The sequence below is a fragment of the Cervus elaphus genome, chromosome 16, assembly GCF_910594005.1.
Source record: "Cervus elaphus chromosome 16, mCerEla1.1, whole genome shotgun sequence".
Lineage (NCBI taxonomy): Eukaryota > Metazoa > Chordata > Mammalia > Artiodactyla > Cervidae > Cervus > Cervus elaphus.
The window spans coordinates 45,421,002-45,565,180 of NC_057830.1; the positions used below are offsets into that span (position 1 = coordinate 45,421,002).

General features: G+C 42.9%; 1 protein-coding gene, 1 long non-coding RNA gene and 1 pseudogene across 2 annotated transcripts; 1 reads left to right on the forward strand and 2 right to left on the reverse strand.

Annotated features, from left to right (window-relative positions):
- Positions 1–2,313: 2,313 nt before the first annotated feature.
- Positions 2,314–6,312, reverse strand: LOC122710267. The gene is made up of 3 exons (XR_006345870.1): positions 6,216–6,312; positions 4,375–4,386; positions 2,314–2,324 (listed from the first exon to the last, which is right to left on the reverse strand). It is a non-coding gene; the product is annotated as an uncharacterized LOC122710267 (long non-coding RNA).
- Positions 6,313–10,251: 3,939 nt separating this feature from the next.
- On the forward strand, positions 10,252–115,611 carry LOC122710266 (ankyrin repeat domain-containing protein 26-like). The gene is made up of 34 exons (XM_043927942.1): positions 10,252–10,413; positions 12,021–12,235; positions 13,379–13,685; positions 19,933–20,029; positions 24,786–24,958; positions 25,477–25,543; positions 29,933–30,073; positions 45,552–45,666; positions 45,829–46,002; positions 49,460–49,566; positions 51,069–51,206; positions 55,751–55,818; positions 58,399–58,432; positions 59,572–59,641; positions 62,305–62,365; positions 62,458–62,648; positions 74,287–74,383; positions 76,986–77,014; positions 77,109–77,181; positions 79,547–79,795; positions 80,838–80,920; positions 85,540–85,691; positions 85,970–86,026; positions 87,162–87,329; positions 89,104–89,137; positions 92,262–93,179; positions 94,856–95,008; positions 98,223–98,293; positions 99,063–99,150; positions 108,877–109,167; positions 109,760–109,962; positions 111,192–111,348; positions 114,089–114,134; positions 115,267–115,611. The coding sequence occupies exons 7-34, from the start codon at positions 29,949–29,951 to the stop codon at positions 115,401–115,403; spliced, it is 4,089 nt and encodes a 1,362-aa protein (XP_043783877.1). The 5' UTR covers positions 10,252–10,413; positions 12,021–12,235; positions 13,379–13,685; positions 19,933–20,029; positions 24,786–24,958; positions 25,477–25,543; positions 29,933–29,948; the 3' UTR covers positions 115,404–115,611.
- A 21,848-nt stretch (positions 115,612–137,459) lies between these two features.
- Positions 137,460–144,179, reverse strand: part of LOC122710058 — a 15,394-nt pseudogene continuing 8,674 nt past the window's right edge.

Genomic DNA, 144,179 nt, shown 5'->3' on the forward strand with positions numbered 1-144,179 from the left:
TTGACCCTTCAACAGCAGCTCGAATCATCCCAAAGCTTACTCAGGTTGACCTCCTTCTGAACTCCAGACAATGGGATGGGTGGAGAGACTCCCACCTCACTCCCCTGGGTGGCAGCCACACCGGCCTCTCCTAACTGACCTCTGGCCTCCAGCCTCTCTTTCTGCTGAAAGGACCTTTCTAGCAAACCTGTTGGAGACTCATTTGTTCCCAAGCCTCCAGTGGTGTCCGGAGCCCTCAGTATGACATTTCAGAACAGCTTACCAGGAGGCCCCAGCCTCATCCAGACCCATCACCTTGTAAAGGAGCCGTATCTCAGAGTGTGTTGGTGAGTTTCTCGCAGTTTCCACATCCCATGCAGCCCCATCTGTCTGCCTAGAGCACCTCTCCCCACCTCCTCCCCACAAGCACCTTCCTTCCCACCTGCCACGCCTGTGCTGACATCCACCATCCTGCAATACCTCTGTCCGTGGTCACCCTGTCAGTGCCTAGACCACGTGCCCACTGTGAAGGCAGGGCTCATGCATTTTCTTTTTTATTTACCCCCCTGGCTCAGCATGGCACCTCGCCCATCCTCACCTCCAGTTCATCAATGTCCAGAGGGAAGGCACACGGGAGACACACTCCACCCCAAACCAGGCTCCTCTGAGACCAGGCTGGCCTCAGGCACAACCCAGACACAGAGTCTCTCCAGCTCCCTTCCATGGCGACTCAGGAGCCTGCCCTACGCACATGGCGAGCTACCAGAAGTCACCATGGCAAATTCAGGCTCCGTGAAAGCTCGAACCGTGAGACAGGAGGATGCAGCAGACATGTCATGGGAGTTTGGGGTTGTTTTGATTAGTTAACCAGAAAAATAATAGCTCAAACTTTCTGATACGTGACAGCAGGCAAAATCCTTTCACGGATAATTATATCTCATGGAATTATCAAAACAAGGCCGGAGGCAGAGACAAATCTCTACCCTCAGACACAGGAACCTAAAACCTGTGATCACAGGTGAGTTGTTCCGCTTCTGTGAAGCTTCACCTCAGTTTCATCACCTGCACAAGATAAGCTGTCTCTGCAGGAACCCCAGCACCGTGGGATTTCCCAGTTCCCTGCCCGGGCTCCCATCAATGCATCCTGGTCTCTGACACGCAGGGCTGTCTGACACCCATAACTGTCCTCTCCTCGCCCAGATGAACAGAGAGAGAAAAAGGTTAGAACAGAAAGTGGAGTGAAACTGGGAAGGCAAAAAGGCCAATTGCTGAAATGCAATAAATGCCAACATAACTTCACTCCTTATGCAAATTCTTGAGAGAAAGAAGGGTGTTAAGAGCAAACAAGCATGTTTAGTTTCACCTCTAAGAAGAATCAAATAATATTAATTATAACTTAAGCACATTAAGTAAAATCAGCAACACGATGGCTCCTTCAGTGGTAATTATCAGAGAATCGCCAAGATGGAATGAAAGCACAGATCTCCTTCGTCCCACTTGGAGACATTCCAGCCTCCCTGACCTTGTGGCTTTCTATGTCTGATACAGGGCTTCCTAGCATCTCCTCAACAAAGCTGATCAAGTCTCCCCTTTGTTTCCTTCTCCACTAGTGAATGGACTTCAGATGTAGGGGTCCTGCCTTGCAGGGTAAGCCCCTCTTCTTGGTCACCCACCCCTGGGCTTCTTTCTCCTACTGAGAATGTGGTGCTAACACACATCTGTACTCCCAGAGTCCTGACAGGATGCACTTTGGCAGTTTTAGCTTCATCAAAACCAGTTTAAAATGTTCAGTGATCAGAAGAACACCCAGGGAGAAAGAGGGTTGCAATATAGTTACCTGCAGGGTTGAAGATTATTCTCAACGAAAAGCCTGGGCCAAATTGCTCAGAAAATTTAGGAAGAGGGAGTGGAGTAGAGGAGGGTGGGGGAGGCAGTCACACTGCTGTCTGAGCATCATTCACTGCTTCCAGGGATGTGGTACCTCCCCTTTTCTTTACATCCTTCACCCTTGCCTTTCTGTAGAGTGAGGAACACACCAATCTGGAATGATTGGTGGAGGGAGGCAGCTATTGCATCTCTGCCAAAGAAAAACAAGGATGATAATAACAAAAGCCCAATTTTAATTTCCTAGCAATTCTCTCTTCCACGATTTTGAGTGAGAGCAGACAGGACGCTGTAGATTGATCTAAAGCTGGCCTTGCTTCTAGGTAGGCATGGGAAACCTGCCCCCCTCCCCAACCAAGGTCTGTATTTAGGAATTTCTTCTAAAAATATATTTCTCGTGTCTTCAGAATGAGACTAGGAACCCACAGGGTCTAAGGGATGGGTCAGGTTTCCCAGAGTCACTTGGAAACCACAAAGCTGGACTCAGGCTCCCAGGCTCTGTTTGAAGCCACTTTGTTATCTTCCTGGAGGCGAAGTCCAATACTCAGATCAGTACTCAGGCAGGAGGCTGCAAGAGTACCTTCTATGTTGGCTGTAAGACAGTCACTAGAGACCTAACGGCAACAATGCTTCTCACACAATCATGTGCATTATATAGAGTTGCCCTTTTGAGAAATGCACATCATTTTAGACACCAAGTCCGTCCCTGACCACCTCCAAACTTCTCTTTTAAAATATGTGGCCAAACACAAGACACAGAAGCAACCTAAATGTCCATCGAAAAATGAATGGATGAAGCTGTGGTATGCATATGCAATGGAATATTACTCAGCTTCCAAAAATAATGAAATAAAGCCATTTGCAGCAATATAGATGGGCCTAGTGATTATCATACTAAGTCAGACAGACAAAAAGAAATCTCATATGGTATCACTTAAATGTAGAGTCTGAAATACAATACAGGAACTTCCCTGGCGGTCCAGTGATTGAGAATCCACCTTGAAATGCGGTGACACAGGTTTGATCCCTAGCCAGGGAACTAAAATCCCACATGCCATGCAACAACTGAATTCATGTGCCACAACTACTGAGTCTGAGCTCTCCAGAGCCCAAGCGCTACAACTCGGGTGCACCATAACACAAGATCCTGCGTGGTGCAATGAAGCTCCCATGTGCTGCAACTAAGACCCAAGGCAGCCAAATAAATACATAAATATACATTTTTAAATAATAAAAATTACAATACAAATCAACATACGTGTGAAACAAAAACAGACTCACAGACATAAAGAACAGATTTGTTATTGCCAAGGAGCAGGGAGGGGAGGGAAAGAAAGGGAGTTTGGGATTAGCAGAGGCAAACTATTATATATAGACTATATGAACAACAAGGTCATACTGTATAGCACAAGGAACCATATTAAATATTCTATGACAAACCATAGTGGAAAAGAACACGAAAAAATATGTATATATATATATATATATATATATATATGTTTAATGTATGTTAGTCTCTCAGTCTTGTCCAATTCTTTGTGACCTCATGGACTGTATCCTGCCAGGCTCCTCTGTCCTTGGAATTTTCCAGGCAAGAGAACTGGGATGGCTCTCCAGTTCCTTCTTCAGGGGATCTTCCTGACCCAGGGAATGCATCTCCTGCATTGGCAGTCAGATTCTTTACCACTGAGCTACCTGGTGTGTATCTTAACAACAATTGAAAAGAACGAAAAAAGAAAACAAAACAAACCAAATGTACAGATTTAATAAATATCTACTTTGGAGTGTTAAAAGGAAACAGATAAACACAAAATATATGTGTCTGCTCCAGGCCCTGAAAATACAGGCAAAATATATGCCCCATGTCTTCTAGATCGGTACCATGTACATAGATGTACCATGTCTTCTAGACCTATTCTAGACACTTCTGCCACTCTACAAACATTAGATTGATTCTCCACACTGCTTACAATGTGCTCTTGTTATAATGAATAGCACAAATAAAATACACCCAACTTAACGTCAAAGTACTTGATTCAGTACACAAGAACGTCCTTAAAAAATCACATGTCCATGTGAGCAATTAAATAGGGATACATTTCTTCTGACAAAGAATTTTAACCAGAAACTGGTAATAGTGGTGTCCTGCCCAGAACCAAACGAGGAGGACAGGGCACAGAATTTTGGATCCTGATTTTCCCCAGGGTACGAATACCGGAAAATCATTCCCTTGCTGGACCAAGGCCTGTTCAGTCACCTCCTAAACAGGTGTGTAAACTGTTCTCCTTTCTCCTAGTCTGGCTCACCTCTCCTGTCACCTGCATGACCACCATCCTCCCTCTCGATTCCACCATCCACTATCCACATGGCGGCCAGGGTGGTCCTTAGAACACAAACACGCCACCACCGGCCCCACATGCTTAGAAATCTCCTTTAGTGTTACCCTCAACCTGCTCACTAAGTTCCAGCCACAGTGGTCTTTGGGAATGCCCAGGTCCCTGGGCATCCCACCCTCTTTCAAGACTCAGGGCCTTTGCACATGCTGTTTCCTACAACTAGAATGCTCTCTGACCACAGTTACTTCCCCGCTAAAACCCGCTTCTTCAGGCTCCAGCTGAAGAGTCTCTTTCTCGGAGAGGAATTTCCCGGATTTCTCCATCTACCAATATTTTGAGTGCATGACACTCTCTCCAAGTGTGGTGTTTTCCTTCACGGCAGGGACTCTGACCCGCTTTACCTGCGTTTAACACCTGCCTTCTGCATGACACTGTTGGGGGCCACGGGGGCAAACCTCTTGATTCTGCTGTTTACAACTGAAACACCAGAGCCCTTTATCAGCTCATAACTGCTGAGTGCATATCTGCTGCACGAACAAATGAAGGACTTGGGAACCTGAGTGCAGGACTTTCCATCTCCCTTACATTTACTGCAGACCTCTTGCACATCAGTTCCTCGTTCATCAGCATCTATCCCTAAACAGTCACTGCAAAGTGTTCCTACTGTTCTGTGTCCTCCACACACCCTAACAGCACGCTACTGATTTCTGTGCTCAACTAACTGATGAAAACACTACCGAACAAGGCCAGGGACGAAATCTCAAGTTGCAGACCTACTTCTCTCCAGGATGAGCTCTCAATAACTCATTTTTCCTCCAGCAGTCAGTAGTCTTGTGTCTTATTCTTCACCCAATCACAGGTCCTCTGAAGTCTGTCGTTCAGCTCAAATTCTCCTCTGTGCCCACTCCCATGCTTGGCTCTAAACAGTCCGAAACTCCAGCGCCCTCTAGCCTACCAAGCTGTAGTGTTCTGCAGCACGAGTTCCCAGCCCACTTCACTCAAGCTTTCGGAAGTCACTGCTACTCCTGCTAAATTTGCAAACTGCCTGTTCTCCCTTTAAACCCACTAAGGCCTCACCTGATGAAAACAAGCAGCGGAAACAATACACTTCACTCGTCAGCTCTCTCACTTGCTCTAGTGTCATCTCTCTTGGATCCACCCTAATTCCGTTCAAGTCATACCAGTCAAACAAGAAGTATTTATTGAACCCCTACCATGTGCCAAGCACTATTTGGTCCCTAGAGACATAACAATCATTAACACAAATCCTTCTACTTCTGTATAGCTAGGGTATGATCAAGCTCACAGAGAATTAAAAAAAAAGAAAACATATCCAAAAACTAATGTTAGGATGATCTGACATCAATATTATATTTCTTACACTGTTTTAGAATATCAACTTACCAACTTACACATCAGGTAGGTTTTGCTCGTATAAAACCTTCATCTCCTCCAGAACTTGCCTCCGTCCATCCTCCTGGAACATATCAAATTACACTCCCTAATTCCCCCACCAAGTTTGTGGCAATCCTCTATGCTTATGTACCTTATGAAAAACCAACAGTCCTTCCACACCTACTAACATGGCTACAATGACAAGTGTTGCAGAGGATGGGGAGAAACTGGAACCCTTGTCCAATGCAGGTAGGAATATAAAATGGTACAGCCCTGTAGAAAAAAGTCTTGTGGGTCCACAAAAAGTCAAATTTTGAATTCCCACATTATCCAGCAATTCCTCTTCTAGGTATACACTCAAGAGAACTGAACACCTATGTTCATACAAAGTATGTCTATTCAACGGAATATTGCTCAGTCAAAAAAAAAAAAAAAACAAAAACAGTGCTGATACATACAACAACATGAACTTTGAAAACACTGCTTAGTAAAATAAGCCAGACACAAAAGGACAAATATTGTATGATGCAACTTATCTGAAATGTCTACAATAGGCAAACTCATAGAAACAAAGTAGATTAGAGCCTACCAGGCTGAGGGGGTAGAAGAGTGGGTAGTTACTGCTTAAAAGCTATAGAGTTCATTTGGGGTTATGAAAAAGCTTTGGAAATAGAGGTGGTGGTTGCACAACAATGTGAATATAATTAATGCCACTGAAAGTGGACACAGAAGAATGGTTAGAAATGGCAACATTTAAGTTTTGCATTGTTTACCACAATTAAAAACAATAAAAAGGAATGACTTACTAACAAAATACACAATCAACACAGTCATTGAGGATAATCTTAAAGACACTGTACTGAGAAGTCAGACAGAAAGGAGTACACACTGTATGCTTCTAACTGGCCCTGTACAGAAAAGTTTGCAATTGCTGGCATGCTGACTCCAGAAATACAGTAAAAAAGACAAATAAAATCTGTAGGGGAAAGAAAATCCTTGGCTGCCTCAGGCTGCAGGTGGGAGGTAGCCAGTGCCACAAAAGAGAAAAGGGAATCCTTGGGATGGCAGACATCTTGGTTGGGTTGCTGGTTACAAGGATTGTATACACTTGTCAAAACTCTATTAAAATGTGTACTGTGTTGTACATAAATTATACCTCAATAAAACCAATGACAAAAAGCCAATAGTCTACAGACGTAATAACACATGACAAAAGCAGGTAAAATACTTATTTATTGGAAAAGGATCTTAAAAGGTTACTACCCCCCCCCCAAAAAAAAAAAAAAAAAAACCCACACACTGCTAAGATAGAAAACAGAAAGGTCAAAGGAGTTTTTCTGCTATCTACTTTGGCAAATTTCTAAAACAACTTCCCTTGGAAGGATAAAAACATGAGAATTATAAAATTCATAAATGCTACACAATGTCTGTCAACAAGCAACACCTACACCTGAAACACTGTAAATAAACTATATTTCAATTAAAAATTTTACCAAAAAAAAAAAAAAAAAACAATAATGCGATAACAATGACAACCAAAAGAAAAAAAACTCAAAACAACGATCAGCAACCCATTTACTGTTAGAGCCAAAATAAATGCATTAGCAAAAAAAAAAAAAAAAAATGCTTTAGCACTACGGGTATAACTATAAAATTACACTATTTAATGCAGCTTCGATGTAAGAAATGATTTCTAATGAAAAATGAAAGCTTGACTTCTACCTACTCTTTCATCAACTGGTTAAAAAGATATGGAAAAGTCTGCTTTACTAGAATTCAATTAAATAGTCCTTTTATCACAAATATTATTTTAAGGGACAGCTGAAACTCTTGCACGATTAGATCAGCAGGTATACAAAAGACAAGTATGAAATAAACTTGCAAAGATACAACTGAGTTTCCAGATCTAAATTTTTATTTATTTTTTTTAAGACTTAAATTGTTAACATTCACACTGGGAATTGCATCATTTTGTGCTCCCACCTCCAGCTGTAAGCCCCTGGGAACTCAAGATAATTTTCCTAAAGACTCAAACGGTTATCAGTTCTGCCGATACAAAGGGCATCATTCCAATCTGCCAAACATAGCACCTAACCATGAGGGATTCTGGAATGAAAAAGGCAGAGTCCCTGCTCTAAACCAGCTACCATCTGCCACGGAGGAATGATTCTCGAAAGCATGTGTGGGTCCAGGGTGTGAGGGGTCAATCAGATCAAGACCAATTCTTAGTCTAACCCAGCTCAGCTGTCCCAGTGGCCAGCCCCCAAAGGCAGCCAGGACTGCAAGAAAAGGTGCACTGACGCCCTCTAAGACCCAGAAAAGCCAGTGATTTTACATTTGTAAGTTCACCCCTGATTCCCCCCCTCCACCCTGCCACTTCCCCAAGTGGGAAACCAACACTTCAAGTCTGAGCGAAACAGACAGTTGGACTCACAGGCTGAAAAGCCAGCACCTGTGGGCAGTGTCTGCACCTTTGCGCTCCTTTCTCCCCATGTGATCTAGTATTCCCACCCTAGTGGGGACTTACTGGAAAGCCTCCACCCCTCTCAAACATCTGGCTTAAACCTCAACATTCAAAAACTAAGATCATGGTATCCGGTCCCATCACTTCACGGCAAATAGATGGGGAAAAAATGAAAACAGTGGCAGAATTTATTTTCTTGGGATCCTAAATCATTGCGGGTGGTGACAGCAGCGATGAAATTTAAAGACCCTGGCTCCTTGGAAGAAAAGCTATGACAAGCCTAGAGAGCGCTTTAAAAAGCAGAGATACCACTTTGCAGACAAAAGTCCCTATAGTCAAAGCTATGGTTTCTCCAGGAGTCACATACGGATATGAGAGTTGGACCATAAAGAAGGCTGAGCACCGAAGAATTGATGCTTTTGTTAGAGAAGACTCTCGAGAGTCCCTTGGAGAGCAAGGAAATCAATCCAGTCAATCCTAAAGGAAATCAACCCTGAATATTCCTTGGAAGGACCGATGCTGATGCTGAAGCTCCAATCCTTTGGCTACCTGATGTAAAGACCTGACTCATTGGAAAAGACCCTGATGCTGGGAAAGATTCAGGATATGATGAAGGAGAAGGGGGCTACAGAGGGTGAGATGGTTGGATGACATCACTGACCCAATGGACATGAATTTGAGCAAACTCAGAGAGACAGGGGAGAACAGGGAAGCCTGGCGTCGTGCCTCAGTACGTGCACGTGCGGCCATAAAGACTGGGGCATGACTTAGGGACTGAACAACAACCCCTCTGAGTTCTACGTCTCCAGGGAACCTCCCACTATGGTCTCCTAAGTTTTTAGATGAGGTAACTGCCTGAAGTTGCAAGAATAACAGACTGCAACCGAAGAAAACTGTTCAAGTTGGGGCTCTGCTTCCAACAGCTGCAAGTTCAGACAAGCCCTTTAACTTGATGCCTAATTCCAGTGGCTCAGCTTCCCCATCTGTTAAATGGCCCAAGTGTCAGACTAAGTGCTCTTGGATGTTCAAAACAAGACTCACCTTACCCAAAGGCTCTTCCTGCTGACTGCCAGATGTTTCCTCTGCTACCTGAGAGAAGCCTCCAGAGACGCGGTCCCTCCCCTCCCGCGCTACTCCTCTCACCTCCACCCCTGTCCTTGTACCTACAAGACCTGTCCTCTCAGGACACGGTGTTCAGCGATCCCCGACCGGGCTGTTGACCACATCCACCTCTCCTGCTGTCTATTCTAACCCACCAGGAACCAGTCTTTCTTCTATCCGATCCATTCCCCAAAGTGCTACGTGGTGGTTTAGTCCCTAAATCATGTCCCACTCTTGCAAGCCCTTGGGCTGTAGAGCGCCAGGGTCCTCTGTCCATGGGATTCTCCAGGCAGGAATACTGGAGGGCGTTGCCATTTCCTTTTCCAGAGGAGCTTCCCAACCCAAGAATCAAACCCTGGTCTCCTGCACTGCAGGCAGATTCTTTACCGACTGAGCTATGAGGGAAGCCCAGTCATCTGTGGGGAAGCACGTTAATTAGTGAAGTGAAAGCCGCTCACTCTGACTCTTTCAAAGTCTGACTCTTTGGGACAGTCCATGCCAGAATAGTGGAGTGAGTAGCCTTTCCCTTCTCCAGGAGATCTTCCCACCCCAGGGACTGAATCCCGGTCTCCCACATTGCAGGCAGATTCTTGACCAGATGAGCCATAACCGCTGAGACAGCTATCTAAACACAGTAATCCCATGGCTTCTCTGAAATGCCTTGTGAGTGAAGAGCGAACCTCAGGCTCCAGAGCCCCGTTGCTGCCCGCCCTTCCCCGGCGGGGAGGGGAGGGTGTTTGCATGGCCGGCTCCCCGGTGGGGCTACCCTCACCGCAGCCCTCAGGGCGCGGCCGTAACTGCCTGGCTACCCTGTCCCCACCTCCCCGGTGTAACTCTCACCTGAGCTCCAGCAGCCCATCTCCCGGTCTCTCCGCGCGTCGCCGGGGCGAGACGCCCACCGGAGCCCGCGCGCACAAAGGCTTCGAGGACCGGGGGCGGCGGGGGGCGCTGAGGAAGTGGCGGCGACGCCCGCGCGCGCGCGGGAAGCTGCCGAAACCGACCTGCCCACAGCCACGGACTGGAACCACTGGCAAACCCGCCAGCCCGCTCGCGGCTGTGCAGCCCCAGAGCAGCGGCCCCGGGAGGCGCCCGCCCGCCTCCGCCCTCACGGCGCCCCGCCTCAGGCAGCCTTCCCTCGGCCGCGCGGGGCAGCTCCAGGGCCGGCTCCATGGCCTTCTCGCAGAACGTGTCGCAGGCACCAGGCGGAGAACTTAGGCCGGACCTCTGCGAGCGTCGGCGGCGCGCGGGGGGCGTGTGAGCTGCGAGCACCGGTCGGCACCTGGGGGCGGGGGTTGTGTGGGCGGCGAGCCGGGCGTGCGCCTGCGCGGGGGGCGTGCGTCCCGGGGCGCGTGCCGGCGTCGGGGGTCGTGAGAGCGGAGAGCGCGGCCCGGCGCACTGAGGCAAGGACGGCGTGTGAGCGGCCGGAGGGGTGTGTGTGAGCGGGGAGCGTGAGCCGGAAGCGTGTGAGCGACGAGCCTGGTCGGCGGCGGGCGGGGAGAGGGGTGCGTGTGAGCGGGGAGCGTGAGCCGGCAGCGTGTGAGCGGCGAGCCGGGCCGGCGGGGAGCGGCAGGAGCGGTGCGTGAGAGCGGGGAGCGTGAGCCGGCAGTGTGTGAAAGGCGAGCCGGGCCGGCGGGGAGAGAGGCGCGTGTGAGCGGGGAGTGTGGGCCGGCGCGTGGCGGGGGGCCCGGGGAGCGGGGAGGGGTGTGTGTGCGCCGGATAAGGGGCTCTGTCAGTCGGACGCGCGGGCCGGCGCCCCGGGGCGCTGTGAGCCAGGCCTGCAGCGAAGGGGGCGTGTGAGCCGGAAATGGGGCCCTGGGAGCCAGGAGGGCAGGCGGTCACCATCTGGCCTGAGGGGTGGGCAGCTGGCGGTCGAACCCGGGCCCCCTCCGCGTGGGTCCGGCGGGGCACCCGGAGAAAGCTCGGAGGCTCCAGCGGTGGGCTTGGCCGGTGCGTCCTGCCGCCACCGGGCTGCTTGTTGTTTTTAATTTGAAGACAGTGACAATATCCTGATTTTCATACCCTACACTTTGGGTTCCAAAGTGACTTTTATCTGAAAATTACCGCATAATGCAAGGTCAGTCCATAGCCAAATGTTTGTGTCTCTTCCTTCCGTTCTTCTCGGGAGAAGAAGTTTAGAGAGTACAGTTGGTTTACAATATTGTGTTAGTGTCAGGGGTGCAGCAAAGTGAATCGCTTATGTGTATATATGTATATCCGCTCTTTATAAAAACACTTTTTCCATACAGGCTGTTACAGAGTGTTGAGTTCCCTGTGCTATAGAGTTGGTCCTCGTTAGTTATCTGTTTTATAAACAATAGTGTGTAGTGTGGCGTGTGTGAGTCCCAGTCTCCCAACAAGTGTATGTTTCTTTGGTACCTGTGCCTGTGTAAAAGTGCTAGAGAGTATCAGAGAGAAACAGGCTGAATTGTGGCTGAATTTTACCCCTTGGGCCTTGAAAAGACAGTTCTTGAAACTTGAAAGTATTACTGTTTGGATTGTCAAGTTGATCTGCAGGGAACATTTCGAGAGACAGGAAAGCATGGGAGGGTAGTGATAAATATATGGGCTTATGACAACAGCAGTTTGCTTTAGTGATGGTTTAATATCGGCTTCCCTGATCGCCTAGTTGGTAAAAAATCCGCCTGCAATGCAGGAGACTACTATAACTACTATAACATTGATTCCACATTAATTATATAATTCAGATTTAATTCATGTCACATTGACGATGATTATTTTCAAGTTCCGATTTTCTTATTTTCGCATTTAAAATCGCTCTCTGAATTCCTGACTCAAAACTGAATGGAACAAATATTCAGGTTATAATCATTAACAAAAGGATCTTTTTAAGTTTGACTTAGATACAAGCAGCATCTGAAGAAAATTTACAGCAGTTCCAAGAGGAGCATATTGCTTCCATAAGAAGTCAGATGGAACTCAGAATTAAAGACTTGGGATCTGAACTCTCCAAGATGCAAACTTTGGAAGATTGTAATAAAGCAGAGTTGGAAAAATATAAGCAACACTTCCTAGAGAAACTAAAAGTTAGAAAGTCTTTGGAAAAGAAACTAGACAAGTAAGTCAAAACCCAGAATCATAGAAAATATATTTAGTCCATTAATTTGTGTCTGAAGTCTAATTTTTATAGAGCCAGGTTCCTGAGATTAGTAGGAAGTGAAAGCCAACTAGATAATCACTGCTAGAGGGCACCCTAAAAAAATGAGTAATAAGATATCCTGGTAAGTTTTCCTACACTAAGTAAAAGCATGCCTGTGAAATCAGGGAGTATTCACACAGGGGTGAAAGGCAGGGTAATTCACAGAGTGGCTGATGCTGGCATGGTGACCTGACTGAGGGGTTGTATGGAGGCTGGAAAGGGCAGATCCCACCTGCAGGGCCCAGTCCAGGCTTCCCCGCCTCTGAAAGCAGAGCACTCCTAGGACGCCTTTCATAAGCCCAAAGAGCATACAGCAAAGGAGCAGGGACCCGAGGACACGTTCTGCTAGTCGATGCCTAAAATAAGTATACAGAAGGGAAGCCCAGGTGCTCCCAGAGAGGGTTCAGGGCTGTGGGACTTGATGCTGGGACGTGGGGTGTGGCTTCCGGGGAAGGAGCTTGGTGGGGCCGGTCTCTGTGCATGGGGAGCGCGATGCCTCGCCCTCTAAAACGTACGCTGAACGCTGTTTAGAGTTTCGGCATTTTAAATGAGACCAAAATTTGTCTTTGAATCTTTATTTATTTATTTTGGACCATCAGAAAGAGGTGCTGACATAGGCCCTTCGTAGAAGTGAAGTAAAGTAAGGTGAACTTTGAAAAAGCAGGGGATGCTTGTGATTGTTCCTGGGGCTGTTCTAGGTCTCTTCAGTCTCACCCACTGACTTTCTCATCCTCCCCCTTGAGATTGTGGCTTGAGGTGATTCCTCAGTGCCAAATGCTTAATTTCTCCGAGGTCATGAGTGACACGTGTGTACAAGGGTGGTGAGAGGAAGCACTTGAACGTGGCTTTGTGGGAGGTCTTTGTTCATCCCTGAACTGTTTCCTGGGGGCAGGGGTGTCCCAGAGGCGGCAGGTGTCACTGTCAGCCCACCTCCCTTTCTGACGCCCTTTCTCTCCTCCCCCAGCTGTGACTTGTTACCTGAGGAGCCCAGACACACGTGTGCTTCTTTAGAACAAGGTCAGAGCTGTCACTGTTTACAGCAGGTCTGCTGTGCGCCTCCAGCGTGCACACAGTGTGATGGGAATTCCATTTACTGTGCGGCAACTTACAAAATGCAAGTCACTGAGGGAAGCTGGAATGAAATCCGTGCTTTCCATCTTCCCCAGGACTAATGAGAGGCTGGCAGAGATGAGCACCAAACTTGAGGTGGAGAAACAGCAGAACAGATCTTTACTCAGCACTCTTAGCAGCATGCTAGTCCTGGAGCCGTCTTCTGTTGGAAATTTCAATCCTACTTCAGGCTTCAATGCAAATCTTATTTCAAGAGCAAACCTCAGTGCCACACTGTTCAAATGACAGCTTGACCAAGGTTAGTTCTTTTCTTTTTTCTTCACTAGGTTTCCGATTTCTGATATAAATGATCTTTATTTTTAATTTGGTGAACTTCTGAGTTGTTTCTTTGAGTTATGCACACTAAGTAAAACCATAATCAACTGTGATAATCAAGGAGACATTTAATAATTTTTTTGTGCTAGAACTCTCGTTTTTAAGAGATACTTCTTTAATTCTTAAATTTCTTGAAAAGCTGCATTGAAATTCTACTTTAGAAACGAAACCTTATTGTCTAGTAACCGAAAGTGTGCTTTCAGATGTTTGATTTACTTTGTAATTGATTTCACTTTGGCAGTGGCTCACAATCACTGCTCTGCTGCTCCCACCACAGTTTTTCTACCCCTAAGTGTACGTGACTGGCATCCAAACACTAAGCACATATGGGTGTTTGTTATTTGAAGCAATCCTAGATAAATCGTTTTTATGAATTAAACAAACTTGTGATACATAATCAAAAGATTAATTTCTGGTTCTAGATTAACATTTTTTGTCTTTTCGCTTGTACAAGAGTACAACTTTAATTGCTATTTTACTTACACAATTTTGGTTTCAATTTCTAAAACATTTCTTGCTGAGCATTTGTAGAATGTTTCTAAGTTTGTAGTTAAATCAAATATTTAAAACTTGTAAATGAAGCTGAGTTTTGTCTCTGTCTTGACATCACCTGGATGAATGATGACTGAGATGGCAATGAAGGGGAGTCTTTAAATTGCAAGTAGTTTTCATTGTGAAATCTTTGTGATTAAAATGTCCATTTCAGTCAGTGCACACGGGTTTATGGTTTTTGATGGTGTTTCCATGATGGTGATGCAGAGAAAAGCAGCCCTTGTTACATGCAGTCTCAAGCTGTTTTCCCATTTGGCTTCTTGCCATCACAGAAGAGCAATCTAAGGTTTCTTCGGCAGCACTGGAGCTACGTTGGGTCGTAGTACTTGAGAGCCATGAACCTGGAGGACGTGCTTTAGCTGCGCAGTCACAGCGGGCCTCCAGACACTTCATCCCAAGTCAGAGACCTGCTCACGCAGACGCAGGCCTAAGAGGAGGAAGCACAGGCTTGACCCCCGTCCCAGGGGCGGGCTGCCTACCACAGACCCAAGTTCACGGTACTGTGAGCACACACATCTTTTCAAAGAAGAGATTGGGAACCAAGCAAGCACTTCTTAGTTCCTTCTGCCAAACTCACCCGTTGGGTAAATCTCGCTTCTCATGAGGAGGGTAGGAGTATAAGTGCTCCCCTTGAAACTTTAGGCTGAGGAAATGAAGTTCAACTGCAACTTCTGACCAGATTTAGATTATAGTTTACATACATTACACTCATGCTTTTTGTGTATACCAACTAATGATGAGAGCCTGGATAGAAGTATGCTAAACAGTAAAGAGAGATCTGTTGTGTGTTTTAAATTTTGTCCTCAATAACCCAAAATGTGGATAATTCATTGTTGAGTCATTTTAGCAAGCCAGGTTTTATCTAGAGGAAATGAACATCCTTTTAAGGTTGAATCTCTTCACTTTTGTCCTGCTTGATTCAACTTAAGATTCTCTCCTTCAAGTTCCCTGTCCTCTGTTTAAAAAATATGTATGCTTTCTAAATTAACTGTATCGACTGTGACAAATAGGAATTTGATATTGATTTATTCTTGTTCATGCATTTAAAACACATAATTTACTTCAAAAGTCATGTCGCACCACCAGCATTGTTGGCCTGTATAACAAGGTTTTACATGTTCATTCTGTCCATATTATAGTTAAAAATCTATGTGTTTTTTCTTTAACCTGAGAAAGTAGCTGTCCTAGGACTCTGGACTCAGTCAGAAGGACATGGCCTTTGCTACTTCTTTTGTAGAATTAGGAACTTTGACTAAATCAATGACTCTCATACCCTACAAAAAGTTTCTTTTTTTCCCAAAGAAAGGAACCTTTCTTTTAAAAAAGAAAACTCCTGCAGGGAACTGTGTTACATGAAACGGAGACAAGCATAGAGCCTTGTAGCTGAAGAGCAGCCAGAGCCCCCGCAGCTGTGACTTCTCTGTTCCTCAACCCTGCAGTGACCCCTGTGGGACCTTCCCGGTCTATGGGACATAGTTCAGAAACACACGTAGGAGAGAATCCCTCTGGCTAAACGTCTTCAGAATTGAAACTTGCTGGTACACTGTTTCTTGTGTGTAAATTTTCTCACCTGTCTGTCTTTTCCTTAAATGGAAAAGTTTAAAGAAAATCAGAGATGTGTTCTCCTTCTTAACATTCGACTTCAGACTTCTTCCTCCATTTGCACATGATTTGATCATGGCAGGCGGATTCTTAACCACTAGACCACCAGGGTTCATTTTAAAACAGTGCCTGGGAATTCCCTGGTGGTCCAGTAATTAGGAATCTGGGCTTTCACTGCCAGGGGCCCTGTTCAATCCCTGGTTTGGAAATTAAGATCCCACAGTCTGGGAAAAAAACAAACAAAAACAAACCGGAAACAAAAAAGCAGTGCCTATAGTTGTGTTGGTCATCTTACCTTTGAAGGAAGAGTATTTTCCCCCCACAGAATTCAATAAAAGTGTCTCATTTTGAATGAGAAAAAAATATCTAGCCTGGAAAGATTCCTGAATTGGTTCTTGGGCAGAAACAAATGAAGAACAACCTAAAACCCCTCCCTGCTGGCCCCGGGGAGCTTCTAGGTGTGTCTGCCTCCTGTTACTTCCCCCAGAGCCCGAGTGGCCTGTGCTGCCAGCAGAGCTGCTCCTGGGGTGAGGAGGGCTCTTCCTCACACACCCGCCCCACCCGGCTCGGTTACTTTCCCTCTACTGCTTTTTCTTTATGGACTTCAGACTCAGGTGTGGGAACTCCCTTCGTGGTCCAGTGGTTAAGACTCCATGCTTCCACTGCAGGGGGAACTTGTTCCATCCCTGGCTGGTGAACTAAGATGGCAATGCCATGCGTGGTGTGGCCAGAGGAAAAAAAAAATCGGGTGTGATTTTGATCGCTTATGTCCTAGCCCCTTTTGATATCACCTAGAATTGTATTCGAGGGCTAGGTGAGTAAAAGGCACATTTGTGAAAATTAACACTGGTTAAAACAGCATAAACAGGTTATCTGGTTTCCTTGATGTTTTTTATCCCGGCCCTTTGTCCTTTTGTGAGCTGTGATGGGAGAGGACACAGAAACAGTCAAATGGTATCAGATAAAACAGCAGCACATTCAGCCATCAGATTCCTTCCTGGTTTTTTTTTTTTTTTTTTTTGTCGGATAACTCTACACAGCTCGTGGGATCTTAGTTCCCCAACCAGGGATTGAACCTGGGCTCTTGGCTGTGAGAGTGCAGAGTCCTAGCCACTGAACCACCAGAGAATTCCCAAATCCCCACCTGTTTGATGGCTCAAAGGAAAGCTGATAAGTATTATCAAAGACACAAAAGAAATCTGAGATTGGATCAAACAAAATGGCCATTTCATTCTGCTCCCATGTAGTGAAGGTTTTTGTTGTTGTTGTTTTTTAATATTTACTTATTTAGCTTCACCCGTCTTCCCTGCGACCTGTGGGAACTTTAGTTGGGGCATTCGAACTCTTAGCTGTGGCATGTGGGATCTCGTTCCGTGACGAGCAGTGGAGCTGGGTCCCCTGCATTGGGAGCTTGGAGTCTTAGCCACTGGAATACCAGGGAAGTCCCTCAACAAGTATTTTTGAGCACTTATTATGTGCTAGACAATATGTAGAAGCTCAGAAGGTAAAATGAAAGCAATACAATATCTCTGTGAAATGAAAGCTATGCAAGAATATTCTTTCTAGTATTGATCCACATGGCAAAAGTCTGGACACAGCCTTTTCAATTTAAGATTAGTTAAGGTTCATATAATCAAAGCAGTGGTTTTTCCAGCAGTCATGTAAGGATGCGAGAGTTGGATCATAAAGAAGGCGAAGTGCCAAAGAATTGATGGTTTTGAATTGTGGTGCTAAAGAAGACTTTTGAGTCAAAAGGAGATCAAACCAGTCAATCCTAAAGGAAATCAACCTAGAATAGTCACTGGAAGGACTGATGCTGAAGCTGAAGCTCCAGTACTCTGGCCACTGATGGGAAGAGCCAACTCATTGGAAAAGACTCTGATGCTGGGAAAGATTAAGGGTAGGGAGGAGAAGGGGACAACAGAGAATGAGATGGTTGGATGGCATCAGCGATATGACATGAACTTTGGAAAACTCTGGGAGATGGTGAGGGACAGGGGAGGCCTGGTGTGTTGCAGTCCATGGGGTTCCCAAAAGTTGGACATGACTTGTGACTGAACAACAATAAATTAATAGATCCACCTGATGAAATTGGTGCATCATCGTAAAAAAGAAGTTTCAGACATTGTTATACTAGCAGTTTAGCAAATCCACGCCCACCTTCCAGTGAGGGCTACTAGAATGGTCAGTCCATACAGCGCAAGGAAGAGTAGTCCCCACTCGCCACAAATAGAGAAAGCCTGCAGCAACGAAGACCCAACACAGCCAAAAATAAATAAATAGATTTTTTTTAAAGATAAAAGGGGAAAGAATGTCTCCTTGAGAAGGTGAATTCTGCTCAATTTTGAAGGATATAGAGACCAGCACATCCAGTAGACATTTGTTGAGTATTTACAATGTGTCAGCCATGAGACCACATGCTATTGGGGAGCCAGAAGATAAACACACATATAAGTAGTCCACCTTCAAGTCTGATAGTGTATAACCCAGGCAGAGACGTTCCACAGCCGACAGCTGCATTTAGTCCTCAGAGGCAGCAATAGAAATGTACTCATTCAAGTTCTGTGCCAGGTGTGGGAAGCATGCTTGGAACTAGAGCCCCAGGCCTGCTTTTCTAGCACATACCAGTGACATTTTGACCTAGAAGTATGTCTTGCGTTGATTTCTTTCTGTGTGACGTCAGGTGAAGCACAGGCAGAGAAAAGAGTTGGGAAGTGTGCAGCTCAGTGAACATCCATTGCAAGCACACCTGGGCCCCCAGCATCCTGCATCCCTCCTCAGGTGCCCCTGGGGTCCCTCTGGCTCCGACAGTTGCCACTGTCTTGATGAGAACAGCAGAGATTTGTTTGCCTATTTCTGAACTTCATACAGGTGGACGTATACAGCACATGCTCAGTGCATACTCTGGTTCTTTTACTCAGTATCATGTCTGCAGTCTGTATTCAGATAGTGTAGGTCAGTGTCCATTTATTGTCTCTGTTTTTTGTTTCCCCTGTTGTCGTCTTTCATTGTCTGACTGAATTACAGTTTGTTTACCCATTTTCTTTAAGTACATCTGGATCATTTCCAATATTCTTTTAATAAATTATGTTTTTGCTGCAAAAAGAAAGGGAAATGAAAACATTTCAGACAATCACACTGAAAGAGGTTAGCACCAGCATACTTAAGCAAAACGTAAGTCTCAAAGATCTATTTCGGATAGATGGAAAACTATCCCAGGCAGAAGGTCGGAAATGAAGGAAGAAAGGAAAAACAAAGTGGCAAATATTTGAATAATTCTAAATGAACCTTGGCTATATAAAACAAAAATATCTTGTACGGAGTTAATATAAATGATAACGCAGACACAAATTATCAGACGTGCTTTGTGTAGTCCCTGAAGAGGGTAAAACTGGTTGATATGAAACTCTTAAGCTCCATAAGAAAGCTAGCCTCTAGGGTAAAAAGCATTAGTGAACTGAAGCGGGTCAGCATTGTATAGTGACAAAAGATTCAATTTGCCAAGAGGATATAAATGTATATTCTATGACCCAGCAATCCCATTCTTAGGTGCATATACTCCAGAGAAACTCTTAGGACATATGTGTGACCGTTCAGAGCTTTTTTTTTCCCTCCAGTGTAGGGGCGGGGGATTTAATCAGGAACCTTGATGGAGGACTAGCCTAGGTGCTGGCATGTTCTCTTTCTTGGTGGGTAGTGAAGGCATGGATATTTCTTTATATGCTAATGTTTATGGTCATCAGACGCCTCTTTTCTGCACTGTTTTCTAACTATCTTATCTAGTTTCCTTTTATGGCGTTGTTGATAGTGTTTTTTGGTGAAGGGCTTGTGATTCACTCTTAATTGCCTCACTATATCTTCAGGTTTTTAAAACCTTAAGTAAATATTTGAAAAAATAAATGTCCTCAGTGCTGAAGGCAACATAAGAATCTTCCATCTGAGAAAACCCCAAAGGCCAGTGTGTTATGTATATGGCCTTTTGAAAGCAGTGTTGACCATTTTTCTCAAATTCACAGGTTAACTTCGAGGAATTTAAGGACGGTTTCATGGCTGTGTTGTCATCACAGGCTGGTCTTGCCGCCTCAGATGAAGACAGTGGTTCTTTGGAGTCAGGTAAGAGGCCTTTCTGGTCTTTTTTACATCTCTTTGTGTGATTCTGTGACTTCTGGAATATGATGTTGTACCTGAACAATGTAGCAGGTCTATGATCCCCAGCTGCATGGACTGGGACCATGGACTGCAGCACTTGGGTTTTTTTCTTCTTTGGGTTCCTTATTTGTGAAATGGTTCTGCAAGGGGAAAACTCTCGTGTTTTCCTCTGCACTGCACAAAATCCTCCGAATACCCTGGCACTTCTGGTCACTAGATCTGTGTAGTTTCCCCCGCACCAGGCTATTTTGCAACACCAGCTGGGTGTCCTGCAGTTCAACTCCATTCTGACACCGTGCCCCTGGACACAGCTGCAGACCCCACAGGCTAAGACAGCAATGCCTTCAGACAACAATTTCAAGTCCAGCTTGTCTCCTTTGCTTCTGACCCACTGCTAAAGATCCGAGGTGCCGACGGCCTCCTCAGTTTCAATCAATTTGCTAGAGCAGCTCAGGGAAACCCATTACTGGACCAGCAGTTTATTGCAAAGGATGTAACTCAGGGTGAGAGGTGCATGGGCTGTGGGCAGAGGCTCAGAGCCCCCCGCCCTCTCCAGGCCTCAGTCTTCCCTGGTCTCCCCATGTTCACCAACCCAGAAGGTCTCTGAATGCTGTCCTTCTGGGGTTTATGGATGTTTTGTTACAGAGTCATGAGTGATCCAGTGATGGGGCATCAGTGATTGAATTCAACATCCAGCCTCTGAGCTGTCTAGAAGTCAGGGGTAGGGCTGAAAGTTCCAACCTCTAGTCACATCGTTGGTTTCCCTGGCAACCAGCCCATCTCAAGGTATGGTTCTCAAAGTCACCTTATCAGCATAAACTTGGGTGTGGTTGCTGTTATCACGTAGGAAATTGGAGGGTTTTAGAGGCTGTGCAAGGGATGGGAGGAAGACTAAATTCATATTTATTCCAAGTCACAATCTCAGGAATGTCAAGTAATATCTCATGTGGTCCTTACAGTGTAGGGTGTAGACAAGATAAAGTGGGTGTGGAGAGGTGGAAGGATTTGATCATCCAAAGCACAGTGCAGGTGTAAGGTGCTGGCCAGGCTGGGAGGCTGGTGGAACAAGCAGGCTGCCACCAGCTGAGGCAGCCCTCTGCCTGTCTCAGACAATAGTGCTCTGTGCTCCTGGGACTTGTTAAAATCCTGGTTTCCAGTGGGATCCGTGGCACAAAGGTAAGATTTCAAAACAAGTGAAGAGGGGCTTTGATACTTGTCAGGAGGTGGCGGGAGAATTCTGGAGGGAGGCCCGCTTTGAGGTGTGGCCTGTGGGTCCACTGGGAAGGTGATGGCGGACGTGCTCCTTAGAAGATGGGCCAACTCCTTGGCTGGCAGCACCTGCCGTGCTCTGGCCGGATGACCTGTCGAGGCTGCATCTGAAGAGTGCTGGGAGGGAGAATGCAGTGGCCAGAGGATCCCTTCTTCCCCCACGGTGCAGGGGTTCGAGGCATCTGCCCCACACAGGCCCCTGGTCGGCTCCCAGACCCCGGCAGGGGCCTTGGTCAGGATCAGGTGCATGACTGGGGCAGCAGGTGCCATTGGGAGGTTTGGGGCTTATGTACCTTTCATGTAGATTCCAGTGAGCCCCCCAGCGCCCCCCACCCCTGAAATTCTGTGGCTGATCGTTCCCATTACTCAGGTGAGGTTTTCTCGTCTGGAGCTAGGGCCTTGGGGAAGCACTTGTGGCCTCCCCTGGAGCTGAAATTGGTTGGTGTCCCACAGCCTTCTGCTGGAGCCATGTAAGAACTCTGACCTGGGGGAGAGGAGGCTTATGGGGCAGGAGTCTGATAAGGAGGCGGAGTCAGAATGGGGGGGGAGGAGTCTGATAAGGGGGTGGAGTCTGCCCAGGGAAGGAGTCTGACAGGGTAGAGGAGCCTGATGGGAGAGGAGCCTGATACAGGGGTGGAGTCTGACCAGGGGGAGGAGCCTGACGGGGGAGTTGTCTGATAAGGGGTTGGGGCGTGATGGGGTGGGGGGCGAGCGCAGAGGGAGTCTGACTGGGGGAGTAGTCTGACCAGGGGTAGGAGCCAGCTTGTCAGCGGCCGCCCTGGGACCTGAAGGGTCTGGTCATGGGTTGCTTTGTCTCAGGTTTCTCTTCCCTGAGGTGGGAAGAAGGCCACTTGGCTTTCCCGACTTGGGGTGTGATCCTGTGACCCTGGGCATGAAGGTGCCTGAGAAAGGCCGCGCCCGTGTCATCGCTCCCTTTTCTGTGCTGGAACTCCTGTGAGTCCTCAACTTGTGTCCTCTTCGTGACTGGTGCTTTTCTCTGCCAACCCCCGTTTTGTTTTGTGTTGTTTTTCTCTTCTTTCAATTTTCAGAGCTTTCCTCAATTACCCAGTCAGTGGGTGGGTCAGTCATAGGCCTGCCTGAGGTGGCTAGGCCAGGGCTGGTGCACACGGGCAGCCCCTGTTGTGAGAGCCCAGTGAGCCCTGCCCCCACTCTCCGGGGCTGTGTGCTTCCCAAGCGGGCCACCCTCCCGGTCTCCCCCATGGGCTTCATCCCTGCTTCCCCGGCCAATCCACAGCATCCCTCTCTCCCGCTTTCTAACCTGCCTGCTGGTCCTTCCCAGCGACTCATGCCACGATTGGAAACATGTGCTTTGATGCTCCAGGAATGTGCATGGCACCCTGGGGCCAAATGGCTGGGGTTTTGAAGAACATTCTGCTTCTCAGTCGTTCTGCTTCTTCAGTGAAGGCCATCACAGAACACATAACCAAAAAAAGTTTTTTATTTTTTTATTTTTGCTCGTTTAATCTCTTGGCCATGCCTCTCAGCATGCTGAGAGCATTCTGCTCCTGTGAATAAATATGCACACACAGGAGGCACAAGGCTCGGTTGACCTTGTGGTCTGCCGTCCGTCTGGGCAGCGGGTGGGGACTGGCTGTGACCCCCAGAGCTTCCCACTGAGAGGCCATGGCTCTGTGCTCTGGGTGGTGAGACGCTGCCCTTTCCTGGCCTGATTTGTCGCGTAGACACGTTCCTGGGGGTGCATTTCCCCCTGGTGGAGGGAGGACGTGACACTTTTCGGAGAACATTTATGAACCGGTCCTAAGTGTGTGATTTCTGGGCGTCTCGTTGCTCTGAGGAAAGTGCTGAGCAGCGGAAACAATGAAGAAAGGGGTACCATATCAAGGGCAGGTGGGCCTCCAGACGCAGACCAGGGGGTCTCAGGAGGGGAGAGGCAGGAGCCCATTCAGGCCAAGGGCGTAGACGTGGTGCTGGGTCATGACCTCCAGTGAGCGGCGAGTTACTGAGCCCCAGGCGGAGGTCCGCAGGCTGTCAGGCGCACCTGGTTTCCCGAGGGTGTCCCCGCTGCCCACTCCCAGCTGACATGGCCTTTCTCTTCCCGCTGTTCCCCGCTCAGAAAGCAGCCACAGCCTGTGTGTAGACAGAAACCAGAGCAGATGGGGTGCTCAAGCCTTACGTTTGCTCCCTGTCAGTGGGAACATCCCCTCTTCTCCAGCAGGCCCGGGAATTCCCACATGGGGAGAGTGTACAGGGCCGGACCCTGCCCATGATAACCTCTCAGGGTCCGGGAACATGGTCAGCCTGCCCTAGATTGTCCTCTGTCACGTGGAACTCAGCATCTTCCTCCCAAGACTGCTTCCTTGTCCTCAGTTGCTGTGCGTCGCTGGCGTCGCTGTTTCTCCTGGAGGCCCGGTTGGACCCGGCCTCCTCCTCTGATGCTCCCAAGGTCAGAGGCTGCGGGCCAGTTTCGGGTGAGGAGGAGAGAGACGAGGTGGTACTTAGTCCCTGGGAACATGACCCACCTGTGTGAAACGGTCTGTTTTCCTGGCCTGGCCTTGCTTCCTGGGACCCTGTGCCTTTCTCTCCAACTGGCCCCTTCTGGGTGCTTCCCTTCGAACCCGTGTTCTCTCCTGGTCACAGCCCAGGCCGCACCCCCACTCCCCAGTCTCTCTGGCCACTCAGATTCCTGCAGAGGCAGTGTCATTTCTTCTCTGCTTGCGGAGTCCCCATTGCTCCGCAGATGTGGGCAGGTAAGGAGGGAAGGAGGAAGTGCAGGGGTGTATTAGGGCTTGAGGGAGCCTCATGAACCCCTAGCTGAAGTCCACACCTGCCTCTGCCCCCGACTTTCGACCCATGCGGAGTCTGAGCCTTCCTGACTGTGCTGAGTTCCTTGCCTCTGTGTCCTGTCCAGGTGGGGTCCTGTAGTGGGGTGGGGTCAAGTGGGTGGGAAATGACCTTCTGGTCACTAGAGCACTTGGATTATTGGAAGGTTATTTCTTTGTGTAAAAAGTGCTCTGGCCTGGTGCACTGGGAAGACCCAGAGGAATCGGGTGGAGAGGGAGGTGGAAGGGGGGATCAGGATGGGGAATACATGTAAATCCATGGCTGAATCATGTCAATGTATGACAAAAACCACTACAACCCTGTAAAGTAATTAGCCTCCAACTAATAAAAGTAACTGGGGGAAAAAAAAAAAAAAGCTAGATTTTTAAATTAGTTTTCTATCACATAGCAAAAGCATATTTTGCTTGGAAACACTGAAGCAACACCGAGCGTTTAGGATGGAAGGTCCTGTCTCCCAGCCTGGCTGTCTCAGCCCCAGCCCCACGTTGGCCCTTCCCTGTGTTCTTCTGGCGTTTTCTCTGTCTGTCTCCGAGAGCCACATCGCACCTCTGAATCTGCATCTTCGTAAGCACAAGTGGGCCCAGAGTCTGTTTTAAAGAGCCCCACACACCTCCCATTTTCTTTCCAGTTGCCTCCCGGGCTGTGCCCTCAAAGGACATGAGCAGCTCTAAGTGGTACGGCCGTCGGAGCCAGCCCGAGCCCTGTGGCGCTGCAGGTGGAGCCCCAGGTTTACCAGAGCAGCCGGTCAGACCCAGTGTGAGGAGCCAGCTCTGCCGCTCGGCCTCCCTGGAAAGTGAGGAGGTGGGTGGACTCCTCCCCCCCCCCGCCCCGCCAGGCACCTCCCCCAATCACTGCTCACATGACATGACACAGGAGGATGGGAGAGGGCATCTCATCACTGGAAGAGGGGCTGTTTGGGGACCTACATTCGGTTTTGAGGCGTCTCTGAGTCTCCCTGTCTGCAGGGAGTCTGCAGTTCTGGCCACGGAACATCCTCCTTCAGAAACGGGGGACTTGGAGGATCCCCTCTTCACCACCACCCTCCCCTGGCCCTGCAGGAGGAGGGAAGGTTATTCGGCTGAGGGCAGAAAAAGCAGGTGTGCCACAGCCACGGTCACCCGCGTCCAGCACTTGGACCAAGGCTTACCCTGCACAACTTGGCCTGCTCGTGATGGATGCCTCCAGGGCCCTCACTGAGACTCCTTGAGCTGTCCACTGTGGGAGCCTTCGGGCATTCGTGTCAGAAAGGACATCCACGGGGCAGATCCTCCCCCTGCGGGTTAATTGTGGCTGACATCCTTCTCTTTCTGTTTTTCCAGAGTCTCAAGTCTGATGAAGAAGCCGACAGCACGAAGGAGCCTCAGAATGAATTCTCTGAAGTCCAAGGTAAAGCCTGGTCTTGTGGTGAATGCCCGCTTTGGTCAGTGCTGGGCTGTCAGGCAGCAGGCTGCCAGCGAAGGAGAATTTCCTGGGAGGTGCCCCGTGTGGGTGGTCTCTCTGGGGTGCACTTCTCCTGGGGAGGTCCCAGCTCTGAGATTCCTGAGGTCAGACCCTTGGGCAGGGACTGCTGGCTAAGAGAGCAGCTAATTGGTTGGCTAGGGTCACAGTGATCCTCCCGACCGGCAGGCATGGGCCAGGGGACTCCTTCCTAGTGTGCCGGGCCTGGGCCAGCAGCCTCCCCCCTCACCAGAGGCCGTAAATGTGCCCCAAGTGGAGGGCGAGCCGTGGCTCTGGTCCTGGGAACCTGGCGGAGCTCCCGGAAGGCAGTCACAGGTGTGCTCAGCAACGCTGGGTACATCATCACGTGGGTGTGCGGGTTCCTTAAGGACGCCTCTCACCAGAGTGAGTCACAGGGCAGAATGTGCAAGACCATGGCTCCAGCGGCAGACCAGAACTGACCTGGAGCTTCTCCTGAGTGAGAGGTCTGCACTGGTGCTGAGCACTGTCCAGACTGTGGTCCTCAGGGGCCGAGGCTGTTGCTGGCTCAGCGCTGAGCGTGGGGACGTCAGCCGAATGAACCACGTGTCTGTGCTACTAGATGAAGCAGATGGACCTCTTTGTGTCCAAAAATCACTTCCTAAATTAACTGGACTCAGAGTAAATCTAGGGGACGAGAGGAAGGGCTCTGGGGAGGTTATTCACAGAGTGATTTTGGGCTCTCTGCCCAGAAACAGGTTGGGGTTCTTCTTTCCATCCAGGTTAGAACTGACACTCGTGCACAGACACTAACGTCAGACCTGAGAGGACTTGTTCACCTTCTCTGCCAGCCCTGAGAACACACCGTGGTTTCAGAATTGCTTTTCCCTTTTTTTTGGTTCCTGCCTTTATTTATTTAATTTTTAAGTTAAAATGTATTTATTTGACTGTCAGATGTCAGCTGTAGCCTGCAGGATCTTCATACATCATTTGGGACCTTTCATCGCAGCGCACAGGTTTCTCTCTAGCTGCAGGGCACAGGCTTAGTTGCTCCACGGCACGTGAAATCTGAGTTCCCTGAGAAAGGATCGAACCTGAGTCCCCTGCATTGCAAAGTAGATTCTTAACCACGGGACCATCAGAGAAGTCCAAGTTTTTCCATTTTTACCTAGAACGTTCAGATGTTTTAAGCCAGAAGGGGTCTTGGAAGTGGCCCTCCCCTTGTGTTTTCCTCAAGCCGATAGACAGCATCATTCATGAGCAAGGAAGCGTAGCATTCCTCAGGAAAGGACTTTCTGGTTATTAGTTGGGTTATCACAGTAAACGCCAAGATGACTCCTCTCTGGAAAGCTCCAGACCACTGACCGAGAGCCGGGGTCTGGCCAGGTGCAGGGGACCCTCGTCCTGTGTCGGGCAGGGTGGTGCAGTCTGGGCGTGGAGGGAGCTCTGCTTTGAAGCCTTGCTTATCTCAAGAGAGCTCTTTGTGGGCACCCCAAGGTCTGTCCTCTCCCAAAGGGTGTTTCTGTGGCCAAGCTTCAGAAACCTCAGTAAGCCACCCGGCTAACCAAGATAGGGTATGAAACCTGGCCGTCTGCCACCCGGACTCGCTGCTGAGTCTGCATGTCAAAGACACTTATGGCTCCTGATGTCAGGTGGTATGGAAACAGCCCACCTTGGGGTGTTTTTGCTGGGGAAAAAAAAGAAAGAAAATAGATAACACTCAACGTCCATCCAAACTAGCTTTTGGTGCTAAGTTCCAGTTTACAAGAGATGTTAGGGATGGAGGTCCAGGAGGACGGGGACTGGGGGACGGGCGGGAGGTGATCCACCAATTCTGGGGGAGTAACCACACACACTGGGAAGATTCTGCATTGATGCTGAGTTGAAGACACCAGCTGTTGGGAGGCTTGGGAGAGAGCTGGGACGTCGTCGTTGGGTTGTAGGGCCGTTGTCACACTGGGGTCAGGAGTGCATACGAAACACTCAGGGGTGAGAACATGGCAGCTGGGATTTGACTTCAAATACTTGGGCCAGGGACTTCTGCAGTGATTTATTGTCTAGGACTCTGCACTCCCATTGGAGAGGCCCCGGTTTCCATCCCTTTTCTGAGAGCTAGAGCCCCCATGCTGTAACACCAACCTCAGAGAGGAGGGGGCCGCTGCTCCTCCTTGTTCTGGTCCCAACAGCAAATGCGTGTCCCAGGGCCCACCCTTGGGTGGGAAGCACAGCTTCCTGGCCTCACCTCAGCCTCACCAGTCAGCTTTCCAGCTGAGGGATTTTTCTGCCCTTGTCTCCCACCCTGAATCCTGAGGACATGTGCCCTCCGCTCAGGCCGCCCCACCTCTTCGGAAGCCCATCTTCTCTCGGCTGGCGTGTGCCTTCCCAGGCCCACCTTCTGGGAGGACAGGCGGGAAGCCATTGCTTGTTCAGAGAGAGGTTACCTTGGGTGACCCCGCATGTGCGTCCCCCCGCACGGCCTCAGGCAGACGGCCCTGAGCCCTGTGCTCGGGTCGTCTCCGTGGAGCCTGCAGTCCCCTCAGGTCTCCTGACTCCCTGTTCCCTGCAGCAGGAGTCAGGGGGAGGCTGCCCCCGCCGAGCACATGTGGTGAGGTCACAGAAGGTGCGTGAGGAGGCCGCGGTCCTCATGGCGCTGGTGCCCACGTGCAGGTCCTGGAGGAGAGTGTTGGCCAGGCCACCACGTCGTCCTTCGTGTCCCGAGTGCTCAGGCCCCTGCCTCTTCTGCAGCATGGATGACGGCAGAGGGTTCGCCTTCCCAGAGCAGATCATCTCCTTGTGGGCCCAGGAGGGCGTTCACAATGGCAGTGAGGTCCTGCAGCTGCCCCAGCAGAGGCGTCTGGGCGGGGGAATTAGGGCGAGATGGCTGCCCATGAGGGAGGCTGGACAGAGAACCTCACAGACACATGCCCCATGGAAAGAAGGCCCATCATCCTCGCTTTTTGCTTAATTTTTTGATCTCGATATGTAGGACATCTTAACTTAGAAACATAGTAAGTAAACAGCAGAGAAAGCCCGCAGCCTGAAAGAAATCCCTTAGAGGGTAGGTTTCAGTATCTCAGACTCACCCCGCAGTGCGTGTTGGCCTCTGAGCCGATCCTCGGCAGCCTTGGCCTGCTACCCCCAGGAGCTGGGCTTCTGCCAGTAAGAACCCCGCTGCGGGCGATGGGGCATGGGGTGCGACTGGCCAGGCTGGCCTCCTCGCCCAGGGCACGGGCAGCCAGCAGGATGAGAAAGGATGCTTCCAGCACGGTCACAAAGCGCTACATATCAATTGGGCCAAGAATGCATTCCGTTTTAATTGGGTTTGGCTCCAGTTGAGCAGGATATTCAGGCCATCCGTCTACTGAACCGGTTGGCATAGAGATTGTTATTGTGTTTTTATTGATGCTCTGAAGCTACAGAAAAGGTTGGCAGTAATTCCGGTCTCCATCCTCAAGACTTTGCATCTCATTAGGTACCGACAGATGAGATATCTGATGTCAGGCAACTCTGCAGAGGGGCCCAGAGGAAGACTGCTTTGGGAGGATGAGGAAGGGAGACAAGCTTGGTGCTTCTCCAGTGGGAGAAACAGGCACCAGGATAGCCGGTGGCCTGAGCCTTGGGCAGGGCCTGGGGTGACCGGACAGAGACAGGCGTCGCTTCTGCTCTGGGTAACTCCCTGGCGCTTACTCAGCTGCCAGGCTGCAGGTGGCAAGGCTGTGACCAGGCAGGAAAATGGGTGGCCAGCCTTCTCCCCTTCATGCGTCCAGTCCCAGGTTGGGTGCTGGGGATCCCTGGGTCCGAGGCCCAGCTGCAGGCAAGACGGAGCGAGGATAATTTCCCACCTCTTCTATGGCCGTCTGGAGAAGTGAAGAGTGCCTGTCCTGGGCTCGAACCTCCTGGTTCATAAACCTGCTAGAAACCCCATTGCAAGCCAGTTGGCTTCTTGCTGTATATACTTCTGTAAAACAGACTCAATAACTGCAGAAACCATCCTGGTAGGCGGAGGGTCAGGCTTCCCAGGTGGCCCTAGTAGTAAAGAACCCACTTGCCAATGCAAGAGGCGTGAGAAATGCGAGTTCGATCCCTGTGTCAGGAAGATCCTCTGGAGGAGGGCATGACAGCCCACTCTAGTATTCCTGCCTGGAGAATCCAGTGGACAGAGGAGCCTGGAGGTCTCAGTCCATAGGATTGCGTAGAATCGGACACGACTGCAGTGAGTTGGCACGCACGCACAGGAGGTGGGTGAGAGCCCAGAGCCAGCCACTGCTCAGCACTCTTAGGCCAGCTGAGTTTGTTCCTTCATACCAGCTCGCTAGGCCCAGAGCAGTGTCCCCAGTGATCCCTCCCTCCTTCCTGCAGGGAGCAGGTGGAGCAGATGGCCAGGGAGCGAGCTAAGGCGAGACAAGACCTGGAGAAAGCTGAGCAGAGGAACCTGGAGTTTGTGAAAGAGACAGACGATCTCCACTCTGCCCTGGAGCGTCTCACGGAGGAGAAGGTCAGGTAGGTCTTGCCGGGGTCCTTCCTGGCCCAGGGCGAATGGTGGACACAGGCTGCTGCCAGCTGAGGCCCTGCTGTCTCACCTGAGCCCACAGCAGGAAGCCCGCAGACCAGGCATCACCCATGCAGTGGGCTGTGTGGACTCCCGCAGAGTCAGCCCGGCTGGTGGCGGGCAGCCTGATTGCACACGCCCTTCCTCTGCGGCCAGTGCTGCCCTCCCAACGTGCCCACAAGATAATGGTGACTGATTTCAGGCCATCAGTCGGGGAGCTGAGAATGGATTTGCGTTGGTCTCAGCCTGGTTGACCTGATTTTCCCGACCACCCCGAAGGGACTCGGTGAATTTCTTTCTGCATCGGAGAACCGGAGACTCATTATCTCCATCCAAGAATCTAGTTGGGGGACACAAGGCCTCGAGGGCCATGTAGGTGTTTGGGTTTTGCTCCATCATTAACAGTATCAGCAGTACACTTGTAGAAATAGTGTTTGCAGTTGTGTTAGGTTACTTTAACAGAAAAGTATTGAGGGATACATGTTCATTGTAGAAAACTTAGAAAATACACACACAAGGAAAAATAAAAACAGACATTTCACGTCCACAGATGTTATCACTCCTAACATTTTTCCTGAGTCCTTCGCTTCTTCCTGTCCACGTGGTTGCTTTCAGAGAGGTCTCGTTGCTGTGATGGTGCATATGTTTTCTGAGCACCTGTCATGTGGCTCTGGCATATGTTACTGCACCTTTCCCCTTTAAAGAGGGAAGTGAAATGATCAAGTTTGTAAAACTCGCCCCAAGATCTGCAGGCTGTTAGGTTAATCACACTCATCAAACTGTTTCCCTGAGTGACAGCTGCCCTTGCTATGACCAGTTGTGTTCTCTTGGCAAAACTCTATTAGCTTTTGCCCTGCTTCATTCTATACCCCAAGGCCAAATTTGCCTGTTACTCCAGGTGTCTCTTGACTTCCTAATTTTGCATTCCAGTCCCCTAGAATGAAAAGGACAACTTTTTTGGGTGTTAGTTCTAGAAGGTCTTGTAGGTCTTCATAGAACCATTCGACTTCAGCTTCTTCAGCATTACTGGTTGGGGCATAGGCTTGGATTACCGTGATATTGAATGGTTTGCCTTGGAAATGAACAGAGATCATTCTGTCATTTTTGAGACTGCATCCAAAAGTACTGCATTTCAGACTCTTGTTGACCATGATGTCTACTCCATTTCTTGTAAGGGATTCCTGCCCACAGTAGTAGAAATAATGGTCATCTGAGTTAAATTCACCCATTCCTGTCCATTTTAGTTCACTGATTCCTATAATGTTGACATTCACTCTTGCCATCTCCTATTTGACCACTTACTTCCAATTTGCCTTGATTCATGGACCTAATGAATTATCCTATGCAATATTGCTCTTTGCAGCATTGGACCTTGCTTCTATTCGGTCACATCCACACCTGGGTATTGTTTTTGCTTTGGCTCCATCCCTTCATTCTTTCTGGAGTTATTTCACCATTGATCTCCAGTAGCATATTGGGCACCTACTGACCTGGGGAGTTCCTCTTTCAGGAGCCTATCATTTTGCCTTTTCATACTGTTCATGGGGTTCTCAAGGCAAGATTACTGAAGTGGTTTGCCATTCCCTTCTCCAGTAGACCACATTCTGTGAGACCTCTCCACCATGACCCGTCTGTCTTGGGAGGCCCCATGTGGCATGGCTTAGTTTTATTGAGTTAGACAAGGCTGTGGTCCATGTGATCAGATTGGCTAGTTTTCTGTGATTATGGTTTCAGTGTGTTGGCCCTCTGATGCCCTCTCGCAATACTTACTTGGGTTTTTCGTACCTTGGACGTGCAGTATCTCTTCATGGCTGCTCCAACAAAAGTGCAGCCACTGCTCCTTACTGGACGAGGAGTATCTCCTCATGGCTGCCCCTCCTGACCTTGAACGTGGAGTAGCTCATCTCGGCCCTTCTGTGCCGACGCAGCTGCCGCTCCTTGGACGTGGGGTTTCTCCTCTCAGCCGCCTTCCCTGACCTCGGACGTGAGGTAGCTCCTCTCAGTCAGCAAACACAAGACCAGGAGCTGACTGTGGGTCAGATCATGAACTCCTTATTGCCAAATTCAGACTTAAATTGAAGAAAGTAGGGAAAAGCACTAGACCATTCAGGTATGATCTAAATCATATTTCTTAGGATTATACAATGGAAGTGAGAAATAGATTTAAGGGACTTGATCTGATAGATCGAGTGCCTGATGAACTATGGATGGAGGTTCATGACATTTTACAGGAGACAGGGATCAAGACCATCCCCATAGGAAAGAAATGCAAAAAAGCAAAATGGCTGTCTGAGGAGGCCTTACAAGTAGCTGTGAAAAGAGAAGTGAAAAGCAAAGGAGAAAAGGAAAGATATTCGCATTTGAAGGCAGAGTTCTAAAGAATAGCAAGGAGAGATAAGAAAGCCTTCCTCAGCTATCAATGCAAAGAAATAGAGGAAAACAACAGAATGGGAAAGACTTGAGATCTCTTCAAGAACATTAGAGATGCCAAGGGAACATTTCATGCAAAGATGGGTTTGATAAATGGTATGATCCTAACAGAAGCAGAAGATATTAAGAAGAGGTGGCAAGAATACACAGAAGGACTGTACAAAAAAGATTTTCATGACCCAGATAATCATGATGGTGTGATCTCTCACCTAGAGGCAGACATCCTGGAATGTGAAGTCAGGTGGGCCTTAGAAAGCATCCCTTTGAACAAAGCTAGTGGAGGTGATGGAATTCCAGTTGAGCTATTTCAAATCCTGAAAGATGATGCTGTGAAAGTGCTGCACTCAATATGCCAGCAAATTTGGAAAACTCAGCAGTGGCCACAGGACTGGAAAAGGTCAGTTTTCATTCCAATCCCCAAGAAAGGCAATGCCAAAGAATGTTCAAACTACTGCACAATTGCACTCATCTCACACACTAGTAAAATAACGCTCAAAATTCTCAAAACCCGCTTCAGCAATACGTGAACTGTGAACTTCCAGATGTTCAAACTGGTTTTGGAAAAGGCAGAGGAACCAAAGACCAAGTTGCCAACATCTGCTGGATCATAGAAAAAGCAAGAGAGTTCCAGAAAAACATCTTATTTCTGCTTCATTGACTACGCCAAAGCCTTTGACTGTGTGGATCACAATAAACTGTGGAAAATTCTGAAAGAGACGGGAATAGCAGACCATCTGCCCTGCCTCTTGAGAAACCTATATGCAGGTCAGGAAGCAATAGTTAGAACTGGACGTGTACCAACAGACTGGTTCCAGACAGGAAAAGGAGTACATCAAGGCTGTATATTGTCACCCTGCTTATTTAACGTATATGCAGAGTACATCATGAGAAATGCTGGGCTGGAAGAAGCACAAGCTGGAATCCAGATTGCCGGGAGAAATATCAACCTCAGATATGCAGATGACACCACCCTTATGGCAGAAAGTGAAGAGGAACTAAAAAGCCTCTTGATGAAAGTGAAAGAGAAGAATGAAAAAGTTGGCTTAAAGCTCAACATTCAGAAAACTAAGAGAATGGCATCTTGTCCCATCACTTCATGGGAAATGGATGGGGAAACAGTGGAAACAGTGGCAGACTTTATTTTATTGGGTTCCAAAATCACTGCAGATGGTGACTGCAGCCATGAAATTAAATGACGTTCACTGCTTGGAAGGAAAGTTATGACCAACCTAGATAGCGTATTAAAATCAGAGACATTACTTTGCCAACAGAGGTCCAGCTAGTCAAGGCTATGACTTTTCCAGTGTTCATGTATGGATGTGAGAGTTGGACTGGGAAGAAAGCTGAGCACCAAAGAATTGTTGGTCTTGAACTGTGGTGTTGGAGAAGACTCTTGAGAGTCCCTTGCACTGCAAGGAGATCCAACCAGTTCATTCTAAAGGCAGTCAGTCCTGAGTGTTTCTTGGAAGGAGTGATGCTGAAGCTGAAACTCCGGTACCTCGGCCACCTCGTGTGAAGAGTTGACTCTTTGGAAAAGACCCTGATGCTGGGAGGGACTGGGGGCAGGAGGAGAATGGGACGACAGAGGATAAAATGGTTGGATGGCATCACGGACTCGATGGACATGAGTTTGAGTAAACTCCGGGCGTTGGTGATGGACAGGGAGGCCTGGTGTGCTGTGATTCATGGCGTTGCAAAGAGTCAGAAACGACTGAGTGACTATCACTTTCACTTTTCATGCTTTTCATAAATGGCCTTTATTGTATTGAGTAAATTTCTATTTTATTGAATATTTTTTTTATCATAAATGGATTTTGAATTTTGTCAAGTGTTTTTATGCATAGTCTTACTTTTAATTCTTACTTGAATGTTGGTAGAATTGAGCTTTGAATCCGTTTGATCCTGAACTTTTAACTTTTGGAAGTTTTTTTTTTTTATTTAATATTTGAATCTCCTTATTTGTTACTGGACTTTTGAGTTTTTCTACTTCTGTATTTTTTCTTGTTTTAGTCTTGACAGCATGTATGTTTCTCAGAATTTGTCTATTTCTTCTAAGTTTTCCAATTTGTAATTGTTCATCGATAATAATAGTCCCTTATGATTATGCTTCTTTACTTCTAAGGTATCTGTTGTAATGTCGCTTTCCTTTCTGTGTTTATTTCAGTTTCCTCTCATTTCTTCTTACCTTAGGTAGGGTTTATTGATATTATTTGTTTCTTTCAAAAAATGCACTTCCAGTTTTTGCACATGCACCCTGGGCATTCTGGCACACGGGCAATGTGTTTAGAGGTGTTGCTTAGCAACGATCCTTCTGGGATGCAAGATTCCAAACCGTTGAGCTTCCCAGCTGGGAGCTTGTGGCGGGACAGCTCTGGCTTACCTCTAGTGCTCGTGTTGGGTTTAAGGGACTGTGAAGAGCCAAGGGGGAGTTGAGGTGTGTTTGGAGTCTGTAGGCTCTGTGATGAAGAAGATTTTTGGCTTCAGGAGTAAGAAGGGCATCTCGCCCTTTGGCTCCTCCATCAGCCCGGGGAGAGTCAGCAGTCATAGAATCAACTTCCAGCCCGGGTACCGCATCCGAGACAAGGACCTCGGAAAGATCCACAAAGCTGCCAGCGTAGGCAATGTAACTAAAGTGCAGCAGGTTCTGTTGCTCGGGAAGAGTGACCTGGATGACAAGGACAAGATGAACAGGTAAGCAGGTAGGAAGGGCCTGGCAGGGGTCCCTCCTGTGAGTCTCCCCTCCAAGGCTCTTGGACACCTTCCTGGGATCCAGCACCCCGCAGACTTGATAGGCTGCCAAAGCCTTAGCTGGTTTTGGACCCGCTTATAATTCCCCTTATAGAGCACTTTACTGGCCGTTTTAAAGTTATTTAACTGAATGTCAGTAATCACAGAACTGAAATAAAACTTGAATAGCATCTTTTTTTCCTCTTCTTCCTCCTCCTCTTCATTTTTTGTTATGCATGCGTTAACATGGTGTGCTCATGAGTAACAGCTCTCAAGTTCTACAGCCCTCAAGAAATCTTCTGGAACTCCCTGGCTCTCACATTGTTTTTCTCATGTGATTTATGAAAACTCTTCTTCCCATGGATCATCCATTGTGGATATTGGCAGTGGGCAGACTTTTGAGGTTGTCGGCATCTTATTTTTAATGTACACATTTTTATACCATAATGTTATATATTCCAGAAAACTGCATAGTGAGAAAAATAATCCCCATGACACATCAACTTCTGGGTTAAAATTTCTTCAGATACAATGCAATATCTGTTTTATATCACTGTACACTTATGTGTGTATATTCCTTGCTGAAGGACCTTAGAAGACAGCTTTGAAGTAGGAAACTGACTGTGTTCTTGAATAGGAAGACATTTTCTTAGGATATATGGTCTTTCCATATTTAAACCAAATAAACAGATGCTAGTGTTAAAGATTTTGGGTTACACATGCTGTCTTTAATTGTGATGAAATTGGAAGTTTTGTATAATAGACAAAGATTTGCCCTTTTAGATTATCAAAATTTGCTTGATGACATTTTCTATTAGTAAAGATAAATTATGTGTAGATGGTAGAGAAATAACCTGGTAACTTGTTGGGGTCCTTTAATGGACCGGAACCTTGTGGTGCGGAGTCGACGATAAGAAAGTGAAAGAGAGAAAGAGAGAGAGAGAGAGAGAGACAAAAAAGACCCGGGGACCTAAGCTCTGATGGAGCAAAGGTGCTTTAATGATTTTTCTATGAGTATATATAGGCTGCAGTACAAGATACTTCTTTCGGGAATGATAGAGATCAGAAAACCAAATGTACAGCAACCGTTACCAAGGGAACAAGGGGTAACATTAGTCACAAGGTCAGGAGACAATCTATATCTCAAGTAAGGGGAAGGAGATTAAGCTGTTTTGTCCTAAGGAGAATGTTTACTAAAGGAGACTCATGCTTGCCTCACACAATGACCTCAGTCCCTGGGAGCAGCGTGCTGTTCCGCTTGAAGAGGGACAAAGGACTCATGAGAGACAGCACGTAGCAATCCTCCCGTCAAACATTCCCTGACAATTCCCCCTTATTTATTTATAATATTTGTAAGAAGAGTTCTGACCATCAGAGTTTGTTTAGTTTTGACAATCTTTGCATGAAGGCAACAGTAGACAACAAATATAATTGTTAAGACAATCACCAAAATTATAGTTCTAGACCCAATGCTATGAGTAAGGCTTTGAAACCATCTATGTGGGTCTAGCCCAGATAATTGATTAGCCAATTGTATAACTAAAGTTCCCATATTAGTGGAAGAGGGCAGATTATTAGAAAAGGTTTTACATATTTCTTTTTGTAATAATTGTACATTCAGAGAGGCATTATCATGTATGTTTTGTAAATGAAACTTGATTTGTTTCCAGTTGTAGGCACTATTATTAAAATGAACAGGAGTAACACAAAACTGAGTAGAATTCCAGTCACATTTTAGCATCACCTGTTTTTGTACATCTGTTAATTGATCTCCAACCCATTCGATGGCTGTTTTCAGTTCCTGTATTTCTTTTTGAATATCCTCATCTATTTGAGACTGAGTGGCTCACATAGTATAAGCATTTTTAGTCCAATTTTGGATAAAATTATGTGTTTGAATTGAGGTTTGTAAAGTAACGCTAGTGATGACAGCAATGGTGCAAATAGTTATTAATCCTATAATGCCAAAAATCAGCCATCCAATGAATCGTTTACATCGCTAGAGCAATTTAGTAAGCAACCAGGAAGCAAGTCCAGCCGTGGGACCTTCTTCCCAGGGCTGTTGGAGATTTATTGGTAACCATAGACTACGTCGAGATCAAAGAATTAAAAGAGAATCATATCTTAAGGAAATAGAGGAGTTAAGACAAGTATATAATCTGCAATTTATGCAAGTTACAAAACGTATAGTCTTACTGAATTGTAAATTTTTTATAGCTACAACAAAAGGAAGTGGAACATAAGCTTGTATAAAATATGATTGATTATAGTGAAAGAAATAATTGCTATAGCTATGATTGGTCCCCGGGGAATGTCTGGTCCAAGTCCCAAGTTCTTCGGTGTATGCAGCAAGTTTTCAGATGTCCTATTGTTTAGGCCCAATCTGTTTATCAAGGATGATTCGAGGACGAGGCGGGGGCCATTCCATCATCAAGCTAGCCAAGAAGTCCTCTGTCATGGTAATGTTCTATTGTAGTATTAGTAACCTTCCATGTTACTTGAGTAATATAATCATACATAGTATTGTTAATATCATCTGAGCAGTTTAATAACCACATACTATGGGGTCCCCAATTGACAATTGTATGATAAGCTATAAACATTAATTTTCCTGGTTTGGCATGACATTTGTCCCAGTGAACAGGAATATATTTAAAGTTCTTATTAGTAAACCCTTGGCATGTTGTTCTTTGTTCTTTCCCTAATTCTTTCTCTAAAGTTTCAGTAGTATAAACATGGTTTACTGACAAAGAAAGGGCAGTAAATAATCCAAGTAGTGTCCGAAAATCCTTTTCTGGAGGCAGGACGAAAGCCCAAGTTTGTCGACTAACGTTTATACATAATTCTGCTGGGCCCATACATAAAGGAAGGACTTCATAACCTAGAACGATATTAATTAGTTTTTCCTTTTCTTCAGGATGAGAGGGCCCCTCCAAGTTCTAAGGAGGAGGCATATGTGTTGATTCATTAGTGGATATGGTTGGTCTTATATCTGTCCATTTTACAACCTACAATAAAAAGGGGGGTTAGGTATTTAAGCCCAGTAAGTGTGATCAATAGGTCAGCCTGAGCAGGGGAAGCAAAAGCAAGCAAAGCAAGCATAGCGAAGAAAAATATTTTTAGGATTCTGAGGCATTCCCTGTTGAGAAATCAGGTTTTCAGTTTAGTTAGCAAGGGTTTTTATCTGTCCCCAAATAGGGAGATCATAAGGTCGATGACGTCGAGTGCGGCGTTTTTTGGAAATTTTTAATGTCGCCATGGCTTATATTGGAATTCTTTCTTCCTGGGTTTTTTGCTGTTTCATCTCTAGTCTGAATGCTGGGGGCCCCCTTAGGTTGAATCTTCTGAAGAGGAAGTCATGTGAGCTCGTTGGATCCATCTGGAGAAATAGAAGCATATCCTTTTCCTGTAAGATTAGTTTCTTAGATTTCTATTGATTAGTTAACCCATCTTGATATCAAATGGGCAAAGGAAAGGAAGTGTCCTATAATGTTTCAAAACTTCTTTTTTTGTTTGTTTGTTTTTTGCTTTTGTCAAAACATCTCTTTGTGGTAAGTTTAAAAACTATAAAACAAATAAGGCTATATTAACAACAGTTATAAAAAGAGAGGAAAGCGATAACGATGAAAACATTCTTAGGAAATATTTCAGTCTAAAAGAAAAAAAAAATCATTCAGAAATCTGTTTGGGACTGGTATTTGGCTGTGGTTTGTGTTATTTGGGGCAAAGGATTAGGAGTAACCATTCAAATATTTTTTCCTAAGTGAAATTATTGAAAACGTGATGCAGAACAACTTGACAAATGAAATGTTGCTTACATCCAAATATATTTGACCTTGTCCTTGAAAAAGAAATGCAGCTTAGCAACTGTTGAATCTCACTGTTCAGTGTGTTAAAGAGGATGACTACACTTCCAAGACAGACTTGAAAAGAAGGCAAACATTCCATATTTCTGATATTTTTAGGAACAAATAATCCATTCGGGAAATGGTGTCTTTTTTTTTTTTTTTTTTTTTTAATGCTGTTTTTGCCCTGCTTTAAGAATCCTACACATTGGGAACAGAAATAGTCACACCAACAATAGTTACAGGCTTAAAGTCTACACTACACCAGAATCTAGTAAAGTTTGCTCTGGACAAGGAAGACAAAAGTGTTCCTGTGTATATTTTCTTATTTAATTTTTTATTTGCAATTACAGTGTGTAATGTGTTTGTCCAATCATGTCTTGTGTTTGTGGACTATAAGGAATGTCTGTAATCTGTTTAATAGAGAATGAATGTAAAAATTATTTGAACTGCTTAGAAATATAGGCAGAGTCATTGTCTGTTTTTATAGAATTAGGTGTTTTCATTATTGTGAAGTAAGTTGATAGGTGAGTTATAACATGTTGTGTAGTCTTACCTTAGAGAGGTGTTGCCCCTAGAAAAGAAGAATTTGTATTGATCGAGACATGTAAGAAGGAAGAGGAAGAAAGTTCAGGACAATGAGTTACATCAATTTGCCATAAAATTTTCTTTCATTTGTCATAAGCCTTTTTAAAATTCTAGCACTAAATATCTTTAAAAGTTAAAAGGCCAAAACAAAGTATGATAGCATAATAAACAAATCCAATGTTTATTTTAAATAAACATACCATACTTTGTGGTTTTCATTGTGATCCACCCAAGCATTTTAACTGCATTTTCTAATATATTTGCAGTCTGAATGTATCTGCTGACCAAAGTTAATTCTATTAAATATTGTTTTCCCAGAATTTTTCTCTTGTTTCTAATTTGGTTTAATTTGGAGAAAGAACATTTGCTGTAGCTAGAACGACAATGAAAAACTAGTCTAGTAAAGTTTATGTAAATACCACTTTATTCTATAATAAATGTTTTAACAATTAAAAAAATATTTTTGTATTCATCATTTTATTTGCCATTTCTTATATCTTTCTATTAAAAGCATATATTTTACTTTTTTATAGCAACCATGAAATGTCTTGTATGTTAGCATTTTATAGACCGTTGAACATATTTCTCAAATCATATTATATTATATATATATCCATTCATATATAAATATATATTTATATTCACTAACAGCTCAAAATCTCTTCAGCTCTTCTGCAAGAAAAACCCCTTTTAAGAGTAAGCCAATGTTCAGCAATTGACGTTTTAAAATCCTACTTCATTTGGAAATGACCCAGCCATTCAACAAACTTCTACTACTTAGTTCAGCACAACTCTAGAAACCTAAGTCACTCCAATCCCAAGAGATGGCTCCAGATTATAGATAATAGATCATTCTATCAAAAATACAATTATTTCTAATAGAGCTTATCTAAAAGTTTTTATCTCATCTATATATTTGTGTGTGTATATATATATGAAGAGTTACCCTTTTGTTGACAAACTTAGTTTACCTTAAACCAAGGCATAATAAAAGTATTATATAATGTTGATGACTCAAGACATGTCCCAACTAGATTAACAAATAATTATATTTAAATCACATTCACATTTAAATAAACATTATACCCAACATTGAATACCCTTCAGTTCATGTAAAGCTGAATCTAAATAGAGCTCATTAACTCCACACTATCTAAAAACAAAGACATACATTGAGACATAGATAATTTTAGATACATAGGCATAGTTTTCCATTTGAAATTTAAAATATCCTTTTGTTTTATTTATTTATTTTGAGCTCCACCAATTTTTTAATGGCTGGAGTCCTAGATAGAGTGGGCTGTGTATCCCAAGGACATGATAAGAGTTAACTTAAGGTTTTTTCTTAGGCCTATTTTTGTTTCCCAGGCAGAACTGGAGCTCTAAAAAAAAATTTAACAAGTTAACCTTTTCCTAACTGCACGTGCAAGAAGAATCGGTTTTGCAATTTCAAAAAATATTTTATTTTCATCAGTTTCCTCCGGAGTCTAAAGAATATCATAGCCATTCAGTGTCAAAAATATCATTTTTTTTTGTAGCTATAGTATATTATTAATGATATATGCATGAGGAAATTGTCACATAGGAAGTAAAGCCTTGGCTACAAAATTTTGACAAATACTAGGACTGTTATGGAGACGGCAATGGCACCCTATTTTAATACTCTTGTCTGGAGAATCCTAGGGACGGGGGAGCCTGGTGGGCTGACATCCATGGGGTCGCATGGAGTAGGATACGACCGAAGTGACTTAGCAGTAGCAGTAGCAGGACTTTTAAGCATACCTTGAGGTAACATAGTCTATTGAGATCTTTTATGAGGCCCGATATGATTAGGATAAGGGAGAGAGAAAGTGAATCTCTGCCAGTCTAAAGGGTGTAAAGGTATATTTAAAAAGCAATCTTGTGAATCAGTAATAATAATGTGCCAATTTTGAGGAACAGTAATAGGTGATGGCATCTCTGGTTGCAAAAAAGAGCAAGATTCTTCAATATGTTTCAATTTTAATTGTGTGTTTATAAGTTCTTTAGTAGCTTGTAATTTTTCTTTCATAAGGGGCCATTGCTTTGTCCAAATAGGCTCATAATTTTTCTTAGTTATATTAATAATTGTTTTGTTTGTTAAATGAGCAGTGGCCCCTAGGAAAAATGTGGAATGCATATCTGAGTTTGCCATTGTATAAGTAAGTCCCTTCCTATTAGATTAAAGGGTACATTTATCACATAAGGTTTTAATGTTGCAGGTTGGCCTTCTGGTCTTTCACATGAGTATATTTGAACACTTTGATAAACTTCTTGTACTTTAGTTTGAGAAATTTTTGCAATTTGGCAAGAGACCTTTCATACAGGCCAGGATTTGGGCCATAAATGCTTGGAAATAATAGTAATATCAGATCCAGTGTTGAGGAGACCAGAAAATATTTTACCATTAATTTTGATATTTATATTTGGTCAGGCATACTCAGATACTAATGATGTCTACAAAGACTGTTTTTGATCTGTACTTTCAAACCCATCTGTCTGTACATTATTAGAGGAATTAATAAAAATGTAAGGTAAAAGAAGTAATTGAGCAATTTTGTCCCCCTTTTTGAATTGTCATAGAATCTGAGATGACATCAGAATTTGAATCTCTCTTTTATAATCTGAATCAATTATTCTAGGGTGAACAGTAATTCTTTTAGAAGTCAGACTAGATCGGCCAAGCAAAAGACTGAAGGTTTGTGGGGGCAGGGGTCCAAAAAGCCCAGTAGGTATTCTAGAAGGGACTGCTTAAGGGTAAAGGAAAAAATCATTTAGGGCTGGTATATCGATGGCAGCACTGCTGGATGTTGAGGGTTTGAGGGAAAAGATAGAATTTGCCCCTGGTTTTTGTTGTAGGTGACCTGGGGGGTCCCCTGTTTGGAGTTTCCCGGGATAGGTTTTCCATCAATATCAAATTTAAATTTACAACTTTTGGCCCAGTGCATTTTTCTACGGCAGCGAGGGCAAATTTTTTGGTATTATTAGCCTTTTTAGGGCAGTCTCTTTTTAAATGATTTTTATCTCCACAATTAAAGCATCCTTCATTTCCCTTTTTAAAGGTAGTAGCCATTGCCTCAATCAGCATTTGCATCTTTTGAGTTTCTGATCCTAGATTGCGATAAGCTTTTAAATAATCAATAATAGTCCTAGTCTCACAAATTGCAGCTATAGCTCTTTGACATTTCTGATTTGCATTCTCATAAGCAAGTAATTTCTCTAGCTGTTTTTTGGTTTCTTCTCTGATTACAGTACGGGAAATAGCAGCTTCTAATCTAGCTTAAAAATTAGCATAACTTTTCATTAGGTTCCAACAAATGAGAGACTTTTGGAGTTGTGACTGTTGGCAGAGGAGAAGCATTTGGAGCAGCCGGGGCAGGGCTAGTAAGAAAATTTTGAGATATTTTGTATTGTTTTAATTGGGCCTTTTGTAAAGTTTAATCATTTAATTTATATTTATGTAATAAGTGTTCTGTCTGTTGCTGAATATTGGAAGGGCTAGAATGTACCTTGAAATGGCACAAAATTATAGCTTTAATAAGAGCCCATAGGGGCTAGAGATCAATTGGAATATTTTTTCCTTGTTTGGCTGCTCATTTAACATTTTCTTTGACCTGGAGCCAAATTTCTAAATCAAAACTGCGTTTATCAGGAAACTAAGGATTATGTTCAACTACTGTTTGAAGTTCATTGCCGTGAAGCCAGAAGTCCCTGAAATTTAAACAAATGGTGAAGTAAAGTAGAGAAATAATGGGGCTGGCCAGCCGTTTAACCCATGCCTTAGTACTTACCGACCTCAACAGGTCCCTGAGTCACTCTGCCCGATATGCCACGTATACCAGTGTCCCTGTTCTTGGCGCCATTTGTTGGGGTCCTTTAATGGACCGGAACCTTGTGGTGCGGAGTCGACGATAAGAAAGTGAAAGAGAGAAAGAGAGAGAGAGAAAGAGAGAGAGAGAGAGACAAAAAAGACCTGGGGACCTAAGCTCTGATGGAGCAAAGGTGCTTTAATGATTTTTCTATGAGTATATATAGGCTGCAGTACAAGATACTTCTTTCGGGAATGATAGAGATCAGAAAACCAAATGTACAGCAACCGTTACCAAGGGAACAAGGGGTAACATTAGTCACAAGGTCAGGAGACAATCTATATCTCAAGTAAGGGGAAGGAGATTAAGCTGTTTTGTCCTAAGGAGAATGTTTACTAAAGGAGACTCATGCTTGCCTCACACAATGACCTCAGTCCCTGGGAGCAGCGTGCTGTTCCGCTTGAAGAGGGACAAAGGACTCATGAGAGACAGCACGTAGCAATCCTCCCGTCAAACATTCCCTGACAGTAACTATTAAGAGAAAAGTAACTAGATTCTTATCTCACCAAACAGTTTCAGATAGAGTATGGGTCAAACATTTGAAATACACAGGGTGAGAAAAATACCAGAAGAAAACTGAAATTCCTATTGATACATTCTTTGTGTGCTGACAATGACCTTTTTTTCCTCGTTCTACTGGTTACTAACCTTAATATCTTTTTAATTAGATGGTAATTGCTTTACAATGTTGTCTTGGTTTCTGCTGTACAACATCATAAATCAGTTGTAAGTATACACATATCCCACCCCAGAGACTTTTCTAAGAATGATTTCAAAGGCAAACACTCTGGAGTTTCCTGGGTTTCCACACCAAAAAAAAAAAAAAAAAAAAGAAATGTGAAAGTTGATTTAGCAACCCCCAAATTAAAAAATCTGTAGAGCAAGCTGTCTGTAGGGAAGTCAGATGAGCAGACAGGGTTTATCTTTCTGGCACTCATAGGAATGTGGCACAGATAAAAATAATTTGTCACTTTCAATTTATTTGTGAGGATTGGTATACTGTGACAACTTTCAGCCTTTTCAGAAGTCAGGGGAGTCTTGGGAATTTCCTGGCCATCCAGTGTTTAAGACTCACTCCTCTGGGCCCAGGGTTCAATCTCTGGTGAGGGAACTAAAATCCTGCAAGCTACAAGGATATATTGTCCAACATGGGGAATATAGCTAATATTTTATAGTCACTTTAAATGCAGTGTAACCATTGACAGTTGTGGATCACTGTGTTGTGCACCTGTATTATAGAATAATATATAACATACGTCATCTCTAAAGAAACTTAGACGAAAACACCTCATGGTAATTAGACCAACAGGAAAAATGAGAAATGAACAACCAAAAATGCTACAATTTACAGTTGTAAAGCCTGTGAATTATAAATTATATTCCAATGTCAGAGACGTTAACATGTGAGAAAATAAGCATATTAGAATCATCGAAGTACAATGTTGTCTCTAATCCTCAAAACATATCTGCAAAGGAGTTGTAATATCCTTTGACTTCATTCAGATTTTGTCCTTGTAAGACAGTAATAATAGTAGTAACTTTGATATTCGAATCTAACAATTACCAGCTGTTATCTGTGCATGGATCTCATTTAAGCATTGCAGCGGTGTCCTGTGAGATAACGACTACTCTCTCTCCATTTTGTTGATGAGGAACTTGAGGCACAAAGAGGCTGAGTGACAGCTAATAAGTGACAGAGTGAAAGTCAAATTCAAACCCAAGTTGAGCTGAATCTCGAGGTCTTGCGCATTCTATTCAAGTAGATTGTTCTTTCCTTACTGTGTAAGAGGAGCTAAAGCTAATATATGCTGCTCTTTCTCCAGAAGAAAACAAAATATTTGTTTTAGAGAGATAGGAGTACCATGCTGTTGAGTATTTTCAATCACATGAACAGTTGTTTGTTTTGAAACAGTGACACTACCTTTTCCTAAGAACTTGTCTTGCTTTTGTAGGACTGCCCTCCACTTGGCCTGTGCCAATGGCCATTCCGCGGTGGTGGCTCTTCTCCTGAAGAGAAAATGCATGCTTAACCTCTGTGACAGTGAAAACAAGACCGCGCTGATGAAGGTATGGGGCAGCGAACCGTGTCCACATGAGATGGGTGTGATTTAACTACTGAGACTAAAAATGAATTTATCTAATTGAAATAGAGGGAACTGGTGAAGCGTGTGGACTGTTTCCTTTGAATTCCTAGTACTCACACTCTGTTTCTTGGCACAATGCTGACAGGCCGTAGAATGCCAAGAGGAGGACTGCGCGGCCCTCCTGCTGCAGCACGGCGCCGACCCAAATGTCATGGACGCCTGTGGCAACACCGCGCTACACTACGCTGTCTTTTGCCAGAATTTATCACTCGCAGCAAAGCTGCTTCTCTACAACGCCCATATAGAAGCCAGGAACAAGGTATTGGTCAGCTAACTTTATTGACCAAATGTTTGTGAAACTTTTTTTTTTAATCTACAAGTGTTTTATTTACAACCGTATGTAAATAGGTAAACTGAATAGTGCCCATGAGGCCCTGTTACCATGGAAACAGTTCTAAACCTGAGTCAGGGGGCGGGGGTGAAAAAAGTCAGTGCCCCCAGAAAAGACAGAGCTCTGTCTGCCAGCCACCCTTCTACCCCAGAAGGAAGGTTTTCCCATTAGAACATGCGTGGGAGTGGGTGGTAGGCTCCCAGCCCACAGGAAATGAAGGCCTGCGGAGAGGGAAGTGAGTGGGGACTGGCTGTTTATAGGGGCTCAGGGAATGTGTGCCGCTGGGGGTGGGCAGAGGACAATAGAACAACACAATAGAAATCTTGCTGCTGTTGAGAGATTCCCATTTTATGAAAAATGATTTATATAAGCACGGTTTCTCTGTCACTGCCCAAATCTTAAGAGGGCGAAGGAAAGGAAAAGGAGTGAGCAAGTGAAAAGTGCAAGTCAGGCCAGAATTTTGGCAGTTGAGAAATGCCAAGAAGAGGATTTATTTATTTTAATATTTATTTATTTGGCTGTGCTGGGCTTAGTTTCAGCATGTAGGATCTAGTGTCCCGACCAGGGGTCGAACCCAGGCCCCCTTTACTGGGAGCACTGAGACCCCGCCACGGGAGAACCACGGAAGTCCCGAGATTTTAGTTTGTGCTTTTTATTCCTGTCAGTTTATATATTTCTGTGAGGTGCTTTTCAGTTTTCAGGGATAATAATTGTTATTTCGAAAAAGACTGTGAGTGAATTGTAAACTTGCCTAGATGCCAGTTTTAAGAAGACTCTAAGCAAAGCAGACTGGCAGTGAACAGGTGGCAATTAAGTGGGAATTAAGAGAGAAGAAGAAATAATTAACTGATATATTATCCTATTCTGGCAGAACCAGAACCATCCACTTAGATAAGAGTCTAGACTCGGCTCTCCCCTCTAGAATGTCTTGATGGGAAGGAAGGGGTTTATAAATAATGAGAGCAGGTTGCCTTTTGGGTTTACTAGTCCCTGTTCTACTACTGTTTACCCAGGGAAATCTAAAAAATTGCAGTTTTGATGACTCTTACCTCTTACACTTTTCTTTTTTATTCAAACCCTCATGTAAGAGAAGGAATTGGCTCTGTGAGTAAGAGATGAGACTGGAGTGGTTGTTGCACTAAGCCTCAGCTATATTCTGCTGGGAGCCACAATTATTTGGGAAAACTTATTTAAAAAATGTACAAGCCTAGGCTGTTCCCTGAAGATTTTGACTGAGTAAATCGAGGAACACTTGGACGTGTGTGTTTAGAACTATTCCCTTGAGATTCTGATCCAGTCCTTGATGAATAACTATGGAGTGAACACGTGTAATTTCTAAATGCACCCCTCACAAAAGAAAGTAGTCTCTAGAAGCCTTGGCGTTTGATCAATGCTAGCTTCTTCCATCAGCTCCCTCCTTTCCAACAACATTAGCCTGACTTTTTCTCTGCCCGTGTGTTTGAGACATTAAAAGGAGTACCTTTGGCAATATCTATGGGCTGGAACGATAACTCCTTTTCCTTCCAACCACTCATCATTCAGTGACATTCCGAGAGTCTTTAGAGATTTGCTCATGACGAAGTCACTTCATCTGTAGAGTCTGACCCTTTAAGGATTTTACACCTTCTCTTATCATCCAGGTCATTAGGTCAACAGATGTTTGTTACCAACAGGGTTTTCCTGACTACAGTAATAGTAACTCAGTGAGCCTTTTTTGGTGTCAGCTGCAGGACAGACTCTTGCAGTGTGTCTGTTAGAATTGCTGATCCCTGGCATAAGCAGAGGAGAGCTTTAAAACCCGTAACGTTAGTAACAGTAGAGAGGGTAATTGTTTTAAGCCTTTATTTTCAGCGGGCTTAGGAACTCATTATACGTTTGATTAACAATCTAGAAGAATTCTAGAGATAGCTTGTAGTTTCAACAGGCAGGGGAAACATTCTTGACTGTGATTTGTGAGTCTTTTTTAAAAGAATTTATGTTTAATTGAATTATGAGTCTCAGTAGGCTTATTTACTACATATTGGGACCCACTTTTTTGTGAAACATATGATACTAAAAAAGGAAAGGTTTGACAAACAAATATTTGCTTTATACCCACCTGTTTGGAAACAGCAAACATAAAACCAAAAGTGGGCAATAGACCAAATATGGCCCTTGGGTATGTTTAGTTTACCTCCACACATTGAGTCAACATTTCAAATTGACGAGGCTCATGCAGAAGTTCAGGCTTCTCCAAGGACCAAATCTGGGCCCCCTTGAGCCCATCCTACTGTTTGGTCTGCATGCAGAGGCTACCCCTTCTGTATGGGACATGTGTTTTCGGGGTTACCGGTCTCACCTGGCTTTTTCACTTACTGAAGGTCATCAGCTTTCCATCCATAAGCATTTGAGTTTCCAATTTTTGATTGATAGTTTATTTTGATAAATATTTGAAGGTTTTAAAGACAGCCTAATCTATAATTGATTTTATATTTTAAAACATCTCTTAAGAACGGGATTGAATTTTTCAGATTAGAATTTTTAAGTTCATTGTGGTGGTTTCGCACTGAATGACTCTCACAAACACACAAGACTATAAGAGACAGCGCAGGGAGAGCTCGTGGAAGAGCAACTCCCCGAGAAAATGCTGGGCGTGTATTTATTGGTAATTTTATGTTGCAATCTTTAACTAAGATCAGTAAAGCGAGAGAGACACCAGAACTCTTGGATTTTGGAAGCTTCCTCCTGGTGGTCTGGAGGTGATCACATGAGAGGCATCAAGAAGGGTCTTTGAAGATAAGGTGGGGAGGGTGCTCATTCTGCATGGAGTTAGCATCTAGCTAATGCTGACCTGTCAGCCAGAACGTCTGACTAAAGGAAGGGCAGTGGAAAGAGCAAGCAAGGAAGAGAGAATGAATAAGATTAAATTCCAGGTGACATTTCTGAGAAAGCAGTAAAACAGGGTTCCCACAGTTGATTTTTTGAAAAGAAAAAAAGTTTCTCTCTTTGCATGTTCATGTAGAGAATAGTATTCCCATTGGCAAGTCTGAAAACCTTTTGAGTTTACTCATGGTCAACCTTGGATGGGTTATGCATGCTACAGATAGTATTATATATTTCTGCGTCAGCATTGTTCCTAAAATATGCAGTTTATACAGTAGCTAAATGATACGGGCACCCCCTGCATTGGGAGCTTGACTCTTAGCCACTGGACCACCAGGGAAGGCCCAGAGGAGGTGCATGTTAAAGAGAAAGAAAGTGCACAGGGCGATGAGGAGGAGGGGGCACTTTTTCATTTACTTTCTGCATTGTATTTTTAAGTTCTGAGAATCTATTGCACGATTTTAATGTCAGCTTAGAAATAGGTTAACTGTGTACATTAGAAATGGTTTTCCCTGTTTTACAGGATGGCCTCACACCAGTGTTACTTGCTGTACATGAAAGGAGAGGAGAAATGGTGGAGTTTTTAGTAGACAAAGAAGCAAGTGTACATGCGGTTGACAAGATGAAAAGGTACCATTGCTCTTTTTCTTTTTAAAACCCTCAGTGCTGTTCTAGGATGGTAATATCAAGATTAAATGAATAAGAGGATTCATTTGTAATCAACACATCATCACATAGGTAGAATTTCAATTATTCTGACTGGGAATCATGAGCAACATATAGCAGGAATATATAGCAGGATTCATATTCCTTTATAATATTGACTGATGTCATATGCAACCTGTTTTTTGTTTGTTTGTTTTATCGATCTTGGAATAGCTGAGGGATTTCAAATTAGTTTTATTGGCTTTATGAAAAATGGATTTTGCTTTTTAGTTTACCTCATGACAGTATCGAGTTTCTTAATTCTTTTAAAAGAATTCTTTAACCTCTACTTTGTATGTATATACTTTTAAAAGATGGATAGTAAACCTAAAAGACTCGATTTCGTCTTTTGGATAACTCTTTGCTTTAAATTGCTTTCTTTGAAGAATGCTGATGTTATTAGGTTGCAAAAGAGTCAGACACAACATAGCAACTAAATAACAACAGCCACAAAAAGGTGATTATTACTCACTGTCACCAGATCCTGTGGGCTCATGAATTTTTATCCTTTCTCATTTTAGTACATTTTGATATTTTCATTTTTAATGCAGGTAGAAGGAAGAAAGATAGCTTTGATTGGATAAACAGTTCCTTTAACGAAGCCAAGTCAGAAGTGGATGATACAGATGAAAAGGATGGGCTGTAGATTCAGACTAGGTTCAATTCCTAGGTTTCCTACTGATTAGGGTTATTTATCATCAGCAAATAAGTTTCCTGATACGCAAGCAAATAGTATGCATCTTTCAAAGGTCCCTGTGTGTGAGAAAGATTTTATATATAGTATTTCATTTTTAGTGCCTAGCACATGCTTGTCCACATCATTAACTGGCAGCATGACTATTTTTATTCCCATTATTATCAATATTTTTTTATTTAAGCATGCAAGTAGCCTTTTCTTAATCCAACCTCTAGCTGACTTTGAAGCCAAATATATCAGACTAAGGAGGAAATGGGGGAATTCATCCCTTAAATAGTCACCTGCCTCAGATAAGTGACCTCAGCATCGTTTCTTGTCCACTAAGGACTTTGTTATTATTCTAAAAATACATTTATTTATTTGGCTGCGTGGGGTCCTAGTTGTGGGAACTCTTAGTTGCAGCATATGGGATCAAGTTCCCTGACCAGGGATGGAAGCTGGGGCCCCTGCATTGGGAGCCTGGAGTCTTATCCCCTGGCCCACCAGGGAAGTCCCCATCAGGGACTTTTGAAATAGTAAGTGCCGCTACCTGGCATCCGAATGGGACAGGAGACTTCTTTTCTGTCCCTTCATTTTAGCCTTGGAGGTGATTTACAGAGATGAACCCTTGAGCCTGTAAATGGTCAATTCTTCCTGAGTGGGCAAGGTGTTCACTTGGTAAAGCATATCAAATTAACTGTTTAAGTGAACTCAACTTCCTGAGGCTGAAGTCATCTCTCTGTTGTTTTAGAACAGCCCTCATGCTTGCTATCAAGCAGGAATCACCAGAAATAGTCAGACTTCTTCTTCAGCAAGATGTTGACATCTTTGCTCAAGATGTTTTTGGATGGACTGCAGAAGAATATGCTGCTGTTAGTGATTTTAATATGTAAGTGTTCACATTAAAATGCCAGTTCTCACTAAACTACAGCCAAATATAATTTTAACTGTTACTTGTTACGTGACCAGGGAGAGTTCCAGTTTGGTGCAGGCAGTTTGGATAATGGTGGTGAAATGTTCCCCCTCAAGAGCTGAACGCCAAGCAAAGGCCAGTTACTTTCTCTTGGCTGTGAGTTTGGGGTGCTTCATCTCAGGACATGTAGACCTTGATCCTTAGAAAGCTTGACCTTAGCCATTTCATTCCAAGTGTGACCTCTCGGTATGGGGTATGTGCCGGGGTCCAGCCCCAGCAGGATCCAGGGGGTACCCTCAGGATGAACGGTGTCAGCAAGAGATAGAAGACATGTGAGACCAGCCTTGATAGGGCCAAGTCTGTCTTTTATTTTTTGACAACAGTTTATATACCCTCACTCAGAATGTATCCAAGATACAAGATGCTTGCTCATGTTTATACAGGGTTAGTTTACATCAGTTTGTCCTTAAGGAAGAACAAGATGCTTTGTGCATTTTGTTTCCATAATAAATCTTTACACATTATCTTTTGGCCTTAGGGCTTATTAACATTTTATGTAAGTCAGGTGAAAGTAAGCCTGTTTTCTGTTTCTGTGGTGACCTTAACAGAAGAGTTACAGTCTCTTAGGGCAACAGTACAGCATGTCACAACATAGTAAAAATATGACCATGTTAATACCAACATCAATTCTTCTGCAAAAGTTGTCAGTTAAATTTATCTAAACGTTTTACCCCATACAGATTCTGCAGCTTTAATAAGGCAGCCTCTGCCTAGCACTCCTGGCTAAGAATTAACAACTATTTCATTGTTACAACACTAGGGCTAAGCTCTTATTTTTCTAGATCTATAACTATATTAACAATGGTTTCCATAGCACAGCCTTAGCACACTAAAAGCAAAAACACAGCAAGCAAACGTTAACACAATAACCACTTTTATAATCATTTTTTCTTTTATTTTCTAATAAAACTCCTTCACCCCTCAAAAATGCTCTATGTCTATTAAGGCTTTTATATAATCAGGTTCTTTATGCTATTTTATGATTAGAATATTATAAGCAATCATGCATGTTAGTACCAAGGGCATAAATGCATTTGGCTAACAAACTACCAGCAAAGGAGTTTAAATTAAAACACTCCTTTCACCCTGGATAATCTCATAAAATACCACCACCCAAAAAACTTAAGATTAAAGTTCTAAATTGATTCTTATTTGGAAAGAAATCTGGGAAGGCCTTCTGCCTATGTTACAGAAATTAGGGAGTAGTCTATTAAAGCAAGCATCAGAAGAACAGATACCATCTTTAAGGTGAGTGCCGGGGGCAGCTTTGGGGCAGCTTTTCAGAATCCCTGAAAACCTGATCCGCCTTGCCCGTCAGGCTTTCTCCCTCATGACCTTGTCATGGGTAGGATCTCGTGTGTTGGCTCCCGGCAGGTATGAACAGTGTCACAGTTGTGATATTTCTAACTAGTTCTTTGGGTCTTGATATATTTAGTTCAGCGGCAAATCCTGTGTTTTCCCTTGAGGACTTGCCTCTCTATACGCTTCCCCTTGAATTTTCCAAGAACCCGGAAGATTCCCGAAGATGAACGAGACAGTCCTCTTCCACAAGTCATTTAGGGGGGAGAGAATAGTTCTTTCTCATCACTGTGTTGCTTGCATTGATTCTGCTGCTGCAGCACTGCTGCTCCAGCTGGTCTTGACGGGGCCTGCTTGGCAGCTAGATCTGGAGTCTGGATGTGGCTCTATAAAGACCTGTAATAAAACATTTTAAAAGGAAAAACAAACTCATCGTGCAGTGGGCTCACGATTGACCTTTGCTCCCAGGCCGCCCCCGTGGGTCCGGGTCCCCAGCCTCTGAGGTGACGCACACGTCGACTTCAGAGTGAGAGCGCCTTTGTTCTCATACGTAAGCTTGTCGCTGAGTCACAGTTGCAAACAAAGCACCAGCACCCAGTTCGGGCCGCTGGGCCTCCTAGCTTCCCCCCTCACTCAGAGACCTTATGTGGAGCCCACGTGTAAGCCTAGATCTTCAGATGAGGTGCTGTTGAGGCTCTTATTTATCTTTTCTGCTAGCAGATGTCAGTGGAGACCATTTTAGGCTGTCAGCGAGGGTCCAGTGCTCCTGCAGGGATTGAGCAGACTTCCCTTTTTCCTTTGTATCTAGACTTGAATCTCAGGGCGGCTTTCTGTCCTGTGGGGGCACCTTTTCTCAGGTCACAGGTTCCCTGTCATCCTTCCCAGAGTAGTGGGTGCCAGCTTGCCTGAGATTCCCTAATTATGCTTGGCCCCTTGTGGGATCTGTTTCCAGGAATAAAGAAAATCTTCCAACGGATTCCTCTCCGCCTCCACCTTAAATGTTTTCAGAAAATGCCCCATAAGGAACACATTCAGCAGAAATCCCTAAATCTCAAGTAAGATAGTTCAATTGAGTAAGAATCTCAAGTAAGAAATCTCAAGTAAGAATTCAGAGAGGTGAGCCCTGTCTAGAACTTGCCAGTATCCACTGTAAGAGTAGGGATATGTCTTCCAAGTGAATTGGAGAGGAACATGGAGATTAAACATCATTGTTGGAAAGATCTGCTGGCTCAGAGTTTGAGTAGGTAGAGAAGGAAGAGTCGTGGTCCAGGCCAGGTCTTGATTGTGATTAGTTTTCTGTTCTTGGTGTAATTAGCTGCAGTGATAATGGGGGATCATTATGTTCTCTCATGTAGTGAGTTGATATGTTATAAGTAAATTTAGGTACACATTATATAAGAGCTGAGATTCCCTAAATTATAGATCATGAAGAACAGCTAATCACCAGAATTAGTAACAGCTTCATGCAGCACTTGAATGTTAAATGTATGAAAAAACACACATTGGGTTTTACTTGGAATTCCAAAGTAGTTCAAGCACAAATTATTCCATTCTTTGACTGTTTCTACACGCATTTTGGGGGTCTATTATCTCATTAAATCCTCTTGGTCCTCTTGTGAAATCAGGCAGTAAGATCCAAGTTGTGTAGAGGAAGACTTTGAACTGAAGAGAAGCGACTCCTCCAGGAACAAAGGGCAGTTGGTTATAGAGCTAGGATTTGCAAGCTCGAGAGATTTTCTGTATGCCAAGCTAAATCTAGTGAATTATTGGAGCTGTACACGCCCTGAGTTCATGACTACTTCATCTTCCTTTTCTTTCTCCTTTCAGTTCAGTTCAGTCACTCAGTCATGTCTGACTCTTTGGGACCCCATGAACCGCAGCACACCAGGCCTCCCTGTCCATCATCAACTCCCAGAGTTTACCCAAACTCATGTCCACTGAGTCAGTATGCCATCCAGCCATCTCATCCTCTGTCATCCCCTTCTCCTGCCTTCAGACTTTCCCAACATCAGGGTCTTATCAAATGAGTCAGCTCTTTGCATCAGGTGGCCAAAATATTGGGGTTTCAGCTTCAACATCAGTCCTTCCAATGAACACACTGGACTGATTTCCTCTAGGATGCACTGGTTGGATCTCCTTGCAGTCCAAGGGACTCTCAAGAGTCTTCTCCAACACCATGGTTCAAAAGCATCAATTCTTTGGTGCTCAGCTTTCTTTCTTTCTTTCTTTCTCTTTTCATTTATTTTTATTAGTTGGAGGCTAATTACTTTAAAATATTGTAGTGGTTTCTGCCATACATTGACATAAATCAGCCATGGATTTACATGTGTTCCCCATCCTGAACCCCCCTCCCACCTCCCTCTCCATCCCATCCCTCTGGGTCATCCCAGTGCACCAGCCCCGAGCACTTGTGTCATGCATCCAACCTGGACTGGCGATCTGTTTCACACTTGATAATATACATGTTTCGATGCTGTTCTTTACAGTCGAACTCTCACATCCATACATGACCACTGGAAAATCCATAGCCTTGACTCGACGGACCTTTGTTGGCAAAGGAATGTCTCTGCTTTTTAATATACTGTCTAGGTTGGTCATAACTTTCCTTCCAAGGAGTAAGCATCCTTTAATTTCATGGCTGCAATCACCATCTGCAGTGATTTTGGAGCCCCCAAGAAAACAAAGTCAGCCACTCTTTCCACTGTTTTCCCATCTATTTGCCGTGAAGTCATGTGACCAGATGCCATGATCTTAGTTTTCTGAATGTTGAGTTTTAAGCCAACTTTTTCACTCTCCTCTTTCACTTTCCTCAAGAGGCTCTTTAGTTCTTCTTCACTTTCTGCCATAAGGCTGGTGTCATCTGCATATCTGAGGTTATTGATATTTCTCCCGGCAATCTTGATTCCAGCTTGTGCTTCATCCAGCCCAGCCTTTCTCATGATGTACTCTGCATAGAGGTTAAATAAGCAGGGTGACAATATACCTTTACTTTCTCCTTTACTACATGCTAAATAAAAGCGTATAGAACTTAGAAACTTGAAATGTATGGGACAGTTGAAGTTTTGATATTATCTCTGACATTGTCTGAAATGATCTAAGAATTTGATAGTTGTTTTTCATATCAGTGTTAAAAGATTACTTATCACATTTTTAATACATAGCTTTCGCCAACTGATTTCTGAGTATAAAGAAAAGAGACCTAAAACTTCTCCTGAAAAGAGCAACCCAGGTACGTCATCTGATACCAAATTACTTTTGGTGATTCTACCATAGATAAAGTAGGAGTGAAGAAGTTTCAATAATGAAAGAACTATGAAAAATTAGCATAAATTGCATGTGTATTTTATTTTTTAAATTAATTTCTTAATACTCTAGTATTCAGAAGTGATTAAGAAGTTAATTGTAGGTGATTTAACATCAAAGACAGTATTGTCTGAAAAGAAATCCATCTATTTAATATGGCCCCTAAAGTCCTATGTTAGATCTTTGTGTAAATCAGAAAAAAAAAATTGAGTGAGTATGATGTATATTTCATCTATAGTCATATTATAGCAGATTGGACTTCTTATGAAAGGGAACTTTCATTTATAGAAATGGTTTGCATTTAGTGAATGAATAGTTAGTAGTTACTGTGTAGTGATTAGTCTCACTAAAATAGTTACCATCATTAAAACTGGGAACCTGAATAATCCCTTCCTGGTAGGATAAGAAATGATAAACAATAAGAACTGCAAAGCTGAGCCAGTGTGCAGCATAGTAGTGAGAGATTATTTCTGAAAGATACTTACCAATAGAACTGAAGGCAGAAAAGCAATGCCTGGTTGAGAACCAGTTGTTTTGCCTATTTCTGTACCAAGCAAGTGTAGCTTACCAACTTCATTCCTTACAGATCCAAAGAGAGTGAGATAGATTGACTTCATTAGGACCAGATGTTTTCTTTTGTGTGTTGGCTAATTGTCACGACAGTATAATTTTGTAAGAACAAGATGCTCTCTTGCCATCAGTTAAAAAATTATCATAATAAATCTCCAAATAGATGGACTTGGGACTCTGCAGGTTCTATTAAAAGCACAGAAATACTTTGCATTAACAAAAACAGCATTAGGTCCACTGGATGTGGCATCTAGCACATTGTACAGGGTATCCGAGGATACCTTTGACTGAATAGACCTCTATCTAATCAAATGGGGCTTCCCAGGTGGCTCAGTAGTGAAGAATCCACCCGCCAATGCAGGAGATATGGTTTGATCCCTGTGTCGGGAAGATCCCCTGGAGAAGGAAATGGCAACACACTCCAGTACACTTGCCTGGGAAATTCCATGGACAGAAGGGCCTGGTGAGCTGTAGTCCATGGGGTCACAAGAGTCAGACACGACTTGGTGACTGAACAACAAAAACATCTGTCAAAGAACTGTAGGTTGGTTTAATACATTAATCAGAGGAGATACAGAGATGAGAGTGTCTTGGTCTTCAGTATGCTCAGAACAGAATAGAGTTTTCTCTGGTTAATTTCTGTATTTTTCTTTTTTTTTTTTTAATTTCTGTATTTTTCTAAACAAAATTTTCAAAGAAAACATGCTTATTTATTTGCTCAGTTGTTCACTAAACAGATAACTTTCAAGTGTCTTTTGTGTACTAAGCATTGTTCTGATGTCACAGAGTGGAAACAGTTAAAATTCACTGCCCCTGCTCTCCAGGCTCAAGCTTGCAGTGCTGCTTTCCCAGTGGAGTCACTGCATGTGAATCATCCCTCCAGCATCAGATCATGACGACCCCTGGGAAATGTTGTTTAGCAGAACCAGAGTCCGTGACTCCCTCCAGTCTTCCCTCCCTCCTCTTGTTCATCAGCTTAGGATGTGATGACGTATGCCTTCCAAGCTGAAAAAGCATGATTTCTATAAACATTTGCCATATAATTGGAAGGATTGATATAATGATAGCCCTCACTAGTATACAGCACTCTTTGGACCATCCTGCTCTATGTGGTCCAGATACTCTTGGGCAATGGAAGGAGATAGTCTCAAGAGATTCTTTTTAGATATATTAGTGTCTGTGTGTGTGTGTGTGTGTGTGTGTGTGGAACTTTTTTACAAAGTTCAGCTTCTGTGTAACCTACTGAAATCTCACCACTACAAGTCTACAAGAATAGTCCCCACTCTCAGCACCGAGTTGATCCCCTTTACCCGTTTGCCCTCCCCCACCTCCCTTTCAAGAGATTATCCTTTCTAAGCCTGGAATGACTACTTCTTTCATAACTTCTCTTGCCATTGGAAGGAGGGCCAGGAAGAGAAGACTTTGTTTCCTATGCTTTACCACACTCTGAAGTTCAGTGCCTGTGGACCAAGCTTCCCTGTAATAGGGTGTTTTCATTCTGAACTGAAGAGCCAGAGGAGTTGTCATGTCCCAGCAAGACACCTATAGTCTCTGTTCAGTGCTCCAGGCAATGGAAGTCCAGAAATACTGTGCTATTTAAGTGTGCTATTGTCAGCTTATGGTACTGATTCTATTACTGGTATAGTATCATTGTCTGTCAGTCTCCTGGAGTTTGGTTAGGATTATGGTCATTGTAAACAACAGTTCTTTCTTTGTGTTTTTGTTTTGCATTTGATGACTATAAAGGGGAGGAGTGGTTCTTAGGCATTCTTAGGTGAGCCTATGAGAATAGTACAACCACTGTTCCCTTCCGCTAGTGTGGCCTCCAGGTGTGGTTTGAAAGGAATACTTTTAAACAAAGCATCAGTCTTGAGGTTTTCATATTCTGTATTTTTCTTCTGTTGATTTAAAATGTGTCTTGATTTTTCTTTAATAGCGGATGAGTGTTCTGAAGAGGACTCTTCAAGGAGGTAGGATGTTATGGATGTTTTAAATTACATGTTTAACTAAGGGAACATGGAGTAAGAGAAACTAATGTTTGCTGAGTGTTCTGCTCTGGGTGAGACACTGCATTACGTGCTTAACATTTGTGACCTCATAGAGTCACCACAGCAGCTTGGTAAAGTAGCTGTGTCCTACTTTTACTTAATTAGGCAACTGTGGTTTCAGGAGGTTAATGAATTGACCCTGGTTCAAATGAGTTGACCTGTGATTTGACAGCTGGCCTTCCTGGCTCCCACGTCCACTCCCATGGCCCTCAGCAGAGACTGAGAAGTACCCGTGTAGCATATAAGTTAAAGATATAAGTTAGTCCTTTGACTTGTGTACATTTTAAGTTTTGACATTGTGGTTAAACTCCCTGTACTCCCTCTTCGAGTAAAGGAGAGAAGTGGTGCCATCTCAATAAGCGGTATCCCTGCCGATGGACCAAGGCTCCCCTTTTGGACCGACTCAGATTCGTCTCTGAGTCTTGAACAGACAATGGAGAAGGCAAAGCCTATTCTTCCGCTTCGTTTTAAGTCATCAGGTTTATTCCAGTTTGGGCAAGCAAGAATAATTTCAGTCCATCAATTGGATTTTCAGTTCAACTATTAGAACTTTTGGTGAAAACAAATTATTTTTAGGCTCTGCTGATATATTGGCTGTCACTCTCTGTTATGGAAACTAAGAATGAGTGTTAACTAGATATTTCATAGATTGGGAGACAAGGAAGCAGAAATAGGTAATGAAAAACTTTTTTGGAGACTTCCCTGGGGATACAGTGGTTAAGATGGTTACTAAGATATCTTCTAGTGTAGGCAGTGTGGGTTCGATACTCAGTCAGGGAAGCTAAGATCTCACATGCCTCAGGATCAGACAGCCAAAACATAAAATAGAATCACCATTGGCACTAATTCAGTAAAGACTTTAAAAGTGGTCCACATCCAAAAAAAATCTTTAAAAAATTAAAAAATTAAAAGCTGTTTTAAAACAGGCCAAATTTTATTCATGTCAAGAAAGTTTATTTAATATATAGAGAGACTTTCACTTGTTTTTTTTTTTTTTTTCTTTTTTCTTTTGTTCAAGGAAATGAGCTCACTCATTCTTATTGTATGTTTCTGCTTTAAAGGTTTCCCAACGAACCTGGCATTGATTTAGGGCCTACATCAAACAATGAAGTCTTAGATTTTAAAACCAAGGTAAAGTGTTCTGTTGTGAAATTTGTTTTCATGCTCTGAATTTAGTTTCATGTAGTATTTACTCTTATGATTAGACACTGCAAGTGACAAATAGATTCAAGAGATCAGATCTGATAAACAGAGTGCCTGAAGAACTATGGATGGAGATTCATGACATTGTACAGGAAGCAGTGATCAAGACCATCTTGGAGAGAAAGAAATGCAAAAGGGCAAAATGGTAGTCTGAGGAGGCCTTCCAAATAACTGAGAAAAGAAGAGAAGCAAAAGGCAAAGGAGAAAAGGAAAGATATACCCATTTGAATGCAGAGTTCCAAAGAATAGCAAGGAGAGATAAGAAAGCCTTTCTCAGGGATGAATGCAAAGAAATAGAGGAAACAATCGAATGGGAAAGACTAGAGATCTCTTCAAGAAAATTAGAGATACCATGGGAACGTTTCATGCGAAGATGGGCACCATAAAGGACGAAATGGTATGGACCTAACAGAAGCGCAATACATTAAGATGAGGTATATAAGAATATACAGAACTCTACAAAAAAGATCTTCATGACCCAGATAACCAGGATGGTGTGATCACTCACCTAGAGCCAAACATTCTGGAATGTGAAGTCAAGTGGGCCTTAGGAAGCATCACTACAAACAAAGCTAGTGGAGGTGATGGAATTGCAGTTGAGCTATTTGAAATCCTAAAAGATGATGCTGTGAAAGTGCTGTACTCAATATGCCAGCAAATCTGAAAATTCAGCAGTGGCCACGGGACTGGAAAAGTTCAGTTTTCCTTCCAATCCCAAAGAAAGGCAATGCCAAAGAATGTTCAAACTACCACATAATTGCACTCATCTCACACGCTAGGAAAGTAATGCTCATAATTCTCCAAGCCAGGCCTCAAGATTACATGAACCATGAACTTCATATCTTCAAGCTGGATTTAGAAAAGGCAGGGGAACCAGAGATCAAATTGTCAACATCCTCTGGATCATAAAAAAAGCAAGTGAGTTCCAGAAATGCATCTACTTATTCTTTATTGACTGTGCCAAACCATTTGACTCTGTGGCTCACAACAAAGTGTAGAAAATTCTTCAAGTGATGGGAATACCAGACCACCTGACCTGCCTCCTAAGAAATCTGTATACAGGACAAGAAGCAACAGTTAGAACTGGATATGGAACTATAGACTGGTTCCAAATTGGGAAAGGAGTACATCAAGGATGTAAATTGCCACCCTGCTTATTTATCTTATATGCAGAGTACATCATACGAAATGCTGGGCTGGATGAAGCACAAGCTGGAATCAAGATAGCCAGAAGAAATATCAATAACCTCAGATACGCAGATGACACCACCATGATGGCAGAAATTAAAGAACTAAAGAGCCTCTTGATGAAAGTGAAAGAGGAGAGTGAAAATGTTGACTTACAACTCAACATTCAGAAAGCTGAAACTCCAATACTTTGGCCATCCAATGTGAAGAACCGACTCATTGGAGAATACCAATTCTGGGAAAGTTTGAAGGCGGGAGGAGAAGGGGACGGCAGAGGATGAGATGGTTGGATGGCAGCACCGACTCAATGGACATGAGTTTGTAAAACCTCCGGGAATTGGTGATGGACAGGGAGGCCTGGTGTGCTGCTGTCCATGGGATTGCAAAGAGTCGCACACAGCTGAGCAACTGACCTGAACTGATGTTGATATTTTCATAAAATTTGAAGAACAGTGTAGATGCATATAATTAGATTAATAGAATCATATGAAAAAGAGGCTTTGCTCATAGTATATCCTTAAGAATACTGATATATTGCTGACCTACTGTATATAAATTCTAAATATATGTGTTTCTCCACATACCTTATTATACTTATTTTTTCTCCCCCATGAAGTTTGTTCTTGACTAAGAATGTCTCACCTTTTCCTTTCTTCTTTCTCCTCTACCTTTTTAATTTCTTTTTTTAAATATTTACTCTTAACTTAATTTTTCCTCACAGAACAAATTTCTTCAGTGTCTGTTCTTTCAGTCCGTCTCTCTCTTCCCCTATTGTGCACATGTTTGCTTATGGCTGTCTATTTAGAGTGTTTGTGGCTTTCATTCATGATCATTGCCTTATGGGTTTAACCTTGCTCTTTCCCTGTTTCATAGAAGCCGCTGATTTTTTCCCCCTGTTTTATATTTCTAGCTGTTTGACAAACAGAATAGAAGTAGCTTATCCTGTTTGCAGTTCTAGCCCATCTAAATAAGGTTCTTCTAAAACCTAAACTTTCATATTTCCCTTCCCAAGTGATAATTCATGTATATATTAATCATGGAAGCAGATTTCAAAATATAGCAATTAATTTAAATGTCTTAGTTTTTCAATAGTGCTCTGAACTCCTGCGGATAAATTATTACTCTTGAACATTGTGGTAGAGAAAGTAATCTAGTGGGTGTCATCCTATTTGTATAGCTGTCAATTAGGGGTAAGGAGAGGAACATCCGAGGCTTCTGATGTCATCTGTCATAATACTTTCCCCATGAGCAGGTCAGTCAGTGGCAGAACTGGGATTTGAATCCACATCTGAATGACTCCAGAGCCTGTGCTCTTTGTGCTAGATCATAGAGGAGTGGAGGATGTTATAAATTTATTCAGGTTGATCTTGTTATATTCTTCAAGCTCTCATTTTCTTCTCCAGCATGTCGTGAAACCAAAGTTAACAAAGCTCATGAAGCCTTCTCAGCAGTCCAGCAGAAACAGTAAGTGATTCGAAGACTGTCCTTCTGGTGTTATTCCCTGATTTGAAATGACACATGTTCTCATGTACTCTCTCCTGTTTTCACTGTTGTAGAAGCAAAGTGTGGCATTTGGAGACCAGAGAGTACCACTTTCTCTGAGGACAGTAATTCTGATAGTAACATTGAAGATGTGGTTGAAACATTTCTCAAACCCTGGTTTGAGGGCATCTGTCAGCCTGCCTTCCCATCACCTGAGCCTGTTCCAAAATTTCTCAAGTCTGTAGCAGGCCTTGGTCCTACAAAGGTAAGTGGTTCTGTTTGTAACTCTTCTTTCCCTGTACTTGTTCACATACCATTCCCCTGCTCTTTATGAAGACAAAAAGGATCCCACCACAGAAATGGAAGCCCTCAAAGTCATGATACGAAATGGTGTGATAATAAGAGCCATACATGTGCATGGTTCAGATTTATAAATATTGGCATACTAAGTATACCATTATGAAAGTACTGAATTACAAAGCACTTAGGAAAAACAACTAGATGAATAATGAAGATGGGGAGGAGGATGAAGGGGAAGAATTTCTTTACGAAGGACAAGATGAATATAAGATGGAATGAGGGTGAAGATGGGACAGATTATTTTACACACACAACAGAAATAGTGGGGGTAAGTCAGACCAGGAACTCTATGTTATAATTCTGCGAGACATTATTTCAAATTCAACTTAAGAAGAGAAAGTGAGGTCATGAAAAAACAATGTTCATACTCTTTTGAATGGCATATAGCTGATTTTTATGAAGAACTGAAAGAAAATGTGTTCCTTATTGTTTTGGGGGGTTGTTTTCGAGGTTGGTGGTGGTTCTTGCTTTTTCCTTCAATTGAAGTGTAGTCAGTTTAAAATACCGTGTAAGTTTCAGGTGTACAGTAACGTGATTTGTTTATACTTGTGTATGTATATATGTTTTTTTGAATATAGTTCCCTCTGGAAGTCCATTTAAATTTAAAGTGATTTCTCTTTAAAACAAAAAATCTCACTTTGAAATTAATGAAGCAATGTCTTCTATTTAACCTAGCAAAGCTTTCTTTTAGCGACAATTCAAGATGAGCCCTGTTTTAGGCATTAGGAGATGCATTATGAATTAAGAATTTTTGGCCCTTCTGTTTCTTGTGGTTTCTAACTTCACTTCAGTTCAGTCGCTCATTCGTGCCTGACACTATATACTTAAATGTACTCACCTAATTTATCTTAAACTGTTTGCTATAACCTTGGTGGGTGTTTTAAACCTTTCTGAAAATAAAGAGGAAATAAATAAGCATTCTGTCTATCCTTTTTATTAAAATTATAATTTTATAAATGAGATTCTTAATCTCTTTTCATTAAATGAGAAAATTTTCAGCTGCAACAATCTGAAAGAAAAACTGGAGAACTATATATTTTCCTCTGGAGAAATTCTGATTTCTTCTTCTGAATGTCAGCAAATAATGGGTAATTACATACATTAAGTGAATGAAATCACGACTTATGCTTTTTTCTTATATTGAGTACTTGTTATTATAAAATCATAAGGAAAGAAAAAAATTCTGCCAGAGTTTATAAAATTATCTATGGAAGATATTTTTTCTTTTAAAGATATCTCTAGCAACATGTCCATTCCTTGCTATTTTTATTTATTTGTCTTTTTTTTTAATTGGAGGCTAATTACTTTATAATATTGTAGTGGTTTTGCCATATGTTGACATGAATCAGCCATGGATTTACATGTGTTCCCCATCCTGAACCTACCTCCCACCTCCCTCCCCATCCCATCCCTCTGGGTCATCCCAGTGCACCAGCCCAAGCACTTGTCTCATGCATCCAACCTGGGCTGGCGATCTGTTTCACACTTGATAATATACATGTTTTCATGCTGTTTTCTCAGATATTCCCACCCTCGCCTTCTCCCATAGAGACCAAAAGTCTGTTCTATACATCTGTGTCTCTTTTTCTGTCTTGCATATAGGGTTATTGTTACCATCTTTCTAAATTCCATATATATGTGTTAGTGTACTGTATTGGTGTTTTTCTTTCTGGCTTAGTTCACTCTGTATAATGGGCTCCAGTTTCATCCACCTTATTAGAACTGATTCAAACACATTCTTTTTAATGGCTGAGTAATATTCCATTGTGTATATATACCACAGCTTTCTTATCCATTCGTCTGCTGGTGGGCATCTAGGTTGCTTCCATGTCCTGGCTATTATAAACAGCGCTGCAATGAACATTGGGGTGCACGTGTCTCTTTCACTTCTTGTTTCCTTGGTGTGTATGCCCAGGAGTGGGATTGCTGGGTCATATGGCAGTTCTATTTCCGGATTTTTAAGGAATCTCCACACTGTTCTCCATAGTGGCTGTACTAGTTTGCATGCCCACCAACAGTGTAAGAGGGTTCCCTTTCCTCCACACCTTCTCCAGCATTTATTACTTGTAGAGTTTTGGATAGCAGCCATTCTGACTGGCATGTGATAGTACCTCACTGAGGTTTTGATGTGCATTTCTCTGATAATGAGTGATGTTGAGCATCTTTTCATGTGTTTGTTAGCCATCTGTATGTCTTCTTTGGAGAAATATCTGTTTAGATCTTTGGCCCATTTATTGCTTGGGTCATTTATTTTTCTGGAATTGAGCTGCAGGAGTTGCTTGTATATTTTTGAGATTAATCCTTTGTCTGTTTCTTCATTTGCTATTCTTTTCTCCCATTCTGAAAGCTGTCTTTTCACCTTGCTTATAGTTTCCTTGTTGTACAAAAACTTTTTTTCCTCCATTTATTTTTATGAGTTGGAGGCGAATTACTTTACAGTATTGTAGTGGATTTTGCCATACATTGTCATGAATCAGCCATGGATTAACATGTATTCCCCATTCTGATCCCCTCTCCCCCCTCCCTCTTCACTGTGGAATATTACTCAGCCATTAAAAAGTATTCATTTGATTCAGTTCTAATGAGATGGATGAAACTGGAGCCCATTATACAGCGTGAAGTAAGCCAGAAAGATAAAGACCAATACAGTATACTAACACATATATATGGAATTTAGAAAGATGGTAACGATAACTCTATATGCAAAACAGAAAAAGAGACACAGATGTGCAAAAGCTTTTAAGTTTAATTAGGTCCCATTTGTTTATTTTTGCTTTCATTTCCAGTATTCTGGGAGGTGGGTCATAGAGGATCTTGCTGTGATTTATGTCGGAGAGTGTTTTGCCTACATTTTCCTCTAGGAGTTTTGTAATTTCTTGTCTTACGTTTAGATCTTGAAGCCACTTTGAGTTTATTTTTGTGCATGGTGTTAGGAAGTGTTGTAGTTTCATTCTTTTACAAGTGATTGACCAGTTTTCCCAGCACCACTTGTTAAAGAGGTTGTCTTTTCTCCATTGTATATTCTTGCCTCCTTTGTCATCGATAAGGTGTCCTTAGGTGCATGGATTTACCTCTGGGCTTTCTATTTTGCTCCATTGGTCTGTATTTCTGTCTTTGTGCCAGTACCATACTATCTTGATGACTGTTACTTTGTAGTATATCCTGAATTCAGGCAGGTTGTCTCCTCCAGTTCCATTCTTCTTTCTCAAGATTGCTTTGGCTATTTGAGGTTTGTTGTAATTGCATACAAATCGTGATGTTATTTGTTCCAGTTCTATGGAAAATACCATTGGTAGCTTGATAGGGATTGCATTGAATCTATAGATTGCTTTGGCTAGTATGCTCATTTTCACTATATTGATTCTTCCAGTCCATGAACATGGTATATTTCTCCATCTATTTGTGTCCTCTCTGATTTCTTTCATCAGTGTTTTGTTGTTTTCTATGTATAGGTCTTTTGTTTCTTTAGGTAGGTATATTCCTAAGTATTTTATTCTTTTCGTTGCAATGGTGAATGGAATTGTTTGCTTAATTTCTCTTTCTGTTTTCTCATTGTTAGTATATAGGAATGCAAGGGATTTCTGTGTGTTAATTTTATATCCTGAAACTTTACTATATGCATTGGTTAGCTCTAGGATTTTTCTGGTAGAGCCTTTAGGGTTTTCTATGTAGAGGATCATGTCATCTGCAAACAGTGAGAGTTTTACTTCTTCTTTTCTTATCTGGATTCCTTTTGTTTCTTTTTCTTCTCTGATTGCTGTGGCCAAGACTTCCAAAAGTATGTTGCATAGTATTGGTGAGAGTGGGCACCCTTGTCTTGTTCCTGACTTTAGGTGAAATGCTTTTAATTTCTCACCATTGAGGATAATGTTTCCTGTGTGTTTGTCATATATAACTTTTATTATGTTGAGGTATGTTCCTTCTATTCCTGACTTCTGGAGGTTCTTTTTTTTTTTTTTAATCATAAATGGATGCTGAATTTTGTCAATGGCTTTCTCTGTATCTATTGAGATATTCATATGGTTTTTATCTTTCAATTTGTTAATGTGGTGTATTACATTGGTTGATTTGTGGGTATTGAAGAATCCTTGCATCCCTGGGATAAAGCCCACTTGGCCATGATGTATGATCTTTTTAATATGTTGTTGGATTCTGTTTGCTAGAATTTTGTTAAGGATTTTCGCATCTACGTTCCTCAATGATATTGGCCTGTAGTTTTCTTTTCCTGTGGCATCTTTGTCAGGTTTTCGTATGAGGGTGATGGTGGCCTCATAGAATGAGTTTGGAAGTTTATGTTCTTCTGCAATTTTCTGGAAGAGTTTGAGTAGGATAGGTGTTAGCACTTCTCTAAATTTTTGGTAGAATTCAGCTGTGAAGTTGTCGGGTCCTGGGCTTTTGTTTGCTGGAAGAGTTCTGATTACAGTTTCGATTTCCGTGCTTGTGATGGGTCTGGTACGATTTTCTATTTCTTCCTGGTTTAGTTTGGGAAAGATACTTTTATAAGAATTTGTTCATTTCTTCCAAGTTGTCCATTTTATTGGCATATAGTTGCTGATAGTCGCCTCTTATGATCCGTTGTGTTTCTGTGTTGACTTTTGTGATCTCTCCATTTTCATTTCTAATTTTGTTGATTTGATTTTTCTCCCTTTGTTTCTTGAGGAGTCTGACTAATGGTTTGTCAATTTTTTTTTTTTTTTTTTTTAATCTTCTCAAAGAACCGGCTTTTAAAATAACTCTGTTGATTTCTGCTATGGTCTCTTTTGTTTCTCCTGCGTTTATTTCTGCCCCGATTTTTAAGATTTATTTCCTTCTACTAACCCACGGGTTCTTCATTTCTTCCTTTTCTAGTTGCTTTAGGTGTAGAGTTAGGTTATTTATTTGACTTTTTTCTTGTTTCTTGATATAAGCCTGTATTGCTATGAACCTTCCCCTTAGCATTGCTTTTACGGTGTCCCATAGGTTTTAGATTGTTGTGTTTTTGTTTTCATTCATGTCTATGCATATTTTGATTTCTTTTTTGATTTCTTCTGTGATTTATTGGTTTTTCAGGAGCGTGTTGTTCAGCCTCCATTCGTTGGCATTATTAATAGGTTTTCTCCTTTAATGGACCTCTAATCTACCTGCATTGTGGTCAGAAAAGATGCTTGTAATGATTTCAACTTTTTAAAATTTACCAAGGCTAGATTTATGGCCCAGGTCATGGTTTGTCCTGGAGAAGGTTCCATGTGCACTTGAGAGAAAGGTGAAATTCATTGTTTTGGGGTGAAATGTCCTATAGATATCAATTGGGTCTAGCTGATCCATCGTGTCATTTAAAGTTTGTGTTTCCTTGTTAATTTTCTGTTTAGTTGAAATATCCATAGGTGTGAGAGCAGGTATTAAAGTCTCCTACAATTATTGTGTTATTGTTAATTTCCCCTTTCATACTTGCTAGCATTTGCCTTACATATTGTGGTGCTCCTATGTTGGGTGCATATATATTTATAATTGCTATGTCTTCTTCCTGGATTGATCCTTTGATCATTATGTAGTGTCCACCTTTGTCTCTTTTGACAGCCTTGATTTTAAAGTCTATTTCATCTGATATGAGTATTGCTACTCCTGCTTTCTTTTGGTCTCTATCTACGTGGAATATCTTTTTCCAGCCCGTCACTTTCAGTCTGTATGTGTCCCTTGTTTTGAGGTGGGTGGGTCTTTTGTAGACAACATATGTAGTGGTCTTGTTCTTGTATCCATTCAGCCAGTCTTTGTCTTTTGGTTGGGACATTCAACCCATTTACATTTAAGGTAATTATTGATAAGTATGATCCTGTTGTCATTTACTTTGTTGTTTTGGGTTCGAGCTTATACACCCTTTTTGTGTTTCCTGTCTAGAGAAGATCCTCTAGCATATGTTGAAGAGCTGGTTTGGTGGTGCTGAATTCTCTCAGCTTTTGCTTGTCTGTAAAGCTTTTGATTTCTCCTTCATATGTGAATGAGATCCTTGCTGGGTACAGTAATCTGGCTTGTAAGTTTTTCTCTTTCATCAGTTTAAGTATGTCCTGCCATTCCCTTCTGGCCTGAAGAGTTCCTACTGAAAGATCAGCTGTTATCCTTATGGGGATCCCTTTGTGTGTTATTTGTTGTTTTTCCCTTGCTGCTTTCTATATTTGTTCTTTGTGTTTGATCTTTGTTAATTTGATTAATGTGTGTCTTGGTGTGTTTCGCCTTGGGTTTATCCTGTTTGGAACCCTCTGGGCTTCTTGGGCTTGGGTGACTATTTCCTTCCCCATTTTAGGGAAGTTTTCAATTATTATCTCCTCAAGTATTTTCTCACGGTCTTTCTTTTTGTCGTCTTCTTCTGGGACTCCTATGATTCAAATGTTGGGGTGTTTAACATTGTCCCAGAGGTCCCTGAGGTTGTCCTCATTTCTTACAATTATTTTTTTTTTCTCTCTGCTTCATTTATTTCTACCATTCTATCTTCTACCTCACTTACCCTATCTTCTGCCTCTGCTATTCTACTGTTGGTTCCCTCCAGAGTGTTTTTGATCTCATTTATTACGTTATTCATTATTGATTGACTCTTTTGTATTTCTTCTAGGTTCTTGTTAAACAGTTCTTGCATCTTCTCAATCCTTGTCTCCAGGCTATTTATCTGTAACTCCGTTTTGTTTTCAAGATTTTGGATCATTTTCACTATCATTCTTTGGAGTTCTTTTTCAGGTACTTCCCTATCTCCTCCTCTTTTGTTTGGTTTGGTGGACATTTATCCTGTTCCTTTACCTGCTCGGTATTTCTCTGCCTTTTCATCTTGTTTAGATTGCTGTGTTTGGGGTGGCCTTTCTGTATTCTGGCAATTTGTGGTTCCTCTTTATTGTGGAGGTCCCTCAGTGTGGGTGGGGTTGGACAGGTGGCTTGTCAAGGTTTCCTGGTTCGGGAAGCTTGCGTCGGTGTTCTGGTGGGGGGAGCTGGATCTCTTCTCTCTGAAGTGCAGTGAAGTGTCCAGTAGTGAGTTGTGAGATGTCTGTGGGTTTGGTGTGCCTTTGGACAGCCTGTACATTGAAGCTCAGGGATATGTTCCTGGGTTGCTGGAGAATTTGCGTGGTATGTTTTGCTCTGGAACTTGTTGGCTTTTGGATGGTGCTTGGTTTCAGTGTAGGTATGGAGGCTTTTGGATTAATGTTCCCAGGAGTCAGGGGTTCTCTGGTGTTCTCAGGTTTTGGACTTAAGCCTCCTGCCTCTGGTTTTCAGTCTTATTCTTACAGTAGCCTCAAGACTTCTCCATCTATACAGCACTGATGATAAAATGTCTAGGTTAATGACTAAAAGTTTCTCCACACTGAGGGATCCCCAGAGAGGTTCACAGAGTTACCTGGAGAAGAGAAGAGAGAGGAGCGAGATAGAGGTGACCAGGAGGAGAAGAGGGAGAGTCAAAGGGGGAGAGAGCAAGCTAGCCAGTAATCACTTCCCTGTGTGCTCTCCACAGTCTGGACCCCTCAGAGAGGTTCACAGAGTTGCACAGAGAAGAGAAGAGGGAGGAAGGAGACAGAGGTGGCCAGGAGGATAAAAGGGGGAATCAAGAGGAGAGAGACAGATCCAGCCAGTAATCAGTTCCCTTAGTGTTCTCCACAGCCTAGAACACACAAAGAGATTCACAGAGTTGGGTAGAGAAGAGAGAGGAGAGGGCGGAGATAGAGGTGACCTGGTGGAGACAAAGGAGAGTCAAAAGGGGTAGAGAGCAATCAAGCCAGTAATCAAACTCCCAAGCAAAAATGGGTACTGAAGATTGAGTTCTTAAAGGTACAAAATTGATAACAAATTCCAAAAAGCAAAGATTAAAAATCTAGAGTAGAGGTTAGACTCTCAAAAACACAATATTAAAAAAAGAAAACAAAGTCTCAAAAAATTATAAAATATATATATGAAGTTTGTTTTTCAAATAGGGTCTTTTTTTTTTTTTTTTTTTTTTTGCAAGGTAATAGTAGGTTGTAAAAATGAAAATTAAAGGAGTAATAAAGGACTTAAAAATAAAAAAAATATTTAAAACATGATAATAGTACAAATAGATCTAGGATTTTCTCTGTAGCTGTTGTGGGCAGTGTGGGGTCAGTTCAGTTTCAGATAGTTCCTTGATCCAGCTTATACCTCTCAAGATCTATTGGCCCCTTCCAACATAGTCGCTGCTAACTTCAGGGTTTTAATCTGTTGCACCTGTCATTTCCAAAGCGGTTCCCTCTGTTTGTTTTAGCTTCTTCTGTTTGCCGGTCTCTTCAAGTGTCTAATTTCTGTCCAGACACAAGGGGCGAAGGTGGTCACTTATTTAGGCTCACTTGTTCAGTCCTGCTGTGGGGATTGAGGAACACTGCGAACAAATATCACCGGCGTGTGTGGGGAGTGCGCACAGTGTCTCGGCTGCACTGGGTTTGTCCCCGCTCATGGCGTGTGCACTTTCCCAGTGTACACTTCTTAGGCTCTAGGTTCCTCTGCCAGGGAACTGTCTGAGGCGGGCCCTAGATTGTGTGCACTTCCCAGGTCTAAGCCGCTCAGGTTCAGGTTCTCATGTACTCCACAAAGGTGCAGACTCAGTTGGGTCTGGTCTGCCTTTTGTGCCCCTCCCAGGTCTGAGCCGCTCAGGTGACCAGGTGCTTGGCAAGCGTCATCTCCCCAGTTGGGGAGTGCGTCTTATCACCTCCCCGGTCCCAGCCACTGAGTTTCCTGGGTGACAGTGGGCGTGGCCATCTCTGGTGTGCCATGTGTCTCTTCCGGGGAGCTGATCTCTGGCTGCGACCCTCCCGGCGGATGTCAACCATCCAGAATCCCAAGAAGTTTTGGTTAGTGACTGGGTGCGTGCTTGCAGTTTGGTAGAGGATGCCTCTCTGGGGCCGAGTTTGCCCCTTTACAGCTCTGGCTGCCCGCCTCCTGCCTCCCTGCCTCCGGCAGGGGATGAGCCGATCTGCAGTGGGCTAGCTCTCCTCTGGTATTCACTCAGTCCTTTGTTCTGTGAGCGGGCCTGGCAGTGCCTTAGTTTAGGGCTTTTTGCGAGATAGTTCTCTCTCTCTCTTTTTCCCCCCTCTCTCTCTGGCTGTCCTACAGTTTAGGTTGCTGTCTCATGTTAGTTCCCTTAGATTGCTCTCAGGGCATTCAGGCCTGGTCCTCAACATAAGCAGTGCAGCCCCCCTTGCTGGTGGCGGATGCGAGCACTGGGAGTTGCCGTTAGGCACGTAATCTGTGGGGTTTATTTATTTATTTATTTTTCCTCCTGGTTACGTTGCCCTCTGACATTCCAAATCTCCCCACAGACCCGCCGGTGAGAGTGTTTCCTGATGTTTGGAAACTTCTCCTCTTTTAAGACTCCCTTCCTGGGATGGATCTCCATCCCTACCTCTTGTGTCTCTCTTTTTATCTTTTATATTTTGTCCTACCTCCTTTCAAAGACAATGGGCTGACTTTCTGGGTGCCTGATGTTCTCTGCCAGCATTCAGAAGTTGTTTTCTGGAGTTTGCTCAGCATTCAAATGATCTTTCGATGAATTTGTGAGGGAGAAAGTGGTCTCCCCGTCCTATTCCTCTGGCATCTTAGAACCGCCCCCCATGTTATTTTTAAGAAACTTTATTAATTTCAGTGTTTATAGATGTTAAATTACCATGTCAATTCTTTGTTATACATGTGAAACTAACATGTAAATTCTTCCATATCAGAAAGTTAGTCATTGTGGTTACTTGATTTTTTTAGTTTGTTCTTTCTTTCCTGATGTGATTATTGAGTCCTGCTTGATCATCATAAATGTATTTGAAAACTTTTAAACCTTCAACGTGGATAATCATCGTTTTACTCCTTTTTTTTTTTTTTTTTTTATGTCTAGATCATTCCTTTCGTCTTTACCTGCCATTCCAGAAGACATAGATAGGAAATTAGAGTCGTCAGTGTGCTGTTTACAGGGAAAGAAACAGTCAACCATGTGAATGTTCAAATAGGGTTGTTAAAAATTCATTTATTCTTAACTGAAGGATAATTGCTTCCCAGAATTTTGTTGTTTTCTGTCAGACATCAACAAGAATCAGCCATAGGTACACCCACGTCCACTCCCTCCCAAACCCCCCTCCATCTCCCTCTCCATCCCACCCTTCTAGATTGTTGCAGAGCCCCTCTTGAGTTCCCTGAGTGATAGAGCAAATTCCCATTGGCTATCTATTTTACAGATGGAATTGTAAGTTTCCATGTTATTCTTTCCATCCATCTCACCCTCTCGCCTCTTCCCCTTCCCCCGTGCCTATAAGTGTTTTCTCTGTCTGTTTCTCCATTGCTGCCCTGCAAATAAATTCATCAGTACTATCTTTCTAGATTCCACACATATGCATTAGTATATGATATTTATATATCTCTTTCTGACTTACCTCACTATGTATAATAGGCTCTAGGTTCATCCACCTCATTAGAACTGACTCAAATGCGTTCCTTTCTACAGCTGAGTAATGTTCCTTTGTATATATGTACCACCACATCTTCATCCATTCATCTGTCAATGGCCATCTAAGTTGCTTCCATGTTCTAGCTATCATAAATAGCACTGCAATGAAAATTTGAGTGCATGTGTCTTTTCCATTTTGGTTTCGTCAGGGTATACTCCTGGCAGTGGGATTGCTGGGTCATATGGTGGTTTTATTCCTAGTTTCTGAAGGAATCTGCATACCGTCTTCCATAGTGGTTGTATCAATTTACCTTCCCACCAGCAGCCTCCACACCCTCTCCACCATTCATTGTTTGTAGACTTTTTGATGATGGCCATTCTGACTGGTGTGAGGTGGTATCTCATTGTGGCTGAGTGGTAAAGAATCGGCCTGCAGTGGGAGACCTGGCTTTGATCCCTGAGTTGGGAAGGAAGGCATGGCAACCCACTCCAGTATTCTTGCCTGGAGAATCCAATGGACAGGGGAGCCTGGCAGGGTTCAGTCCATAGGGTGGCACAGAGTCGGACACGACTGAAGCGACTAAGCAACAGCAGCAACAGCAGACTTTTGGATGATGGCCATTCTGACTGGTGTGAGGTGGTATCTCATTGTAGATTTGATTTTCATTTCCATTGTGATTTTTTACCACAAGATAGTGCGTGAAGCTTGAAGGTATTACTACATTTGGATTGTCAAGTTGATCTGCAAGGAACATTTCAGGAGAAGCAAAAGCATGGGAAATAGTAATAAATATGTGGGGTTATAATAACAGCAGTTAGCTTTAGTGATGTTTCAATAAGTGCAAAGCATTTTGGATAGCTTACGTAGCACGTGCAGAGTATCTTTATGGCAGCCGTACTTGAAGTAACATAAAGTAACGGTGCCCTGTTTGAAGGTGGCAGCTATGGAAGGAGATAAGAAGGGGCTGATCTCTTAGATGCGGCAGCCACTGCTTGGTGATGCAGCACCGTGTTTGAATTCAGCATCCTGGTCCTGTCACATAGCAACTGTGGGATCTTGGCAAAATCTGTCTTAACCGGGTTAAAAGTAGGGTACTTTCTTCGAAAGGGATTAGGAACTCTTCATGCAACCCATTGTTATCATTCATTCTAGCAGAGTGTCTCTGAGAGCCTTCCACAGAAGTATGTGGGTCATTTACCTGGAACTGCTGGTCAAAGAGGAAAAAAGACATTAAATGGACAAATAGAAGGTAAGAATTGTATTTTACAGAAAAATTATTTGACAGAATGTTGATTGAAAACGGGAATGCTGATATACTCTAATAGGCAAAGAAAATCACCTGTCAGATGGGTAGTGAGAAAAAAGATGAGAAAAGGAGGGCAATCGTGCATCTTACCAGGTGTCTACCACAGATTACCTTGAGAATCCAGTTTAAGAAACTAAATTATTAGTTTTTAGACTTACTTCATGGTCCAGTGTTTAAGACTTTGTCCGGTTAAGACTCTCCAATTCAGGCGGTGCAGTTTCAATCCCTGGTCAGAGAATTAAGATCCCATGTGACACATGACCAAAAGGAAATTATTAGTTCTATTTCAGGATAACTCTACGACCTAAGGAAGGTCAAGAAATAAGAGGCAAGAGGGAATGAAAGATGAGAGAGGCAGAGGGTACGGGGAGGAAATGAGCAAAAGGAAGCATGGATCTGTGGGGGAAGGTGGAATAAGTAATGAGGGTCCTTAGATAAAGGGAGAGTATTTGACATGGACGATGGATTTGAAGTGAGCGTCCGACACCAAAACTTGTCAGGGAAGAACTGCAAAATTCTGCCCCCCCCCCTTCCTGTTGTACTCGTTATTAGGAAGACATTCAGAACTGACGTCTCCAGGCATGCAGAGCTGTGTTTTATCTTCTGTGGAGTGCGGGCATAGGAGTTCAGCTGTAAACGTGTGCAAGTTGATGTCATATGAAATGTTGGTGCTTTCTAGGATGGTGTCACATGGGACAAAACAAGAGAGCTGGAAAGAAGGAGAGAGCAGGGGGCGTGATGGGGAGACCAAGGAACCCACAGCCTCATAGAGAGCTCACTGGAAGGTTTCCATCTTCTAATGCCATTTCAGTTTTGGGGGAAGTGTTTGCATGAGGAAACAGAGGCTGCGATTTCAGGAGCATGAATTAAGTTGAAGTCATGTAGAAGCAGACTTCGTGTAGACCAGAGTTTCTCAAGTTTTAATTAGTCACTTGGGGACCATGTGTGAAGTGCACATGCTGAGCAGGAAATCTGAGATTCTGTGTTTCTAACAAGCTCTCCAAGTAGCAAGGGTGTAGCCTTGCCTTTAGAGAAATCTGGAAGAAGAGCATTGGATAGTGCAGGACATAACAGGATCAAGGAAAAGCATTATTTTATGTTTCTTTCTGAGCGTGTTTATAGCCAGAGGGAAGCAAAGAGTTGAAGTAGCAGTTATAGGTGTAAGATACCATTGCTAAGCAAAGAAGGAGAAAGACATGGTAGGGATGATCCATAGAAAGGATGTCAAGGGGGAAGATTTAAGTCCACAGATCCAGAGATGACCATTTAGAGAGGAGAGAATCTAGTGAAAGGACAAAGGGAGGTAAGCACGGCCTTAGGGAGGTGAGTTTGGAGTTGATGAGGACACTTGAGAGAGCTCCTTCTAGATGACTTCAGTGTATTTACCCTGAAAAGAGACAAGATCATTATTGCTCCAGAGAATCCTGGAGGTGGGAGGGGGTGCTAGAAGTGGGGGAAACCGCAGCCCCTCCGAGTAACTCTTAGGCATCAAAGATATATGTTGTACCGGTATTTGTTATTCAAATTAGACTAATTTGAAAAAGGAGGCATTGAGTTCTTTTTTTAAAAAGATAGCTGATTTTTTGAAAGTTGTTTCATAGAAATCCTTTGAAGCATTACCATGATGTACCAAACCAAACTAAATTTTGAAGCCAAACAGATTAATAGGGTTCATTCCCTAAATGCTAGAAATACTTTTAATAAATACTACACTGATTTTGAAACATGCAAGATTTTTAATTTCTAATAATTCTGTGGCAATTCAATGTATTCTTTCCTTTTTGATAATTGTATTTCAATATTGAGAATTGATTATACATTATTTCCTAGATGTGTCTTATAAACTTTCTTGCATGAGTGGATCGAGAAACTTTAAGATGGCTAAACTAGAAGAGCCAAGACATGTAGGCATGCCAGTAGCCCTCGTGGGGAAAAAACACAAATATTTTTATGAGCCATTTTTCCACAAGTGTATATCCAGGCTCATCAGTCCATTACCCTGTCTTTGATGAGAAATGAATTATACATTCTGGTGAACTGTCATCCCAAGTGTGCACTTCTTAAATGAATGGACAGATTGAAGAACATGATAAATACTTATCATGTAATGGTGTAAATGATAACTGCCATGTTGCATTCAAGATATGCTGTTGCATTTTACCATCAGCTTTCACGTTTATCTTCTTGGGTTCATGACTTGCTCCTTTAATTAAGATCCATGTTCTCCTCATCAGTCAGCATGTTCACATTGGTCTATGTGCACGTTAATGTTTTATAAAGCCATTGAAAACGTAGTGTTACTTTTGAAATCTTAACTGCACATTTTGGTGAACCTGTATTCCTATTTTTTCTTCACTATCTTTAGTGGATTCATATGTCTGTCTTGCCAGTGTGCTAAGATCCCCCTAAAAACAAGACACCAAAACTGAATGTATTCAGTGCCAAGGCAGAGCGTGAGGATTCTGCTCAGTTCTAAGTCTGCATGAATGTACAGCTGGCTTTCATATTTACATGTGATTAACTCTATGTCCCATTTTCCTTTTAGAGTCTCCTGAGAAATATCCTAATGTGAAGGTAAAAACGTTTATGCTTTTATCTTGAATTATGAACTGTGGATTGTATCATATGTACATTGTTTATTAATCAACTTGTTTCCAAACCCATTCAGCAGGCCGTCGGAGTGAAAGATTCTGTTCCTAATAAAGCAGTCAGAATGAAGGGTGCACAAACATCTAATTCAGGTAAATTTTGCAATACACACTTAACTCTGGCTCCTGCATTGCAAACTGTCGCTTTACCGTTGAGCCATCAGGGAAGTCCCTTCTGGAAAGAGGGACACTGAAATATTTGAAATGCTAGCTCTTCATACTCCTAACTTCCTGTTGCAAATTTAATTGAAGAATTGGACATACATACGGCAAATGTTATTGTTGGTATCCATGTTTTACAAGAAAAGATATTTACAAGCATATGAACAAGAAATGTTTGAAATGTAAGCTAGAACTCAAGATGTTTCTGTATATGTTTCGTTATCCATTAAATTCTCAGTTTGGAATCTCTATACCCTCAGGAATTCTCAGCGATTAATTATTAGACCCTAAGATTTTTCCAGTGTCCAAAAATGCTTATTTGAACTCTGACCTTTCCCTAGAGTAAAGCTTCAATTGCTAATATGTCAGTTGTATTTCAGCTTATAATTATTTCATTTTAGTGTTGTTACATAGATGAATGTAGGCCAAGCAGATGTTTTGATTAGCAGACTGTATGTGTGTGTGTTTGTGTTGTCTTTGATTATTAGAAGTAGGAGAAGTAATCATGCCTTAGATTCAATAGACATAATCTTTCAAAACAGGGATTCTGAAAGTTTTTGGCTTTAGGATCCTTTTATACTTCTAAAAATTATTGAGAATTCCAAGGAACTTTGTTTATTATTGTTCACTGTATTGGAAAATAAAACAGAAAAACTAGAATACAAGCACATACCATCATAGTTGCTAATTCCATTAGTCCTTAGTGTTATGATATCACATATCGTGTCTATGAAGAATGCCACTCTGCCCGCAGAACAGCATGAGAATGGAGGAAACGTTTAGTGTTGTTGTGAAAAGAGTTCTGACCTCTTGGACCCCCTGACCCGTTGGGTCTCTGGACTTCAGCGATTCTGAGGGAACACCTGAGAACCACTGTTTTAAACCATTGAAGTGGCTGGATATAAAATGATAAAGGGGCCCTTGTGTTGACACAGGGTTTTAAGTTTCACTATTACATTTCTTACTTGTTTCTTTGACTTCTGTTAAGAAATTCAGATCTAACAGTTTTAGCTTTTTGTGGTGTATTCATTCCTATCTCATGGCCCTCTGTGCTCTTTGGATCCAGTGTGGTCCTAGACTTACCTATTTTCACATGGAAACAATTAGTCACACACAAGGCTATCATTCCTTATATAAGTTTATGATGTTTTTGTTTAGTCGCTAGGTAGTGTTCAACCACTGCGACCTCATGGACTGTAGCCTGCCGGGATCCTCTGTCCCAGAGATTTTGCAGGCCAGAGGCAAGCGTACTGGAGTGGGTTGCCATTTCCTTCTCCAGGGTATGATGTTTCTCCAAGGCTTTAAAAATGAGTTCTGAAGATATATGTACATTGAGGAAAGACCGTCTCATTGAAATTGAAGTAGTTGTTGACGGTGGTGGTGTTCAGTCGCTAAGTCGCGCCCGACTCTTTGTGACCCCATGGACTGCAGCCAGGCCTCTCTGTTCCTCACCATCTCCCGGAGTTCGCCCAAGTTCATGTCCATTGAATCAGTGATACTGTCCAACCATCTCATCCTCTGCTGCCCCCTTCTCTTCTTGCCCATCTCTTCTCATCCATCAGGTGCTTTTCTAGTGAGCCAGCTGTTCACATCAGGTGCACAGAGTATTGAAGCTTCAGCTTCAGCATCAGTCCTTCCAATGAATATTCAGGATTGATCTCCCTTAGGATTGACTGGTTTGATCTCTTGGCTGTCCAGGGTTCTCTAAAGAGTCTCTCCAGCACCACAATTTGAAAGCATCCATTCTGCGGCACTCAGTCTTCTTTATGGTCCAACTCTCACACGTGACTACTGAAAAAACCAGACCTTTGACTTTACGGACCTTTGTCAGCAAAGTGATGTCTTTGCTTTTTAATATGTTGTCTAGGTTTCTACCATCAATTAAAGTAGTACCATTCATTCAAAGTGTTTTTAAAACCATGGCCTCTAGAACACACAATATCATCATGCAAAATTAAATGTAAAATAAATTAGAGATAAATTTTGTTAATAAAATATTTGTATGTTGAAGGAAAATAGTAATAAAGTTCTTATGAGATACAGAGTATGTAACAAAGATTGAGTGAATCAAAGTAATACTAGAAAATTGAAAAGTAGAAGAAATGAGACATGCTAGTTAACATCTCTTCATGAATGACAGTGACATGAAAGATAGAGTCACCTCTGAAGGGTAGTGAGTTTGAGGGGAAGGAGGATGTGGAACTGATTCTCTGAAGAAAGACTTTGTACGAGGTAGTCAGAGTTGTGTTCTTACTCAGATCCTGATAGATGGAGACTTTGTCTTCACATTTTTCAGACTGGGATTCGACTAGTTTGAGCCTCAATAGTGAGACTTGTCAAAGAGCCGGGCATTTGAAAGTTGATGATCGGCGTCCGTTGGTGTCCCAACCGGTGACCAAAAATCAGTCAGCACCCACAGAACTCGGACAGAAGACCGCAACAGATAAAGAAAAGATGAAAAAGGCAGCGATGTTTCTGGTAGGGAATTTCATGCCCCATCACCCGGGCCAGTCTCCGCTGCCAGAAAACAGAAAAAGCAAACAAGGTAATGCAGAAGCCCAGGGCACTCAGCCGTGCGCCACCTGGGCACAGCCTTGCCATCATTCTGACGGATCCGGATTCGATTTTGTGGCAAAACCTGCCTGTGCTGACTCCTTTTATGCAAGCTACAGCCAAACAGTACCTCTTAGCAAGGTGTCTGCATTCTCCCTCTGACCATAGGAGTATAATAAATAACAAAGAGAGTTTGGAGGAAGCAAGTTTGTTTAGGCTAGTATTTAGCATACATCTGAGAGTGGGTAGCAGGATTCTATTTAGAACTCTGGGACTCTTTGTGAGATCTAGGTAGACAATTATTGAAAAAAAATAAAGACCATTTATACTAAGGTGATTTTTAACAGCTTGTCCTCTGCAGTCTAGAAGCCAAGAGGATAGACATGGGAAGAAATAATTCACAGTTTAGATGTATATCAATCGCTGGAGAAGTCTATAAAGATACACTAGAAAAATCTTTAAAGTACTAAGGTAGCTACAAGGAAAGAGAGACCTATTTATCTGGGGAAAGATAGCTGTAATCAAGGGCAACTTCACAAAGCAGGTTGAGTCTTAAAAGATGAAAAGTAAATTGTCAGAAGAGCACAGGGAAGCATTTCAGATGAAGGAATTGATAAAAGCATGAAAGTAAGAGGAATTTGTAAACTAAGAAGAATAATGTAGTTGAAGCTTGGCATGTTGTTAAAAAGGTACTGTGGTGAAGTAGAGAAGAGAATATACTGTGACTTTATATGTCTGCCCTGTATTTTGAAATTCTGTTTGGTTTCTGCTTGCTTTTTTCACCGATGCTTGGATGAATTCATGAATGAATCTTTGAGATGTTTGTGTGCCTGTATCCTGGTGACATCTGGTGTTTCCCAAATGGTTTGTTGAAGTTTTTGATCATTGGAAGTATTTCTTAAACAAGTAAATATTCATCTGAAGATAAATTTCGACTTAAGCTGTCATTTGGTACAATGTTTTAAATCTGTCTTTTAAATAAAGATTATGTTTTTTGGCTAAATATTCTTAAGTAATTTTAACTAAACATGCAGATTTGTCAGGAGAACTAGACGTGGAAGTGATATTGGAGGAAGAACAAGAAAAACTTCCTGGAAATGAAGATAACCATTCACAGGTAAGGAAAACTATAAATTTAAATTTCTGGTTTAATACCATTTTCTATGCTTTACCAACACAATACAGTGTGTAACAGAGTCCATAACACATAAAATCGCCTTTCAAAATTACCCTTTTAGAGTTGATAGATAATAATTTAATAATTTTAATTTCTTAATGTAGTAGTTTTTATATTATTTAATATAATAAGTTAATTTAATAGTTTAATAATTTAATAGTTTTTATAGCACTTTAACTATACAATTTAAAATACTGTTAGAATCTATTATAATTTATGGCTTGTCTTTGGAATTGAGGGAAAAAAATTTCCTGACTTGTTTACTTCTTCCATTTTTATAACTTCATTACATGATTAAGAAGGTGATATCAAAGACTGAATCGTAAGATTAAGCAGTTGAAATTGTGAACAATATGACGGCCCCTGACCTAGATACATGTAAAGAGAAATCATTCCCAGTGGCTCAAGGTTTTCCATTGAAATCGCCAGTCACTGACGTCAAGATGAAAGATTCATTCTGCCTGTGATCTCGGCATAATTGACTTAGGGAAGAATATTCAGGGAGAGAGTGGGGTCATAGAATCAACCCAGTTGCTTATTGAGAGAATCGAACCTTCTAGATTGGACCTTTATTTTTAGGATACAAATAATAACATGCTAATAGTTCATTTCAGGGTGGGAAATCAGTAGATAGTACAAAAAATGCTTTATCCACTTTCTTTGGTGGATATTAGAACATAATATAACTGAATGTTGGGGCTTCCTGGGTAGCTTATCTGGTAAAGAATCTGCCTGCAGTGCAGGAGACCCCGTTTCAATTCCTGGGTCGAGAAATTTCCCTGGAGAAGGGATAGGGTACCCACTCCAGTATTGTCGGGCTTCCCTGGCGGCTCAGACAGTAAAGAATCCGCCTACAATGTGGGAGACCTGGGTTTGATCCCTGGGTTGGGAAGGCATGGGTTGAGGAGGGCGTGGCAACCCACTGAAGTCTTCTTGCTTGGAGAATCCCCATGGACAGAGGAGCCTGGTGGACTACAGTCCTTGGGGTCACAATGAGTCAGACACGACTTAGCACACGCATAACTGAATGTAAGCAGGCAATATGTATTGATGTATAGCACTATCATCATATATAATTTACATGAAAATTTAGGAATTGGTTCCTCTTTCTGATTAGTGTTCATTGATTTTGGCTCCTGGTCATATAAAGTTTGTCTGTTCTCCAGATATTAGTCCTTAAAGAAGAAAACCAAAAACCTTAACAGACATGCTGTAGGGACTCCCCATATATGGTATCCTGAGGTGAACTATTTTTAAGGGAAGAAGCATTTATAACATTAAAAATCATCTAATTCATTTTTGGTAGATTTAACATGTATGAATTGTTTAATTCAGTCAAACAGTGACAACATTGGGTTTGTGAGTTAATGTTTTTCTCCTATTTTCCAGTAAGGCAAGTTATTTTTCACTTCTTAGTTGTGATCTGGTGATTTGTGAGTAGTTACATATAAATTAAGAAGTTTAACAGTGAAATTTTAATGATTTTCTGATTTTTCTTTACCCATACTGGATTAGTTAAGGATTATATTATTTTGCACACATGTACCCTGACAGAAAAGACACCTGAAAATCAAATCAACCCAATTAATCTTCCACTTATGCAGCTGGCAAAAATTGCCCCAAGCACCAGAAATGAATAAGGAATGTGGTAGACAGGACAGATCTGTATGTTCAGGGCCTCCTTGTGTGGAGAAGTATGAGAAAATGAGGATCAAACAAGGCAAATTAGAATGGAAAGAGAAGTTAAAACCATCAGAAATGACTTAAAGCAGAAGTTAGGTGAAATTTGTGAGAAATACAAAATTATCGTCTGTCCTAAGGAGGAGGCACTATATGATCACCTTAAAGAAGGAGCAAACAGAAAGGAAATACCTCCTAACATGACAAATAATATACCTGATTGTGGGGAGAAAGATGCATTTGGAGTATCTGTCTCTCTAGTATTCCAAGTATGCCCTGAACAAAAAGAACCCAGTCTCGAAAATGGTTTTTCGTCGCATGAACTATGGGTCCCCAGGATACGCTTGTCAGTCATCTTCCAAGCTTTGTTTCAGTGAAAATAAAATAGACCTTGAAAGTGATAAACTAGATATTGAACATGTATTTATCAAAAATGAGGAGAGTTTTTATAATGATGCAGAAAATAAAAAAGTAGGGGACCAGGTAGTTACATTTGAAGTGAAAGGTGACCAAGAGTTTGATATGCAAATATCAGACAATATGAGGCAAAATCCCACGAATCGGAAATTAGACATTGGACAGACACGTCAGTCTAGTCTGTGGCTTGTCTGCTCCGGTAAGATGAAACACATAATTCAAATAAAAAGTCACGGTACTCCTGCTGTCGTGAAAAATACTGATAAGAAAAGCAAGCCAATACAGGACTGGTTCCAGAAGCTACTGCATGTAGGTAACTGCAGTGCTAGTGACGACGAAAGCGTGGAACCCGAATTTGAAAATGAAAATTCTTCTCCACCAAATAGTCACAGAGCATCCAAAGTGTATCTAAGTGAAGAATGACAGAAGGATATGCAGAGGTTTAAGGATGAAATAGACATGTTACCAGTAGTGTTGTTAGCTTTGGAAAAAGAGAAAATTCAACTTCCAAAGGAGGTAAAGGTTCATTTGCTCTTGCTTTGGTTTTTCCCTTTCTGGATGATCTGGTCCATTTTGATTTTCTGCTTATGAATAAATTGGGGTCATCTAAATAGGTAATTGTGTAGAAATAGATTATTTCTGCCATCCAAATAATAGGAATTCAGGAAACTGTTTTCATAGCTTTTGTCCTTCAATCAATCTAATTCTGTCTCCGTCAGTCTTTCATGTGGACTGGGAAACTCATTTAGCTCCATACCATGTGACCTTCTGAGCCAGAATAAGCACCAAGGAAAGTGTTTAAGGAGTATGATCTACTAGGGTTTTGCAGTTGTTGTTGTTGTTTTGTTTGTTTAACTCTGTTGGATTAAATATAAGTTGTATTTCCACAGAATGGGAAGAAAGCAGAAACTGAGAGAAGGGACATGAACACGTGTTCCCTCTAATCTCCTCATTGTGGTTGAATATGTGTGATCTCCTCTGCTTTCCGCAGTCCCTGGGCACTTAGATTTCCAACATGGCCACTTGAGGATGTTTTTAATAACAAATACATGCACTCCCACAAATGCTTTAATCACCACTCGCAGATGTCTCTTTTGAGAGAGACCGCTTCACTATATTGTTTACTAAAATGTGGTAATTTTAACATGTGTGATTTTGTCACATAGGTAGTATGTGTGTGTGTGAGAGTTGGTCAGTCGTGTCTGACTCTTTGTGACCCCATGGACTGTAGCTGGCCAGGCTGCCTTGTCCAAGGATTTCTCCAGGCCAGAATATCATTGGGTGGATAGCCGTTCCCTTCTCCACGGGATCTTCCCTACCCAGGGATTGAAGCCAGGTCTCCTGCATTGAAAGCAGATTCTTTAACATCTGAGCCACCAGGGAAGCCCATAAATACTATAAACTCTCAGCAAAAAAAAAAAAAAGAGAAAAAAATCAAGTGTTTCTCTCCAAAGGAAAAACTGAGGTTTGAGATGCTGTGAGATTTTTCTTTCTTCAGTAGTAGGTTTTTAAACGTGCTTGCTCTGCTGTGCAAGACAAAAAAAGAGAAAAATGTAGCTATTCTCCTTTAAAGTAAAAGGAGAATGAACCCTACCCCCAATTAACAAATTAAATTACTTTGCCAAAGTCACACTTTTAACTTCCCTGATTCATTTGAGGAATTCATTTGGTAATTTTATCAGATTCAAGATGACAGAATTGTATCATCTCTTTTGGTGCCATAAAATGTTAGGGAATGCCACTTTAGGGTCTTTGAACAAATCATTTAACCTTTTTTGATTTTAAAGCTGCTATTGGTAAATAGTGGGGCAAAGATAGATAGTTATTTCTATACCGTCTAGCTATAAAATTGGATGGTTATTGAATGTGGAATTGGGAAGCATTCCTTATATTCCAGAATTCCACACTAACTAACACCTCCTCAGTTTCATTCTGCTCCTTGTGTTTTGGTAAACTTTGGGTCATATATTTCAGGGAACACCATCAGGTTTTTTGCTGTCTCCTGGATCCAAATGAAAAAAGAATGGGAAAAGGCAGTGGGGAAAGAATAGCTTTAGTGCAGAAAGAAGAAAGCTTCTTTTCTGTTTCTGAGGCACTAAGGTGTCACATCCTCTACCTCTCACTGTTCAGTGGAAAATCCAGCTGGTAAAGACCGAAGAGGACATGTGTGATGTGTTTTTATTTCTTTATCTCTGCCAGTCAGATGGGGAAGACTGGATGTGAATAATTGTATCTTATTAAGAAAGCCTTTCTTGAAATTTTGGGAATTTTGTTTTTTTCCCTTAAAGAGAAAGAAGCACATTTTACAAAACTTTCAGTGACTTGTGATAAAATTAATGTAAGCACAAAAGTATTTTTATCACTTCAAATCCAGTCAAATGCTGAGTCAAATAATAAGTTGAAAACAGAGACTTTAGAATTAAGTAATAGCAATTATTCTTCATGTCAAACTTTCATTAAAGGTGGAAGAAGAAAAGAAGCACCAAAGTAGTGAAATGGAAGTATCAGACAACGTATGCGATGCTGCTGATGAGAGTCGATTGATTCAGCAGAGAAAGAGTGGAGGAAATAACAAGCAGGAGTTTCCTGCTATGGAGAATAAAGGTTCTGATGGGTAAGCCTATATCAGTATTTAACAGTAGGTCATTTGTTATTTTCCTATAAAATGATTTCTAACTTGAGCTAATGTTTGTGATTTATGAATTTTATATTTTACTAGGGATATAGTTATTTTGAATACTCTTATCCTTTAGCCTTAATACTAGTTACTTTGTTAACATACCACCATGTTACATATTAGAGTATTCTGGATTTGACTGCATACTTGCCTTAACCAGTGTGTTGTATATTTAAATTTATTTTATGTCACTAATGAGCATCCTTTCATTTCAGTTTGAGGACTTCTTTCAGCATTTATGAGGCGAGACTAGTGGTGATGAACTCCCTCAGGTTTGCTTTGTCTGGGAAAGTTTTTGTTTCTCCTTCATTTCTTAAAGACAAGTTTTCTGGATCGAGTCCTCTTGGTTGGCAGTTTTCTCCTCCTAGCACTTTGAGTGTGTCCATGGATGGAGGCCAAATTGTTGTTGGTGGCAGGAGAACTGATGAGGCACCTGCCTTTCATCCATGATGCTGACGTCACCCCATCATGTGGGTGGTTTACAAGTAAACTGCCCCCCCGCCCCGCTAAATTTGATTTCTTCTTTCACGGTGGATGTGCCACATGTCATTTTAAAAACCATCTAAATTAAGTGTTACTTTTTTCTTTGAGGTTCTTTTTTTTTTTTTTTGGTAATTTCTTTGGCTGCACTGGTTCTTTACAGCTGCAGTGCTTGGGCTTCTCATTGTGGTGGCTTCTCTTGATGCTGAGCATGGGCTCTAGGGTGCTGGCTTCAGTGGTGGTGAAGCACAGGATTCATTGCTCTGCGTGAGGCATGTGCTGTCTTCCCTGACCATGGATCGAACCTGTGCCCCCTGCATGAGCCGGCAGATTCCTAAGCCCTGGAGTACCAGGGAAATTCCTAGATTAAACATTACTGTTTTTAAAAGCAAAGAATTATATATAGGGTAAATCTAATCATGACTCCCATGTCTAAGAATCATTGTGCTTAGCGAGTGGACTCGAGGTTTTCAGTGTAGCCCTTGAGGTTCTTCCCAATGTCTTTCCAGATGCATCTCTCTACTTTCTTTCATGTGTTTTGTACTTTTCCTTCCAGGTTTCTAGGAAACAACCCCAGATGCCATGTGCCTGATCTGTGTACTCACATTCTAATCTCCCAGTAGAATGATTTCTTGCTTTTCTCTTCCTTTTGACCTCCTCTCTTCACTTCTTCCATAAAGTCTTCCTTATTTCACTTACCACTTTCATATGTCAACTCTTACATATCATATTGTATCATAATTGCATATCTGTGTTTGAAGGAAGAATTTGTTTTCTTGCATATGGTTGATACTTCATAACTGTTTTGTGAATTAATCAATGATTTAAGACGGGTAAGAGTTGGAATTTTACAAGAATTGTTTTTTTATTCTTTATTAGTCGAATTATTTGAAAACATTGGCTTTTTTTGTGGATTTTTTAAAGTAGCAATCCTGGAAAGCCCAGGAAGGAGATAGAGAAAAAGAACAATGACAAATGGACACCAGAAGAATGTGTAATTGCACCAGTATTTGAAAAGACCAATTCACTGGCTGATGGTCTGCTGCACGTGAACGATGACAGCATTTTAAGGAAAGTGGATCAAGATGACAGCAGGTAACATGGACAAATTCTTTATTTCTAGGGGAAGAAATATTAGCACTGAATACTTCTTCTGGAAATAGAGCAGCATAATATAGATTACAGGCCAAGAGAAGAGAATCCTCAACTCTACTGGATGAACGCGGCAGAAAGGTGAAGGAGAGGGCCCTTGCCTTTGGCCGGAAGTCGTTTCAGTAGAGTCCACTTGGAAGCTGGACTGCAGTGAATTCACGTAAACAGCTCCGTAGGGAATATTTCCTGGGCCAGGAATGGAGACCTGGATGGTAACTGAAGAGGAATGTGGAGTTGAAAGGAGTTTCTTGTTTCATGTTAAGAGGGGAGCTTGTAGATATGTATGCTGTTGGAAATGAGCCAGCGGAGGAAGTGTCTATTGAGTTTAATCTTACCTGCATTTCCAATATTGGGAAGCTTATTGATTGTATGACATTGTCTTTAAACTATTACAATAAATTAATTGTACATTATTATTATTGTACATGATTATTATGTACATATGTATTTCTGTTCATATGTAGTTTTTGGTAAGGGCTTGTTCATTGGCTCTGAAGTGTAATATTCTTATGTAAATGAATATGTAGATGATTACTTAAGTTAATTCTATCATGCATAGATTTTAAAACATTATATAATCATGAATTTACAAATACTTAGGTTATACTGAATAGGATTTAATCATTCCTTGTTGATTCTAGTTGATTCTAGTTGATCCTCGTGGGTAGCTATGATTTTGTAAGGTACTCTGAAACATCACATCATATTAACTTCATAGTTGTTTATAGCTTGCAGGGAAAAGGGGAGGATTTTGTTTATTTTCAATAGAAACAATTCACAATCTTTTACAGTTTATTACTTTGGATGATAAAGATCTAAATGACAAAAACCATGCGTCCTGTACTAAAAGTGTCGTTAACACATATTATGTGCTCAGCAAGTGTATGTCAGATGCATAAAGAAACAGCAGAATGGTTGCATGAATGTGTATTGATGAGTTTCTTTACAAAAATCAAATCCTTCTTGAAAGTAGATTTCCAATATTGCCTACATCTAGTCTTTTTGTTTCTTAGAAATGTTTTAAGATTCAGAATTATCATTTGTAGTTATAGCTAGACATGAAATAATAATATAGATTCATTTGGTATCACGTTCCTTAAAAAGACTTTTCAATATCACTTTCTCAGCATATTTTGGAACAGCAGCATTCAGGCCGGATTTCCTGGGTTTGAATTCTGGGCTGTTGGTGAACTGCTGTGTGGTCCTGGGCACGTTCCTCAGCCTTTCTTTGCTCCATCTCTTCCTATCTAAAGGATCTAATATATTACCTCTCTCCCAGAATGATCATGAGGATTAAAATGCATAATAATGCATAGCGGTTGCATAATAAGCCCTCAGAAAGCTACTATCATGCTGATAAAAAATGGGTTTCTTTCTTATAAGGACTTAGGGAATACTTTTGAGATAGGTTTTATTGTCATAAAGGTTAGTTCTTATTAAAAATGACAACTGCAAGAAACCCTGGTAAACTGCTTCTATCACATAACGCAAGCAATGTTAGGTTTTTCCTTTTCCATTAATCTAAATTTAATCTTTTATTACTATTAACAGATATATTTTCTTTGTCCTTTAATGCTACTCTTTTTTATTGTTTCATCCTTTTATAGAAATTACTTATGAATGCAAAGATGTTATATAAAAAAACAAACATTTAGGTATTGTTTATATTTTTGAGTTATTAAATTTTAGCCTGAAAAGAATCATTTTTTTTTTTTAGGCCTGCAAGGAAAACAGCATATGAAAAGAAGAAGGTAAAGTAAAAAAAAAAAAAAAATTAACTTTAAAATATATTATCCTCTATAAAATAGTTTGTAAAAGGAATAGTGGCAACATAGAAAATCTTCCTTTCTTGAAGAGACATTTACTTTGAAAACACAATTTAGAAACTCTGTTGATAAAAACCTGTTCTTTAAAGAAGCCGCTGCTTTTGCTTTGATGAATATATTTATCACCTTTGTACACTTGGTATATTTTATACATATTTTAATGCCATTGTGAAACAGTATTATTTATGTGTAGGTCAAAGACCAAATTAATTACGTGAATGACCTTGATGACTTAACTCAGTCATCTGAAACTGCTTCTGAGGATGGCGACATACTTTACTCTAAAACTTCCCCATTGCCATCTGGCAGGTGGCTGAGGGTCGTGGACCCCCTCCCTCTGTGCCCGTCAGCCCTCAGTCCACCTGCCCCGTGAACAGCTCAGAGCTGGCTCCAGCTTTCCCAGCTGGGTTCTCCCTCACAGGAGAGTCCTCAAGGACAGGTGTGTTTAACTGGCGTCCTCTAGAGGTGCAGGAGTGCTCCCCGTGCATTTTTTCCAGCAGTTGGTAGAAACCAGACACTCTTGAAGTTGATCGTCCTTCCCTCTGCGGAGCTCTCCAGTGGCATCTCAGAGCAGAGGAACTCACTCCCCCACCCAATGTCCCTCTCAAACACCGACCAGGTACCATCCCCGAGGTCCTAGCAGCAGATCTCCCACAACCAAAAGCTCTCGGGAAGAGCTGGGGAAAGTAGTATTTGTAATTCAAATCCATTTGTCTACAGCAGCCAGGTAGGGACACACCATGGCCTCATCCAAGGAGAGGCCTTTAATATTTTCCATAGGAATTGATCTCAAATTTTTGCGACTGTCTCGAAGGAGCCGGGACCCTGACTGCGGTTTAGGCCAGGCAGACCGCGTGTGCTCCGCCGTCGACTGCGCTGCACACCATGTCCTTGTGCTCTGCGGAGAGCGTGTGCGTCCCTCCTCACCCGCATCACCTCCGGTGTCTCAGTCAGAGTCCACCCCTGGCTCCACTCTCGTTTCTGTAACCAGTGCCCTGTCAACGGCCTTTTCACGTCGTTTACAGTTTTTCAGCTTGTAAAAGCTGCAACATCAGTTGTAAAAATACTTTTGTACACTTTAAAAAATTGTTTCTTCGGAATGAACTTATAAAAGTCCCCCTCCCACCAAGGAAGAAAAAGTAAAAAATAAAAAACTCTTGCTACTAACAGCAGCTATTCTGGTATTTAGTAGTGATTTCCCTTCCTTGATCATTAGGTTAATTTATCACTTCCACTGAAGGTAAGGAGGAAAAGTATAGGCAGTTCAGAGACCATACTTTGGAAGTCATTCTTGTACTTCTGAGAAAATGAACCCTCTGTTCTTTGTAGTGTGCTCCTTCAGTACCGGGAACTTTTGAAAACAGTGATAGATATGCCATAGTATGCATCTAGTGATAATTATGTTTCTCATTGTATTCCCCCATCTTACTATTTTAAACAGTATGAAGATATAATGAAAGTTACTGCAGCAGCAAACAATCTCATGATTCTCTTCTTAAGAAGAGCTCTCTAAATTTTACCTTATTTACCACTAGTGTATGTACCATGAATGAAATAGGAGGATTATTTTGTGTTGATATGTTTGTACTAGAGAAGTGACTGTGGTTTGATGTAAGAGGACTAGTAGAGTCAGAAGACCTGGTGAAAAGCCTGCAGCTTACTTACATAGTTTTAACTTCTTCCTTTCCAGAATCATTATCGCTAATGAGTTAATTGATGTTTGTAGAAGTGCTTAGTACAGTTGTCAATAAGTATAAGTCTGTAATTGCCTATTAAAATGTTAGAAAGGTAGCATATTCTCAAGAAAGCAATTTTTTTGCATGGAATTTCATCTACTTAAATATGTACAGAGCTAAGGCTCTTACTTGAAGTAGCTGTGTAGGAGCTATCAGATGCAGTGTTTTAAAGGTAGCGAGTGGCGTTGTCATGGGATTGTAGTTGATTTACAATGTTGCGTCAGTTTCAGGTGTACAGCACAGTGATTCAGACATATATGTATATGTGTGTGTATATTATGTACATGGGGCTTCCCTGCTGGCTCAGACTGTAAAGAATCCACCTGCAATGCAGGAGACCTGGGTTCAGTCCTTGGGTCGGGAAGATCCCCTGGAGGAGGAAATGGCAACCCACTCCAGTATTCTTGCCTGGAGAATCTCATGGACAGGGGAGCCTGGCGGGCTACAGTCTGTGGGGTCGTAAAGAGTTGGACATGACTGACTAACACACACACACACACACACACACACACACACACACACACACACACACACACACACACACACACACACACACACACACACACACACACACACACACACACAGACATACACACATATTCCTTGTCAGATTCTTCTTGGAGAATATTAAATGCTGTTCCTTATGTTGTACAGTAGATCCTTACTGGTTATTTTATATACACTTGTCTATATATAATGGTATATGTTAAACCCAATCTCCTAATTTATCTCTTCCCCTACCCCCTTTCCTGTATGGTGAGTAAGCTTGTTTCCTACGTCGGTGGGACTCTTTCTGGTTTGTGAATAAGTTCATTTTAGATTGCACATATAAGCCGTATGACTCGTCTTTGTCTGACTTACGTCACTTAGTGTGATCATGCCTAGGTCCATCTTTGTTGCTGCAAATAGCATTATTTCATTCTTTTTTATGGCTTTGTAGTTTTCCATTATATAAATTACCACATCAGATGCAATTTTAAAGTGTAGTTAGATCTATAAATCTTTTATTTTAAGCTTTCTGGGTTTGTTGTAATTCAGAGAAGCCCTTTCCAGTTCTGAGCTTCTTGAAAAGTCCCTTGGGGTTTCTTTTTCCTTTCATGGATTCATTGTCTTCACTTAAATGTTTGAACCTTTGGGAATTTCTGCTTGTATAAGGTCTGAGGTTTGTATTGAACCTTATTTTTTCCATTTGGAGATCCACTTGGTGCAGTCTTTTCATTGTATAAACATACAGGCTAGTCTTTCATTTCAGAGGAAATGATGAAATGTCATTTTATTGAGTACTAACTAAAAGTCTCCTTTGTCTCACTTAGGTTTCTGATAGTGGTAGAAAAGCTAAAGGTCTGTTGCGCAAAAGCCACATGCAGGATGATATTGCCATGCAGGAGAAAGAAAAGAAATGTTTTGAGGATCCTGAAATTGTAAAAGGAGAGAATGACTATCCTCAAAAGGCAATAAAATTGAACAAGGAAACGTTGACAAAGACCATATTCCGGCATACTGGCCAGCTTAACGTTCCGGTAGCTGAAAATACAATGCTAAACCCTGAGCTGGAGAACGTGAAACGAAGCAAAGAAAGACTGGAAACAGAAGTGGAATCCTGCCACTCTAGACTGGCTGCTGCCATACACAATCATGATCAAGGTCAGACATCACAAAGAAACCTGTCACTTGCCTCCCAGAAAGCAAAAGACAAGACGTTACGCTTGCAGGACCCAATGAAGTTCGATATGGCTAAGCTGAAAAGTGACAATGAGATGCTTTCCCAGCGACTTTCTAAAGTGGAAAATAAATTCAACAAGCTAAAAATCAAGCTGCATCAGACGAGAGATGATCTCAGAGAAAAGACTTTGATGTTAGAACGTGTCCAGAGAGACTTACGCCAAGCAGAGTGTCAAAAGCAGGATATTGGACACATGGATCAGAACAAACAAGGCAAAGTGAAGGAATACCTTGGAAAGCAGGAATCCTTAGAGGAGAGGTTATCTCAACTCCAGAGTGAAAACATGTTGCTCCGACAGCAGCTGGATAATGCACAAAATAGAGCCGACAGTAAAGAGAAGACAGTCATTAGCATCCAAGACCAGTGTCAGCAGATCGTGGAAAATCTTCATGCTGAACATGAGAAACAAGGTCTGATGCTGGAGGAAAGAACCAAGGATTTAATCAACACGTGGAATCATTTAGAAGAGATAATGTGTCAGTATGAAAATGAGGAAGCAGAAAGAGAAGTAAGTATCCAGAAGGAGAAATAATTCTCAGACTTCCTGAAAGAAAATTCAAAGTGATTCTTAATTCTGGCTAAATGTTGAATCTAGCTGAATGTAAAAAATACACAGCCTATGAATCTATGGTCTCTAAAACGGACTAAAAGCACACCTTGTATCCAGCAAATAAAAATTAGACCTAAGAGATGCTTCACTTTGAGTAGAGACATCGTGTTGCTTATGAAATGTTAAGAGACTGAATTCTAAATTTTTAATATAGACAGGTATTAGTAATTTACTCTTTTACTATTCAGAAAATAATTTTAACCTCTGTGTAACCACATGTGAGTATCATGATGAAGCAGATAAAAGAAATGCTCAAACCTAAACTGAATATTTTCAAATTAAGCTTCAGTTACATGGATTACCTTGACAATCAATTCCATGTTTCCCAGATGCTATCACTTCTATATAGTACTTTGGCTTCAGTAGCTTGTCATATCTTTCTGTCATATTTGTTGGTATAATTTTAGTGTTATTCATGTAAAATTTGAATTAACTTGGAAACATTTCAGGCTTGAATCATTTATTCTTTTTTTTTGAATCATTTATTCTCATGGCCTCTCAACTCTTTAAAGAGTTGTCATTAAGTTGAGAATTCATTGACAAGTCATTTAAATATACTTGTCATTAAATCCTAATTTGGGACTCAAGTGGTGAGCTTTTAACCAAGCTCTTCTTGTTTTAATCTTCCCACTGCTATTTATGCTATTTACTTAGAATATGTTTACAAACAACCTACTCATAATTCTCGCTTTAAGGATCAATTACTATCATTTGAATACCAGATTGCCCAATAAAAATGAAGGGTGGCAGGATTTAGAGCAGCAGGAATGGAGTGAGTCAGGGAGAGGGCTGTAGGGGCTGTGGTCCAGAGGCAGGTGGAGGCCAGGCTATCGAGGCTCCTTGAGGGCCATGGGAGCAACCTCATTTGTAAATTGCATTGTTCCTTTATTTTGGAGTGTAGTTGGTTTATACTTCTGCGTTAGTTTCGGGTGCCCAGCACGGTGGTGCAGTTACACACGTATCCGTTCTCTCCCAGGTCCTCTCCCAGGCAGGTGACTGCAGAGCACTGAGCAGAGCCCACTGTGCTCCGCGGTAAGGCCTGGTGGTCAGCCAAGGGCAGAGGCGGGGAGCAGGGGGAAATTAGGAGTCTGGGATTAACATAGACACACGACCAGATATCAGATAGATAAGCCCCAAGGGAATGGCCTCATTTTTCTGCTGGGATAGGAATCTGTTGGAAAGATCTGAGCACTGGATTAAATATGTGAAGATCTCTGATGTCAATCGAAGCCTCTAATAAAGAGGAAAAATGTTTCCACAGGGTGGAATTTTCCACTGCTTGTCCCACCTACACACCTGTTTCATTCTGGGCGTGAGGTGGTGGAGCTCTGCAGATTTATCGGGAGGGGCAGGGCGTGGACAGTGGGGCTGCCTCCTTCGTCTGAGGAACTTAATATCAGGAAGGCCGGTGGGCGGCCCTTCTGGGTCTACAACCACATTCAGGGAGGAGGGAAAGAAGGTGCGTTGCTGTGTGTGATGATAGTTTTCAAAGTCCATATGTTGGCATTACTTATTACTAGCACAATGTCATAGTAAAGTGATTTGATAAACTCAGTGACAGAGAATTTTATTAGGCAGCTGTGAGACAACTTCGGCAAGAACTGGCTGATAGCCTCAAAAAGCAGTCTGCGTTGGAGGCGTCCCTGGAGGTCATGTCACATTATCATGCCAAGTTAGAAGTTGAGGCACGGGATTTAAAGAACAACTTACATCAACTCACAAGTCAGGTATGTGTGAAATTGAATGTGTCGACAGTGAATCCACAGGATAAAGAGTTTTAGGACACTCTTTTTCATGGACAGCTTCCTTTTTTATTTTCATTACTAGTAATTTACTATAATTTTTTTAATCTTTAAGTGCACTCATTTCTTAAACTCTGACTTTCATTCTGCCATTTGCATTATATATATTGTTTTCCTTAGGAAAGTGGAGAATTGTGCATCATTCTTCACACAACTTGAGAGACCAATTTTTCTTTTTTTGGAGTTATTTCTTTTTTTTTAAATTTTTATTAGTTAGAGGCTAGTTACTTTACAATATTGTAGTGGTTTTTGCCATACACTGACATGAATCAGCCATGGATTTACATGTGTTCCCCATCCTGAACCCCCCTCCCACCTCCCTCCCCATCCCATCCCTCTGGGTCATCCCAGTGCATCAGCCCTGAGCACTTGTCTCATGCATCCAACCTGGACTGGCGATCTGTTTCACACTTGATAATATACATGTTTCGATGCTGTTCTCTCAGATCATCCCACCCTCGCCTTCTCCCATAGAGTCCAAAAGTCTGTTCTATACATCTGTGGAGAGACTGTTTTTCAATTGAACAATATTTTATTTCATGATCCCTGTATTACCATGATGAGGCAAGCCAGATAAAATCAGAGGATAATGTTTAATGGAATGTTCAAGAAAATTATCGTTTCTCATCTTCACTTTTCTGAATGGCTGTGCAGTTCTGTATATATTTATTTTGTGCATTTCAGAATAACTTGTGCAGAAAGTGTATTATACAAACCAGTTGAAGTTAAGCACTGCCTTCTCTTCATTTTCAGTACATTGTAAAAGCATGGGGTACTCGGATGGAGTATAATACCTACATCGAAAATAGAGAATTAAGAAGATTATCTAGATGGTGCCTTTGGATTTTTAAAAAGCTATTGAGATATAATTCACGTATCATATGATTCACCCATTCCAAGTGTGTAGTTCAGTATCTCTTAGTCTCGATAGGTGTCACCTGTGACCACAGTCAATTTTAGAGCATTTCTACAACCCCAAAAGAAACCCTGCATCCCTTAGCTACCTCCTATGACCCCCCATCTCCCTCAGACCCAGGGAACCCCCAGTCTAATATCTTTCTCTGTAGACATGCCTGTTCTGGGTATTTATACAAATGGAATCATGTAGTATGCTCCTTTGGGATTAGCTTTTCTCATTTGATGTCATTTTGCGGTTCATCCATGTTATAGCACGTATCAGTTCTTCCATTTCTGTTGACTGTCAAACAATAAGCAGTACGTGGCTATATTTATCCATTCATAAGTTGATGGAGATTGAGGTGTTTCCACTTGCAACTATTAATAATGCATCTGTGAACATTGGTTTACGCATATCTGGATGGACATGTTTTTATTTTCCTGTGGTTGGATTTTATCCTCAGAGTTCACTGGCTGATTTCACCTTTCCTTGGCCTTTGCTCAGATTGTCCTTTCTGTCTTCACAGTTTCTTTTCCTCTTGGGTAGTCCTCCATTTATTCAGACCTGGTGCCCAGTCTCTCCTTCTCCATGGAGCTTTTCTGACTGTCCAGCTCTCATTGAGCCTTTTATCTCTTCAGCCCTGTCATGTAGTCTGTGAAGAGCAATCTAGCCCTTAATTTTGCATTGTTGTAATTTTTTTCATGAGGGAGAATCTTATCTGGGTATACCTTGGTCTAATAGGGAATATTTGTTGATATGCACAGCACTTGTCTTGCATAAATGGAAAGCAGTTTAGCTTAACAATTGTTAGCTAAATGTTCATCCCATGCCAGTTATTTCTTCTTGAAGATGTTTGTATAATAAAACTTTTATTAAAATGTATTTTAAGCAACTCAATGTAAAATTGAAAGCGCTTAGTCTAATAGAGGAGAATTGTTCAATTAAATGCTCCTTTTTCTCCCTGACTCTGGGAGAAAAGTGTAAATTTGCCTTCCTTCATTATGTAGGCAGAAGTGGGATTTACAGATTTCTAGCCTTTCACCAACTGTAAAGTTCTGAGAATAGCCTCTCTGATATCCGTACCGTGTAACCTGAATTGTCTCACCGGAGTGCTTGCTAAACATTAACAGCTGTGGGAATGAATTGACTCAGAACTTTGATTTAGCAGTAGGGTAATATTTCCATGGCAGTGACTTCACCCTTCTTCCTCTGACGGTCGTGTAAGTTCTGTACCACTCTGTCCAGGAGGTGCTATGTGCATATTAACTTGTGGTCATTGTCCACTGAGTAGTACAGAGAGGAAGTAAGTTACAAATTACTGTAAGTGGAGAGAAGTACTAGAGTACTAGCTGGTTAGTGGAGTCAGTGAACGGTTTTGAAGTACTGGACATGTGTTCTGGGCCTCATGCTCCCCCTTACTACTCCTTGCAACGGTATGGAGAGGGATTTCAGGGTGACTTGTGTAGAAGACCACTTCCATTGGCATGCCGTCTGCCTGAAGTATCAAATTGTTTTGCAGGTAAAATACAGTGACCGTAATAACGCCAATTACAAACAGTTCTTAGTATCTGCCACATCCTCTTCTAAATACATGATGTATAGTCCCCAGTTTAATCTCCCCAGCATCCCACTGAGGTTGATGCTACCACTATCTCCATGTTATGGATGGAGAAACTGAGGTACAGAAGGGTTAAGGAATTTGCCCCAGGACTCACAGCTCAGAACTGATGGAATTGGAACACAGGCCCATGGATTCTGGCTCCCATGTAGTTCCTGCCTCTCACACTAGTCCCTGAAGCATCGGGTTGTCACCAACAGCAGAGCTAGCTTTTATAATCACTGGAAGAGCCGTGGTCATTCACCTATGTGGATATTTAAAGTGATGGCTGCTGTGGAGCTTGGAATAAAAATATATGTATATATGTTCATCATCAGGTAATTTTCTGTCTTTCTCCATCTGGCCAGTTTATGAATTTGTGTATTTATTTGAGAAAATCTAATTTAAAGCATGAATGATTTTGTGTTTGAGTCCGAAAGGAGAGGTCAGTAACGAACAAAGGGCAGACAGTAAATATTTTCACTTTTTGGACTGTAAGGTGTTTATTGTAACAACTCAACTCTGCTGTATGGCGAAAAGCAGCCATAAGCAATATGGAGATGGAAGAGACAGAAACTGACACTGGCAGATTTGCTAGGTTATTAGTAATTAAACAGTTGTTTTTTTCCTTTTTCTCTTTTCAGTCTCAAGAAACACAAGATCAACATACAGAGGCCGTGAGATGTGCTGAAAAAACACAGGATCACATCCAAAAGTATGATTTAAAGTAGCACAGAAAATAACTTAAGTATGAAGCAGATAAACAGTATAATATGAGAATTAGATCAGTAATGATAATAAAAACATCATTGTGAAGCTGGGTAACATTTCAGCTTTGAGCTGTTTTGAGATGCATATTTTCCCCCATTATTTCCATATTTTGCACATTATCCACAAGTGAAAAGTGAAAGTGTTAATCACTGAGTCATGTGCAACTCTTTATGACTCCATGGACCATAGCCCACCAGGCTCTTCTGTCTATGGAATTCTCCAGGCAAGAATCCTGGAGTAGGTTGCTGTTTCTTGTCCAGGGGATCTTCCTGACTCAGGGATCGAACCTGGGTCTCCTGCATTGTTGGCAGAGTCTTTACCGTCTGAGCCACCAAGGAAGCCAATTATCCACAAAACACAACTAGCAAAACAGTACAGTTGCCAAATCATTTACTTTTCAAAATTCTAAAAGCCTACAAATTGAACCTGCAGGTGTTTGTTCAGAAACAGTGTGGTATTTTAAAAATCTGTGTGTGAAGGACTGCCGTGACAGTCCAGTGGTTAAAACTATGCCTTCCAAGGCAGAGGGTGTAGTTTGATCCCTGGTTGGGGAACTAAGATCCCACGTGCCTCACAGCCAAAAAACCAAAGCATAAAACAGAAGCAATATTGCAGTAAATCAATAAAGGCTTTAAAAACGGTCCACATTCAAAAACATCTCTAAACAAGAAACCCTATGTGTGAGAATCATTGTTTTAAAATCTGCATTTTAGGCTTGAAATTGAAAATGCCGAGTTACAAACTACAGTCAGAAAGCAAGCGGGCGAAATTGAACAGCTTCAGAAAAACCTCTTAAGATTGGTAAGTCAAACCTCTTAATTTTTGTCATACTGAGGAAGAATTTTTAATTTTTTTAATAGAAATATATAAGAATATTTTGGACAATGTGAAAAGTCTCATTGATTAAAAAGTTTATGGTATTTTACTGATACTGCTTGCTACTAATAGCATCAGTTCAGTCGCTCAGTTGTGTCCGACTCTTTGCGACCCCATGAACTGCAGCACGCCAGGCCTCCCTGTCCATCACCAACTCCCGGAGTTTACTCAGACTCATCCCCATCAAGTCAGTAATGCATCCAGCCATCTTATCTTCTGTCGTCCCCTTCTCCTCATGCCCCCAATCCCTCCCAGCATCAGGGTCTTTTCCAGTGAGTCAACACTTTGCATGAGGTGGCCAAAGTATTGGAGTTTCAGCTTCAGCATCAGTCCTTTCAGTGAACACCCAGGACTGATCTCCTTTACGATGGACTGGTCGGATCTCCTTGCAGTCCAAGGGACTCTCAAGAGTCTTCTCCAACACCACCGTTCGAAAGCATCAATTTTTCCGCGCTCAGCTTTCTTCACAGTCCAACTCTCACATCCATACGTGACCAGTGGAAAAGCCATAGCCTTGACTAGACGGACCCTTGTTGGCAATGTAATGTCTCTACTTTTTAATATGCTATCTAGGTTGGTCATAACTTTCCTTCCAAAGAGTAAGTGTCTTTTAATTTCATGGCTGCAATCAGCATCTGCAGTGATTTTGGAACCCCAAAAAATAAAATATGACACTGTTTCCACTGTCTCCCTATCTCTTTCCCATGAAGTGATGGGACCAGATGCCATGATCTTAGTTTTCTGAATGTTGAGCTTTAAGCCAACTTTTGCACTCTCCTCTTTCACTTTCATCAAGAGGCTTTTTAGTTCCTCTTCACTTTCTGTCATAAGGGTGGTGTCATCTGCATATCTGAGGTCGTTGATATTTCTCCAGGCAATCTTGATTCCAGCTTGTGCTTCTTCCAGCCTAGCGTTTCTCATGGTATGCTCTGCATATAAGTTAAACAAGCAGGGTGACAATATACAGCCTTGATGTACTCATTTTCCTGTATGGAACCAGTCTGTTGTTCCATGTCCAGTTCTAACTGTTGCTTCCTGACCTGCATATAGGTTTCTCAAGAGGCAGGTCAGGTGGTCTGGGTTTCCATCTCTTTCAGAATTTTCCAGTTTATTGTGATCCTCACAATCAAAGGCTTTGACATAGTCAATAAGGCAGAAATAGATGTTTTTCTGGAACTCTCTTGCTTTTTTGATGATCCAGCAGATGTTGGCAATTTGATCTCTGGTTCCTCTGCCTTTTTTTTTTTTTTTTTATTAGTTGGAGGCTAATTACTTTACAACATTTCAGTGGGTTTTGTCATACATTGACATGAATCAGCCACAGAGTTACATGTATTCCCCATCCCGATCCCCCCTCCCACCTCCCTCTCCACCCGATTCCTCTGGGTCTTCCCAGTGCACCAGGCCGGAGCACTTGTCTCATGCATCCCACCTGGGCTGGTGATCTGTTTCACCATAGATCATATACATGCTGTTCTTTCAAAACATCCCACCCTCACCTTCTACCACAGAGTTCAAAAGTCTGTTCTGTACTTCTGTGTCTCTTTTTCTGTTTTGCATATAGGGTTATCGTTACCATCTTTCTAAATTCCATATATATGTGTTAGTATGCTGTAATGTTCTTTATCTTTCTGGCTTACTTCACTCTGTATAATGGGCTCCAGTTTCATCCATCTCATTAGAACTGATTCAAATGAATTCTTTTTAACGGCTGAGTAATATTCCTCTGCCTTTTCTAAAACCAGCTTGAACATGTGGAAGTTCATGGTTCACGTATTGCTGAAGTCTGGCTTGGAGAATTTTGAGCATTACTTTACTAGCGTGTGAGATGAGTATAATTACTCTTTATAGAAGAAATGGACTGAATTCATAAAATTAATGATTTTTGTAGTAAGATTTTAATTTAAAAGTTTGTGACAATCCAGTCCAAAAGCAATATTTTATATAGAAAATATTTTGTTTGTTCATTCCCCTGTCAATGAAATCAGGCTTTTTCCACTTTCTGGCTATTGTTAATAATGCTGCCTTGAACACTGGTATACAAACATCTGTTAGAGTCTAGAAATTTGAGTAATGATTTGATTGAGAATTCTGTGTTTCTCTTGTAATCCTAACCCTTCTGTGAGATTTTTGAGAATGAATCATTTTTAACATTGTAGTTTATTCTCTTCACCAAGTGAATACTACATCTGTATAGAACAGTATTTCTGAAAGAATGTATTTTTCCTTTGTTGGATTTTTTTTTTTTTTTAAAGAGCTCTGGTGTGCATGGGAATTTTTCAAAGATTACTATAGTAAGATGATATTTATCCTGGAATATCTTGAACCACTGATGAAAACTATTTTAGAGCATCTTTAGAAAGTAAAATGTAATAGCCACACTTTAAAAAAAAATTCATCAGCATTTAGTATTTTATGTTTCAGTTCAGTTGCTCAGTTGTGTCCGACTCTGCGACCCCATGGACTGCAGCACACCAGGCTTCCCTGTCCATCACCAACTCCCAGAGCTTGCTGAAACTCATGTACATCGAGTTGGTGATGCCATCCAACCATCTCATCGCCTGTCGTCCCCTTCTCCTCCTGCCTTCAATCACTCTCAGTGTCAGGGTCTTTCCCAATGAGTCAGTTCTTCGCATTGGAGCTACAGCTTCAGCATCAGTCCTTCCAATGAATATTCAGGGCTGATTTCCTTTATGATTGACTGGTTTGATCTCCTTGCAGTCCAAGGACCTCTCAAGAGTCTTCTCCAACAACACAGTTCAAAAGAATGAATTCTTGGGTGCTCAGCTATCTTGATGGTCCAACTTTCACATGCATCCATGACTACTGGAAAAACCATAGCTTTGACTAGATAGACCTTTGTCAGCAAAGTAATGTCTCTGCTTTTTAATATGCTGTCTAGGTTGATCATAGCTTTTCTTCCAAGGAGTGAGGGTCTTTTAATTTCATGACTGTAGTCACCATCTGCAGTGATTTTGGAGCCCAAGAAAATAAAATCTGTCATTGTATCCATTGTTTCCCCATCTATATGCCATGAAGTCATGGGACTGGATGCCATGATCTTTGTTTTTTGAATGCTGGGTTTTAAACCAGATTTTTCACTTTCCTCTTTGCCTTTCATCAAGAAGCTCTACAGTTCCTCTTCACTTTCTGCCATAAGGGTGGTGTCACCTGCATATCTGAGGTTATTTATATTACTTCCAGATATCTTGATTCCAGCTTTTACTTCCTCCAGCCTGGCATCTCGCATGATATACTCTGCATAGAAGTCAAATAAGCAGGTGACAATATACAGTCTTGATGTACTCTTTTCCCAATTTGGAACCAGTTCATTGTTCCATGTTCGATTCTAACTGTTGCTTCTTGAGCTACAGACAGGTTTCTGAGGAAGCAGGTAAGGTGGTCTGGCATTCCCATCTCTTGAAGAATTTTCCACAGTTTGTTATGATCCACACAGTCAAAGGCTTTGGTGTAATCAATGAATCAGAGTGGATGTTTTTCTGTAATTCTCTTGCTTTTTCTATGATCCAACAGATGGATGTTGGCAGTTTGACCTCTAGTTCCTCTGCCTTTTCTAAACCCAACTTGTACATCTGGATGTTCTCATTTAACGTAGTGTTGAAGCCTCACTGGGAGAATTTTGAGCATTACTTTGCTAGCATGTGAGATGAGTGCAGTTGTGCAATTGTTTGACCATTCTTTGGCATTGCCTTTCTTTGGGATTGGAATGAAAACTGACCTTTCCAGTCCTGTGGCCATGGCTGAATTTTCCAGATTTGCTGGCATATTGAGTGCACCACTTTCAAAACATCATCTTTTAGGATGTGAAATAACTCAACTGGAATTCCATCACCTCCACTAGCTTTAATTGTAGTGATGCTTCCTCAGGCTCACTTGACTTTGCAATCCAGGATGTCTGGCTCTAGGTGAGTGATCACACCATACTGGTTATCTGAGTCATGAAGATCTTTTTTGTTTAGTTCTGTGTATTCTTGCCACCTCTTCTTAATATCTTCTGCTTCCGTTAGGTCCATACCATTTCTGTCCTTTATGTGCCCATCTTTGCATGAAATGTTCCCTTGGTATAGCTAATTGTCTTGAATAGATTTCTAGTCTTTCCCATTCTATTGTTTCTCTCTATTTCTTTGCATTGATCACTGAGGAAGGCTTTCTTATCTCTCCTTGCTATTCTTTGGAACTCTGCATTCAGATGATTGTATCTTTTCTTTTCTCCTCTGCCTTTAGCTTCTCTTTTTTTCTCAGCTATTGGTAAGGCCTCCTGAGACAACCATTTTGCCTTTTTGCATTTCTTTTTCTTGGGGATGGTCTTGATCACTGCCTCCTGTACAGTGTCACCAACCTCCGTCCACAGTTCTTCAGGCACTGTCTATCAGATCTAATCCCTTGAATCTGTTTGCCACTTCCACTATATAATCGTAAGGAATTTGATTTAGGTCATACCTGAATGGTCTAGTGATTTTCTGTACTTTGTTCAATTTAAGTCTGAGTTTGGCAATAAGGAGTTCATGATCTGAGCCACAGTCAGCTCTCGGTCTCTTTTTTGTTTTGTTTTGCTGATTGTATAGAGCTTCTCCATCTCTGGCTGCAAAGAATATAATCAGTCAGACTTTGGTATTGCCCACTTGGTGATGTCCATGTGTAGAGTCATCTCTTGTGTTGTTGGAAGAAGATGTTTTGCTATGACCAGTGCAGACTCTTGGAGAGCACAGACAAAACCTTGTGTGCACTGGGAGCCAGGAGAAAGGAGCAGTGTCCCCACAAGAGACTGAGCCAGACTTGCCTGTGAGTGTCCAGGTGTCTCCTGCAGGGGAGTGGGTCGACAGTGGCCTGCTGGGGGTCAGGGGCACTGAATACAGCAGTGCATGAACAAGTCCTTTTGAAAGAGGTGGCCTTTACCACCATTACCCCCACCATAGTTTGACCTCAGGCCAAACAACAGGGAGAGAACACAGGCCCACTCATCAACAAAAACTTGGATGAAAGATTTACTGAGTATGGCCCTGCCCATCAGAATAAGACCCCACAGTCAGTCTCTCCCATCAGGAAGCTTCCATAAGCCTCTATCCTTATCCCTCAGAGGGCAGACAGAATGAAAACCACAGTCACAGAAAACTAAGCAAACTGATCACATGGATCACAACCTTGTCTAACTCAATGAAACTATGAGCTATGCCATGTCGGGCCACCCAAGATGGAAGGGTCATGCTGGAGCATTCTGACATAACGTGGTCCGCTGGAGAAGGGGATGGCAAACCACTTGAGTATTCTTGCCTTGAGAACCCCATGAACAGTATGAAAAGGCAAAAAGATAGGACGCTGAAAGATGAACTCCCTGGGTTGATAGGTGCCCAATATGCTACTGGAGATCAGTGGAGAAATAACTCCAGAAAGAATGAAGAGATGGAGCGAAAATGAAAACAACGCCCAGTTGTGGATATGACTGGTGATGGAAGTAGAGTCTGAAGCTGTAAAGAACAATACTGCATAGGAACCTGGAATGTTACATCTATGAATCAGGGTAAATTGGAAGTGGTCAAACAGGAAATGGCAAGAGTGAACATTGACATTTTAGGAATCAGTGAACCAAAATGGACTGGAATGGGTGAATTTAACTCAGATGACCATTATATCTACTACTGTGGGCAAGAATCCCTTAGAAGAAAGGGAGTAGCCATCATAGTCAACAAAAGAGTCTGACATGCAGTACTAAGGTGCAAGCTCAAAAATGACAGAATGATCTCTGTTCGTTTCCAAGGCAAACCATTCACCATCACGGTAATCCAAGTCAATGCCCCAGCCACTAATGCTGAAGAAGCTGAAGTTGAGTGGTTCTGTGATGACCTACAAGACCTTCTAGAATTAACACCAAAAAAAGATGTCCTTTTCATCATAGGGGACTGGAATGCAAAAGTAGGAAGTCATGAGATACCTGGAGTGACAGCCAAGTTTGGCCTTGGAGTACAAAATGAAGCAGGGCAAGGCAAACAGAGTTTTGCCAAGAGAATGCACTGGTCATAGCAAATGCCCTCTTCCAACAACACAAGAGATGACTCTCCACATGGACATCAGCAGATGGTTGATTTTATGTGTAAAATACCCTATTTTTAACAAATAAATATTGGCAGTTTAAATTCCAGAAAGATGACAAAATGATGAAAAATTATTTTAAGCTGTTTGAAGGAAAGTCATTCATTTTGAAGTCTGTCCTGACTGGCATCAGCTTTATAAACTGTGTTGGCTATAAATGCATATCACTCATGAACCCACGAGAAATAATACTTTTTTTTTTTTTTTTTCTGTGCTCCCACTCTGAGCTCTGTACTGTCCTTTTCAAAGGAAATGACCTCTGTCTGTAGCTGAGTCATGTTTCCTAAGCCAGGTTCCTCTTTATCAAACATCTGAGAAAATCCCAAGGCCTTTTCTCATTTTGTATGTCTTGGTCTTGGTTGGACTTCCCAGATGTCTCAGACAGTAAAGAATCTGCCTGAAATGCAGGAGACCCAGGTTCGATCCCTGGGTTGGGAAGATCCCCTGGAGAAAATGAGAGTGAAAGTGCTCAGTTGTGTCTGACTCTTTGAGACCCCATGGACTATACAGTCGTTGGAATTCTCTAGGCCAGAATACTGGAGTGGATAGCCTTTCCCTTTTTCAGGGGATCTTCCCAGCGCGGGGGTTGAATCCAGGTCGCCTGCATTGCAGGCGGATTCTTTACCAGCTGAGCCACAAGGGAAGCCCAAGAATACTGGAGTGGGTAGCCTTTCCCTTCTCCCATAGTCCACAGGGTCACAAAGTGTCAGACATGACTGGGCGACTAACACTTGATCTCTGTTAGGGCAAGCAAGCAAGCAAGTGGCGTTTTTGCTGCCAAGGTTCTCTTTAAAGCTTTTGGTGTCCTGTGAATTCGACTGGGGTTCATGCCATTGGAAAAGCTATCCTCAAAAATCATTTTTGAGGGAAGCATTATACCTTGGGCTTCCTATGAAGCTTTGCAGGATGATGCCTTTAAAATTCTTAGGCTCTTAAGATCCTTAAAGGAATCTGAGGCACCATCTTAAGTCTTTCCAGGGTCAACATTCAGAATATTGAGATCATGGCATCTGGTCTCATCACTTCTTGGAAAATAGATGGGGAAACTGTGGAAACTGTGGTTGACTTTATTTTTCTGGGCTCCAAAATCACTGTAGATAGTGACTGCAGCAATGAAATTAAAAGACGCTTACTCCTTGGAAGGACAGTTACAACCAACCTAGATAGCATATTAAAAAGCAGAGACATTACTTTGCCAACAAAGGTCCGTCTAGTCAAGGCTGTGGTTTTTCCAGTGGCATGTATGGATGTGAGAGTTGGACTATAAAGAAAGCTGAGCACTGAAGAATTAATGCTTTTGAACCGTGGTGTTGGAGAAGACTCTTGAGAGTCCCTTGGACGGCAAGGAGATCCAACCAGTCCATCTTAAAGGAGATCAGTCCTGGGTGTTCATTGGAAGGACTGATGCTGAAGCTGAAACTCCAATACTTTGGCCACCTTATGTGAAGAGCTGACTCATTTGAAAAGACCCTGATTCTGGGAAAGATTGAGGACAGGAGGCGAAGAGGACGACAGAGGATGAAATGGTTAGATAGCATCACAGACTCGATGGACATGTTTGGGTGGACTCCAGGAGTTGGTGATGGACAGGGAGGCCTGGCATACTACGGTTCATGGGGTCGCAAAGAGTTGGACACGACTGAGCATCTGAACTGAACTGAACTGAATGTAGGGTTTTACAGTCTACAGGTTTTACGTTTAGACCATGTTTTCCTTGATAGCGCCCTAGATTTGACCTTAGCCAAGAAGCCATTTCTGTCTTTTTGGGTCATGTGACAATTGGACAGGTGGAGATGCTGTAAAGGGGATACAGATATTGAACCCAGTGAGTCCTGGTTCCTTTATATTTAATAGTGCTTTTTTTTTTTTTTTTTGTCTCATAGCTTATCCTTCTCATTGATTATACTTTCAGCTGGTTCATAGCAAGAGTCTCCGTTACCCCATGTTTCAGTGTCATTTTCTTCTCTTGCCTAGAAGCTGTCACTGGCAGCCTCTTCAAGGGCCATCAGGCTTCTGTTTACAAACTCATGAAGCCCTTTGGGTTTCCATTTCTTTCTCTGTATCCATTCGTGTCCCACCTGCATCCAGGTTCAAAAGCATTCTCACATGTTTTAGTTCTTTTTTAATGGCAATACCTCATTTTTGGGCATCACTGACTCAATGGACATGAGTTTGAGCAAGCTTCAGGAGTTGGTGATGGACAGGGGATCCTGGTGTGATGCAGTCCATGGGGTCACAAAGAGTCAGGCATGACTGAGTGAACTGCACTGAACCCCATTTTCAATATCCGTATCTGTGCCAGTTATTTATTGCTAACAAATTGTATTAGGATCACCCAAAGCCTAGTGGCTCAAAAGAGCATTTCCTTTGTTCACAAGTCTGTGTTGGGGCAAGGCTCAGTGAGTGAGCCCAGCTCATTTCTTCTCCAGTCGTCATCAGCTGGGATGTCGTGAAGGTGGGGACCAGAGGCATCTGAAGACCTGTTCATGCACACGTCCGGCAGTTGGAGCTGGCTTTTGGATGGGTCATTAGGTGGGGGCGGTCAGTGGGGACACTGACATGTGCTCAGTATGTGGCCTGGGCTTCTTCAAAGCGTGGTGACTGATGCTAAGAGTGGGCTTCCCTATGGAGCCAGTCAGAAGCTATTTAGCTTGAGAAATCACATAGCAGTTCCCCCAGACTCTGTCCACTAGAATCAGTTACCGAGGCCAGCACATATTTAAGGAGAGGGAATTTCACAAGAAAATTGTCAAAGAATTTGTAGACATGTTTGAAAACCACCGGCTCCACTCACCTCGACTTACCAAGTAATCATTCTGTCTAAATGAAAGTTCTTTCCAACTCTGTGTCACTGAAATTCCAGCAAATATTTTTGTGTGTGTTTTCTTTGGTATATTCTCTTATTCTGTGGAAAGTAACAAAGGATTACAAGAAAGAGGCATTTTTCTCTTGTTCAGAAAAATGTATGGATCATCTCACTAAACTCTTAGGAGACGGGATATCTTTAGCCTTGCAAATCATTTCTCTTTGGAATGCAATTCAAATTAGCAAAAACTATTTCTAGTTCAGAAAAAGGCTTATTGGATTAAAATCCATACTTACAAGATTTATTAATTAGAGCCTTATTCTCACAATCTTCTTTTGGGAGGCATTTATTAAATTAACTCAGCCTTAGATAACTCAATACAGTATACCTCAAACTTCTTGAAAAACCGTGGGACATGTTGGGGGGGAAGGAGTAAGAGACGTTCTACTAAGGGGTGACTTGCAGTCATTCCATGGAGGAATGATAGAAAAGTACTATTATAGAACAATAAAAGAGTGTAAAATCAAGTGCAAATGTTGTGTGACAAAGATGATGACAGTGAAGAATATATTTTGTGACTCTTGGTGGTCTGAACTTCTTTCTTGATTCTCTGAGTAATTCCTGGTCCTACATTCGACAATACAGATACCATCATATTTATTTGATCCTTGGTTTGTGTTAGGCTGGGTTCAGTCCACTTCCCTCATTACCAAATGGTATTTGTTTTATTCTTGCAGATTGATGATCTTCCAGCAGAGCTGGAAACTGTATGTTCACCGTGTCTGCACATGAATGCAAAAATTCAAGTTCTTCGAGAGGAGTTATTATTCATGCCAGGAATGCAAAAGAAATGTGAAAAATTAGAGAAGAATAACAAGAAGCTGGAGCAAAAAATAGTGAACCTCAAAAGTCATATAGAAATGAATATGACAGAACACAGTCAAGTAGAGCAGTATAAACAGGAGATTGAAGAAAGAGCGAGACAGGAGCTAGTAGAAAAATTAAAAGAAGTCGACATGGTTTTACAGGTTAATTTGTTGATCTGTCATGTCCTTGAATTCACCTCATTGTAAATTACATTGGATGTATACAGCTTATGTGTTTCCTCTGCTTCCCTTAGGGCAGTTTGTTTGGTAGATTTCTGGAAGGAAGGGGGCACTTGTCTCTCTCTGAAGAGAGAAATATTTCAATTTCCATCACAGTTATCACTCAATTGATCTTTCAGAATGATTCTGACTAGAGGAACCTTTTACTTATAAGACCAATTGGTATAAAACAAGACCATGAGAAGGAAACAAAGTACTGTGGTTTAGAATGGGTACCATCCTCTTGAATTATTCTCAAGTTGTCTTGTTCAGTTTTTAAAATTTTAAGTTGATCCACTTATTATTTTAATTATCAGGTTACATAAATACTACTATAACATTGATTCCACTTTAATCTTATAATTCAGATTTAATTCATTTCACATTGGCCATGATTATTTTAAAGTTTCCCTTTTCTTTTTTTCACATTGAAAATCACTCTCTGAATTACTGACTCAAAACTAAAGGGAACAAATATAATTATTCAGATTATAATCATTAACAAAAGAAATATATCTTTTAAAATTTGACTTAGATACAAGCAGCATCTCAAGAAAACTTAGAGCAGGAACGAGAGGAGCATATTGCTTCCTTAAGAAGTCAGATGGAACTCAGAATTAAAGAGTTGGAATCTGAACTCTTCAAGATGGAAACTTCTCAAGCAGATTTGGAAAAATATAAGAAACTCTACCTAGAAGAACTAAAAGTTAGAAAGTCGTTGGAAAAGAAGCTAGACAAGTAAGTCAAAACACAGAATCACAAAATAAATTTAGTCCATTAATTTGTCTCTGAAGCCTAGTTTTTATAGAGCCAGGTTCTTGAGATTAGTAGGCAGTGAAAGCTAACTAGACAGTCCCTGCTAAGGGGGCGCCCTAAGACAGATTAGTGACACCACGTCCTGGTAAGTTTTCCTACACTGTGTAAAAGCTTGCTTGTGAAATCAGGGAATATTCACACAGGGGTGAAAGGCGGGGTAGTTCACAGAGGGGCTGACGCTGGCATGGTGACCTGAGTGAGGGAGGGCGTGGAGGCTGGAAGGGGCAGATCCCACCTGCAGGGCCCTCTGAAAGCAGAGCACTCCTAGGACGCCTTTCATAAGCCCAGAGAGCATACAGCAAAGGAGCAGGGACCCAGGGCACGTTCTGCTAGTCGATGCCTGAAATAAGCGCACACAAGGGAAGCACGGGTGCTCCCAGAGAGGGTTCAGGGCTGTGGGACGTGATGCTGGGATGTGGGGTGTGGCTTCCGGGGAAGGAGCTCGGTGGGGCCGCTCTCCCTGTTTGTGGAGCGCGATGCCTCTCGCTGTAAAAACATGCACTGAACGCCGTTTCAGCTTTTTGCCTTTTAAAATGAAACCAAAAATCCTCTTCAGACTTTTTTTTTCTTTTTTTTAAATGAAAAACAGGTGCCTATGTAGGCCCCTCGTAGAAGTGAAGTAACATAAAATGAACTTTGGAAAAGCAGGGGATGCTTGTAATTGTTCCTGGGGCTGCTTTAGTCCTTTTCAGTCTCACCCACTGACTTTCTCATCCTCCCTCGAGATTGTGGCTCTAGGTGATTCCTCAGAGCCAAGTGCTTAATTTTTCCGAGGTCATGAGTGAAACATTTATACAAGGGGGGTGAAAGCAAATGCTTGAAAGTGGCCTTGTGGGAGGTGTGTTTCTTCATCCCTGAACTGTTTCCTGGGGCAGGCGTGTCCGAGGCAGCAGGTGTCACTGTGAGCCCACCTCCCTTTCTCTCGGAAACCCTTTCTCTCCTCCCCCAGCTGTGACTTGTTACCTGAGGAGCCCAGACACACGTGAGCTTCTTTAGAACAAGGTCAGAGCTGTCCCTGTTTACAGCAGGTCTGCTCCGTGCTTCCGGTGCTCACACGGTGTGATGGGAATTCCATTTACTGTGCGGCAGCTTACAAAATGCAAATCCTTTAGGGAGTTGTGAACAAAACTGGTGTTTTCCATCTTCCCCAGGACTAACTGGAGGCTGGCAGAGATGAGCACCGAACTTGAGGTGGAGAAACAGCAGAACAGATCTTTACTGAGCACTCTCACCACAAGGCCAGTCCTGGAGCCGCCCTTGGATTGGAAATTTCAACACTTCAGTATGACTCTTTCTTCAAAAACAAACGTAGGACTTTCTACCTCAATTCCATGCCCTTCAAATAACAGCATGGCGACTGACTTGATCAAGTTTAGTTCTACTAACTTTTTTTCCTTGGGTTTAGGATTTCTGATATGAATGATTCTTATTCTCAACTTCTGAGCTGTTTATTTGACTTACGTTCACTAAGTAAAAGCCATAATTAACTGCTAACAAGGAGACAAAAATTTTATGTTTTTTTTTGTCCTAGATTTCTATTTTTAAGAGATACTTATTAACTTCTTAAATTTCTTGAAAAGCTACATTTAAATTCTACTTTAGAAATGAAATCTTATTGCCTAGTAACTGAACATATACTTTCAGATATTTGACCTCCTTTCTAATTGATTTCACCTTGGCAAGTGTTCATAATCATCTCCAAGCTCCGCTGAACCCACTGCAGTTTTTCTACCCCTAAGCATAAGTGAATGACTGGCATCTAAACACTAACCATATTGGATGTTTTTGTATTTGAAGGAATCCTAGATAAATCCTTTTTATGAATTAAACAAGCTTGTAGCACTGTATCAGAAGATTAATTTCTAGGTTTTCGGTCAACATTTTGGTCATTTTCTTACACAAGAATGCATCTTTAATTGCTATTTTACTTATAGCCTTGTTACTTAAATTTGTGAAAAATATTTTCTGAGCAATTGTAGAACATTTCTAAGTTTGTAGTTAAAGCAAACATTAAAAAATTTTAAATGAAGCTCACTTTTGTCTCTATCTCAACAGCACCTGGATGATTGATGACTAAGAGCAATGATGGGGAGTCTAAATTGCAGCTAGTTTTCATTGTGTAATCGTTGTGATTAAAATATCCATTTTAGTCAGAGCACACGGGTTTATGGTTTTGATGGTGGTTTCATGATGGTTATGGTGCAGATAAAAATAGCCCTTGTTAAATGCAGTCTCAACCCGTTTTCCCATTTGGCTTCTTGCCATCATAGAGCAATCTAAGGTTTCTTCGCCAGCACTGCGGCTACGTTGGGTCTTAGTACTTGAGAGCCATGAACCTGGAGGAGGTGCTTTAGCTGTGCAGTCACAGCGGGCCTCCAGACACTTCCTCCCAAGTCAGACACTGCCCCACGCAGGCCTAAGAGGAGGAAGCAAAGGCTCAATCCCCACCCCAGGGGCGGGCTGCCTACCGCAGACCCAAGTTCACGGTGCTGTGAGCACACACATCTTTTCAAAGAAGACATTGGGAACCAAGCAAGCACTTCTTAGTTCCTTCTCCCAAACTCACCCGTTGGGTAAATCTCGCTTCTCATGAGGAGGGTAGGAGTATAAGTGCTCCCCTTGAAACTTCAGGCTGAGGAAATGAAGTTCAACTGCAATTTCTGACCAGATTTAGATTATAGTTGAGATTACACTCATGCTTTTTGTGTATACCAATTAATTATGACAGCTTGGATAGAAGTATGCTAAATAGGAAAGAGAGATCTTATCTGTGTTTTAAATTTTGTCCTAAATAACTCAAAATGTGGATAATTCATTTTGCTGATTCATTTTAATAAACCAGGTTTTATCTGGAGGAAACGAACATCCTTTTAAGACAAATCTCTTCAGTTTTGGCCTGCTTGATTCAACTAAAGATTTTCTGTTTCAAGTTTCCTGTCCTGTGTTTAAAAAATGTTTATGCTTTACAAATTAACTATATCAACTGCTACAAATAGGAGTTTGATATTGATTTATTTTCGTTCATGCATTTAAGACATATAACTTAAAACATTTATTAAATGCCACAAGCATTATTGAACTATGTAACAAGGTTTTACCTATTCATTTTCTGTATGTTACAGTTAAAAATCTTTATGTGTTTTCCTAATCTGAGGAAGGAGCTGGCATAGGACTCTAGACTGAGTAAGGAGTCCATTGGCCTTGTTACTTCTTTTGTAGAATTAGGAAGTTTGACTAAATCAATGACTCTCATACCTTTCAAAAAGTTTTCTTTTTTTCCCCCAAAGAAAACAACCTTTCTTTTAAAAAAATCTTCTGAGTGGAATGGTATTATATGAAAGAGACAAGTATAGAGCCATTTAGCTAAAGGAGTGGCCAGAGACCGTGCAGCTGTGACTTCTCTGTTCCTCACCCCTGCAGTGACCCCCGTGGGACCTTCCCCTTCCATGGGACATAGTTTGCAAACTAACACTTACGAGAGAATCCTTCTCGCTAAACACCTTTAGAATTAAAACTTGCCGGTACATTGTTTTCTTGTGTATAATTTTCTCACATTTCTATGTTTTCGCTAAATGGAAAAGTTTAAAGAAAACTGCAGATGTGTTCTCCTTATTAACATTCGACTTCAGACTACTTCCTCCATATGACATGATCCTCATCTAGAAATCAAAATAAAGGTCTCGGAAGTACATATTTAGGGCAGGGTCTGTTAAAGGAGAAGATAGTGATCTTGTGGGTCATTACTAGGATTACGGGTCATTCCCTAATTCTCTGAAATTATGTGTAGTCAATAGACTGATATTTATTATACTTTTTATCAGATTAATCTAAATAGCATTCCATATATACGTTCTCTGTTATCTAAAAGCAGAATAAGTAGGAATTCATTTTCTTCTATTTATGTGATGATTTTTCTACTTAAGTAATCTTCAAGTTAGGTCTAGTCTCTAAAAGTATTATTTAAATGTCACATACAGTAAATTATATGTAATTCCTATGATAATTCTCTTGTTTATCTTAAACATAAATAATATTTGACTTATTTCAGATGCAGCGGGAGTTGGACAGGAGTATAACTAGAGAGCTAGAAGAAGGTATGTTGCCAAAACGTAAGAATTAAATTTAGACATTGATTTCTGAAATACATGGTAGTCAGTGGCATCTCTTTCCATTGTTTGGATAGCAGTTGCTATCTTAAAAATTTTTTCTTACATATAGCTAATGAAAAATGTGAAAGCATGAGCAGTCATAGTGAAAAATATCCTTCTTCCTCATTGATTCATCATGTTCCATAGATTGAAAAACAATCTCTAAAGGTCTATGTATTTCTTTCATTTCTGGCTATTTCCTTCTTCTACTGCCTCCATCTCTGTGGAACGATCCGCCTGCACCTGACACTATTCTCAGGAAACGTGGCGTTCGCCCGCTTCTCAGGCGCTGGTAGCAGTTAAGGCTGGAAACCCAGACTCAAGCAGTCACGTGTGTGTAGCAGTCACTTGGTGGGTGACTAAAATTTCTCTGTCACTGACTTTGCCACCAGTTTATCTTTCACCCTCAGGAAAAGCTCCAAACACCCACATCGGTTTGGGTCCTGCCAAAGTAGGCGGCCTTATCTCCTTATCACCCTCCTCCGCCCTCAGCTCTGCATCTAACCAGCCAGACTGTAGGATCCCACAGCTGTGCATCCTCAACCCCAATCTTTGTACGTGCTTTTCCCCTCCATCTCCTGCACTTTTTCCTGTCCTCCAGGTATCTGTTTCCATAGCACCTCCACCAGAAAGCTGGCAGTACTGACACGAAGCTGGCTGTCCCTTCTGAGTGTCCCTGTGCTGTCTTTTATATCTGTTTTGTATTTATGAGTCTGTGTGGAAGTTGCCTGTTTGTCTGTTTTTCCAGTTGAGGGCATATCATTTTTCAGGGTGGACCTGGGTCACCTTCATCTTATAATTGGAGTCCTTGCCCCAGCACCTTTGCACACAGTTACTGAGTAAACCAATGAAGAATGAGGAAACCAGAAAGCTGATGCTCAGCCACACGTGCACCATGAGCAGGTTATAGAACTGTAATCTTGTATTTCATGTCATGCCATCTATAGATAGATTTCATTTTTCTGAATACTAGGAAAGGTCTCAGGTTTTTTGGTTTTCTTGTTTCATTGTTGTAACTAATACATAGTTACCTCAAGTATTTCAGGTAAAGAATATAATTCTTTCCTTTTCTTTCCAGTTGATGCTGAATTTGCATGTGATGCCTTTCAAGTGTCTTTTCGAGGATTTTCAGATGGGTCAAATGTGTATGATGACCAATTTTTGAAAGCAAAAGCAGAATATCAACAGATTTTGTTTGAAAAACATAAGATTTAGAAAGATAAATAGTAAAACTTTCCCTACTGGACTGTTTCCATGACATTTCGTTGTTTCCCATTAAAGATGATGAGAAAATCTTTTTGAAAAGAAAATATTTTTGTGTTACATGTGTATGATGAAAATTTACATAGTATTTTAAGTGATGTTTCTCTGCATCTAACTTACTTCTAAGCAGATTTAAAAGCCAGCACTGTTGAGTTTTCCATATTCTAAGCGATAGTGTTAGTCACTCAATCGTGTCCAACTGTTTGCGACCCCGTGGACTGTAGCCCACCAGGCTCCTCTGTCCATGAAATTCTCCAGGCAGGAATACTGGAGTGGGGAGCCAGTGGGGCATCTTCCAGACCCTGGGATCAAACTCGGGTCACGTGCATTGCAGGTGGATTCTTTACCATTTGTGGGACACCCTTTACAGACTCACTCAGACGAGCCCTAATACCAGCTGTTTGAACAGCACCCAAAGAGCCAGACTTGTCATTAATATTTAGTGGTGTTGATTGATAGCTTTTTGGTATGTTCCACTGTTTATCACTATATATAGACCCAAAGATTTAGATACCGCTGTTATGGCTACCATCAGTGTTTTGACGTGTTACAATTGTTAATAGTGGCATAAAACTTACTATATGTAACTTTAAACAGATTCATAAGTCCTTCCTCATGGAGAAATAAGGTTTGCCTGAGTTTTCGCCTTTTAAATGAATGAACTTTTATATATTAAATTTTTATTTTTATTTAGAAGATAATTACTTTACAATATTGTTATGGTTTCTGCCATACATTGACTTGAATTGGCCATAGGAATGCATACGTACCCTCCGTCTTGAACTTCCCTCCCACCTGCCTCCCATTCCATCCCTCTAGGTTGTCACAAAGTACCAGCTTTGGGGTCCCTGCATCATACAGCAAATTCCAAAAAGACACATGTACCTCAGTGTTCATTGCAGCACTATTTACAATAGCTAGGACATGGAAGTAACCTCGATGACCATCAACAGCAGAGTGGATAAAGAGCTGTGTATTATTCAGCTCTGAAAAGGAATGCATTTGAGTCCGTTTTAATTGACTTCTGATTTACTTTTGGAGACAGTGTTAAAATTAGAGAAAGTTCTTCGTTCCTCATGGCAGTGGCTTCTCCTGTTGCAGAGCCCCGGCTCGAGAGTGCAGGCTCAGCAGTTGTGGTGCTTGGGCTTAGTTGCTCCACAGCCTGAGGGATCTGCCCAGACCAGGGATCGAGCCCCAGGTCCCTTCCATTGGCAGTGGATTCTTAAGCACTAGACCACCAGGGAGGTACACGTGTTCATTTTAAAACAGTGCCTGGGAATTCCCTGGTGGGCCAGTCATTAGGAATCTGGGCTATTACTGCCAGGGGCCCGGGTTCAACCCTGGTTTGGAAATTAAGATTCCACAGTCTGCAAAAAAAAAAAAAAAAGTGCCTATAATTGTGTTGGTCATCTTACCTTTGAAGGAAGCGTATTCCGCCCCCACCCTCACCCCCTGCCACACACAGAACTCAGTAAAACTGGTCTCATTTTGAATGAGAAAATAAAATCTAACCTGGAAAGATTCCTGATTTGGTTCTTGAGCAGAAACAAATGAAGAACAACCTAAAACCCCTCCCTGCTGGCCCCGGGGGAGCTTCGAGGTGAATCTGCCTCCTGTTAACTTCCCCCAGAGCCCGTGTGGCCTGTGCTGCCAGCAGAGCTGCTCCTGGGGCGAGGAGGGCTCTTCCTCACACACCCGCCCCACCCGGCTCGGTCACTTTCCCTCTACTGCTTTTTCTTTATGAACTTCAGACTCAGGTGTGGGAACTCCCCTCGTGGTCCAGTGGTTAAGACTCCATGCTTCCACTGCCAGGGGAGCTTGTGCCATCCCTGGCTGGTGAACTAAGATGGCAATGCCATGCGTGGTGTGGCCAGAGGAAAAAAAAGAGAGAAACTGGGTGTGATTTTGATCGCTCATGTCCTAGCCCCTCTTGATATCACCTGGAATTGTATTCGAGGGCTAGGTGAGCAAAAGGCACACTTGTGAAAATCAACACTGGTTTAAAGAGCATAAACAGGTTACCTGGTTTCCTTGATATTTTTTCCCCTGGCCCTTCCACTTTTGTGAGCTGTGATGGGAGAGGACACAGAAACACAGTCAAATGGTATCAGATAAAACAGCAGCACACTCAGCCATCAGATTCCCTCCTGTTTGTTTGTTTGTTTTTTGTTTTGTTTTTTGTTTTTTGGTTTTTTTTTTTGGTAAATGCTACACAGCTTGTGGGATCTTAGTTCCCCAACCACGGATTGAACCTGGGATCTTGGCTATGAAAGTGCAGAGTCCTAGCCACTGAACCACCAGAGAATTCCCAAATCCCCTCCTGTTTGATGTCTTAAAAGAAAGCTGATAAGTATTATCAAAGACACAAAAGACATGAGATTGGATCAAACAAAAGTGGCCATTTCATTCTGCTCCCATGTAGTCAAGTGTTGTTTTTTTTTTTTTTTTTTAATATTATTTATTTAGCTGCACCAGTGTTCCCTGCGACATGTGGGATCTTTAGTTGGGGCATTTGAACTCTTAACTGTGGCATGTGAGATCTAGTTCCCTGACCAGCAGTGGAGCTGGCTCCCCTGCATTAGGAGCTTGGAGTCCTAGCCACTGGACTACCAGGGAAGTCCCTCAACAAGTATTTTTGAGCACTTATTATGTGCTAGGCAACATCTAGAATCTAGATGTAAAATGTAAATGAATGTAAAATGAAAGCATTACAGTATCTCTGTGAAATGAAAGCTTTGCAAGAATATTCTTTCTAGTATTGATCCACATGGCATAAGTCTGGATGCAGCCTTTTCAATATGAAATTAGTTAAGGTCCATATAGTCAAAGCAGTGGTTTTTGCAGCAGTCATGTATGGATGTGAGAGTTGGATCATAAAGAAGACTGAGTGCCAAAGAATTGATGCTTTTGAATGGTGGTGCTGAAGAAGATTTTTGAGGGAAAAGGAGATCAAACCAGTCAATCCTAAAGGCAATCAACCTGTAGTATTCATTGGAAGGACTGGTGCTGAAGCTGAAGCTCCAGTACTCTGTTCACTGATGGGAAGAACCAACTCATTGGAAAAGACTCTGATGCTGGGAAAGATTAAGGGTAGGGAGGAGAAGGGGACAACAGAGAATGAGATGTCACCGACATGACATGAACTTTGGAAAACTCTGGGAGATGGTGAGGGACAGGGGAGGCCTGGTGTGTTGCAGTCCATGGGGTTGCCAAAAGTTGGACATGACTTGTGACTGAACAAGAATAAATTAATAGAACCACCTGATGAAATTGATGCACCATCATAAAAAAGAGAGGAGAAGTTTCAGACATTGTCATACTAGCAGTTTAGCAAATTCACACCCACCTTCCAGTGAGGGCTACTAGAATGGTAAGTCCGTACAGCACAAGGAAGAGTAGTCCCCTCTTGCCACAAATAGAGAAAGCCTGCATGCAGCAACGAAGAACCAGCACAGCCAAAAATAAATTTAAAAAAATTTTTTTAAGAAAGGGGAAAGAATGTCTCCTTGAGAAGGTGAATTCTGCTCAGTTTTGAAGGATATAGAGACCAGCACATCCAGTAGACATTTGTTGAGTGTTTACAATGTGTCAGCCGTGAGACCACATGCTACTGGGGAGCCAGAAGATAAACACACATATAAGTAGTCCATCTTCAAGTCTGATATTGTGTAACCCAGGCAGAGACCGTTCCACAGCCAACAGCTGCGTTTAGTGCTCAGAGGCAGCAGTAGAAATGTGCTCATTCAAGTTCTGTGCCAGGTGTGGGAAGCATGCTTGGAACTAGAGCCCCAGGCCTGCTTCTCTAGCACTTATCGGTGACATTTTGACCTACAAGTATCTCCTGCCTTGATTTATTTCTGTGTGACGTCAGGTGAAGCACAGGCAGAGAAAAGAGTTGGGAAGTGTGCAGCTCAGAGAACATCCATTGCAAGCACACCTGGGCCCCCAGCATCCTGCATCCCTCCTCACGTGCCCCTGGGGTCCCTCTGGCTCCGACAGTTGCCACTGTCTTGATGAGAACAGCCTATTGCTGAACTTCATACAGGCGGACGTATACAGCACATGGTCAGTGCATACTCTGGTTCTTTTACTCAGTATCATGTCTGCAGTCTGTATTCAGATAGTGTAGGTCAGTGTCCATTTATTGTCTCTGTCAGTGTTTTTTGTTTCCCCTGTTGTCTTTCATTGTCTGACTGAATTACAGTTTATTTACCCATTTTCCTTAAGTACATCTGGATCATTTCCAATATTCTCTTAGTAAATTATGTTTTTGCTGAAGAAAGAATCAAAGTGAAATGAAAACATTTCAGAAAATCACACTAAAAGAGCTTAGCACCAGCATACTCAAGAAAAACGTAAGTCTCAAAGATCTATTTCAAATAGATGGAAAACTATCCCAGGCAGAAGGTCAGAAATGAAGGAAGAAAGGAAAAACAAAGTGGCAAATATTTGAATAATTCTAAATGAACCTTGGCTATACAAAACAAAAATATCTTGTGAGGAGTTAAATGATAACCAAGGCACATTATCAGACAGGCTTTGTGTTGTCCCTGAAGAGGGTAAAACTGGTTGATATGAAACTCTTAAGCTCCATAAGAAAGCTAGTCTCTAGGGTAAAAAGCATTACTGAACTGAAGTGGGTCAGCATTGTATAGTGACAAAAGATTCAATTTGCCAAGGGGATATAAATGTATATTCTGTGACCCAGCAATCCCATTCTTAGGTGCGTATACTCCAGAGAAACTCTTAGGACATATGTGTGAGTGTTCAGAGCTTTTTTTCCCCCCAGTGTAGGGGCGGGGGATTTAATCAGGAAAGGAACCTTGGTGGAAGAATAGCCTAGGTGCTGGCATGTTCTCTTTCTTGGTGGGTAGTGAAGGCATGGATATTTCTTTATGTGCTGATGTTTGTGATCATCAGACACCTCTTTTCTGCACTGTTTTCTAACTATCTTATCTAATTTCCTTTTATGGAGTTGTTGGTAGTGTTTTTGGTGAAGGGCTTATGATTCACTCTTAATTGCCTCATTATATCTTCAGGTTTTTTAAACCTTAAGTAAATATTAGAAAAAATAAATGTCCTCAGTGCTGAAGGCAACATAAGATCTGAGAAAACCCCAAAGGCCAGGGTGTTATGTATGTGGCCTGTCGAAAGCAGTGTTGACCGCTTTTCTCAAATTCACAGGTTAACGTCGAGGAATTTAAGGACGGTTTCGTGGCTGTGTTGTCATCACAGGCTGGTCTTGCCTCCTCAGATAAAGACAGTGGGTCTTTGGAGTCAGGTAAGAGCCTTTCTGATCTTCTTTACATCTCTTTCCATTACTCTGTGACTTCTGGAGTATGATGTTGTACCTGAACAATGCAGCAGGTCTATGTTCCCCAGCTGCATGGACTGGGACCATGGACTGCAGCACCTGGGTTTGTTTCTTCTTTGGCTTCCTTATTTGATAAATGGTTCTGCAAAGGGAAAACTCTTGTGTTTCCATCTGCACTGCACAAAATCCTCTGAATACCTTGGCACTTCTGGTCACCAGTGTAATTTCCCCCGCACCAGGCCATTTTGCAACGCCAGCTGGGTGTCCTGCAGTTCAACTCCATTCTGACACCATGCCCCTGGACACAGCTGCAGACCCCACAGGCTAAGACAGCAATGCCTTCAGACAACAATTTCAAGTCCAGCTTGTCACCTGTGCTTCTGACCCACTGGCTAAAGATCAGAGGTGCCCACGGCCTCCTCAGTTTCAGTTAATTTGCTAAAGGAGCTCAGGGTAGCCCATTAGTGGATCAGTGGTTTATTGCAAAGGATGTAACTCAGCGTGATAGGTGCATGGGCTGTGGGAAGAGGCTCAGAGCCCCCACACCCTCTCCAGGGCTCACTCTTCCCCAGTCTCCCCGTGTTCACCAACCCAGCAGGTCTGAATGCTGTCCTTTCGGGGTTTATGGAGGCTTTGTTACACAGTCATGACTGACCCAGTGATGGGGCATCAGTGATTGAATTCAACATCCAGCCTCTGACCTCCCTAGAGGTCAGCGGTAGGGCTGAAAGTACGAACCTCTAGTCACATCGTTGGTTTCCCTGGCAACCAGCCCATCTCAAGGTGTGGTTGTCAAAGTCAGCTTATAAACCAAGCATAAACATGGGTGTGGTTGCTCTCATCACTTAGGAAATTCGAGGGTTTTAGAAGCTGTGCAAGGGATGGGAGGAAGACCAAATTCATATTTATTATAAGTCACAATCTCACAAATGTCAAGTAATATCTAGTGCTGTCCTTACAGTGAACGGTGTAGACAAGATAAAGTGGGTGTGGAGAGGTGGAAGAATTTGATCATCCAAAGTGCAGTGCAGGTGTAAGGTGCTGGCCAGGCTGGGAGGCTGGTGGAGCAAGCAGAATGACACCAGCTGAGGCAGGCCTCCACCTGTCTTCAGTCTCAGACAATAGTGCTCTGGGCTCCTCGTACTTGTTAGAATCCTGGTTTCCAGTGGGGTCAGTGGAACAAAGGTAATATTTCAACACAAGTGAAGAGGGGCTTTGATACTGGTCAGGGACGGAGGGAGAATTCTGAAGGGAGGCCCGCTTGGAGGTGTGGACTGTGGGTCCAGTGGGAAGGTGCTGGTGGACGTGCTCCTTAGAAGATGGGCCAACTCCTTGGCTGGCAGTGCCTGCTGTTCTCTGGCCAGATAACCAGTGGAGGCTGCATCTGAGGAGTGCTGGGAGGGAGAGTGCAGTGGCCAGCGGGTCCCTCCCTCCCCCACGGGGCAGGGGTTCAAGGTGTCCGCCCCGCACAGGCCCCTGGTCTGCTCCCACACCCCTGGAGGGGCCTTGGTTAGGAGCAGGTGCATGACTGGGGCAGCGGGTGCCATTGGGAGGTTTGGGGGTTATGTACCTTTCATGTAGATTCCAGTGAGCCCCCCAGACCCCACCCCTGAAATTCTATGGCTGATCATACCCATTACTCAGGTGAGGTTTTCTAGTCTGGAGCTAGGCCCTTGGGGAAGCACCTGCAGCCTCCCCTGGGGCTGAAATCGGTTGGTGTCCCACCGGCCCCTGCTGGAGCCACGTGGGAGCCCTGAACCTGGGGGAGAAGAGCCTGACGGGGGAGGAGTCTGATGAGGGGGTGGAGTCTGACCAGGTGGATGAGCCTGACAGGGGAGGAGTCTGATAAGGGGGCGGAGTCTGATAAGGTGGTGGGGCCTGATGGGAAAGGAGTCTGACCAGGGGAGTAGTCTGACCAGGGGGAGGAGCCACCTTGTCAGTGTCCGCCGTGGGACCTGAAGGGTCCGATCATTGGTTGCTTTGTCTCAGGTTTCTCTTCCCTGAGGTGGGAAGAAGGCCACTTGCCGTTCCCGACTTGGGGTGTGATCGTGTGACCCTGGGCATGAAGGTGCCTGAGAAAGGCCATGCCCGTGTCATCGCTCCATTCTCTGTGCTGGAACTCCTGTGAGTGGTAACTTGTGTCCTCTTCGTGACTGGTGCTTTTCCCTAGCAACCCCCGTTTTGTTCTGTGTTGCTTTTCTCTTCTTTCAATTTTCAGAACTTTCCTCAATTACCCAGTCAGTTGGTGGGTTAGTCATAGGCTTGCCTGAGGTGGCTTGGCCAGGGCTGGAGCACACGGGCGGCCCCTGTTGTTGGAGCACACAGTCCAGCAAGCCCTGCACCCACCCTCCGTGGCTGTGAGCTTCCCACGAGGGCAGCCGGAGACGTCTTCCAGTAGGAGAGGGCCGGTTCTGCTCAGAGGTAGGCCTCCCTCGGGGAGGGAGCAGTGGCCAGCCAGCGAGAGTGCTTGCAAACCGGCCTTTGGAGGCAGCCGGGGAGGTCTTCCAGCGGGAAAGGGCCGGTTCTGCTCAGAGGCCACACAGGCCAGAGGCAGAAGCCAGCATGGCCCCTGCCCTTGGCCAGCCTTGCCCAGACCTTCCTGGCCTTCAGGGCTACTGCCCCATGAAGGGGCCGGCTGCAGAGAGTGTGTCAGACATGCCCGGGCGCCTCCCCAGGCTCAGCCCCGCTAGGGGCTTTCCCCTGGGCCTAGGCCTCAATTGAGGCCTACTTGGAGGGGAGGTGCTGGCAGGGGCTGTCTCCACACTGCAAAGGCCTAGAGGGCAGAAGGCCTTGTGAGAGGGAAGCGGGGAGCAAGTGGGTGGATGCCCAAGACCTCTTGGCCCAGCAGGCTCAGGGCAGCAGGGAGAGCCAGAGGCCCACCGTGCCCCTAGGTTGGCTCTGCCCCTTCACACACAGGCGGTGCTGCTGGGATTGCAAAGGAGCTGCCTGACAGTCTCTGGCTCACCCGAGCTCTCTGAAGGTGCAGGGGGCAGGTACAGGTGTGTGCATGTGGTTCTGCCTTGGCCTGGGAGTGTGGACCCCATAACTGGCCCCCGGGTTCAGGGGCAAGGGCCCTGAGCGAGGACCACCCCGAAGCGCTTTTCTCCCGGCTTGGGAGCAGATTGCAAGGGTTGTGGGAAAAGCGGGCCTGCCTTGGGGAGGGAGCGGCGGCCAGCCGACGAGAGTGCTTGCAAACCGGCCTTTGGAGGCAGCCGGGGAGGTCTTCCAGCGGGAAAGGGCCGGTTCTGCTCAGAGGACCCACAGGCCAGAGGCAGAAGCCAGCATGGCCCCTGCCCTTGGCCAGCCTTGCCCAGACCTTCCTGGCCTCCAGGGGTACTGCCCCATGAAGGGGCAGGCTGTGGGGAATGTGTCAGGCATGTCCGGGCGCCTCCCCAGGCTCATCCCCGCTAGCGCCTTTCCCCTGGGCCTAGGCCTCATTTGAGGCCTACTTGGATGCGAGGTCCTGGCAGGGGCTGTCTCCACACTGCAAAGGCCTAAAGGGCAGAGGCCTTTGTCAGAGCGAAGGGGTGAGCAAGGGGTTGGATGCCAAAGACCTCTTTGGCCCAGCAGCTTCAGGGCAGCAGGGAGAGCAAGAGGCCCACTGTGCCCCTAGGTCGGCTCTGCCCCTTCACACACAGGTGTTGCTGCTGGGGTTGCCAAGGAGCTACCTGACAGACGCTGGCTCACCCGAGCTCTCTGAAGGTGCAGGGGGCAGGAACAGATGTGTGCATGTGGTTCTGCCTTGGCCTGGGATTGTGGACCCCCTAGCTGGCCCCCGGGCTCAGGGGCAAGGGCCCTGAGAGAGGACCACCCCGAAGCGCTTTTCTCCGGGGCTTGGGAGCAGAGGCCTTCTTGGAGGGGAGGTGCTGACAGGGGCTGTCTCCACACTGCAAAGGCCTAGAGGGCAGAGGGCCTTGTCAGAGGGAAGTGGAGAGTAAGGGGGTGGATGCCCAAGACCTCTTTGGCCCAGCAGCCTCAGAGCAGCAGGGAGAGCCAGAGGCCCACTGTGCCCCTAGGTCGGCTTTGCCCGTTCACACACAGGCAGTGCTTCTGGGGTTGCCGAGGAGCTATCTTACAGACTCTTGCTCATCCGAGCTCTCTGAAGGTGCAGGGGGCAGGAACAGACATGTGCATGTGGTTCTGCCTTGGCCTGAGGGATCTGGGACATCATTGTTGGTTGTAGGGCCATTGTCACACTGGGGTCAGGAGTGCATACGAAAGACTCAGGGGTGAGAACACGGCAGCTGGGATTTGCCTTCAAATACTTGGGCCAGGGACTTCTGCGGTGTTTTATTGTCTAGGACTCTGCACTCCCATTGCAGGGGGCCCGAGTTCCATCCCTTGTCTGAGAACTAGAGCCCGCATGCTATAACTAAGTGTTTGCATGCCACAACTAAAAAGATCTCACCTGCAGCAACCAAGACCCAGAGCAGCTAAATAAATATTACAAAAACAAAAAATATGTGGGCAAGAGCAAACAGGTAGATGAAGCCAGGGCGAGAGGCTGCCCAAGGGAGAGGGTTATTGGCCTTTGTTGGACTGTGCTCTTTGCTTTGGGCAGGTTTGAAGACCTTCTAGACGTTAACTTTTTAAACCTGGACTTTTGATTCTAAGTACAAAGCTTGTAGGTATGCTCCTAGTGCTACAGCTTCTGTAGGCTCCCTTCAGAAAATGCCTTCCCCCACATGCAGCAGAGTCCCCCTTTTATTGTGAAATTTTGCATAGGATTAAGTTGGAAGAATTGCACGGTGAGCCCCATGTAGCCACCATCGGAAGCTTGACTCTCCCATGTGTCTGTCTGCCCATCTGTCAGTCCATCTGATTTCAGAGTGAAGTGCCGCCTTGGTGTGTTTCCCCTGCTTCAGGCCAGCTACCAACCTGGGGTTCCGAGGTCTCTGGGAGTCCCCAGAAGCCCCGCAACCTCTCCTTCGACACCCTCGAGAGCCGGGTCTGGGGCCTCTGGGAAGAGCTGGGTGTGGGCAGCAGTGGCCACCTCACAGTGCAGGACCTGGCCCTGGTCTGCCAGACCATCGGGCTCCAGGGCCTGGCAAGGAGGTGAGAGGGAATGGGACGGACCGCCCCGAAGGGCTGGGTGTTTGTGGTTGGTACTGGGCCTGGAAAGCCCCTTCAGCCTCAGCCACTGATTCAGTTGTCACTGTCCGGCCTTAAATCCTGTGCTGACTCCCAGGGCTTGTCCCGAGGGTCCCTCTTGGGCCACCTTCACACAGGACACTCCTCTGCCTGGAGCTCTCTCCCCTCTCTGACTTCCCTAGGCCTACCTACCGCCCAGCCCGTGGGTGGTGCCCATAGCCTCTGGCTGTACCCACCCCTCCACCCCCCCAGCCCCGGCAGCTGTGTTCAGCCCTTCCCTCGTTTGGGGCCCAGGGGAGGAGGGGGCAGTGTGAGTGGATTTGTGTTAATGATTGTTATGTCTCTAGGGACCAAATAGTGCTTGGAACATGGTAGGTGTTGGATAAATACTTCTTGATTGACTGGTATGACTTAAAAGGAATTAGGGTGGATCCAAAAGAGATGACCCAGGAGCAAGTAACAGACCTGACAAGTGAAGTGTATTGTTTCCACTGCTTGTTTTCATCAGGTGAGGCCTTAGTGGGTTTAAAGGGAGAACAGGCAGTTTGCAAATTTAACAGGAGTAGCAGTGAGTTCTGAACGCTTGAGTGAAGTGGGCTGGGAACTCGTGCTGCAGAACACTACAGCTTGGTAGGCTAGAGGGCTCTGGAGTTGCAGACTGTTCAGAGCCAAGCATGGGAGTGGGCACAGAGGAGAATTTGAGCTGAATGACAGACTTCAGAGGACCTGTGATTGGGTGAAGAATAAGACACAAGACTACTGACTGCTGTAGGAAAAATGAGTTATTGAGAGCTCATCCTGGAGAGAAGTAGGTCTGCAACTTGAGATTTCGTCCCTGGCCTTGTTCGGTAGTGTTTTCATCAGTTAGTTGAGCACAGAAATCAGTAGCGTGCTGTTAGGGTGTGTGGAGGACACAGAACAGTAGGAACACTTTGCAGTGACTGTTTAGGGATAGATGCTGATGAACGAGGAACTGATGTGCAAGAGGTCTGCAGTAAATGTAAGGGAGATGGAAAGTCCTGCACTCAGGTTCCCAAGTCCTTCATTTGTTCATGCAGCAGATATGCACTCAGCAGTTATGAGCTGATAAAGGGCTCTGGTGTTTCAGTTGTAAACAGCAGAATCAAGAGGTTTGCCCCCGTGGCCCCCAACAGTGTCATGCAGAAGGCAGGTGTTAAACGCAGGTAAAGCGGGTCAGAGTCCCTGCTGTGAAGGAAAACACCACACTTGGAGAGAGAATCAGGCACTGAAAATATCAGTAGATTGAGAAATCCGGGAACTTCTCTCCGAGGAAGAGACATTTCAGCTGGAGCCTGAAAGAGCAGGCTTTAGCGAGGAAGTAATTGTGGGCAGAGGGCATTCTTGTTGGAGGAAACAGCATGTGCAAAGGCCCTGAGTCTTGAAAGAGGGTGGGATGCCCAGGGACCTGGTCATTCCCAAAGGCCACTGTGGCTGGAACTTAGTGAGCAGGCTGAGGGCGACACCAGCGGAGATTTTTAAGCATGGGGCGGGGGGGGGGGGCGCTGGTGGTGGCATGTTTGTGTTCTAAGGACCACGCTGGCAGCCATGAGGATAGTGGATGGTGGGATTGAGAGGGAGGATGGTGGTCATGAAGGTTACAGGAGAGGTGAGCCAGATTAGGGGAAAGGAGAACAGTTTACACACCTGTTTAGGAGGTGACTGAACAGGCCTTGGTCTGGTAAGGGAATGATTTTCCTGTATCTGTACCATGGGGAAATTCAGGATCCAAAATTCTGTGCCCTATCCTCCTAGTTTGGTTCTGGGCAGGACAGTCACTATTACCAGTTTCTGGTTAAAATTCTTTGTCAGAAGAAATATCAGTCAGTCAGTCAGTTCAGTCACTCAGTCGTGTCCGACTATTTGCGACCCCGTGAATCACAGCACGCCAGTCCTCCCTGTCCATCACAAACTCCCGGAGGTTACTCAAACTCATGCCCATCGAGTCGGTGATGCCATCCAGTCATCTCATCCTCTGTCGTCCCCTTCTCCTCCTGCACCCAACCCCTCCCAACATCAGGGTCTTTTCCAACGAGTCAACTCTTCACATGAGGTGGCCAAAGTATTGGAGCTTCAGCTTCAGCATCAGTCCTTCCAATGAACACCCAGGACTGATCTCCTTTCAGATGGGCTGGTTGGATCTCCTTGCAGTCCAAGAGACTCTCAAAAGTCCTCTCCAACACCACAGTTCAAAAGCATCAATTTTTCGGCACTCAGCTTTCTTCACAGTCCAACTCTCACATCCATACATGACCACTGGAGAAACCATAGCCTTGACTTAGATGGACCTTTGTTGGCAAAGTAATGTCTCTGCTTTTATCTATGATATCTAGGCTGGTCATAACTTTCCTTCCAGGGAGTAAGTGTCTTTTAATTTCATGGCTGCAGTCACTGTCTGCAGTGATTTTGGAGCCCAAAATAATAAAGTCTGACACTGTTCCCACTGTCTCCCCATCGATTTCCCATGAGGTGATGGGACCAGATGCCATGATCTTAGTTTTCTGAATGTTAAGCTTTAAGCCAACTTTTTCACTCTCCTCTAACAGTTTCTTCAAGAGGCTTTTTAGTTCCTCTTCACTTTCTGCGATAAGAGTGGTGTCATCTGCATATCTGAGGTTATTGGTATTTCTCCCGGCAATCTTGATTCCAGCTTGTGCTTCTTCCAGCCCAGCGTTTCTCATGATGTACTCTGCATATCAATTAAACAAGCAGGGTGACAATATACAGCCTTGACGTAGTCATTTTCCTATTTGGAGCCAGTCTGTTGTTCCATGTCCAGTTCTAACTGTTGCTTCCTGACCTGCATACAGTTTTCTCAAGAGGCAGGTCAGGTGGTCTGGCATTCCCATCTCTTTCAAAGTTTTCCACAGTTTATTGTGACCTACACAGTTGAAGGCTTTGGCGTAGTCAATAGAACAGAAATAGATGTTTTTCTGGAACTCTCTTGCTTTTTTGATGATCCAGCGTATATTGGCAATTTGATCTCTGGTTCCTCTGCCTTTTCTAAAACCAGCTTGAACATCTGGAAGTTCACGGTTCACGTATTGCTGAAGCCTGGCTTGGAGAATTTTGAGCATTACTTTCTAGCGTGTGAGATGAGTGCAATTGTGCGGTAGTTTGAGCATTCTCTGGGATTGCCTTTCTTAGGGATTGGAATGAAAACTGACATTATCCAGTCCTGTGGCCACTGCTGAGTTTTCCAAATTTGCTGGCATATTGAGTGCAGTACTTTCACAGCATCATCTTCAGGATTTGAAATAGCTCAACTGGAATTCCATCACATCCACTGCCTTTGTTCATAGTGATGCTTTCCCACTTGACTTCACATTCCAGGATGTCTGGCTCTAGGTGAGTGATCACATCATCGTGATTATCTGGGTCACGAAGATCTTTTTTGTACAGTTCTTCCGTGTATTCTTACCACCTCTTCTGAATATCTTCTGCTTCTGTTAGGTCCATACCATTTCTGTCCTTTATTGAGCCCATTTTTGCATGAAATGTTCCTTTGGTATCTCTAATTTTGTTGAAGAGATCTCTAGTCTTTCCCATTCTGTTGCTTTCCTCTATTTCTTTGCATTGATAGCTGAGGAAGGCTTTCTTATCTCTCCTGGCTATTCTTTGGAACTCTGCAATCACATGGGAATATCTTTCCTTTTCTCTTTTGCTTTTTGCATCTCAGAAGAAATATATTCCTATTTAATTGCTCACATGGAGATGTGAATTTTTTAAGGAAGTTCTTGTGTACTTAATCAAGTACTTTGACATTAAGTTGGGTGTATTTTATTTGTGCTATTTCTTTATAATCAGGAGCACATTGTAAAGAATGTGGAGAATAAATCTAACATTTGTAGATTAGCAGAAGTGTCTAGAACAGATGTAGAAGACATGGTACATCTATGTACATGGTATATGTACATCTGTACCTGGTACAGATCTAGAAGCCATGGGACATTTATTTTGCCTCTATTTTCGGGGCCTAGAGCAGGCACATACATTTTGTATTTATGTTTCCTTTTAAAACTCCACAGTAGACATTTATTAATTCTGTACATCTGGTTTTGTTTTCCTTTTTTTTCATTTGTGGTTAATTGAGATGTGGGTTCAATCCCTGGGTGGTCAGGAAGATTCCCTGGGGAAGGAAATGGCAACCCACCCCAGTTTTCTTGCCTGGAAAATTCCATGGACAGAGGAGCCTGGCAGGTTCTGTCCATGGGTCAGGAAGAGTCAGACACGACTGACTGACTGAGCACACATACTATTGAACGTATTCAAAACATTCATACTGTCACATAGCGATTACCACCACCACCTTCTCCAGAACCCTTCATCTTACAAAACTGAAACACCATACCCAGTAAGCAATTGTACATCTGATTGGAAAGGGTGATACTTATCTGATATCTAAGGAGACATATATTTTGTAGGGGAAAACCAAAATTCCCTCCCTCTCTGTGTAAAGGGCCCTAAAGTACAATCATGCAGATAGTTGAAGATCAAGAACTACTTCTTGGATGTGTGGAGGAGCATTTGACTTTTGAGTCCTTAGCTCACTTTATGAGAATGAGGATTTGGAGGTATTGATACCATAAAAACAGGACTCCATAGGATGAGAACATGATGTGAGGCCATAATCTTATGCACCGTTGTATTTGATCTTTTATTCCAGCATGAAACAGGGATTCTAGAAAGTGAGGCAAGCGTTTGTCTTTTGGAGACAATGGAAATTAATCAGTATGCAAAATGCAATGTGTCACATGGCTAAACAAAACAATGGGAATGTGATCCTAGGCAAATTAGTTAGGTAATAAACAATCTCCAGATCCCTAAATAGCATTATGGCTAAATAAACCAACTCAAAAGCATAAATAAATCTATATACAGTCACATGTTATGATCCTTTGATGTATTTGGTGAAAAATATAATCTACATACAGAGATTTTTTTTTTTCTTTTTTTCTTTTTCGCTCAGTTCTGTCTGACTCTTTGCCACCCCATGGACTATACGGTCCAGGGAATTCTGCAGGCCAGAATACTGGAGTGGGTAGCCTTTCCCTTTTCCAGGGGATTTTCTCAACCCAGGGATCGAACCTGTTCAATACATACACAGTGCAATAATATTTATGAAAAAGATACCCTTGCATATGTGTGGACCTGCTTGCAAATGCAAAGAAAACGGTTTGTCAGGATAAACTCCCACTTTTTAACACTTCCATTAAGAAGAGGAGCATGATAGAAGGAAGTTTTAGGACTGTGCTTTGGATCCTTCTATTCCCACTTTTTATTTTGTGCATTTACTTCGAAATTTTTACAAGAACATTGTGTCTGTAAAGAATAACTAAATGATGTGTACCAGGTTCACCAAAGCTTTACCTGAGAACCATGCTTCCGGATGATCCCCTCAAAGGTAAAATCTGTCACTTAGAACACAGGGAAATTCTGTGCCTTCTGTGTGCAGGTGTATGTGTGAGTATGTGTGTCTGTGAACAAGCCAGATTCTCCCAGTTAATTCTGAGTCACATAAGCACTCATTTCATTCACCTTTAAGAAGTGCTTCTTGTATTAACTAAATCCTGAGAAGATGGGCACCAGGGACAAATTTGGGGCTAGTTAAAGCATGACATGTGGTCCCATCACTTTATGGCAAATAGATGGGAAAACAATGGAAATGAGAGACTTTATTTTCTTGGGTTCCAAACTCACTGCAGATGGTGATTGCAGCCATGAAATTAAAAGATGCTTGCTCCTTGGAAGCAACGCCATGACCAACCTAGACAGCATATTAAAAAGCAGAGACATTACTTTGCCGATAAAGGTCCTTCTAGTCAAAGCTATACTTTTTCCAGTGGTCATGAATGGGTGTGAGAGTTGGACTATAAAGAAAATTGAGCGCCAAAGAATTGATGCTTTTGAACTGTGTTGGTGGAGAAGACTCTTGAGAGTCCCTTGGACTGCAAGGAGATCTAACCAGTCCATCTTAAAGGAAATCAGTCCTGAATATTCACTGGGAGGACAGATGCTGAAGCTGAAACTTCAATACTTTGGCCTCCTGATGCGAAGAACTGACTCATTGGAAAAGACCCTGGTGCTGGAAAAGACTGAAGGTGGGAGGACAAGGGGACAACAGAGGATGAGATGGCTGGAAGGCATCACTGACTTGATGGACATGAGTTTGAGCAAGCTCAGGGAGTTGATGAAGGACAGGGAGGCCTGGCGTGCTGCAGTCCATGGGTCGCCAAGAGTCGGACATGACTGAGGGACTGACCTGACCTGAACTGAGGCTACCACGTGACTGCCAAGGACGCTCTAGCATTAAGGTGCGAGCAGCCCAAGTTCAAACAGACTCACTTGGAACTTCTCCAGGAAACCATTGGGTGGGTGGAGAGGGGCGTTCTGTCCAACAACTCTTTTCTGATCTCCTGTGCTGTTTGAGAACCTGGTCTTTTTCCCTGGAAACGAGCCTTAATCCCTCAAGGTTGCACTGGAGGCAGCGCGGGAGGCGGGGCAAGAGCCTGTGTCCAGTCCCAGGGGCCCAGGTCAGAGTCGGGGCCTGACCTGGAGAGAGGATCTGTCTCCCCGCAGGGCCTGGCCTAGAGCCTGAGCCGCCCTTGGCCTCGGGTCAAGACCAGGAACCCAGCTTGGCTGGGCGGCGGGGCAGAGCGCAGAGCCCCCTCCCAAGTTGAGGCCGAGGCTCCACTACCTCCACTGGTATTGCAGTCTGAGACCCAACTGGCCCAGCGGCCCCGCTGCCACACCAACTGCCTGGAGCCACCGCTGTCTTGGCCTTCAGGCAGCTGGGCTGGAAGGTGGGCTCACACCCCGGGATCTTCCTGCTGCTGTCCATGGTGTGAATGGCTGTTCTCAGCACTGGCCTGATTTACCTGCCCCAGGATGAGGAGCAAGACCTCAAGGAGCAGTACACCCCAGAAAGGAGCCCTGCCAAGGCTGAGCAATGCTTTGTGCAGGAACATTTCACCGCCACCAACTCTCTCATCTTCTCCATCTCCAGGAAGAGCACCGAGGTGAATTATGTCTCCATCCTAGTGGTCTCCAAGACCGAGTCACTGCTGAAGCTGGAAATCTTAGAAGAAATGAGCAAGGTGGACGGTGCGGTGCAGGCTTTGCCTGTGACACAGGACACATCCCCTGCAGCAAGGTATGCACTGAGAACCAGGGCCCCTGTGTCCCCCCAACCCACTCTTGTTCGCCTGGAAAAGGGACAGCGGCCTCAACCTGAAACCCATCACCTAGCCGGTCAGATGGTCTACCTGGCCGACATCCTGGAAGGAACTGTCCTAGGCGAGAGTATGGGGCTGATCCAGGTACTCCTCCAGGCCAAAGCCCTGCAACTACAGTACCACCTGAAGACAGGTGAAGGAGAGGAAAATGAATATAGCAAGGCGTAGATGATCCATTTCCTGATGAAGGTTGGCAGCCTCGAAAAGAGTCTGGCCTTGAAGAAGATCAAGGTACCTAGCGGCTGGGGTTAATAGGGAGGCCAGGAGAAGGTGGGAAGGATAAGACTTGTTCCAAGGACCATACCAGCAGCACTCCCAGATTATCAGATAGAGTCCTTGACTGGAAGCTAGGTGTGCTGTGCTTTATTTGATCCTTAATCCAAGTTTCTTAAAGTAGCACACTGAAGAAAGCCACAATAGATTCTAAAAAAAAGTGGCTGCGTGTATAACTGATTCACTCTGCTGTACATATGACACTAACACAATATTGTGAAGCAACTGCACTACAATAATTTTTTTTTTAAGTAAAAAGAGATAGGACCTAAAAAAAAAAAAAAAAAAAAAAAAAAAAAGAATGCCACAAGTCTTACATCCTTGGTAACATTCTGGTTAAAAACACAAGTTGTACATTCTCAGGGGAGGTCTGTTCAGCACAGACGTTGATCTTCAGGTTTAGTTTGGTTTTCTGGTCAAATTACTCTGCAATTCTTACTTCCAGTTTAAGCCTTTGCTGTTTCTAGGAGCCCCCTAAACTTTGTTTGAAGTTCATTGGAATAAAAAAACAAACCTTTAAACAACAGTTTCATGATGTTTTTGAGGAAGAAAGATGAGCAGTTTAAAAGTAAATTATAGCATAGTGCCAGTCACTTGTTATCTGTCCAGTAATTTTGGGGCTGGAAAACCTAATGCTCTGAGTCAAACTGGTGAAAATGAGAAGACACCTTCTGGAAAAAGCCTTTTAATACTCAGGCCTTTCTGAGATGGTGTTTCTCCAATGAAAATAGTAAAAGCTAACAACCTAATAGAAGTTTAGAAAAAGTCTTAATGTCACAGTTATTAATGTTTTCACAGTTTCATATAAGATTCAGATTTTGTATATTCAAGAGTTGTAAACTTTTGATTTTTGAAAGAAACTTTGAAAAGCATGCCAGAGATTTGTGGGAAGAAGCAAATCTTCATTACTTTCTTATTCTAAAATCATAATCCATATATTTTGATTTTAACTGAATTTTAATGTTTAAATCAATAAGCTGTAGTGTTTCAATATCATATGTAACACACACAGTATCAGAATTGAAAGATCTTTACCTGAATATATTTTTGTGGTAGGTCCTCTCCATGACTTTCTAGACAACTGGAATTTGAGGCAAATTCTATGACAGGGGTCCCCTTGTTTCACTTGGCATAGCTTCGAATCATATTATTTGCAATTGTATCATGCTACAGGTAAAACAATTTTATTAGTAAACTCTAAAAACTGTTTTCTTGTGATAATAAATATAATGTGTAGATATGTCGGGGATATAATGTAGATATAATGTGTAATATGTAGATATGTAATTTCCTTGGTTCTGTCTTTCCACAGCAGAGATTGGAAACACAGTGGACAAGTGTTACAGCTTGCTTATAGCTCAGAGTTTTATTCAGCAAGCCAAGGAAAGTACACCTCGAGGTGTGAGAGCAGGTCGATCCCAAAGGCGAGGCCTCGATCCATCTTGGTTTCCTCTTTATGTACATTTGTCTCTTGCCCCTGAGCCTGCCCTGTGGAAATTGGCCTAGCCAGGGGGGCTGTTTTTCCCACCTGAGGTTCTTACTCTGGTCCTCAGATTTTCTTTTGTCCCACTTTTGCATGCTTTTTGCTTTCTTTGTCTTTTATTTTATTTTATTTTCATTTATTTTTATTAGTTGGAGGTTAATTACTTTACAGTATTGTAGTGGTTTTTGCCATACACTGACATGAATCAGCCATGGATTTACATGTGTTCCCCATCCTGATCCCCCCTCCCACCTCCCTCCCCATCCCATCCCTCTGGGTCTTCCCAGTGCACCAGCCCTGAGCACTTGTCTCATGCATCCAACCTGGGCTGGCGATCTGTTTCACCCTTGATAATATACATGTTTCAACGCTATTCTCTCAGATCATCCTACCCTCGCCTTCTCTCACAGAGTCCAAAAGTCTGTTCTATACATCTGTGTCTCTTTTTCTGTCCTGCACATAGGGTTATCATTGCCATCTTTTAAAATTCCATATATATGTGTTAGTATACTGTATTGGTGTTTATCTTTCTGGCTTACTTCTCTCTGTATAATGCACTCCAGTTTCATCCATCTCATTAGAACTGATTCAAATGTATTCTTTTTAATGGCTGAGTAATGTTCCATTGTGTGTATGTACCACAGCTTCCTTTTCCATTCGTCTGCTGATGGGCATCTAGGTTGCTTCCATGTCCTGGCTGTTATAAACAGCGCTGCAATGAACATTGGGGCGCACGTGTCTCTTTCAGATCTGGTTCCCTCGGTGTGTATGCCCAGGAGTGCAATTGCTGAGTCGTATGGCAGTTCTGTTTCCAGTTTTTTAAGGAATCTCCACACTGTTTTCCATAGTGGCTGTACTAGTTTGCATTCCCACCAACAGTGTAAGAGGGTTCCCTTTCCTCCACACCCTCTGCAGCATTTATTGCTTGTAGACTTTTGGATAGCAGCCATTCTGACTGGAGTATAGTGGTACCTCATTGTGGTTTTGATGTGCATTTCTCTGATAATGAGTGATGTTGAGCATCTTTTCATGTGTTTGTTAGCCATCTGTATATCTTCTTTGCAGAAGTGTCTGTTTAGTTCTTTGCCCCATTTTTTGATTGGGTCATTTATTTTTCTGGAATTGGGCTGCAGGAGTTGCTTGTATATTTTTGAGATTAATTCTTTGTCTGTTTCTTCATTTGCTATTATTTTCTCCCATTCTGAAGGCTGTCTTTTCACTTTGCTTATAGTTTCCTTTATTGTGCAAAAGCTTTTAAGTTTCATTAGGTCCCATTTGTTTATTTTTGCTTTTATTTCCAATATTCTCGGACTTTCTTTGTCTTTTAGCCACCACCATTTTGGACTCCTTTTTCCTATTCTTCCTATTCTAACTAACATTCCCATCTCAAGAGATAGGAGGCCCATTTCTTAGGGAATAGAGGCGTCAAGCTCTCTGTGGCTATTTCCTGCTGAGTTGGGATGGCGAGGGGCGCTGGGCCTCCCCCTCTTGCTAGTCTGAAGCCTCAGAGTCCTTATAATGGTGTTCATCTAATGGTGAGTGATGTTTTCCATGGTTGGGTGTAATTTTATATATCCTTGTTGAACTAGCATTGCATGTTGAGACAATATGGGTTAAACAATCAATAATACATGGAGCAATCCTAGGCAGCATCAATGATAACAGGGACTAGTAGGGGCGTTAGCCAACTCCAAATTCCCCATCCCCCAAAGAGAGATTGTAGCCACCCTGAGAACTCTGCAGCTCATTCTTTGAGATCCTGTAGGATCTGAATGTTTTTCTTGAGGACTGTGAGACTTTCTTTAACTTAGCTGGAGATATTTACCCAGAAACAACATGTCTCACTTAAGATGGTTCAAGTCCCTCCTTGTTCAGGGATCAGGAGATCTATCTCCTGTCTATTTTGGAGTACAGCCCCTGCCAAGCAGTGTTGGCTCTTTAGAGCTACCCTGAGAAATCTTATCCCCAGAAACTTAATTTTGGAGATTATCATAGAATGGCGCTCATTTGTAGTCCTGAATAGGCATCTGAGATCTCCCACTCCTGTTTTGCCCCCTGGTTCCTTCATCCTACAGAGTTTTGCATGGTTCTATGTATTCTTTTCCACTGGCCAGGTACTCCTATCCACTCTCAGCTGGTGTTCTGCATGCACTTCTGTGTCTGAAGGTATATTGCTGATGTATCTGTGGAGAGAGATGTACTCCACGTCCACCTCTCCTCCGCCATCTTGCTCTCTCCTCTCTCGGGATATTTTAAATAACATTTTAAAACGGTATTTCAAAGCCAAGGAAAGATGCCTTTGCTTTTAGATTATTGACTATTCTTAATGGTGCATTTTCATCAGATTGGGTTGGGCTAATCAGGAATTCTATAATTGGTCTCTGATTTGTTAGTGGTTGTGCAAACTAACTTTCAGAAAACAGTTAATAATACTGGGATACAAATTAGCCCACAAGCAGCTCCAAATACCACCACAAGAAACAATCTTTACAAATGTCCTGAAGATGTATGCTTTAGCTGCCGACAGGGCACACACACCTATTATTGTTGACAATGCACTTTGTAACACCAGGTGGCCTAGCAGATACAATGCCTCAATGGTTTTTCAGTTGACTGAGGGCTCTGACCTGGAAACAAACACATAACAAATGTGAGCAGAAAAGTCAAAGGAAAACCCTATACAAATGACAAGATTAATCATGGTTATGGAATCGAGATTGACATTCCAGAAGGCCATATAACCCATGAGGCCCATAATCACAGAAGCAATTGCAAAAGTTACCTACAAGGAATACAGGGGATGAGGAATTAACAATAAGGAAACAATGAGCATTGCTGTTGATGCAACAGTCACATTTTGAACAGTGTTTTCTAATATTGCAGAATACTGATCCAAATATATGAAAACCTGGTTGTATACCATTAGGGGAACTTCACACTTCTTGGCCATGTCTCGGAACTGGTGTAACATCAGTTTCTTATTGGTTGAAGAAGACATACTCATGGTTTGAATGAAGGCCTGGGAACCAATGATTTCCCGTGATGATGTAATATTAATGTTATACAGAAAAAGTGGAAATTCCTTTTAAAAAATGCATTTATTGCTTAGAAGGGCTGTCTTATCATATATCTTGATGGAGGTTTTCCATATATTATATATATTCTCATAACCAAAACTCTGTAAGATTTTTATATACATACTCACTGTTTTCAAAATCTGCCAGACATTTTTCCAATTGTTGCCTAGTAGTCAAGAATCTGCCTTTATCCCAGTAGTCAAGAATCTCAGTAATGATAACCATAACCCTGGGACCATAACTTGAAAAATAGTCTTCTTCTACATTACAATATTGTGTGGTGTAGGAGTCGTCACTTGCCAAATTTCGGAGGTCTAAACCTTCTTGCACTCAGAAACACCCATATATACTACTTATGATGTACCAAGTATAGGAGCACTGCAAAAATCTTGGACTCGGTGCTTGTGAGAAAAGGACTAAAATATTCTCCAAAGAACAAATCCACGGGATTCCTAACCCTAACCCTAACCCAACAGGAATTTGCTGAATGGCTCAGGAAACTCAAACAGGGGCTCTGAATCAACCTAGAGGGGTGGGATTGGGAGGGAGTTTCAAAAGGGAGGTGATATTTGTATACATATGGCTGACTCATGTTGAGGCTTGACAGAAAACAACAAAATTCTGTAAAGCAATTACCCTTCAATGAAAAATAAATTGAAAAAGGAATAGATTCATTGGATGGATATCAGCTTTATGTTCATCTTGGAGAAAATTACCTGGGAGGCAAAAGGACTTTTTTAACGAGGAACATTTTTGGTCAGGAGTTTCCTGCTTCTTCAGCCACCATAGACAGACTACTTCTCTTTTACCATCCATGGCCATAAATGCTCCAAAACAGATGATGATATGAAAATAACAAGGGAGCAGGATTGCTCCTATATAAATGCAAAAGTATTGTATGGACCTGAAAGAGGTCGGGTTCTCTTTATTATTATGAAAGAGGTCATAATTCCTTTATAGAAGGTCAGGACACTGGTGATGGTGGTGCTTGTAATGGATACTGCCACTTTTGAATAGACATTGGACATTCGCTCGCTTATACTATCCGTGAGGCTGGTCTTCTGGCAGGCATAAATCGATAAGCATGTCACCGACTCCAACACCTGTTAGAGAAAGAGACAGAGTCTCCGCATTTTTTAAACATCCCTTTAAAATTAACAAGATCAACTCAAACGGTTTTCTTTGCCTGTCAAGGTCTCACTGATCTTGCAGTGTGCTTGTGTGAATGAGTGACATGTCCTGTGCAAAGCAAGTGATGAGTCCTGCACTGGGGTTTTGTGGTGCCTTATAATGACTGAAGCCAGACCCCAAAATGGAAGCCTTGTCAGGGTTTATATACCGACTTCCCAAAGCCAAGAGACACCCAACATCCCTGCGAGGGGAAGGGCCAGAAATGGGTGATGCGCCTGGACCAAATTTTCCTTTCTCGGTCACCTTTCCCTGGTCTCTTTGACCGTTCCATTATTGCCCGGGGAATTAGAACTACTAACCTAACCTGGCGGATCATAAACTTTCAAGGGACTTGTGATCCATGCCATTACTCTGTACTTTTACTTAGACCTCAAACTATATGGATGGAAGCGCCTAGCCTTGCTAGGAGCTGGAAGTTACAAGAGCACGTTTGGGAGCAAGGCGGAGCTCTAGTTCCAGGAATGTTTCTCAGGCTAGAGGTCATTCTCTTGGCTGGCTGCCTCAGGGTCCAGAGTCCTAAAAGTAAGTCTTTGTCATGGCTGTGCCTCTGATCTATGTGGGTAGAAGCCTTGCTGGTGACCATGAGATTTTTGAATACACAGATCAGGAATTTCAGGATCCGGTCAGCTTGGAATTGTGGTGGGCTTCCTTTGGTAGTGCTAGCTCTTAGCAGACCAGAGAAAGCTCTCCAACAGCTTGTGTCTCAACTCCCTAGATACTCCTTTTGTGAAATCTGTGGGAATGAACTGGACGGATTGGCCCTAGTAACTTGAGGACCAAAATCCCTTTTTCCTCACTGGCTGACCCTCCACTCCCCCTTTTGCTATCACATATACTGGTGTGGTGACACTCAGAAGAGACATCTTGGATTTTTTGTTCATCTCTTTATAACTCAAAGCTTCTATTGTGGTCAGGACTGTACTCGGGAATGTGCACAGGCACATGGAACATGGATGCTTCCCCTAGAAAACTAGCGTGGGAAACATTCCAGGAAAGCTACTCTGCTCCACCCCAGGTGACATCAGAGGAGGAACGAATATCAGACAAAGGTCTTAATGGTGAGGAACTGGACATCAGTCTGGGATGCCATCAGGTCTACCCTGGTGCATCTCCACCCCACCTTGGTGGTTGAACTGGGAGGGACAGATAAGTCACCTGTGTCGGTAAGGGACAGACTAAGTCCAACCAGGGAAGGAAAGCTTCGGTGGAACGTCTGTCTACAGCCCCATCTAGAGCAGGGAGGGACACCTCCAGTGGAAAGAAGCCACGACTGTGGATGCTGCTTTTTTCTCTCTTCCAGATGGGAGCTAGCGGATCCAGAACCACCTCTTTAAAATGTTTTTTTTCAAAATGGGGATAAATTTGATTCCCAGAGTTTAAAAAAGACATGCCTGATCTTTTTCTTTGATACCGAATGACCATGGTATCCTTTGGAAGATGGGGAAGACTGGTCGGCTCAAGGGTCTCAATTATAGCATTATTTTACAATTAGATCAGTTCTGCAGAAAATAGGAGAAATGGGTAGAAGTGCCATATGTGCTGCTCTGTATCTCGCTGCGAGACATGCCAGACTTATGTCCTAAGAGTGCAGATTTTGGTGCGAAGCCTTCAGCTGCCTCCTCTTCTCTTACTTTGTCCCTGTATCTGGGGCTCCCAACTAAACAGGCTGAGTCAGGGCACCCTTCCAGAAAGGTCTGCCTCAGTCTCAGTAGAAACTGAAACAGTCCCAATTCATAGAAGCCTTTACAGGACTAACTTTGTGGCCTTACTTGGAGAGATGTAACGTATGTCTTGGGACAGATGCCGACTCCTGACTCGAGAACTCGAGTTTTGGGAGAAGCTACTACTTTTGGAGATGAATGGCTTAAGCATGAGACACGGGGAAGGAGGGAACACAAAATAGCCCTCCTCCCTCCTGGGAGCCAAGCAGTTCCCATGATGAGCCAGACTGTGACTATAGCATGCCTAAACGAAGGTGGGATCAGAACAACTTTGCCAGGTGTATTCTTGAAGGACTCAAGCGAGTGCACACTAAGACTTTAAACTATGCTAAGTTGGCTGACACAGAACAGGGAGAGAAGAAAGCTCCTGATAAATTCCTAGATAGGCTACAAGAGGCTCTCCACAAGTTTACTGACTTTGATCCCAAAAGTACAGAGGGAGGAATAATCTGAAAGATAGATTTCTCACTCAGTCAGCTCCACGTATCTGCCATAAGTTATGGAAACAAGCGTTTGGACCAAATCAGTCTTTAAAATACTGTTACAGCTGGCTCAGATGGTATATCATGGTAAAGAATACGGGGAGGAAAGTAGGGAAAAAAAAAAAAAAAGAAAGAAAAACCTGGCAAAAGAATGAAGCCCCAACAATGGCTGTTAGAGCCACTCTGAAACAGACTGAGGAAAAGTGCCCTGAGTAACCCAGGTGAAAAGGGGTGGACTGGTTATTATAGTGGAAAGGAGAGGCATCTCAAGCTGGATTGCCCTCAAGCATCTAAGATGCACCTGGCTCCATGTCCGGTCTATAAAATGACCACGCCTGAGGAGAGATTACCCTCTGAGACATAAGCCCCAGGGGTTGGACTCTCAAGGCAATCGGGACTGAAAATTCCTGGGGGTCCCTACACGAGCTCCCATTCTAATTACACCTGTGGAACCCTGGGGATTTATAACTCTGGGGGGGGGGCAATCGATTGATTTTCTTTTGGACACTGGGGCAACTTTCTCTGTGCTCACTGAAGCCCCTCGTCTGCTTTCCTCCTGACCCACTACTGTAATGGGACTGTCAGGATGAGCCAAATGTTATTATTTCAGTCATCTTTTAAGCTGCAACTGGGGCTCCGTGCTGTTTTTCTCACGAGGTTCTGATGGAGCTGGAGTCTCCCTCACCCCTTAAAGGAAGGCATATACTGAACATGGTCCAGGCCTCTGTTTTCACGAATATGGAGCCTTCTTCTTTTAAGTGAACAAAATGTAAATCCTAGAGTATGGGCTGGTGGAAAAACTGTGGATTGAGCACAAAATGCTGTTGCTGTTGTTATCAAGCTCAAAACCCCTCACCTATTTTCACATCAAAAGCAGTATTCACTAAATCCTGAGGTTAAGGAATGGGCGAAACCTTACTGTACTGGCTTCTCATGATGTAAGTGGGATCTTAAACTCTAAAGTTCAGAGCAACAATGTTCTGTCTTAAAGTTACTGTAACTCAAGGGGTGTCAAAAGTTCTAGGAATAGAATATTACATACCCTGTTCCTGGAGACCCCAATCTTCAGGAAAGCTTGAGAAGGCTAATGCCGTTATTAAAGGACATCCATGTAAGCTAACTCAGGAAACCCAGGACAGTTGGTTTAAAGTTTTACCCATGACTTCAACGAGGGCTTGAACTGCCTCTAAGAAGAAGGGACTGTCTCTATGAGACTGTTTTCGTGCACAGATATTGTCATAGATCCGGAAACCTTAGAATTAACTATGTGCCTCAGCTTTCAACTTTTCAACCTTCTTGTCAGGGAAAGGCATTGCATGGTGGGTTTCTCCACTTCAAGGAAAGGACTTTCTTCAGCTCTGCAAATACCTGCACTGACAGCAATTGTATATGATGTCTCGTCTTGATCTGATGACATCTAACAACCCTAAAATGGACTGATGTAACTATGGATATAATGTGACTTTTAATTTTGATTATGTTTTAACTTGGTTTGATGGGTATTTTGCCTTACATCTGTAACTGTAAAATGGGGTTTGTTTCTAACTATCTGTAAGCTTCTAAGTTACAAATGGTTGTCCAGGCTCCTACAAGTGCTGCAGCCTCCTCCAACTATTACTCAGGGCTGCTGGAGCAGAGACCCTCAATATGACAGTTAGGAGAATATATTGCCTCAACAACTTAGGGACAATGCCCCTCAACAGCAGGACGTAGTTATGGAATGAAAACGATGGCCCTTTCCCTTGGCAACATGATCCTCCTTAAAGAAATGGGGGGAATGAGAAAGTCAATTCCTAGGTAGGTTGATAAGACGACCAGGGTCCCCGAGGAGGAGAAAGGAGTCCAGAGCCCTTAAGAAGGAGAAAGGGATCTGAGGCTCCCAAGGAGAAAATGACAAACGGTCTTTTCTACATTGCTTTGTCTTAGTGAATATAACAATGCATCTTGCTTGAGGACATGTTTCTCCTTAACAAGAACCTTCTCACTGATCTTGTCATCTTAAAATGTATATTATGGGAGTGGGTCTGGTCAGATCTTTCTATTGTTCATTCTAATCTTGTTCACTTAAGATGTATTTTGTGAGAGTGGGTCTGAGAAAAGTATATAAGGCCTTGATAAGACTAGCTAGGGGGGCACTTTGCCTCCCCTTCTGATGTCTATGTCAGAAGTTTTCTCTGTCCCTTTTTATACTTTAACAAAGCTCTGCTACACAGAAGCTCTTGAGTGATCAAGCCTAGTCCCTGGTGGAGAAGAAGCTAAATATTCTTCTTTGGAGATCACAAATCCAACATCATTCACCGTAAGCTGTCATACAATTAGCCTGTTCTTGTTTTTTTCCTATTCTAAATCACACTGAAATGAACATCCTTATTCTATTTTGTGAGCACCTGTCCAATAATTGGGACGAATTCCCAGAAGTGGAGTTGGCAGGTCAGATTCCACTTTAAATGTTTAAGTCTTTTGATTTGTTGCAAAGTTATATTTTAAACGTGTACCAATTTACAAATTTCCCTCAGCAGAATGTGTGTTTATTTGCATACAACCTGCCCCAAACCTTCAGTCTTGCTGTAATATTCATTAATCTAATAAAAAGACAAGGTGTCTCACTTTTTGTTTAATTTGCATCCCTTGATTAATGGAAAGATCAAATGTTTCTTTCTTATATTTTCAATAACTAGTGTTTTGGATGCTGTGTGTGTTTGTGCATGGGTGTGTGTGTGTGTGTGAACTACTTGTTCATGTCCCTGGTCTGTGTTTTCCATTTGGGGTACTAGATTTTTCCAACTCTTAAAAGCACATAAGACAGAGGATGAGATGGTTGGACGCCATCACCGACTGAATGG

Bases quoted from the DNA above. Each gene is read 5' to 3' on its own strand.
- LOC122710266 (XM_043927942.1), top strand. From the start codon at position 29,949: ATGGCCAGGGAGCGAGCTAAGGCGAGACAAGACCTGGAGAAAGCTGAG. The intron at 46,003-49,459 runs GTATTGGTCAGC...CCTGTTTTACAG, and splicing joins ATATAGAAGCCAGGAACAAG to GATGGCCTCACACCAGTGTT. The intron at 98,294-99,062 runs GTATGATTTAAA...TCTGCATTTTAG, and splicing joins ACACAGGATCACATCCAAAA to GCTTGAAATTGAAAATGCCG.